The 138,986-nt window shown below is 54.8% G+C and overlaps 5 protein-coding genes and 1 pseudogene across 42 annotated transcripts; 4 read left to right on the top strand and 2 right to left on the bottom strand.

The window, feature by feature from the left end:
* The first annotated feature begins 2,041 nt into the window (after positions 1-2,041).
* SEPTIN5 (septin 5) lies at positions 2,042-10,855 on the top strand. Of its 3 annotated transcripts, none has more exons than XM_082697558.1 (12): positions 2,084-2,202; positions 2,339-2,349; positions 6,879-6,975; positions 7,082-7,168; positions 7,418-7,541; positions 7,629-7,763; positions 7,925-8,042; positions 8,152-8,253; positions 9,024-9,120; positions 9,219-9,354; positions 9,586-9,688; positions 9,799-10,855. In XM_082697558.1, the coding sequence occupies exons 1-12, from the start codon at positions 2,160-2,162 to the stop codon at positions 9,853-9,855; spliced, it is 1,110 nt and encodes a 369-aa protein (XP_082553684.1). In that variant the 5' UTR covers positions 2,084-2,159; the 3' UTR covers positions 9,856-10,855. The 3 variants fall into 3 exon arrangements, with proteins under 3 accessions (XP_082553685.1, XP_082553684.1, XP_082553683.1); XM_082697557.1 differs by having other exon boundaries at positions 2,100-2,202; positions 2,339-6,252; XM_082697559.1 differs by lacking the exon at positions 2,339-2,349 and having other exon boundaries at positions 2,042-2,202.
* Positions 10,856-10,993: 138 nt separating this feature from the next.
* Positions 10,994-12,266, top strand: GP1BB (glycoprotein Ib platelet subunit beta). Its single transcript, XM_082697597.1, has 2 exons — positions 10,994-11,125; positions 11,381-12,266. The coding sequence occupies exons 1-2, from the start codon at positions 11,116-11,118 to the stop codon at positions 11,983-11,985; spliced, it is 615 nt and encodes a 204-aa protein (XP_082553723.1). The 5' UTR covers positions 10,994-11,115; the 3' UTR covers positions 11,986-12,266.
* Positions 12,267-41,411: 29,145 nt separating this feature from the next.
* On the top strand, positions 41,412-52,305 carry TBX1 (T-box transcription factor 1). Of its 10 annotated transcripts, none has more exons than XM_082697504.1 (9): positions 41,412-41,556; positions 44,470-44,586; positions 45,882-46,245; positions 48,226-48,327; positions 49,172-49,343; positions 49,931-50,086; positions 50,710-50,777; positions 50,863-50,963; positions 51,334-52,305. In XM_082697504.1, exons 2-9 carry the CDS (start codon positions 44,553-44,555, stop codon positions 51,819-51,821), a joined length of 1,485 nt encoding a protein of 494 aa, XP_082553630.1. In that variant the 5' UTR covers positions 41,412-41,556; positions 44,470-44,552; the 3' UTR covers positions 51,822-52,305. The 10 variants fall into 10 exon arrangements, with proteins under 10 accessions (XP_082553630.1, XP_082553629.1, XP_082553628.1 ...); XM_082697503.1 differs by having other exon boundaries at positions 44,467-44,586; XM_082697502.1 differs by lacking the exon at positions 41,412-41,556 and adding an exon at positions 41,816-41,941 and having other exon boundaries at positions 44,467-44,586.
* An 8,549-nt stretch (positions 52,306-60,854) lies between these two features.
* On the bottom strand, positions 60,855-130,867 carry GNB1L (G protein subunit beta 1 like). 26 transcript variants are annotated; one of them, XM_082697528.1, is made up of 12 exons: positions 130,327-130,455; positions 127,104-127,196; positions 126,374-126,636; positions 123,798-124,017; positions 105,499-105,548; positions 103,445-103,590; positions 102,949-103,074; positions 92,451-92,549; positions 87,316-87,531; positions 70,716-71,101; positions 64,506-69,071; positions 60,855-64,290 (listed from the first exon to the last, which is right to left on the bottom strand). In XM_082697528.1, exons 4-10 carry the CDS (start codon positions 123,821-123,823, stop codon positions 70,784-70,786), a joined length of 981 nt encoding a protein of 326 aa, XP_082553654.1. In that variant the 5' UTR covers positions 123,824-124,017; positions 126,374-126,636; positions 127,104-127,196; positions 130,327-130,455; the 3' UTR covers positions 60,855-64,290; positions 64,506-69,071; positions 70,716-70,783. The 26 variants fall into 26 exon arrangements, with proteins under 26 accessions (XP_082553654.1, XP_082553661.1, XP_082553662.1 ...); XM_082697535.1 differs by lacking the exons at positions 105,499-105,548; positions 123,798-124,017; positions 126,374-126,636; positions 127,104-127,196 and adding exons at positions 97,381-97,543; positions 130,684-130,780 and having other exon boundaries at positions 60,855-61,623; positions 62,434-64,290; positions 130,327-130,421; XM_082697536.1 differs by lacking the exons at positions 105,499-105,548; positions 123,798-124,017; positions 126,374-126,636; positions 127,104-127,196 and adding exons at positions 97,381-97,543; positions 130,684-130,780 and having other exon boundaries at positions 60,855-62,590; positions 63,614-64,290; positions 130,327-130,421.
* LOC309847390 (glyceraldehyde-3-phosphate dehydrogenase pseudogene) lies at positions 77,579-84,133 on the top strand (annotated as a pseudogene). The gene has a single exon. The product of its transcript is annotated as a glyceraldehyde-3-phosphate dehydrogenase pseudogene (transcript).
* Positions 127,111-128,351, bottom strand: RTL10 (retrotransposon Gag like 10; the record flags this gene model as incomplete). The annotated part of the gene is given in 10 exon segments (XM_082698178.1): positions 127,111-127,433; positions 127,436-127,514; positions 127,516-127,650; positions 127,654-127,677; positions 127,679-127,727; positions 127,729-127,801; positions 127,804-127,840; positions 127,842-127,895; positions 127,898-127,960; positions 127,962-128,351. Coding segments are annotated over 10 exon segments (1,227 nt in total), but the record flags the coding sequence as incomplete, so codon positions are not given.
* Positions 130,868-138,986: the final 8,119 nt, after the last annotated feature.

Here is a 138,986-nt window from a genome sequence, read left to right as displayed (position 1 = left end):
GTCTCCAACCCCGCAGCATTTCTACATGGATGCTTTTGGAGTGCACTTACCTTAAGACATGTTTAGGCAGTACTCCTTGTCCTTGTTGTCTTCCATCTCCAGAACTGTTGCAAAGCCCATGATTCTTCTACATGTGCACCTCCCACCCTCTGCCCGAGCTATGCCCTTGACCTGCAGCCCACTCCCACTCAAGGCCTGACCCAGGGCTGTCTGGAGCCCCGAGGGGGCCCTTCGCAGAGACACATCTGCCTTATCGAGGACAGGTCCCTGCCTCCTCCTTTGTACCCACATGCCCAGGCTTGTATGGGTCAGGTCATGCTAAATGTCCAAGTGTCAGTTTTCACCAACTGAACCATTTTTGCAAAGCTCCACGCCCCCTGAGATGGGGTTCCCACTAAAGCTTGTCAGAGCTGATGAAGCCTCAGAAGTCCTGTCTATCACTTGGAGTGCCCCCTCCCCATCCCATTCCTTTATCCACGATTCCAAATTCCCCCAAAGCTCTGAAACTTAAAGGTGTTCAAAACTCTGTGACAAAGCCAGCCTTGAGCTGATGTGCAGCACTGTATTATGGCCTTTGCTTACTCCAGTTTGTGTGAATGGCCACGGTTTACTACAAACGCCTTAATGTGTTTTTGAGGTGTAGTCACAGGTTCCAATGAGATCTCATGTAATGTACAAGATATATGACAAATTCTGAATTCCAAGCACATCTGGCCCTGAGGCTTTGGATGAGGGCTCGGATTGGTGGAGTGTCTCCACACAGGTCAAGTTCTGGAGCAGGTGGGTGTCCCAGTAGAGGGGAAATGGGCTTTTGCCACAGATTCTGGCTGAACAATGATGGCTTTTTCATTTACTGGGCAAAGAGCTCTGTGCTAGGTGCCGGGGGTTCTGAGATGGAGGAGCCCAAGGACCAGCAGACCAACCAAGGGGCACACAAGGAGCTGGGAAGAGAGGAAGGCTTCCTGCATGTAGAAGGTGCAGCAGCCACCTCCTTCTAAGGGGGGCCTTCGCCAAGGGAGATGGTGACCACAGGCCAAGCTGTGTTTTTCTATGGGACTGAAGGCTCCAGATGTGCCACTTGGCGGCATTTCAGGGAAGCTAAAGGTACTTGGGAGTGTAGAGAAGACAGGAGGCACTCATGCTTGTGAATCCTGCTAAGTCAGCAAACTTCTGGGACCTCAGCTTCCTCATCTGCAAATGGGATGCAGGCCCTGACCCTGCCTTCAATTCCCCTAACTGCCCTCTAGCACAGAAGTCTGGGATCTCCCTGTCCCCCTTTCTCGGGGCGGGGGGGGGGGGGGGGGCAGGTCTGGCTGTGGATCTGCAGAGCAGAGGGTACAGGGCTGGGGAGAGAAGTGGGAAGGCAGGCATGCTGGAGGTCAGGCCATGTCCTGTCCCAGATGTCAGCTCAGTCACTCTTCAGAAATAATCCCAGAAAATAAGCCAGGAAAAGAAAGGAGGGATCACTGTCCAGAGGCTTGGCCTTTGCAGCTTGCCCAGGTATGTCTCCTTCCAGAGCAGGTGTGTCCAGCGCTGAGTGCAGCAGGGCAGCTGGGGCGCTGGCCGGGCATCCGACCTTCCATGCGGTGACCATCGCCTTTTCCTGCTGCGGCCAGGAGCAGGACTCCCCTGGACAGCATCTCCCACGCCCATGGTGAGGTGAGGAGGGGCTGGCAGGAGGCTGCAGCACCCGGGGTGGGGGAGGGGGAGAGCAGGCGTTGTGGAAGGGCCACACGGAGGTTAGGTCAGAGGCCGAGGCGAGGACCAGGGTCCCTGGAGAACGAAGCAGGCGGCCTCCAGGCCTGTGCACGGGAGACGCGAGGTGGGGCGGGAGTCGGGCAGCCGCCACGCGGTGGGCGGGGGCAGCGCGGGCGTCTCCGGGTTCCCGGGGCGCTGGCGGGCGGCTGGAGGCGAGGGCGTAGCCGGGAGACGGCGGGCTCAGGGCCTTTGGGGGGCGCCTGGGTCCCCGCCCCCGCCGGCCGAGCCGGGTCGCGCGTGGGCGCGGCGGGCGCCGATTGGCTGGCGGGCGCGCGGGCGGGGCGGGCGGCGGCGGCGCGGAGGGGCCGGTCACCCCGCAGCCTGGCCTCGGCCTCCGCCGCTCATCGCCGCGCCCCGCCCGCGCGCCCGCCGCCGCCCCGTCCCCCCCGCCGGCGGCCACCATGAGCACAGGCCTGCGGTACAAGAGCAAGCTGGCGACCCCAGGTGAGCCCGGCGCCTGCCCGCGCACCCGCGCGCGCCTTTGTCCCCACCGCCCGCCCGCCTGCCTCTCACGGTGTCTTTCCTCTCTCTTCCGCCCGCCGGCCGGGACGCGGACCCTGACCCGACCCCGACCCTGCAGAGGACAAGCAGGTACGTGCGCGCCGCCGCATCCCCCTTCCCCCCGCCCCCGGCCTACTGTCACCCATTGTGGCACCGACGCTGCCGGCGCCCAGGCACGACCCCGCCCCCGCCGGCCGTCATCCCTCCTTGTCGCGATAACCGATAACCGATGGTCAGCTGGAGCAGTGCCGCCGCGCCCGGGGATAGGAAGGGGAGCATTGGGCGCCAGGCCGCTGGGGGACTGGCCCTTGACCCTTATAGCATGGACGCCCCTCCCAGCCTGGGGGGATGGGCCGGGTGTCCCTCTTCCACTGATCCAGCTCCAGCATATCCTCCCTGACCTGGCCTTGGGCCTCGTGCTGGGGGTCCTGAGTGAGGGCACAGACACAGCAGGCCACAGGCTTGGGGAGGGGTCTTTGTCCATCAGCCAGCACCTAGAACCTGAGCAGCCCCACCCCACTCTTCTGCATCTTTTGCCTTTTCTTCCCCACACACCAATTTGAGTGGGCTGATCTGTGGTCAGGCCTCCTCCCCAGACTGGGAGCCTCCAGGGCCTGGTCTGAGTCATGCCTGTGTCCAGCACGGGTCTTCCAACCAAGTGGGTACAAATAGGCTTGTGGTTTTCCAAAGGGGCTGGCCTGGTCCCTGTCCTATGGGAACACAGGGCCCAACAGGAGGCTGACCTGGGCACTTACTGTGAAATCCAGCAGAGGCTGGGGTTCAACAGAGCTGGGATACCCTGAGAGTGGGGTAGGGGTGGGGTAACCAGGTGGGCAGGGGGCTCTGGGGCAGCCCTGCTGGGACCTGTCTGGCTTGAGCTCAGTCACATTTGGGGGATTTTCTGGACCCAACTCTGCCCCCACGGTAGCCTTGGCTGCCCTCGTCAGGGATAGGGATTTACACAGTGGGTAGATGCTGGGTGGAACCCTGGAGTCTTGGCCCAGGGTACGGTGGCAGCCCTGGGAGAGACCCAGCAGGTGGGGTGAGGGCCAAGAGTCACCGGCTACCAGCCCCAGTCTCCTGGCCGGGACGAACCCAACCCCAGGAGAGGTGAGGCTCTTGGGGAGGGGCCCTTGAACCTCACCCTGTTGGCAAGGGCTGCTTCAGGGAGCCGGAGCCAGGAGCTGCCTTCCTATCAAGGCAGGTCAGACAATGCCTGAGATGCAGGGACACATGCTGCCAGGCTATTGTTTGAGGGAGAAAGAGACAAGGACTGGAAGATGAGCCCCCACACCTTTTCGGGGGCCTGCAGGCACTTGGAGTCACTGGGCCCAGCAGCTGCTGCCCAGTACCACACAGGGACCCCCTCCTGCAGAGGCATGAACCCCTTCAGGCCTGTGTATGCCCATCCTATGTGGTCAGTTAGGAGGCAGCCTCGCCCATCCTCTAGGACCCAAGAGAGAGGGCACCATGCAGGTGGAAGAGGGAGCCCCGGGAACAAAGCCAGGGAGCCAGGTGTTGGGGCGGGCTCTCTGAGGATCTGGAGGGAGCTGGAAGCATGTGGCTGTTACACTGTTAGCATTATTGGTGCTACTGAGCCATAGTCTATCTGCACTGGAAAAGAGGGTCGGGGGAAGTTCTGGTGGCCCTCTGCCCCCATCCTCTGACCCCCACCGGCTCCTCTCAGGCAGCGATGGTGCTCTGTTGGCTCTGGCGGCTGCTTCCAGAGAGGACTCCAGTGATTCTAAGAATGGAAATGCCTCGAGAGTCTCAGGCACCAGGAGGAAGTGGGCGCAGCTGTGTCTATGGCTCAGGAAGCCCTGAGGAGTATTTGTTGTATTTCATGGGCCAGAGAGAGGGGGTGCCAGGGTCCCTTCTTTGGAGCTCCCCCAGGGAGTCCACAGGCCCTACTGGGGTGAGTTTAGGTGTTGGGGCAGGCAGGTTGGGAGCTGAGAGTGAGACTCTTGCCCTCCTGACTTGGGCCTCCCCAGAGGCTCTGCCTTACCAGTGGGGAAATTGAGGCAATCTGAAAGTAACAAGCTCCATTGGCCATGGGGCTGTGGAGTGCTGAGGTTCCTTCTCAGCCTGAGGCCCATACCCAGGGGTGTCTACCTTGGAGATGCCCTGAGCCTGAGATGCCAACCTGTCTGGGTGGGGGCTAAGCTGAGAGGCTGTGTCTACAGTGGGCCTGCTGGTGGAGGCTGGGTGGGTCTTGGGCCAGACCCCTCCTGCAGGTTAGCGTGGCAGAGGCCTGAGGCCAGTTTGGAGGCTCTCTCAGGGCAAGGACTGAGGGCCCCTCCGAGAGAGCTGAAGGAGGTGCCCTGTGGCTTCCCCTCTACTCTCCTCTGCATGAAAGACTCTCCTGTTCCCAGCTGTGGACCCATCCCTCCTCCCCAGGTGCCAGGCCCCACAGCAGCGTCCTGAGCTTAGACAGATGGACAAAGGCCCCTCAACCAGGGTTGCCAAGAAGGGAGGACCAGGGTGGGGAAGAAGAGCTGGGGTGGAGGGCTTCTCCCCACTGACGCACAACCCAAGGAGTATGTCTTTTCGTGTTGCAGCTCCTTTCCAAGCCTCCCTCTGCCCAGCTGGCACTGGCTGGTTCAGATTCTGGTGGGGTTCTGGAGGAAAGGGTGAGAAAGGGTCTGGTAGCTCTGGAGATGCCTGTGGTCTCTGGGGTGGTCACAGAAGGCGAGAGTTACACTGGCAGGAGCTCTCCAGTCCCCCTAGGCCTTGTCCTGTGGGTCAGAGCAGGCAAGGAAGCTCAGAGGGAGCCGCATACTGGGCAGGGGGTAAGTTTACTCCACTTACACCCTCACCTTTGCTCACAGGAGTGGTCTGGGGGCAGTTGTGGCCAGTGCTGGCTGCAACTTCCAAGTTTCCAGAGATAGGGTGGGTAGGCCTCTAGTGCTCTAACTAACCCCCATCCCCCGCTTTAAGCTTCTGCAAAGGGGATGGGGGGGTGGGAGGTGTAGGACGGGTGGGGGAGTTGGGGGATTGTTGTCCAGGCTGGGGAAGTGGGCTCTGCCCCCTCCAAGTTCCCACGCGTCTGGGGAGGCCATGCCAGTCAAGAACATCCCTGCCCCCCACGCCCCCCGCGCGCGCGCGCGCACAGACACACACACACACACACACACACACACACACACACACACACACACGGGAGGAAGGAGGAAGCAGTGCAGGGAGGGGTGTGGCTGTGGGTAGTTGGGGCGCCGTGACACCGCCAGGAGGTTTCCGGGCCAATTCTGCGAGGAGAGAAGGAATGAGGGGGCCGGTTCCCGCGTGGGGTGAGCCTGGGTACCGGGAGCGATTCCCCCACCCCCGGCGCCCTCTGGCGGGCAGAAGCCGCGCTGCACCTGGGGGGTCCCGGATGCGGGGCGGCCACAACCGCGCCCCCCAGGGCCCTTGGGTGGGCCCCGGCTTCCCCTACCCTCCCACTCGGGTGGTCGCCACGCTGGAACAGAGGCCTCAGGTCCGACAGCGGGACTCCGCCCCCGCGCCTATGCGCGCCTGTGCTCGGCCCTGCCCTCCGCAGCAGCTTTCCGGTGGCTCCGCCTGCGGCCCAATTTCCCGGCGACTGTTTCCCAGCGACCGCACGGGTGGGGCGGTCCTGTCCCCCCACCCCCTGCCAGCGCCGGCGAGGCCCCGCCTCTGGTTCGGGTGCGGGAGCGGGGCCTGCCTGTGGCTGCGACGCCTCGGGCGGCTCGGGGTGGTCGGCAGAGGCACAGGCATGGCACGCACGGCCTCCGGGGTCGGCGGCACCCCGGGTGGGCCACGTCTCTTCTCTGGGCCTCACTTCCCGCGTCGGTAAAACGGGGGCGAGAACCGGCCTTCAAGGCAGTACCGCGCGTAAGTCCCTCCTGTAAGCCCGGCCCCCGGGGGCCTGACCGGGTCTGAGGTGCGGACGCCGCGATGGACTCGCTAGCAGCGCCCCAGGACCGCCTGGTGGAGCAGCTGTTGTCGCCGCGGACCCAGGCCCAGAGGCGGCTCAAGGTGTGTGTGGAGAGGGGAACGGAATGTGGGTCAACGTGTGTGCGCCCTCCAGGGCCCGTCCCGAGAGCTCTGGGACGTGACAGGGACCGGCAGGGCCAGGGTCCGCCGGGGTGGGCACTGGGACCCCGCGGGCGGGGGCGTCTCCTTGCCGCTGTCTATAAATAGCCCTTGCTCCGCCTTGGTAGCAGCAACCAGCCGCCCCCGCGGCTGGATCAAGACCAAATGGGGCCTCCCACCCCCGATACACTCAGGACGGTGAGTATTGAGGCCAGGGGGCTTCTCCGGTCTGTGAAGGAACATGGTTGTGTCTGAGGGGTCTTGGTCCTGGCGCCCTCTTCCCACCACCCAAGGGAGGGCACAGCCTGGGCCTGCTGCAGCCAGACGTCCTAAACTCCACACACACAGACACAGTTGTCAGGTCCCTGCAGAGCCCCTCGCTGAGGCTGGTCAAGGATGCCACCACCAGACCTTTGCCCACAGGCCCTCACCCCATTTGTGCCATTGAAACTCCCCACCCAGGGGACTCTGCCCTCTGCTGCCTCCATGTCTGAGCCATATAGGGAATGGGGCATCAGACTGCCCCAGGCACTCTAGCATGCCCTTGACCTGCCCTGCCCGGCCCTCAGGATATCGACAAGCAGTACGTGGGCTTCGCCACACTGCCCAATCAGGTGCACCGGAAGTCTGTGAAGAAGGGCTTTGATTTCACGCTCATGGTGGCCGGTGAGTAGGCTGGACTCCCATGCAGGGGGCTTGGGCCATTAGCCAGCTAGGCTCTGTCATAGGGGCCTCAGACTTAACCCGACTCTTCCACTACACCTGCTGGCAGGTGAGTCGGGCCTGGGGAAGTCCACACTGGTCCACAGCCTCTTCCTGACCGACTTGTACAAGGACCGGAAGCTGCTCAGTGCCGAGGGTGAGTGGGCCCTGCTTCCCCATCCCCTGATGCCTGACCCCTCAGAGGGTTCCCTCCCAGATCCAGACCCTGCTCCTCCCTTCTCACAGCATGGATCTCCTGTTCAGGGTCCAGGAGGAGTGGCCCAGATCACAGTCAGGCCAAGGCGCAAATATGAGAATGAATGAGAACAAGGGTCCTGGCTGCCCAGTGGGGGTGGGGACTGGGAGATGGAAAGACACCCCCCAGACCATGCCCCGACCCCCGCAGAGCGCATCAGCCAGACTGTAGAGATCCTGAAGCACACAGTGGATATCGAGGAGAAGGGCGTGAAGTTGAAGCTCACCATTGTGGACACGCCAGGCTTCGGGGATGCTGTCAACAACTCGGAATGGTGAGCAGAGCCTGGCCGGGGCACAGTCTCTGCCTAGGCTGGCCCAGCCTCCCCTCTGGACTCACAGACCCTCCTGTCCCTCTGCAGCTGGAAGCCCATCACTGACTATGTGGACCAGCAGTTCGAGCAGTATTTCCGCGACGAGAGCGGCCTCAACCGCAAGAACATCCAAGACAACCGCGTGCACTGCTGTCTGTACTTCATCTCCCCTTTCGGCCATGGGTGCGTGAGCAGCCTTGGAATGGGCTCCAACCTCCACAGAGCGCCACGGCTCTACCGGCCACTGCCTGTCCCCTGGCCGTGTGCTCACAGCCTGCCCACCCTGAGCCCATCCCAGCCTCTCCCCGGGTCCCCCCCTCACCAGCCCTGGCTACTCTCTGCAGCCTGCGGCCCGTGGATGTGGGTTTCATGAAGGCCCTGCACGAGAAGGTGAACATTGTGCCCCTCATCGCCAAAGCCGACTGCCTGGTCCCTGGTGAGATCCGGAAGCTGAAGGAGCGGGTGAGCCTTGGACTAGGTCTCTGGGATGGACACCAGCCACCGCGCTGATCGTGGGTACCAACGTAGCTGGCACTGGGTACCGGGTCTGACAGCCCTTGCCCCGCCACAGATCCGGGAGGAGATTGACAAGTTCGGCATCCACGTGTACCAGTTCCCCGAGTGTGACTCTGATGAGGACGAGGACTTTAAGCAGCAAGATCGGGAACTGAAGGTGAGCAGCCTGGGGTGGCAGAGGAGGGAACCGAAGGTCAGTTTACATGGAGGCAAGCATCCAGATCCAACCCAGTGGACAAGAGTCTTTTGTCTGGGCAATAGAGCCCCTTCACCTGAGGCTGGGATGGATACAGTCCCCCATGTCCCCACTGGCTTGTGTGTTTTGGGCCCCATGTGGTTCATGTGTCCTGGGGCACTTGCCAGGACCCAAAGGCACAGAGCTGGCTAGGGCTCCACTCTGACCCTACTCTTCAGTCTTCTTCCAAGGGGTCACCAGCATAAGGGTCTGGCCCAAGGCCCTGTGGTCCCAAGCCTACTCATGCCCTGGCCGCCAGAATTCTGAGCTCCAGAGGTGGCTATAGCTTTGGGTGACCCAGGACCTAGAGTGGCGAGACAAGACATAGGATAGTCGGCCAGGAGCAGAGTGGGCCTCTTGGCCCCAGCCAAAGTCAGCAGCACCAACAGGAGGCCGGGGCTTAGCTCTGGGGAGGGATAGCAAAGGTAGCTAGATGGAGCAGATGGGGTGGAGTCAGAAGGGGACGATGTGCCTGGTGGCACACGCCTGGCAAGGGCCCCTGGGGTAGAAGTGGTGCCAGGCTCTGGCTTCCGAGAAGCCAAAAGAGGTGGGCAACTCCAGGATCTCTTTGGAGAGAGCCTGTTGGTAATGCTGGAGGTGCCAACAAGGTACGGCATGCCCAGGTCCATCTTCAGCCACTAACCCCACACTCACACTAACTGGGCGTGAGCCCGTGTGCCTGCCCTCCCCAGGAGAGTGCGCCCTTCGCGGTTATCGGCAGCAACACAGTGGTGGAGGCCAAGGGGCAGCGGGTCCGGGGGCGACTGTACCCCTGGGGGATCGTGGAGGGTGAGTTCAGGAGTGGGGCACCGCCTAGGGGGTGGGAAGGCTCCCCCCACCACCACCAGGGCCTGCACCCATCCCCGCTACCCACTCCCGCCCCACAGTGGAAAACCAGGCGCATTGCGACTTCGTGAAGCTGCGTAACATGCTTATCCGCACGCACATGCATGACCTCAAGGACGTGACATGCGACGTGCACTATGAGAACTATCGCGCACACTGCATCCAGCAGATGACCAGGTGCGCAGCCCTGACCCCCGACCTCATCATGCGCCCCACGACCCCCAGCCTTTCCCTAACAGAGGGCTGGTCCCTGCTGCCCACCCAGACCTGCTCTTGGCCCCGGCTCCCTGATAGCTCCCTCCGCCCACCATGCATCTTGTCCTCCCAGAGCCAATGGGAGCTCAGAGGGGGAGGGCCTTCCTAGTGCTGGGTGTCAGACAAATTCCCGCCCTCTGGTCTACCCCACAGCAAACTGACCCAGGACAGCCGCATGGAGAGCCCCATCCCCATCCTGCCACTGCCTACACCTGACGCAGAGACAGAAAAGCTCATCAGGATGAAGGATGAGGAGGTGAGGAGGGCCCCAAGGGAGGAGCAGGGGCTGGGGGTGGGGTGGGGCAGGGTCAGGCCCCTCCTCCTCGTTTCTCACTCCATCCTCCCCTTTTCCTGTCTCCCCTCCAGCTCAGGCGCATGCAGGAGATGCTGCAGAAAATGAAGCAGCAAATGCAGGACCAGTGACCCCAGCCCAGCCCCACATCGCCATGGATAGACTGCCAGTTTCCAGGCTGGCCCTTCCCATTCCTGGACCCCAACTGGCCTGGACTCAACCCTGGAATCATCTGGAGCTGCAACAGACCTGGGCACAACCCCAGTCCCAGAGTGACCTAGACCAGGACTGTTCCCAGCTGTTACTGACCTGACCCAGAGACGCGGGGTCACAGCCCCCAGCCAACCCTAATTTATTCTCAGCATCAGTCCCTCCCCTCATTTGTATCTGCTTCCAAGAGGCCTGAAAGCAGCCCCTCACCACAGCTGGCCCCCTGTGGCCTTGGGGGAGAAGCTGCTAGGTTGGGGCATGGCTTTTAAGATCTACCCCTGCCCTAGAAGGCCATGAACTCCAACTCCAGGCCCTACTCAGGTGGGTGGGTAAAACAAGGCAGAAGAGGGGAGCAGATCCCCAGCATCCCGGGGCCTAGTTCCCCACCCCAGTGCCACAGAGTGGATGCGGGAGCCCTCCTGTGCCCACCCCCTTGGGCCACCCAGCTTAAGCTGAGACCTCACTTCGTGCCGAGGCGGACCAGGTCTTTCCTTACCTCCTCACCCCCTCACCGGGTAACTCAGTGGGCGGGCTGGGCAACAGAAGCACTCATGATCCCTCCAGACCAAAGGAGGGCAGCTGGCTGCAGGCAAGGATTTCATGGGCCTGGTGGGGCTGGGACACCCGTGATCGCCCATATTCCTCATCCATGGCTATGGCCTGGCCTGAGGGCTCTAGGAGTAGTGGGTGGTGGTGGGTGACCCAATAACCCCCTATGCCTGCCTAGACTGCCATTCCCTGCCTGTGGCCGGAGGTCCCTTCTCCCCAGCAGCACTGTTGCCCTGAGTTCCCTAGCCCACCCCTCCCAACCACCAATCCCCAGCATGATACCTTCCCCCCAAACCCCATTCTCCAGTTTTGTTCAATTGTGAATGCCACGTCCTGTCCTGGTGACAGGAAAACAATGTTGGTGAAGTCCCAGCGGTGTCAGAGTGATCCATGTGCCCCTGGGAGGTTGTGAGGGGGCGGAAGCCTTGGCGGCCTGCGGGCCCTGGTGATAGTGCTCTATCTGGGGCCACAGCGCCTGTCCCCTCGGCCTCCAGGTTATTTCTGGCCGATGGCTGCGCTGTGGTCGGTTTGGTGGGGGATCTGGGGCCTGGCAGGGGCGGGGCAGCCTTATCGCCTGGCTCTCCAGCCCAGGCTTCGGGGTCCAGAGCAAGCCGGGTCACCATCCTCTCGCCATGGGCTTCGGTGAGTCTGGGGTCAGGCAGGGCCCCGGCTGCGCTCCTTGAGCAGAGTCGGGCTGGGAGGCGCTGCCGTAGGGAGATTTGAGTGGGACTATGAGGGGACCTCTAACCAGCGCACGAGATGATGGGGGTGGAGAGGCTTGCGGGCAAGGCTCTCGGGACCTCGGGGACTGGAGCTTGGCCCGGCACCCCGGGGTGCACAGGGACCCGCCCCAGAGCCCCACGGGCCTCCAGGCTCACTATGGCGCTTCCCTTCTAGGGCCGCGCGGGGCGCTGAGCCTGCTGCTCCTGCTGCTAGCGCCGCCCAGCCGCCTGGCCGCGGGCTGCCCCGCGCCGTGTGACTGCGCGGGGACTCGTGTGGATTGCGGGCGCCGCGGGCTGACGTGGGCCTCGCTGCCCGCCGCCTTCCCGCTGGACACGACCGAACTGGTGCTGACGGGCAACAATCTGACGGCGCTGCCGCCGGGACTGCTGGACGCGCTGCCCGTGCTGCGTCTCGCGCACCTGGGGGCCAACCCCTGGCGCTGCGATTGCCACCTGGTGCCGCTGCGCGCCTGGCTGGCCGGCCGACCCGAGCGCGCGCCCTACCGCGACCTGCGCTGCGCCGCGCCCCCGGCTCTGCGCGGCCGTCTGCTGCCCTACCTGGCGGAGGACGAGCTGCGCGCCGCCTGTGCGCTGGGCGCGCTCTGCCGGGGGGCGCTGGGGGCGCAGCTCCTGCTGCTCGGCCTCGGGCTGCTGCACGCACTGCTGCTGCTGCTGCTGCTGTGCCGTCTGCGCCGGCTGCGCGCCCGCGCCCGCGCCGCGCACCCGTTGTCGCTGACCACCCCGCTGGTGGCGGAGCCCGCGGGAGCCCGCGAGTCCTGAGAGGAGCCCGAGAAGCGCTGAGCGACGCGGGCCCGCCGACCCTACAGAGTCCATCCCGGGGGGCCCTCCCTCTGACCGGGACGAGTCTCGTCCTCCGCCTGGGCACGAATTCCAAGACCACGCCAATCCCTGCAGGCCGCGAGCCGAGCGCGCCCTACCGCCGCGTGCCCGCCGCTAGCCCGGGCCGCTGAGGCAGGTCAAGGGCAGGGGGGAAGCAGCAGTTCAGCCGCTGGCGAGGTCCCCCACGCTAAACTCCAGCGCAGAATAAACCCTTTTCCTTATCTGACTGGTCTCTGTGCCCCGCCACCCGGAAATTCCCCTCCGCAAACCGCAGGAACAGCCTTGGGAGGCTTCTCAAGGGGACGCATCCCTTCTTCGCCTACCCAGAGTAACTGCCAGCCAAACACCGGGTTAGTGAGTGACCTCTCCCAGACCACTCACTCTCGCAGAAGTTCAAGTGGAAAGCATGGAAGAACTCGGACAGTGACCACATTGTAGGGGACACTGCGGGGAGTGAGGACAGTGTGGGAACGGTGAGGACACTTTGGGGAGCAAAGACACTGTGGCGACAAGACAGGGTGAACCGTGAGGACACTGGGGAATGAGGACACTAGGGACAGCAAGGACACTGGGGATGAGGACACTGAGGATAGGACAGTGAAGACAGTGGATAGTGGGGACAAGCAGAGACACTCAGGGTGATGAGGACACAAGACAGTGAGGACACTGTGGGGACAGTGAAGACAGTGGATAGTGGGGACAGCAGGGACACTGGGAACAATGAGGACACTGAGGACAGGACACTTGGGACACTGAAGACACTGGGGACAGTGAGGACACTGAGTGCAGTGAGGACTTTGTGGACAGTGAGGACTCCATGGGAACAGTGAGGACACAGCAACAGTGAGGACATGGGACAGTGAAGACAGTGGGGACATTGAGGGCCCTGCAGTGTAGTTGGGAGAAAGAGAGAATGGATGTTTGCAGTGGCAGCATCTGGGGGGTCAATGAGGAGCCGTGAAAAGGCTCTGAGGACTGTTCGGAATGTGAGTGGCAATGACCATGACCTGTGAACAGCTTTGAGGATGGCCAGGGCTGGGTCTGAGGTGGTGAGGATGGTCTGATGGCCGCCCTGGAGCTCCCTGGGCATCTGAATTATGAAGCTCATCCTGTGAGGCAGCTCCCTGCGGGGGCGAGTGGGTACCAGGGGGTTGCTTGGTATCTGGGATCATGTCCTGCACTTGGCTGCCACTTCCCACAGGCAGGTCTCCCTGATTGCCCAGACCAGCCCTAGTCCCTGAACCCCGAGCTGAGCAGGCAGGGCCTGGCGCTTCCTGGGGGTTTAGCCCAGCAAAGCACAAGCTGCTAACCAGGGGCTTGGGGTGCCCAAAGGAGACCTGGTGCCCTCCTCACTACTGGCGTCCGCTTCCCACCGTGTGGCCCCCACCTGTCAGCCCATGTAAACAATGAAGGCTGCTCCCCATGGACCCCAACAAGAAGCCTCAGGCCTGGGCCCGGGATGCCTGGCACAGGAAGGCTCCGGCCCCCACTGACCAGGTCGGGGAGGCTGCCGCTGACATGGCCTTTGTCCCAGTCTTTGTGGCATAAGATGGATGACCCTCCGGTTGGGCTGATGCTATCTCGGGGCTGCCGGTCAGACATGAGCCAGGAGCCACCCCCTCCTTTGTGGACAGGTGCGAGCCATCCGGCCCATTGTGGGCTGTGGCCGACTGCCCGATGGTCCATCCGGCCTTATCACCACATCAGGGATGGTGGCCCCTTTTGTACAAATGAACTGCCACCCTCCCAGCCCCCAGGGGTGGCCCAGCACACTCAGAGTCCCTGGTAGGGGTCAGAGGTAATAATCGTCGTCACAGCAATGTACACAGCAACCTCCTAACTCACTCCCAACATGGTACAGGGAGACAGTGTTCCCCTTACTTTCCAGAGGAGGAAACCAGATGCCAGGGAGGGATCCCTGGCTGAGCCAGAGCAGAGCTAAGACCAGACCCCTAGGTTCCCCCTCTCTTCCTCCTCCCTGAGGCCTTCAGGGAGCAAATGCAGGGCCCAGGAGAAAATGACCCAGGGGTCCTAGATGACCCTGAGCTAAAAGAAGGAGGCTCCCCTGGGCTGTGAGCCAAGATTCCAGCAGGAACTATGAGGAAGTGTCAATAAGAGCCCAGGTCCAATGCCCACTGCCCACAACCTTGAGGGCTTCTGGGCCAGTGTCCAGCTGAGACAGTAGGCATACAGCCCTGAGAATGTGAGCCGAAGCAGCTGGAGCTTCTCTGTTGGAGGAAGGAGGCTGGCATCACCATGTGGTCAGACCTAAAGAAGAACTTCCTTACCCCCTGGTAGATATGGCAGCTAAATTCCATGGTTTCTCCTTTTTTTTTTTTTTTTTGCCAGTTGGGCATGATTTAGATTGGCTTCTGCCAAGGTACTGAGCACAGAGGGTGCTGGCCTGGCCTCAATGGCTAACCTTTTCCAGGCCGCCTGGCTGCTCTCCCATCCCAACTTCTGACCCCGAGCTGACCCTCCATGCACTGACCCTGGGGCCTCACCTTCCAAGGAGTGTGGAGAAGAGGATGGTCTCAGCTCAGCGCCCCTGAATGGGCGGGTGCTGGAAGGAGGAGTGCAGACCTCTACCACTTGGCCCAACAGGCTATCCTGCCCTTCCCCCCAGCCGTTGTCCTCCATCTAATGGACAACATACCTGCCCCAGGCTCTGTTCCCCATTGACAGTCTGGTCTTCTCTGTGACTTCAGACTCCTTCCAGATGAGAACAAGGCAGTGACAACTCAAGGTGCTACCCATCCCCCCACACCTCTAGTCCCCAAGCTGGCTAATTCAGACGGATCCTTTCTTTGCCCTGCAGCCCAAGGGTCCTCTGACCACAGTACTGCCCACCCCTGAGAAGGGCCAGACGGCATCCCTGGGGCAGACACAGCCGTGACCTCCCTCTGGTAGCCTTCGTATCCTTGCCCGTGAAATGCGTGGGTGATAACTTCCCGCCCCAAACCGCATCCAGTTCCCCCCTCACTCGCCACGACCCCGTAAGGCCACCAGAGGGCGCTCGCGGTCCGCGGAAACAGCCCGAGTGTGGCCAAGGCGGCCGAGGTGGGCACTGGACAGGCAACTGTTTCTCCCGGGTCCGCGGAGAAACAGAGGCCAGGAGAGGGAGGGTTTGCCCAGGCTGGTGGCGTGAACGTCGAGAAGGCTGATAGGTCGCACCCCCACCCCCATGGGAACAGGGAAGGGTGCCCTCCCCCCCCCCCCCCCCCCCCCCCGGCCGCTAACAGACAGGGAGGGGTGAGCGCGCCAGTTCTGCCTTCTTCCCTCCTCCTCCACTCCCCTTTTCTCCGCTCCCCTCTCCTCCCCTCCCTCGGATCGCTGACAGCCCGTCAACAGGGAAGATAAGGGACCTCTTCCGCCAAGCTGAGGGGGTGTCATCCCAGGTGCACCAACCGCCCTCCCGCCGCCTGTTTGCTCCGTAAACACTTATTGAGTCCCTGCTGTGTGCACCGGGGCGGGGCTGGAAGGAGCTGCTGTGGCGAGCGTGGAGGGCGACTGTGAGGAGCTGGCCTTAGCCGTTCTGCTGAGGATACCGGGTGGGGACGGTAGAGGGAGCTCCCCCAGGGGAGTGGAACAGACGCTGCGCCACCTCCCAACCAACCTGAGGGCGGGGGTGTGTGTGTGCGCGCGGGTCTTCCGTGGGCCCCCTCCATCCTAGGGAGTTGAAGGGGAGCCTGGGGAGCGGGCGGCCCCTCATTGGGCGGAGACTTGAGTGGGGCCCGCGTGGACGAGGCCCTGGGAAGGTCTGGAGGGGTCTAAGCTCTGGCCACGTTGTGGGGGCGGGGGGTGCACCCGCCGCCCAGACAGAGCAACAACATTGGGGTGGGTGGCGGGGCCCTGGGGGCCCATAGCTCACCGCACCGTCTGCGCCCACCCCTGGCGTTTCCGATGGAAGACAGGCAGCAGGTGATAAATCACCGGCTCCCACTCCCACCCACCCAGGCTGCCTTGGGGAAGGGGGAGCTGCATGTGACAGAGACAGCCTGAGACAGAGACAGAGAGACAACCACAGCAAGAGAGGCAGCTAGACCTGGCCAGCTGACACGGACCAGGTCCCTTTGCTCAGGGTGTCTGGCCTCCCACCCCCAGGTGCCCCCTCCACCAGTCCCATCTGGAAACCAGCTGAGAGCTACCCCACCCCAGCCGACCCCCAACGGGGAGGAGGAGGAGGGAGGGAGCAAGGCCTTAGCAGCCATAACTCTGTCCACCCTGGTGAACCATAAATCAGCAGGGGGCTCTCGGGAAGCACTCCCCCCTTGGCTGAGGGGGGTCTTTGGGGTCACTGGGCCTGGTGACTGGGCCTGGCCTTAGCTGTTGTGTCCCTCCTTCCTTAAACGGCCCCTGGGGGAATCCCCCAGGCCCATTTCTGTTTTTCCCCAGTGCAGTCACATGCCCAGAACCATCTACACCCAGTGCTGTCTCCAGGGAAAGCACTCTCACCGTGCGCATCAGGAGACCTCTTCGGGGGAATGACATCCTGTCCTGTCAGCAGAGCCCCTCGGCTGGCCCTGCAGGACCTGGGGGTCAGCAGTCCTCCCCAGAGAAGCCCTCCTGGAGATTTGCTCTGTCCCAGAGGAAGCACTGTCTGTCCCTTCTTTTGTCCTGCTTTTCTGTCACCACCACCCCCACAGGGTGCCAAGGGCCAGTTGGACAAAGGGTGCTGAGAGATGGACAAGGTGGGGACTCTATGGGTATGAACACCCCCCAGGGCGGTCAGTGTTCAGTGGGCAAAACCTGAGAGAGCCCATGGGAGTGCTCCCAAGACCTGTGGGGTGTGTTCAGGAACCCCACTCCCCAGGCCCCCAGTTCCAGCTCCTGGGGTCCATCAAGTTGACTACCCCTCAGGGCTCATGTCACAGAAATAAGACCACTTGTATATGGGCAAACAAATGTCCACTATGAAATCTGTCAAAGAACAGCGGGAGCAAGGACAGTGACTTCCTTCAAAGCTCTGGGAATGGGGTGCCCAAGAAGCCCTGGTGGGGTGGGGGGAACCACCCTCTAACTCTCAGTATAAGCCTGAGTGCCCCAGCCTTGGGACATCAAAAGTAGTGACCTGTGTGTGTGTGTGTGTGTGTGTGTGTGTGTTTGGGGAGTGGAGACTCCTGGGGATGTTCAGGCTGAGGTACAGGGCATGCAGAGCCCAGAGGGGTGCTAGGCTCAGGCTGTGGGAGGGAGAGGGCCAATGGGCCCCCAAGTGTGCAGGGGGAGCTGCCTGTCCAGTTCTTCATTGGTTCTCAAGCATTGTTCCCAGCAGTGTGCAGCCCTGCCTGGAGACCACTGGCTGCGTGGGGGAGGGCTTTGGGGTGCAGGTCTCTTGGTCCCCAACCTTCACCCAGGAGAAGCCCCCCCCAACCCTTCTCTCCACCCCTTCTACTACTGGCGTCCTGCGTGGCAGAGAGGGGGGCTTACCTCACCCTTTTTAAGTGTGTCAGACAAACAGAGGGGCTTCAGACCAGATGGACCCTCATGTGGCAAGGAGTGGGGAAGGGGAGGGCTCCAGCCTGCCTGGCCTTCCCCGCCCTCTCAGTACTGCCTCTGTCCCAGGCACAAGGGACCCTGAAATCATCCCCACAAGGTCACTGTGTTCCCAGTGAGGTAAAGGAACTTTCAGAATTATGAGGGGCTGGTGGGGGGAATCCTTTAAACTTTGCCTGATGGGGATGCTGGGGTGTGGGGGTACAGACCCCAGGGGAAGTACAGGGTTCCCGTGGTAGCTGCTTTTCTTTACCTTCTCCGTGTGGATAGGCCTGGTAGGCCCATCCCCAAGAGGGAGGCTGCAACCTGGAGCTGGGGGTCTGGAAGGTGGGAGTGAAGTTCCTGGGACAGCCTTGGCATCACCAGGGGGTTGTACCCTCGGCCCCTGAAGCACTCTCAGGCCTGAGCGGGGCTCTGAGGAGGTGCCCTCGGAAGGGTGCCCTAAAGGCCATGCTCGGCTGTACGTCCACGTTGAAATCTGTGTTGCTGTGACTTGTATTTAGGAGCTCACTTTTCTCTGTGCTTTGTTTATTTAAAGATGCTCTTGAGGGATTCCCGTGAGTCTTTGCAGATACGGAGGGAAGGGCTTCTGTCAGGGCCGGGCTGGGGAGGGGCGGGCACCCCTGACAGCCGCCTGTCCAAACACGCTTGCCCGCGCCCCTGTGTGCCCACTGAAGGTGCTCACCATGTCCAGGTTGCCTCGTCTCCTGTAGGAGTGCAGCCTGGGCACCCCGTCCCGGAACAGGACCATCGACACAGACCCAGAGCCGAGCCAGAGCCCGTGGACATGACCACCATCCTGAAATAGTCATGATAAGGGAGAGTGGGGGAGACCATTGGTTCTCTTTATGGGAAAAATGGGAACAGACTGGTTTTGGTGAACTCTGGGTCTCTCCTGGCAAAAAATGCTTCATCTGTGTACCCTTTGCTCCTGGGGAGTCCCCTTATTTTATATGTCTCTCTGCTGATAATCCTTTATCCTTTATCAGCAGCTCCTGCTCTATAGGTTTCTTCTCGGTGGATCCCTGCTATGGGAATTTCTGGTGTAGGGGTCTACTGTATGGGGGTCTCTGTTCTGGAGATCCCTGGTCTGAGGTCCCTGTTTGGTGGGTCTCTGTCCTTAGAGGTCCCTGATCAGCTCTCCAGATGCCTGCTCTGCCTCTGGGCGTCCCCAGTGTGGAGGTGAGTAATGCTCTCTCTCTGCATTTGGGATACCGTGGTTCTGCCACAGTGGTTTCCAGGACACCGGTCAGCCCCTTCTCCCTGCACTGGGGATCCACAGTTCCAGAAATCTTCCTGGGGGGCCACACTACTGACTCTCTCATGGCAAGGCCAGCAGGATGAGTGGCTAGAGCGTGCCCCCATACCATCCATGGAAGGATGTTGTTAGCTAAGGCTGACCCACAGCCTAGTTCCACAAAGCTCCTGAGTCCCAGACTTCAAAGACGCCATTACGGGTCCACGGAGTCATCCCAGAATCCTCCAAGTGTTCCCTGGAGCATGGCCCCGCAGTTCCGACCTCCAACCCCCACACCTTCAGGACCCCGGGGGACTGCACCGGGATTGGTCCCAGCCAGCAGGTGACTTCAGTCAGCACCGGTAGAGCCTCAAGCCTGGAACTGTCCCACGGGGTCCTTGTGGACAAAGTGGGAAAGGGTGTGCAGTCGGCAGGCCCAGCAAAGGGACTGTAAAGAGTCAAGGCTGAGTCATGGCCTCACTCCTTAGCACTGCTGCCTGGGCTGTGCTCGGGAGCTGGCCCCATGGGGTCAGGGCTGCCTGGTGCCCCTGGGCCACTTCAAAGCAGGTGGGACCCAAATAGGCCTGAGGCGTCACCATCCAGCCCTGGTTCCCATGCATCCTTATCTCCCGACGAATTGCCTGCCCTGTGGTTGCCTTGGGCCCGCTGGTCCCACTCTGCATGTACACCGTCATGCAGTGGCCCTTCCACGGTGGCTGTGTGCAGATGGGAGAGACCCTGCGCACGCGCACACACACACACATACACACACACACACATCTTATAAAGCACACACACATGCACAAACACACATGTGCTCACAAGCATCCAGAGAGCCTTCCCTTTCTTCCCTTCCTTGGGTCTGACTCCTCCATGGAGGTGGGAGAGAGCGCACCTCCGGGGTGGGTGCCACCTGGGTGTCCCCGAGCACGCTGTGTCACCTTCTGATGTAAGTGTCTGTGTAATCACACGGCTGTGCGCGTCCGCGCATTGGTTGGTGGGGATATCGGCCGTGTATGGTCCCTCCTCCCTGTACGAGTGTGTCCACATCCCCCCACACCTGTGTCACCCCCCCCACACCCGTGCCCCCTCATCTCTCGCATGCACGTGTCCAGCCGGCCGGCCGGCCATGCCCCCACACGCCCCCCTGGCAGCCGCCCGTCCCTGCCCGCCGCGCCATGTGTACACAGAGGCTTGTTTTCTCTGCCTTGCGGGCCAGGGGTGTGCTCGTAAATCGTGCAGTCGATGACACATTTATCCCTCGGGCGGCTGGCGGTGTGAATTTATGGCTGCCCCTCCCTCCCAGCTGAGGCAGGACAGGGGCCTGGACACCCCCGTAGGCAAGCACCTACAGGCCACTCGGCCAACCAAGCTGTCATGGGGCCATTGGGACGGGGGTCTGGCCAGGAGGAACTCAGGAGCCCTCTCGAGGTCTTGCCTACTCAGAGACCCTACAGTTTCAGGGCGCTCAAGGCAGACGAGAAGCTAAGAGGTTGGGTCAGTTCAGCGTAGGCATTTCTAACCCGCCAGAGGCAGGGGGGCCAAGTGCTGGGCCTGATGTCTGACCTGTCCATCTGCCCTCCCACTCTGCACCTCAGTCTTCCCGCCTATGAAGTGGGATGGCAGGACTGGAGGGGCTGCTCCCCCCGGGGGTGGAGTCAGCCCACCCACTATTATGGGGTCTCTATGGCATTGAGGTTTGGGGAGGACTGTGTGTAAGGGTGGGGAGCTTGAGGACAGCGGGGGCTGCATGTAAGGAAGAGCACAGTGACCATGGAAAGTCAGGGCAGGGAAGACTTCTCAGAGCGTGCCTTCCTTCCTCAGCCTTGTAAAGATTGGGAAACCGAGGCCCAGAGAGAGGCAGGGCCTCAAAACTCCAGTTCTTACTCTCCAGTGTGCAATGAGAGGGTCCCAGTTTCAGCACCCCCTCCTGGGGCGGTTTCCTTTGTCCCGTGAAAGACTCTGTGTGGGGGAGGGGGACGGCCCACCGGGTCAGACAGGGGAGATGATGGAGCAAGGGAAGGGCCATCGGGGCCACAGCTGGGGATGGGAGCCAGCCAGGAGTGAGAGGCCTGGCTGCCTCCACTGTGTCCGTCTGTCTGTCTGTGTGTGGGGTCGGGTCTCCAGGGTACCCTCTGTCGGCTCTCATGCTCCCCCCCCCACTTCTAGTCCCCAGCCCCCCCCTTGCTGCCCGCCTGTCAGGATGAGCGATGGCCATGCCCCTCCCTGGGCCCTCGGCCCCAGGCCCGGTTCCCGCTCATTAGCCGCTGACAGTGTTTGCTTTCCCGCCCGGGACGCCCACCCCCGTCACAGGCCATTTCTCCCGGCGCCCCCCCACCCCCATGGGCCTGCCCGGGGGTCCAGGGTGCTGGGCAGGACCTGCATTCAGCTCCCAGAGTGGTGGCCAGAAGGAGCCCAGCCCATCCTCGCCTGCACACCCTAGAGGACTTGTTCCGCCGAGTCACAAAGCCAGGCTGCAGCACAAGCGGGACTGGGCCATGCCACCGAGACCAGCTGGCTTTGCAGTGCCACACAGGGAGGGTCTCCGAGGACAGGAGCCAGGTTCACTGTCCCACTTCTCTAGCTCTTGTCTCTCTTCCTTTCCTGGTCTCTGTGGGTCTTGGAACCAGTGTCTCCAGTGGTATAACCCTTGAGCCGCCCGCCCTGTGCAGAAGGCACAACCCTGACCTGGAGTCCCTCTGTCCTCACGAGCAGCCCTGATGCACAGCCCGGCTCAGCGTGTGGGTCGGAGAGTAATTCTGTGATGCCAAGGTGGTGGGAGGAAGACAGGAGGCAGAAACGCCCAGAGCAGAGATGATGGGGCTCCCTGGGCCCATTTCCCCAGCTCTGGAGGGGTCCAAGCAGATGTCAGACTGGGGGTGGGGGTCTTGGCACTGGCTCAGGTGCCAGAGCAACCTCGTGGGCACGTTGGGGGCTGCCGGCACTCCTTCCTCAGGCAGATTAGTGGCCCCCCACACTCCCTCTCTCAACTCTACCCCCTCCGCAGCCCTGGCCTGGTGTGGCCACAGCTGGGCGGCATCAGGGTCCACAGGCCGGTGGCAGCTAAGTCCTTCACTTAAAAATGTGTTTGTGATTTCGGCGGCGGAGCAGATAACGGTGACGAATGGCCCGCCTGCCCCACAGGGCCCCTAGCCCATCTGGTTTGACTTTGGCCTGTCGTAGGGTGCCCTTGGGCCCCTACCGGGGTAGCACCCTCAGAGTAAAGCTGGGGGGCTCGTGTGGACAGCCCTGGACTGCCCCAGCGGATGTCTGACCATGGCCCGCACTGGTCCCTCTGCCCCCCGGTGAGTGTCTCCCCCCCACCATCACAGGCCTCCGGTAGCTGTGTCCACTTGGGGCTCCCCTAGAGCACCTGGGGGTCTACAAGCACTTCTGCTGGCTGGGGTCTCTGTAGAGGTCATGGCCCAGGCAGGCCCGCTTCCCCTCCATAGAAGGGGAGTAGTGGCCACTGTGCCTGGGGCGAGAGTGATGGAGTGGCCGCTGCGGAGGGAAGGCAGGGCAGCGGGGTGGGGCCTGGCCGAGCCTGTCCCTTCGGGCAGCGCATGTGGTCATCGTCAGAAGCAATTTCTGACAAGGCTCCCAACCTTTCCGCAGCCGCTACAGCCCCCAGACCATCGATTATCTGGTCGGAGAGCAGCTTCCGGGTCCAGCCCCAGGCCTGGCTGGGAGGCAGTGGGGTCGAGTCCCAGCGCCCTGGTTCCCAGCCCCTCCCACCTTCTCCACTCAGGGATTCTGGGGTGGGCGGATGGGCTGCTGGGGGGAACACCCTCTGCCGCCAGAGCCCCTGTTCTCTCCTCTAGCTCTCCCAGTGGATGTCCTGGTCCAGGTCCGAGTCTGGGCCAGCTGCGCCCTTGGAAGTGGGAGGACATGTGGCCGTTCAATGGGGTGACCCAAGGGTGTGACCCAAGGGACCCAGACCCATGTGTTACTCAGTGGACCTTCCAGAGCCCTGTCTGCCCAGGTCGCAGACAGACCGCACTCTCCTCAAGAAGATAAGGGACACGGTGGGCTTGGAAGTCCCCTCACTCACCTCAAGGGCCTGGGAGGGCAGAGAGAGATGGGGCCGGCATTCCAGACCCAGAGAGTCTGCGGGCCTGAGGAAGAAGAGGGGAAAGTGGTGGGATCCCCCCGAAAAGGGGCAGTCTGAACTGCTCTGTCCCAGAACGTCATCCTCAGAGCAGCTCAGTCCCTGCCCATGTGGTGGGGACAGCTGGGGGAGAAGAGGGGCGGCGCCATGTCAGGACCCCAGCCCCCCCTTCCCCTGTAGCAGGAAAATCCCTCTCCCTCAGTGTCACATTGTTGAGAATTAACTTTGTTGAAATAAAAATTGGTCTTGGTATTAACTCGGCCTCGAGGATTTTCTCCGGGATCCCAGAGGCCGCAGAGGGGTCAGACGCCCATTCCCAGAACCAGCAGCCAGCTTGGGTTTCAGGGGTGCCAACGACCTACTAATCCTCCTGGCTGTAACTCTCCACCCTTCGGGGACACAACACCGAGTTCCTCAGGGTTTTGGGGGAGCTGCTCTGGCCCCTGCCCTCCTGTGGCCCCAGCCATGAAGCAGGACAGTGTGGACATGGGGGATCTGTCCCTGGTCCCCATCTCCCCCACACACCCCCCACGACTCTGCCTCCAGTCCCTCCAACACCTCACCGTGTCACTTGGCAGTCACAGTTGACAATCTTCAGGACAACTCCACCTCTGTGGGCTCAGCCTCACAGCCTTTTGGGACCTCAGTTTCCCCCACCTGCAAAATCGGACACTTGCCCCAGCCAAGGTGTGGGAGGCCCTGAGAACAGATAGGGCGGCCGGGTGGTCAGATATTCAGCATCAGCCAACTAACAGTGCAGCGGGGACCCCTCTGAGAGGGGATGCCCAGTGTGTCTGGAATTCTCTGAAAGGTATGGCTGGTGCACAGGCAATCAGGGCCTCAGCCACTGATGAAGATCGGCACCCCGGGGTATGCATGGGAGGGGAGGGGTGAGGACAGAGACCCAAGGTCTGTGGGCCCCACCCAGAGCTCTCTGAGAGCCCCTGGAACTTCCAGGGAAGCAAGTCGATGCTCATCCTACTCATGCTACCAAAAAGGACGGCAGCCACCAAAACGGTGTCTTTTGGCACCTACAGAGATCTGTGCTTCTGCTTCGAGAGCTGGTGGGAGGTGGGGGGTCTCGCTGCCCACCCCCACGGTCCCCTGTGGCTGGTGAGGTCCCCCTGGAGTCTTCCCATCATCTGAAGTGTGTGTATTCCTGCAGGGAAACTGAGCCCATGAACATAAGCAGTAGAATGAGGCAGGGGTCCCATGGGGTAGGGGCCATGCTGGGCGTCCCCACAGCCTGCTGGTGAGGCCCTGAATCCCAGTAGCCAGGGAGTAGGAGATTTCCCAGCCGGTGGTCCCTTCACAGCCTCGCCCAACCATGTCCCTAGCAGCGTGGTTTTGGGGGGGTGGGGTGCAGCCTGGGAACAGGCTGGGATGGGGGCCTGGGAAAAAGGCGGTGGCCCCTTGGGGACGCTCAAGTGGGGCCAGCTGTTGCTGCCTGGCTCCAATTCCCGCTCTGCGCTAGGCTGGTCCCCCCGGGCCAAGGCTGGTGGTCTGCCTGGGAGGGGGTGGGCGGGCTATGGAGGCTATGCCTTCCTCTGGACGGTGGTCCCAGGGGTAGCAGAGGTGGGAGGGCCCTACCTTCGTGCTGAGTGGCAGAACTGGCCGTCCAGGAGGACTCTTCTGTCCCCACAAGCAACAGGTCCCAGACCCTCTGAGCACCAGGCTTGCCCAGGTCCCCATCGCACCCTCACCTAATCAAGTACCTGGGCCTATACTGGAAGCCTTTCAGGGCCCGTGCTCTCAGAGCCATCCGTTCTATGGACACCACGGATCTGCCACCAGCCTGTGCTCCCCAGGCTGGTCCTTCTTCTAAAGCTGGCCTGTAAGTCCAGGGAAACTGCCCACCAGCATCATCAGAAAACTACCCACCCTTCAAGACCCCACACAAAGGGTCCGCTTCTGACCCTGGGAAGCCACCTTGAATGCTGGGCCCAGCACCCAGGTGGTGTCATCACCTCTTCAAGACCTCCCCTGGGGGACCCGTAGAACATGCAACTCTCAATCCGAGGGTTGTGAGTTTGAGCCCCACACTTGGTGTAGAAATTACTTTAAAAAAAAAAAAAAAAGACTTCTCTCTAGTAATCCTGCCTCTGCCACAGGGCTGGACACAAGGGTGGGGTGCATAGCCCCGCTGCCATGAGTAAGAGGCCCATTTGTGGCTTTAAGGAAGCCTTGCTACCCCTGGGCCTCAGTTTCCCCATCTGAACTGTCCTTGGCAGAAAGCACCAAGGGGTCCACTGAAGCAAGTTGGAGCTCCAGGGGAAGACAAGTTGCTGGGTCCACAGACCCCTGGGGTGGGTTGGGGGCTCTGAAGAGGTGGGATTTGAGGTGGCCAACTGGGGGTTCCCCTAGAGCAGGAGAGGAGGGCCCCAGCTGGCAGCCACCAAACACTAAGGCTGGCTTCAGCTGAGGCCAAGGGGCGGGCGGAGCAGCTATGGGGTGGGGGCCAGTGGGGGAATCTTCTTACTCCTGAAATCCCTCCCGCCTGCCTGGTGGCCCCCAGGGAAGCCTTGTGAAGCAGGAACCTGATATTTTAAGACTTAAAGCAAATGTTTCTGGAGCCTGAGCTGTGTCAAGGTGCCCGCCCAGGCCTTGTGGGGGCAGGGCCAGCCCCCCTACTCTTACCCATAAAACCACCCACCCCTCCCTGGACCCAGGTTTCTGGGGATGGGGGGGTGGTGATGAGGTGGGAACTCCCATGAGGGGTCAGAGCCAGGGCGACTTCAGTGCAAAGGGTGGGGGGCCCGGTATCAGCTCCCCGCTCTGCTAGTCCCTCTCTCTTGGGTCTCCAGCACCATGTGAAGCCGGTAGGAAGCCCTGAACTCCTCCAGGGCCGGCTTTCCCTGGTCTGGGAGCCCCAGGAAGACCACCAAATGGCCCTTCCCTGCCACCAGCAGGGCTAGGCTAGCTGATCCACTACTTTAGACCCCCTGGGGCAGAGCCACCTGGAGCTCAGTGCTGCCAGAAACCTGAGCACAGAGCAGGATATCTGGGATGGATTGGCAATGCCTGCCTGGGGTGTGGGAGGGAGAGCGGGGATTTGTGCCTTGGAACTGGCTTAAAAAAGCAACAGGACAGAGTTTCTTCATTTCGACATCAGAAGAGACTCCTCACCAGACCTGAACCACAGAGAGGCCAGAAGCATGCCTTGGGCTGAGTAGAGCTGGCCCTGGCAAGGAGGGCCAGGCTCCAGGCCCCACCTGGGGATTCAGCAGAGCCATCTTCCTTCTGGAAGCTTCCCAGGGCCCTGAGGCCTGGAGCACTATGGGTAGAGGGGCTGGGTGGGTGAGTGACAGCAAATGGAGGCTGGGGTCCCCCTGGGGGCTGACAAGGATTAGGGCCTAATCTCTAAGAAATGTTTGGGGGCTGGGCCAGCCCAGACCTGACTGGGAATGTGGGGGAGCAAGGGGACAGTTGTTCTGATGATTTCTTCAGGGTAGGCCATCATACCAAGCCCAGCCAGAGGGGCCCCCAGCCCTCAAAGCACCTGCGGCTGAGTGCCTGATCTGGTCTCAGTTGGGAGGGCTTGGCCACACCCCCATCCCTGAGCCAGCAAGCCAATTGAGAGCCACAAGCCTCCCCGGGGTTCATAGTCACCATTTTACAGATGGGGAAACTGAGTCCCAGGGAGGGGACAGCATGTCCAGGGTCAGAGGGAAAGCCTCCAACAGCCCTGCTGTCCCAGCCCCTGAAGCCCTTTAATCTCTGCCCACAGGAGAGACAGAGTTCTGGCCGGCTGGGTATATAGGATAGACCTGAGTAAATCCCCGGGTCCTGCCTCGAGGGCCTGGGGGCTGCTTGCTCACCCTGAGTCCCAGTTTCCCCACAGGGCCTTGGTGGGCCTCATTAGACTCTACTTCTCACACTTGCCCTTCTGCCCTGGTGAACTCCTATGCACCCTCAGAACCCACGGGCATTTGAACCCTGAGCCCCGAATGGCACACATACTCCCAGCCCCATCTTCCCTCTCCTGGTGGAAAATCTGTGCCTCATGCCCCACTGGGAGCCCACTAGTCCCCCTCTTTGGCTGTCCCAGTCTTTTTCTTTTTTTTTTTTTTTTCTTTTAAAGACTTTCTTTCTTTCTTTCTTTCTTTCTTTATTTATTTATTTGACAGACAGAGATCACAAGGAGACAGAGAGGCAGGCAGAGAGACAGGAAGGGAAGCAGGCTCCCTGCTGAGCAGAGAGCTTGATGTGGGGGCTCCATCCAAGGCCCCTGGGACCATGACCTAAGCCAAAGGCAGAGGCTTTAACCCACTGAGCCACCCAGGTGCCCCTGGCAGTCCCAGTCTTGCCCCTACCCCTCACCTCACTGGATAGGCCACCCTCATTGCTAGGCCTGGATTCATGCTCTGAGGACAGACATCCTAGGTCACCATACTTCCATTTCCCCAACTCCAAACTGGAGATGGTGAGTGTCTAGTGGGTGATGAGCCGTGTGTAACCTGACCGAATGATCAGAGAGAGATCAGGGTGGGCTGCCCAGAGGAAGGGCAGCTGCTGGGAGTGTCTGAGAATGGTGCCCACAGTGGGACGCAGATGCTCTCCATAGTTCCCTTGTCTGGCCAGCTGCTCTCTCCAGGTCCCTGCTGTCTGCGAGAAGACACCTGACTAATGATGGCCCTGCCAGGCTTGGGGACTGGGGAGCTGTGCCCACTGGGGGCTGAAGCTCATAGAGCAGCCCCTTCCAGGAAGCCAGGCTTCCCAGAAGGCTCTGACTCTGGGGGTCCCGGCCAGCACCTGACCACCACTGCCACCATCACCCCTCATTAGAGTTCTGGCCACACCACTCAACAGTGCTGCCTCTCAACCCTTCCTTCCATTCCTTGGGCCTCAGTTTCTCCACATTGATCTGGGAGAAGAGCAGGTGGACAGACTTGAATTGGGAAGAAGATAGGGCATCCCAGGCATTTGGGGCTGCTGGGGTTAGAGGAAGGGGTTAGAGGCCCCCCATGAGCCATGGGGAGCCAGGAGGCAGGAGAAAGGAGGAAGACTCCCATCAGTCCTCTCCAGAGGTACAGAGAGGCCTAGGGCCCGCCTTGCAGGAAGCCAAGGAGCCTGGATTTAAACTGAAGGCAGGTAGGTGTCCTGGGGGTGGGACTTGCCTTCCCTAAGAGGCCCCTCCACACTCCAGGGCCTCGAGCCACTGCCCACTGTCCCCTGTCCCCACTGTCCCCACACACAGAATGCATTACTCAGGTCTCTCCAAGGAAGGCTGAGGGGAACAAGAACCAAAGCTAGGTTGTCAGTGGGAACCTTCTCCCACCCCTGACCCTCTGACTGCAAAAGCCTCATTGGGGCTGCACTGTGGGTCCCCTCCTTAGCTTGCAGCCAGGCCAGAGGCTGAAGGCAGATGGGTTCATGACAGACCTCCTCCTGGAAGCCCATGTGGGTAACCCCACAGCTCAGAGTGGAGCTCAGCCACCTGTCTGCGGATGAGAGCAGGTAAGGACAGCAAAGTGACAGCAAGGCGGGTCAAGGGATGGCCTTGCACTCAGGCCTGATCCCTTCACTCAGCTGCACCTCTGCCAGGGCCCCCTGCTCCTCTCTGCACTCCCCACCCCCACCCATTCCCAGGCCCCTAGCCCTGCCGGGGCATCCAGGTTCCAAACCAGAAAAACTAGATGAAGAACAAACAAGCCCACATTGCAGCCGCCCCCATGTCCAGTACAGCAGGGCCGTGGGGCTGAGACTCGCCTTTCTGGGGGCCTGAGAGTCAGGCCAGGAGGGGTGGGGGACAGGGGCTGCAGATTGCAGTCCACACTCTCCAGCTGGCACCAGAACCCAGCTTCCCTAGCCTGCTCCCTCCAGCATCCCGACCCAACCCCTCCCATATGGGTCACCGCCCCCTATGCACCCTCCGCACTGCAACCCCCAACCTGCGCACTTTCCCTGGCGTAGGCTTTCTCCTCAAAAACCTGCAAAGCGAGAATTGCAAAGCTCACTGTCCTGGGTGCAGTGGGCTGCTTGTGGAGCTCTAGGGTGCATGAGGAGGGCCGGAAGACCGTAGCCAGGGGGCTATGGAGGGGGATTATGGGATGGAGGGTATGGCCAGTTCCCCTAGGTCCTTTTCAGACAAGAGTCTCTGGACCCCAGACTCCCTCCTAGAGCCCCAGGTTCCAGAATTCTGACCTCGCAATGGCGGCGTCATGTGGCCAGCGCAGTGCTGGGCACTGGACATATACTCGTTTATTCCATCAACAAACACCCCAGTGGGGTCCAGGGGCAGCTGGGTTCTTGACCAGCCCTGCCCTTCCATGTCACTTCCGAGGGTCAGGCCAGACCACTGGATCCCTGTGGTGCCTCGGACAGGCCTCCCTACCCCAGCACCCGCCACTCCTGCCCCACTTCCCCTTGCCCCTGACTTTAGTCAAGAGGGGAGACACTGTTGTATTTAAGTAACTGGGATGACCCTGGTAGAAAACTAGCAAGGATCCCTCTCTTGGGCTGTTTGGCCTTTTTAGTATACTTAGAGATTCTTAGCTAGACAGTCTCCTCTCAACAGGAAGGAGTGGAGGAGAAGGCTTTAAGTGAAGAGCAGAGCAAGTTGGCTGGCGAGAGCCATGTCCAAGGGCGTCCAGGACTTGCCCAGCAGAGGGGGATGCAGCACTGGGCTCAGGAGACAGGCCAGGGAGGGACCTGGCCTGGAGCCCAGGATGCTGCCTGAGGGAGCTGGGAAGGCAGATGGGCCCCACCTGCCTTCTTCCGAGCCCTGACCCCAGTGATGTGGGGCTCAGGAGGGCCTCACCTGACTGTCAGGTTCGGGGGAGCAGCTTGATGCCAGGACAGGAGGTGAGGTCTGTGGGTAGTGGGGAGACTCTGGAGAACCTGGAGACTAGCCCCATCAGCCAGGCTGGTGGTCAGCTCCAAACAGCCTAGAGTTGAGGTTTGGGGGTAGTGCCAATGATGAGCCCCCAGGGCAAAAAGAGGCCTAAGCGTGGAAGGGACAGCAGAACTCTGTAGGGGTGAGGGACGGAGGGATGTTGAGCAGTGCCAGCAGCATTCTGAGCATCTGCTCAGGGACCCCCACATGGTCAGTTGGATGATTGGTCACCGTATGGGGCTGCAGAGGTCGAGGGCTCAGGCTGTGGTGGCCAGAGTGGCAGCGTGGGACAGTGCTGAGGGTTCAGGACATGGCCAGGGCTGGGCATCCCTGCCCTTTCTGGGGACGTGGCAGCAGCCTCAGAAGTGGAGCGCAGGCAAGGGCCAGGTCCAGGGTTACCCTAAACGGGGCGGGCGGAGCACCCAGCTGTCCTGTGAGGACACACCGGCCCACCCTTGGGCCTTGCCACTGGACATTCACATGACCCACATCTGGCTGCCTGCCCGGCCAGCACCCCTGCCAATCACACTGACCTTCCTCCCACTGGCACCTGCTGGGGGCTGACAGAGGTCTCTATTCCCGGCCAGGCGCCTGCTCTGGTTATATTTAGGACATGATTGGGGCGCGGGGAGGGGGGCTAAGGGGGTTGCTGCTGGGCTGCTGACCCCCTCCCTGGGCCTGGAGCAGGGGCAGCTGGGCCTGGGCTGTCTGCCCAGGCCCAGCCCGATGGCTTAGTTGAGCTCTGAGGCACAGGTTGCTGCCTATGGGGCCTTTCCCTGGGCTCCCGGCCCTCTGTTCATAGCTGTGCATAGGCTGGGAGGCACAGGTTCTGGTCAGGGCTCACATGGGAAGCTGAGACTTGGCGGGAGTCTGAGCACCTGGCCGCGGCAAAATAAGTTGGCTACTGGAAACTCCAGGAACTCAGCCCAAGGTGGGAGCTCAGGAGCTCCAAGTCAGGGGTTAGGGAGAGCCCTAACCGGCCTTTTAGCTCCTGAGGCTCAGACATCCATGAAGTCATTCCCTCCTGGGACCTCCCAGGGCCCTGCCTTAGGGGACACTGAGCCCCAGTCCCTTCCTGCCCTCCCGGACTGGAGCCCTCTTCCCTGCTGCTGCCTGGGCAGGATGTTCCCAGGGAGGAAATGGCCTCTCAGAGGCCACCCCATCCCTGCTGGAGTCCAGGGCCACTTCCTGCCCTGCCTGGGCCTTGGTCCTGCCCCCAAGTCTGCCAGCCCACGCCAGACCCAGACTTCCTGCCCCCAGCAGTATGGAGGGACCAAGACATCTCTGCCTGGTCCAGCCCCACAGGCACAATCCAAACCCACCAGAGTGGAGGGCCCAAGGGCTTCCCCCTAGGACCCCAGTTCATTGCCCATAGGACTTCCTTCAAACACTCCAGCTCTGGCATCACCTGCTGCTCCCACCATTCATTTCAGTGGGGGACCATGACCTCAGCCGTAACCAGTCCGGCTCTAGAAGCTGATGGCTGAATCAGGGCATTACCCTGGCCATGGCAGACATGGACCCAACTGACACCCACAAGGTTGAAGCAGTGGGCTAGCCTGCCCCCGAAGGGCCCTTGGGAAGAAATCATCACCCTGCTCTCTGGGCAGCCTCATCTCCAGGCAAGGTCCCTCCTTGGGCAGCCCTCCCCCTCTGCCCAGGCCCCTCACCCACCAGGTCTTCATACCCCACTCAACATGACTTCCTGCCCCTGCTGACCCCAGATCAGGGCCAGTCTTGCCGCCCCCTCTGCCCTCCGCCCCGGAAGACACAGAGCTGAGGGGCGTGGAGCTATAGGACTGAGTTGGAGTTGCCGAGGGCAGGGCTGGGGGCTCTGGAGGGAAGTGGGCGGCCCCAGCCCAGCCTGCTCTGAGGTTCAGGAAGTGGGGGTCTCAGAAGCTTCCTCTTGGCCAGACGTGCTCCCGGTGGGGCTGGGCAGTTCGGGGGGGGGGTGGGTCAGAGGCCTGGCCACAGCTGCCCCTTCCTCTCCAGCCGGTCACCAGCTGGGTGGCCTGTGCTGCTGCCGGTCTCAGGCTGGGTAGCTGGGTATCCCTCGGGCCCTGCAGGTGGCCGACGGTCAGGGCCGGAAGTTCTCGAAGCCTTCCAGTGCTCTGGGCTTGTCCGCTGTGGCCTCCGTGGGGCCATCAGCATCATCAGAGCATCCAGCCCTGCCTGGTGGGAGTTGCCATCACTGGGTGATGGAGGACTCAGGGGCACCCAGTGGGGCCCACCTATAGCCCAGGCCTATGCCCCCTCCAGCCAGAGGGTCAGTGCAGGGGATCCAGCCTTGTCTGAGCTCCGAGAATTGGGGTCCCACTGCCCAGCCTTCGTTCATACCCGAGACACGCCCAGTGCGCCTGCTTGACACTGCCTTGAGCTCAGGGACCCAATCTCAGCCAGGTGCCATGCCCTCCACAGCCTGCTTAGGTAGACTGCTGGTGGGGGTCCCAGGCTGCGTAGGCCCTGTGAGCCCAAACAGACACATAAAAGTGCTGATAAAGGCTTCAAAGGATTCCAGCCTGGCTGGGTCTAGAGTACAGGGCGAGGAAGGGATGTTAGAACTTTACGAGACAGGTGGGAGCCTCAGAGGTGCTATGGAGAACCTCTCCCTCGGGTATGTTGGCTCAAACCCTACCCATGACGGGGGCCTAGACTACGATCCCCCCACACACACACGCCATTAGGGAGACTGAGGCTAAGGGAAATGGTATGGCCGGGTCTTGGTCCACCTGGGTCTCTGGATTGGGGAATGTCTCCAGATAGAGTGAGGCCAGCATCACGGCTCATGAGCGTGTTTCTGTGCCTGTGGCTGGCCAAGGCTTCTCTGGGCCCCCGCCTCCAGCCCACACATGATGGGCGGTCGTCCATCAGCGAGGCCAGCCCCTCTGGCCATCCATCACCAGCCGGCGGCCACAGGAGGAACGGCCTGTTTGTTTTGCCAGCTCCGTGTCGCTCCCTGGGGCAGGGGCCGGAGGAAATGGCCATTTTCTGCCTGGGCGGGCGGGTGGACAGCAGAGGTGTACAGGGCACCAGGGGCAGGGCCGGGATGGATTGTGGCAGAACCCCTGGCTGGATGAGACCCCTCACGGATGCCAGAGGCCTTGCTTTGCTCTGTGCCTCAGTCTCCCCTCTGGAACCAGGGCGAGTGACATTGGGGTTTTCTGACTATTTCCACAGCAGCTGTCTCCAGTCAGGTCATTCACCCCTGCCCCTTGCCACTGGGTGGGGTGAGCTCAGGTGTCATCTGCCACCAGGTGGGGGGTCCCTTTTTCAGAAATCCAAGATGCTTGATGCTGGCTGTCGTAAGGCTGCGATGAGCTGCTCTGGGACAAGGTCCAGACCGTAGACCAACTGGTGGGGTGTGAGCAGGGGGGTGCTGTCAGGAGGTGAACACCTCTTTGGACATGTCCAGCCTCAAGATCAGAACCAGGGACACTTGGGGTCACACAAGAAATACAGCACATGTAGAATGGAGGCGGTGACATGTTAGACCAAGGGGCCAGTGTCCAGACCCTAGAGCAGTGTCCTTGGCACCTATACCATGACCACTGCTACCCTGTGAAGTGTGGACACAACAGGTATAATTTGCTGACACAACGCTAGGCACCCACCAGTCGATGACTGCTTCTCACAACAATAACCCCTAAGGCCCCCATGGGCAGATCTGGGAGATGTCCTTCAGCCTCAGACCTCTGCCCTTAGCCCCTGATCCATAATGTGGTTAGTCCTCACTGCCCCAGTGCTGGGCTAGGAAGGAGGGTCCCTGGCTCCCACTGGGCCTGTGGACAAGGAAAGTGAGCTCCAAAGCCACAGGTCGTCAGCCCCTGCTCCCAGAGCAGATGATGTGCAGAGAACACATTTACACTAAGTGTCCCAGGAAGCAAGGCCAGAAGCCCAAAGCTGGAGTCAGGAAAATGTCCTTCAGTCCAGGGGCTCTGTGTCCCCTGTCCCCCTGCGGCCTGTGCCACTCCAACTGTCCTCCTCCTTTCCCAATGACCACCTCCTTTGCTTGCCTCCCAGATACTCTGCAAAATGTCACCGCTCTTCATCTGGGAGCAACAAACTTCCTTCCAGAACTTTCTTTCCTAAGACCTGGGCTGCTTCCTTTGCCCAAGGACAGCCCTGCAGACATTTACAGGGTATCACCCCATTCCACCTTCCCAGGCTGAAAGGTGCTCTCCCCTGACGTAGGAAAGAATCTGTAAAAGTTTCCTCTAAAGTGATGAACCGGGGCGCCTGGGTGGCCCAGTGGGTTAAGCCTCTGCCTTTGGCTCAGGTCATGATCCCAGGGTCCTGGGATAGAGCTCCGCATCAGGCTCTCTGCTCAGCGGGGAGCCTGCTCCCCCTCCCCCACCCTGCCTGCCTCTCTGCCTACTTGTGATCTCTCTCTCTCTGTCAAATAAATAAATAAAATCTTTAAAAATAAATAAATAAAGTGATGAACAGTCGTCTTGTCGGGGACGATGGGAGGTGCTCGGGGGCACAGCGACATCTGAGGCCCTGTCAGGGAACTCTCTGGGTGCTACACTGAAGGGGCCCTGGGGAGAGGAAAGCTCAGGGACCTGTCCACCTTTCCCCCACCAGTGCAGACTGACTCCCCAGGCCTCAGCCCTGGTTCAGCTCATCAGGGGTTGCTTAGCCCCCATTCATGTGCCATCTTCTACTGGCAACACTTGAGGTCACCCACCAAAACAGACTGGGCCTGCCTTGCTGCTTATTGCTGCTATCCACAGGTGGGCCAGCTTATTCTCTTGATTCCTTTCTTGGTCCCCCAGTTCCTGGCCTGGAAGGGAACAGGGACACTTTTGACAAATGCTCTGAAGTAAGAGCTCCCCTACCCGCCTCCCCAAGAATGCAGGGCCCAGCAGGTGCAAAGGGGTACAGTCCTAAGATGGGTTTAATTGTCACTGGGGGCAGAACCGTGGCACAGAACCAAGAAGGAGGGGACACATGGTGAGGCACCCAGACGGGAGCCAGGATCCAGGCAATTCAGTGAGGAGCCTGCCGTAGAATGGGGAGGAAAGCCAGGCCTGGCAAGCTCCAGGGGCTCCCGCTTCACATCGCCCTTGTGGGAGGGCCACCTCCGTTTCTCTGGTGGGCACCTCAAACACTTGCATCTGCCCCGGGGCCTGGCCCTTCCCAGGGAGGCCTGAGACAGCTTGGCGCCGCCCATACCCCGCCCAGCATGGGGCGGCCTGGGTGCATTACGTCCTGGCAAATGCCCTGGAAGGAGGGGCTGGGTTGGCTTGGGACATCAGTGAAAGCTCGCATCTGTCTGTCTGTCCGCCCATCACAGCTGGTGCCAAGCACCCACTTAGCAGAATGGGGCAACCGGCGCCTCCACACTGCCCACATCCCCTCCTGTTCCCCACGCCTAGTGGCCAAGACCAATTCCACCCTCCTCCCAGCCTCAGTTTCCCTGCCTGTGGCGCGTCCCTTGTGGGACCTGACCCTGCCTTCTGTCCTGGTCACTGTGGAGGGCTGGCCAGGGGAAATTGAGGGTCCAGGCCTGGCCAGGGGCCCCTACTTCCTTCCCCTGCCCCCCATGGGTGTTACCTCAGGGCCTTTGATAGTTTAGTGGGCTAGTGGGGATTCAAGTTGGGGGGCTTCCATAGAGGTAAAAGTGACCTAGCCCCTGCCCCGCCCAATCACTGAAGGCTGTTTAGACAGCAGCAAAGGCCAGGCCACCCTCTACACACAGCTCAGACACAGGCCAGACCCTCTGGGCCATGAAGGCAAAAGAGGCTGGGGGGGGGTGGGTAGAAGAACCAGCTCCAAGTCTCGGCCCAGGGACCCATCCCAGGACTGACTCAGGGAGTGGGTCTGGCAGGCAAGGGCTCCCAGTCTGGGGGGCCTCAGGGCTGTCAGGCTGTCCCCTCCCCGCAGCTGTCTCAGGCTCCCACCTCCCCCGCCCACCCCCAGGACTCCTATTTCACTGAGGAGATTAAGACCACCTGGCGAGAGCCCCCTCCGCCCCTCCCCTCACCCCAGCCCTCCCTCCTAGCCCCTTCGGCCCCTTGAGGTGCCTTCCCGCCCTTGGCCTGCCTCCCCACCCCCGCGTTCCCACACAGCCACCATGGCCCTGCTGTCTGAGCCTCCATGCCACCACCCCCTCTGCCGGCCGCTTAGGGTCAACCCCCCAGTGCCTGGATCCTCGGAGCCCCCAACCCTTCCAGTCCTCACTAGCCCTGCTCCAACAGCTCTGCCTGATATCAGCCGAGAACCATCCCCCAGCCGCTGTCGCTGTCCCCACAGCAGATTCCTATTCACCTCCAGCCATGTCCCCACCAAGCCAGGTGTCCTTTCTGTTCGGTGCAGTCTGCAGCCCCCTGCCATGCTTGCTGGTTCTCAGGAGGGAAATGGGGCAGCCCAGTGCTTCGGATCCACTCTGAGCCTGGTGCCTCAACTCTGGTCCAACAGCCAGCGACCTGGGGGGCTCAGCTGTGGGCTCCGTCCGGCCTGCCGGGGGGCGGCTGGCCGTGCTTGATGCTGGCTCAGACAGACGGGGCGGAATCTGAGCTCTGAAAACCGCAACTCTGAGCTCGCCTGTTTGTTTGCTTTTGAGAAATTCCAACCTGGTTCAGTGGAGTCTTGGAGGAGGGAAGGGATTTGTCTGGCTGGGGTGGGGTGGAGCCATGCTCATGAACATGGGGAAACTGAGGCTGAGTCTAGGCCCCTGGGCCAGGTGTAGAAGCTGGGCAGAGTATAACTGGGCTTCTCGGGGACACAGCAAGGACCACACCCCACGGGGCCACTGACTTCCAAGCCAGGTCTGGCAGCCCCAGAGAATCACAGAAGCAAGAGCTGCCCTACCCAGTCCTGGGGGACTAGTTGAGACTGGGGTGGGGGGTGGCCCAAGGAGACCAGGACAGCTTCAATGAGGACGCCAGCAGAGGAGCCGTGTTCTAGAGCTGACATGGGGCCTTAGAGATTTCTCCCCATTTCTCAGACAGGAACACTGAAGTTTGGAGAGGCCAAGGTTGTACCCCAGACATGGAACACCACAGAGCAAGGGTCACACCCGGCCCCAGCTCATGATGACTGAGCCACCCCTGTTTCCCCACTTGCCCTGAAGGGCCGAGAGGACAGAGAGCCCTTCCCTAAAGGAATCAGTTCTCCAAGATGTTACCCCCGGCTTTTTCCCCAGCAATTTCCCTGCAATGCACACAGCCTTCTCTAGAAAAGCAGGAGACTGGGCAGGGCTGGAAGAGGTACTGGGGATTGGCATACCATGGAGGTCTGGCTGCCTCCCCAGATCTCTGGGGGGCCTTAGTCTCCCATCTACCCGTTGGGGTGCCAGTCCTTGGTAAGAGAAGTTCCCATTCTACAGCCTTGCCCGTCAGGCTTCAGTGTCCTCACACTAACCCTGTGTGACAGCAACGCACGTGCCACCTGCTCCAGCTGTACAGTCCACAGGCCTCCTGCCTTCAGCCAGGTTGGCGGGCAGACAGAACCAGGGTGGGACTGCTTAGGTGTGCAAAGGGTCTGGCTGCCAGGCACCTGGGAATGACCCTGGGCCACTGGGGACAATGCAGCAGCCCTGGGGGCTGAGCCAGGGAGCAGAGTACATGAAGAGGAGCCCAGGTGCAGAACCAATTCTCCCCTGCCCTTGGACCAGATTTTAACACAGAGCTTCTCCCAGGAGTCCCGCTTTGTCATCACAGCGAATATGTGGACAGCTTGAATTTAGCTGCTAATTTAACACTTAGCAAAAATTATAAGTTAGATATATGCAACTATTGTACATGTCCAAAGCATCTGTAAGGGGAGACATAATAGATCCAAACGCTACAAGGGAGCAGGCCCTCACAAGCACCTATTAACATGGGTGCTGACATTAACTGGCTTCGAGGCCATTCTTCATTGCCTCCGTCACCATCCCTGGTTTCTTTCTTTTTGGGGCCTCCACGGGCTCATGTTGGACTCCAAGCCCGATTCAGGCCTGGAGCCTGAGTGTGGAGACAATCCTCCCAGGTGACTCCACCCAGAAGGATCCCTACTCTCCGTTGGGAGAGTCTTCTGTCCCTGAGGCCCAGGACATCAACCTAGCCGTCCGACCTCCCTGACCCTGGGCATTATCCGAGTGTTTTCAGGAACCTGCATTTCCTTCTTCCTTCATCGTGTGGTACCTGCAGCTCCCCAGGACCTCATCCAAGTCAAGGAAAACTCAGCTTCCCTTGAGTTAGTGAAATGAGCATTGGGGATGCCAAAGACTCACCAGGGTGGCTGCCTGTAAAGGACTCCCCTGCGCACACGTGCACACCTGTGCATGTGTTCTGTACCAACTGGTGTGGGCATTTTAGCCCCTATCAGTGTCTGTGTGTTTGAAGTGCATGCATGGGTGTGCCCCTGCTCACATGTGCATGCACGTCCATACTCACAGGTATGTGTGCATGTCCAGTGTGTGCACGTGTATGTGTGTCCACGTTCCTGTGTGTACAATGTGCATGTGTGTACCCCTGTGGGTGTGTTCGTGTGTGTGCGCATATGCTCATGAGTGTGGGGGTGTGGTGATGTCAAGGTCATGTCAGTGCCTGAGAAGGGAGTGCTAACCAGAGGCACCTTAGCAGCTCTCAGTTTTCTGGCCATTCACCTTCAGCCAATACACCCCAGGAACTCTGGGGACGTGCCCCTTTCCCTGGAAAGTGTCAGTCCTCTCCTGATCAGAGAGGCCACGCTGGGGGTGCTGGTGGGGCTGGTCTTTTCAGTCCTGTTAGTGGCACACCTGTCTCTGTCACCTGGGTTTCTGAGCCCCACCTCTGCCTGACAGCACCTGGGCTGGAGAGGCTAGCATGACCGGTAGATGGACAGACAGATGGACAGCCGGCTCCCCATGTGGCTGGGTCCGCCCACCAAGTGGGCAGCTAAATCAACAGGCCCAGAAATTGGAGAGGGGTGCAGGGCTTGGCTATGCATCGGCTGTTTGTTTGTTTGTTCTGGAGTTGTGGGAACTTCCAGACTGCAGGAGACCATGGTGCTTGGGCCGGCGGGGGGGCGGGGGGTGGCTGCCATCACCCAGGCCTAGCTGACAGCCCCATCCGGCTGGTCATCCCTCTCCTTATCTCTCCATCCTGTCCCCCTAGAAGACAGCTCCCCCAGTGGAGGGGTGCAGCTGGGCCCGGAGCAGAGGGGAGACTGTGACCCAGCTACACATGGCCCATGTGTCTCCCTGTCCTGTCTTCTCTTCTCCCCACTACTGCTGTCCCCTCTGGCATCTACCCATGGACTCTCAATTTCCCTATTTGCTCATCCCGCAGTCACTAGGCCCCAGGGTCCAGGCCCCAACCCTCCAGAGAGGTAGCAAGCCCTGCTCTCGGACCAGGAGGCAGGTGACACTGGGGTCCAAAAAGAATCCTAGGGATGTCACAGGAGGGGTGAGAGGCCCAGCCCCTTCTCCAGCCGTCCTTCAATTCAGCCCACCCATGCCCTCTCTGAGCCACCAGAGTGCACACACCAAGCTGTTTCTAACTCCTGGACCTTTGGTATCCCCTCAGAGTCCTCAGTCCCCCTGGTGTGAACCCTACTGTGGACCTGGGGGCCCCAGGCAGGCCTTCTGCCTGCCATCTGGCTGGGCAGATACACATCCCAGCGCACCAAGTTTAGGTTAGAGCCCAACACCAGGGGTGCCTTGGTGGCTCAGTGGGTTAAAGCCTCTCAGGTCATGATCCTAGGGTCCTGGGATTAAGCTCACATAGGGCTCTCTGCTCAGCAGGGAGCCTGCTTCTTCCTCTCTCTCTCTCTCTCTGCCTGCCTCTCTGCCTACTTGTGATCTCTGTCAAATAAATAAATAAATAAATAAATAAACTCTTAAAAAAAAATAAAAAAGAACCCAACATCAAGGAGGAAACCTAGAAGTGGGTTCACAGGGGCTTCTGCTTCCGTAGGGGGACGGGCATGAGGAAGGGAGGGCCAGGGAGCCCTTAGAGGTCAACGGAGCCACTGCTCTCTGCGCACATGGAGTCCTCAAGCTGGAGAGAGGGATTCCCCTCCTCCAACCTTGCAAGGCAGTGTCACCAGCGATCAGATGTGTGCTTGCCCCCCATTCTGGCCCCAGCCCCCGACTGCAACATAGCCCCTGAACACGCCACCCCACCCCCCACCCCCACCCCATGCCACCCCAGCACCTGGAGGGTCTGTAAACCCAAGACATGTGATCTGATGGTGCTCAGGCAAGCAGTACCCCATGCAGGGCGCCTGCTGACTGCACAGCCTGGGCTCCTGGCGGGGGAGGGGGAGGTGTTACTGAAGACTAAGCCTGATTCCCCACTGCAGGGAGCTGGAAGTTCTCCCTGCTCGTGGCTGGAGACCGAGGGTAAGGAGGCCACAGCCCAGCTACTGCGCAGTGTGGGCATGGCAGCCCCATCCATCTGCCTTCAGAGCTTGGGGTCCCTGCCTAGCACAGCGCCACCTTGAAAGCTAAGTTGGCAGCGTTGGGGCCAAAGCATTTTCGCTGAATGGAGAAATGATGGGGCATGCCCCAAGTGTCAAGATGAGGACAGGGCTGGGAAGGGAGGACAGAGCCACCCAGTGTGCCCGCCTCCCCCGGGGCTCCAGCGTCTGCCTCCCTGGGGCTCCAGCGAACCTCGCCTCCTTCTCACTCTCGCTGTTTCCCTGTGGAGACTTGGCTCCTCCGAAGTCTCAAGGCTCATCCTGGGGTGGAGGCGCCAACTGAGGCAGAAAGGCAGGGTACAGGATGCTCCTGGGGCAGGACTTTTCTTTGAGACCCCTGAGGCCAACTCTAAGCGGACACTTGAGGCAATTCCCAGCGGATCCATCCCGAAACGTGTTAATGGTATCAGGTAAAGCCGGCTCTTCTCTGTCTGTGCCCTGGGCAGCGCAGCCTGGTTCTGCCCTGATCCAAACTCTGATTCCAGGAGGAGGGGGGTCTCCAGGGCTCCCTGCACCCACATCCTGTGGGTTCCTGCCTGGATCCTTCTGCATATGCATTTGCTCCCTGAGGGCGGGAGACCCACGCTGGGGACCGTGGTGTCGTGCCCCTAGTCTTCAGGAGCAGCTGAGCGCATGCATTGAGGGCTTTGCGTGGGCCAGAGGGGCACAAGGGTGCGCAGGTCCATCCAGGGCTAGGTGCAGAGACCTTGGAGGGAATTAGAAGCAGCCGTCCCAGTGCTTTAGGTGTGCCTTTACCAATGGACACAGGGTGAGAAGTGGGGTCCTGCCAAAAGAGAGTTAAGGTGCCAGTGGTGACAGCTCCCCTGGGGGAGACACGTGCACTCTCCAGAGGCGGAGCCAGGCAGGCAGCCCGCTAGTCAAGACTCTCCAGGGGGCCACCTCCTTCACACTGGGGAGAAAACCTCCGACACAGGGCTTGCTTCAGGCAAAACTCCAAAGTTGCTGGGGGTGGGGGGTGGGTGGCTGAGCCTTCCAGGGTAGCGCTGGGGCGCAGCCCAGCGCCCACGTGGGACCCCGTGCAGGGCCTAGAGGGAAGCAAAGACTGCAGCTGTCCCGGTGCCGAGGAAACGCCGCGGGGTCAGCCTCCTCCCCTCTCCCGTCCTCAGCCGGACTTCTGGTCACCACCCCGTACCTACCAGCGCCCCAGCAACGGCCAGCCTCGGTTTTAGGGCCTGTAAAATGGTCTCATAGTAACCCTGACTTCGCAGCCAGCCGGGCCTCAAAATGCGGCTCTGGTCTTTTCTTTGCTCCCCAGGCAGAGGTGAGGACGGCGCCCCCGAGAAGGCGGACCCCGGGCGGCTTCCGACGGCCGGACCTTCGGCCCTCCCGGTCCCGCGCAGGCCGGCGCCCCGCCAGGCCTCTTACCTCGCGGTCATGGAGGCGCGGCCGGCAGGGGGAGCGAGGCGGAAGGGAACCGTGGCCGGCCAGGTGAGGGAGAAAGGCTTCCCGCGGGCGGCGGCGCGGCGTGCGCGTGCGGGACCGGGTGTGCGGGGCGCGGGCCGGCGGGCCGGCGCGCTCCTCCGGGCTGCCGGGGCTGGAGCCGGGGCCGGGGCCGGAGCCGGGGCGGCGGCGAGCGCGCGGGCGGGTTGCGGGGCGGTGGAGCGCAGCGCGAGAGAGGGCGGTGCGCGCCCCAGGAGGGACGGAGGGTGGTTCCGAGAGGCTCAGCCGGGGTGGGCGGGGGAGGCAGCGACTCCGCCGCGGGCTGGAGGCTCGGGAGGCCTGGCGCTTCGAGCGCTTCGGTCCCCTCCAAGTCGAGGGCTCCAGGAGGGTCCGGGCACTGAGCAGCGGGGTCGGGGGTTCTGCAGTCGCGCGGGTGAGTATCGGTCGCGGGTGGAAAGGGGTCGACCACGCGACGACGGAGCGGCCCGGGTGAGATCCCTCACCTCTTCCCGGCGCCCTTTTCCTTGACCAGGGTTTGCCCACCCCACAGAGTCATCTGCTCCTGCACTCTCACCCTCCCAGCCCGGCCCGGCCGGTTCCAGTTCCGGCAGGAAGGGGTTAATGAGGGGTTGGGGGGATCATGCGCTAGCCTCCACCACCTCAGTCCGGGAGGGCCAAGGGCCTCAGGACGGTGCCCTCGTGGCCCAGCCAGGAAGCCCCAGGGCTTTTCACTTTCACTTCTCCCTTCTCAGTATTGGTGTCACCCCTTCCACTCCACATCTGGCCATTGCCCTTAGGTATGTGCCCAGATACACACGGGAGGCTTCCCAGGTGCACAGGACACAATCACTAGCATCACAGCTTGCATCCCAGATAATGCACAACCACACACAGGAGCCCCTCCCAGACCCCCCTACACACACACACACACACACACACACACACACACACACGGGCCCGCACACTCAGCCAGCGCTGCCCATAGCCTCTTTGGGCTTGGACTGCCAGCATGAGGTACTCCTGGTGACACTGCCCCGTGTGCCTTTCTGGGTGTTAACTGCCAGCAGTGGGCACGTCTCGTGGGACACTGCCACGACCTGGCCACACTGATGTCCCCTCCCAGCTGGGCTTTCCCCTCCCACAGCTTTTCCTGGGGTCCTGAAGGCAGTGGGCTGCCCTTCTCCGGGAAGAGGAAGAGGGACTTTAAGCCCTGCTGGTTCCACATCTCACTCCCCTCCGGCCCTACCCATAGGTCCCATAGGTCAGTGTCACTGTCACAGCCCCCAAATAGCCACTCAGGGCTGAAGGCACGCTCTGGCAACAGCTTCCCTTTCCTTCCACACTCCACAACTACAGCCGCAACCAAGGAGGCAGGTAGGGGAACTCATGGCACAGGAAGTCACACATACCACACCCCAGTCATATACCCACATGCTCCCGCACGCGTGGCACTCACTGCCTCATGCTCTTTTCTGGTCCTCAGGTCCAGAGGCCAGTCCCTTCCTACTGGAGCGTACTCCCCAGTCCTGGGTTCCTGAGCCTTCCCCACGTCTACCCAGCACCCTCTCCAGCCTGGGGTCCGAGGCTTGGGCATTATAAAAGCCCTGGAAGAGGGCCCCTGCCTCCCACCCCCATCCTAGGCAAGGGAGGTGCAAAGGCCTACAACATGGTTGCAGGCTGAGAAGCTTTAGAAACAGAGGCCCCCGGACTGCCAGAGCCTCAGTGAAGGGCCAGAAAGGCTCCTGGGAGGCTGAGAGACTTAATGCTTTGCTGGGGACACTCTGGGCTACGAAGCCGTGGATGCCTTGAACTCGTCAGCAAAGGCCTCAGGGGCAGTAGGTGAGGGAAGACGCAGGCCAATTAGGCCCTTAGTGTCCTGAATGCCTGGGCCTAGAAGCCTTGAGGCCTTAGGGTGGGCCTTGCCTCACTCTGCTGGGCCTGGCTGGACACCAAGCCAGCAGGGCCTTTCCAGGTGGGCAGGGTAGGTGGCAGGGTTCAGCATATAACCCGGACCCAGTGGCCTGAAGTCCTCCGACGTGTCCTCGGCTCCCTGGGCCGGTGCAGGCCCCGCCCCCGGCCCTCCCTGCGCCCGGCCGGTGCGCGGGGAGGTCGGAGGAGCGGGCACTGCCCACCCTCCGGATGTATAAGCGTCCTGGCCAGAGGCGGGTGGTGCGCGCGCGGGTGCGCGTGACACTCGGGCTCCCGGGCTGCGCGGCCTGGGCGGCGTCCCTCTGCTCGGGGTCCCCAACCACAACAGTGAGCCGGCTGAAGGGGGTTGGGGGGGCGTTCGCTGGGCTGGGTCCTGTTCCGCCGCGCTGAGGGACGGACGACGCCACAGCTCTGGGGTTGTCCGCCCGTGGCCAGTGCTGGGAGCCCGAACTGCCCTCTCCCCACCCAGGTGCAGGGGCAACCAGGGAGGAGGAGGCTGGAGGGGCGGAGGGCAGGGGCATGGCTGAAACCAGGCGGCCCCACGGTGATCCATCCGTGTCTGCCTGACACTGGCTGAGGCTGGGCGCTCCCCGTGTAGCTGCTTCCACTCAGGGGCTGTGGAACTCGACAGTGGCTTCGCCGGACAGAGGGAGCACTGGCCTCGGTGGGAACAGTGGGATGTTTGAAGGGCGCTGGTCACGGAGGTCCCTGGGAGCAGAGGCCAGGGGCAGGGAGCTTGAAAAACAGAAGGGCCCCAGGCTCCCAGGGCGCTCCACCCATCTGGGCCCCTCCACTGCCACCATCCCGGAGTGGGGGGCCGTGACGCCATAATCCCCTGGGCCCAGGGCCGGAGGCTGTGAGTGGCACCGCAGGCCCCCGCCCCCGGGTCCCGTGGGCTGGGCCGGCCTCGGTGCGCCTGGGTGCACGCAGTCGGAGGCGGCGCCGGCCAGGCCGCCCGGGCGCCTATGGACGCGCGGAGCCCGCTGTCTCCCCGGGCCAGCGCGTTCAGCATCGCCTCTCTGGTTGCAGCAGAGGCCGCAGAGCGCACCGTTTGCCTGGGCCCCCGGTCCTCCGACCAGGCGAAGCTTCGCCGGCTGTTGGGATCCCCGGCCGGGATGCACTTCAGCACCGTCACCAGAGATATGGAAGGTGAGCCGCCCCGCTGTGTCTGTAGGGACCCGCCCGCCAGACCCCCTGCCACTGCTGCCGTGGGGCCAAAGCAAAGAGTGTTGGCAGGGCCCGAACACAGAGTAGGTGGAGGGAGCCCTGGCAGAGGGGGCTCCAGACTTCCAGCAACTCTGGAGTAGAGAAGAAGGGCAGGCATCCTGCCCAAAGCCTGTGCACCCTCCAGCCTGGGGTCCCAGCTGTAGAGCCCCACAAGCAGGAGACTCAGGCCCAGAATAGAACTTAGTGGAAGACAAGAGACAGGAGAGGAGGACTCGAGAAAGGTGGCAGCTGGGGCCGCAAGCTGGGAGAGGCAGAGGAAAGGTGGCAGGAGAGGAGAGTGTCATAGAGTCTGGGAACGGGGAAAACGAGAGAGAGAAAGTGGTGAGGACAGCGGGAGGAGAAGAAATTGAGAAGAGAGAAAACTCCAAAGGAAGGTCGGAAAAGTGAGAAAGGTGAAAAAGAAACAGAATGAGAACGAAAAAGAAGAAAGTGAAGGGAAATTTAAGGTAGAAAATAAAGTCATAAAAGAGGGGGGAAAGCTTGAGAAAATCTCCAGTTTTTATTTTGTTAAGAAAAAAAAAAAAGAGGAAAAAACCCCTGAATAACAGGAAAAGACCTACAGAAATAAGAGGCAAAAGGCAGACTGGAAAGAAAGACGAAGTGATGAAAAATGAAGTGGAAAGAAAGGAGAAGGGCAGAACTGGAGAAAGAAAGAGGCAAAAAATAAAACAGAAATAAAGAGAAACGAAAGAGATAGTAGAAGAAGGAAAGAGGATTAGGAGGGAAATTTTCATCGAGGAAGACAAAGGTAAAGAAATAACAAATTGGAAAAAGAGCCTGGAGAGAGAAAGGAGAAATGCAACGCGGGAGGGCGGCAGAGCGAGGGGCGGCGGACGGCCCGGCGCTCTGGGGAGCCGGTCCGGGCGGTCGGGGGGCCCGGGCCGAGCGAGCCGCGGCGGGCGGGCTGGGGGCCGGGGAGGGGGGAAGGAGCGGGGGAGGGGCGAGAGACGGGGGAGGGGAGGGAGGCCATTGTCTCGGCGCTGGGGGGGGGCGCGGGGCGGGGCGGGGCGGGGCGCCTCCTCGGGGCCGGCCCGCGGTGTAGGGCGGCGCGGCCCGGGGCGCAGCGCAGCGCAGCGCCCGCCACTCGGCCCGGGGCGCGGGGCAGCGCTCACCTCGGCGGCGGCGGGGTGGCGGCGGCGGCGGCGGCCCGCGGGTCATGATCTCCGCCGTGTCCAGCCCGTGGCTCACTCAGCTCTCGCACTTCTGCGACGTTGCAGCCTTCACGGCCAGCAGCCTGAGCAGCCTGGGGGCCGCGGGGGGCTTCCCGGGCGCCGCGTCGCCGGGCGCCGACCCGTACGGCCCGCGCGAGCCCCCGCCGCCGCGCTACGACCCGTGCGCCGCCGCCGCCCCCGGCGCCCCGGGCCCGCCGCCGCACGCCTACCCGTTCGCGCCGGCCGCCGGGGCCGCCACCAGCGCCGCCGCCGAGCCCGAGGGCCCCGGGGCCAGCTGCGCGGCCGCCGCCAAGGCGCCAGTGAAGAAGAACGCGAAGGTGGCCAGCGTGAGTGTGCAGCTGGAGATGAAGGCGCTGTGGGACGAATTCAATCAGCTGGGCACCGAGATGATCGTCACCAAGGCCGGCAGGTCAGGGTGCCCCCCTCACTGCCCGCGACCCTCCCCACGTGGTCCCGGGCTCGGGCAGCGCGCCTCGGTCCGATCCACGCGAGTGGGGCCGACAAGCGGGGTGGGGGCGCGGCCCCGCCACCTGCGGACCCCTCTAGGCGCGAGCTGGCTCTCGGTTCTCTGCGGTCCCGGCTCCGGCGACAGCCGCCCAGCGTACGGAGCTGGGCCAGGGGACGGCGCGGGCAGCCTCGGAAGGCCGGTGGAGAGAAGCCCGGCGGACCGGCTTGCTCCTCATGCAGCCCCAAGGCGCCCGCCGCCGGAAGCCCAGGGCCGGCTCGGAGCACACGGGGCTAGAGGGTTAGGCAGCTGCCCCTGAGCGGCGTCGCCAGCCAGCCGGCTTCCAGCGGATCCCACCTCAAAGGAAATTCACGTCTTTAGTTCCCCAGTTCAGTCTACACGGGTTAGATAAAGCGGAGCAGCTGGACAATTGTCTGCAAAAGTTTAGGAGAAAGTTAAGACCCTTAAAAACAGTAGGGTCCCTCCCCTGGAAGTTGCTACCCAGTTTCCTCACCCAGTTTTCTCGGGCCTAAATTTCGGGTGATTGTGGGGCCTGGCTCTGCTGCTGGGGCTCACCGCCTTCCAATTGGCCTGTATTTGCTCTAAGCGCCCAGAGAGAAGGGGAACAAGTTTTGCGATGCAACCTATTTGACCAGCAGACAAAGGCGGGTGCCGGGCTGTGTCTAATGTACACACGGAGACACCAGCTCTTCGAACACACAGCCAAGGGGAGCTCAGGGCCTGTTTGCAGAGCCTTCTCATGGTTTCTGTTTCCCTCCCGAGGCTGTCCTCCCTGGGGATCCTGGGGCCTGTGCTCAGCTTCAGCTCTGTGGGTCTTCTGCAGGCCCTCCTTACTGTCCCATGAGGATGGCACCCCAGCCTCTGGCCCGGTCCAGCCCAGCAAGGGCCGTGGTGGTGGCCAGGCTTCATCCCAGAAACCAGCATTCTGTAGCACCCACCAGCCTGCAGAGTAGAGGGTCGTAGGCCTGACTAGGAGGCCCAGCTCCATGGCCTCTGTTTTCTGCCCACTGCCTGCACGAGTTACCTATGAAGGGAAGTCGTAGGAAGGGGAGGCAGGAGCCAAGCCTCATGCTGTCCTCCAGGGCCCAGGGGCTGGCCTACAGTCGTGGCCCATCCAGGAGCTGTGGAATGTCCTTTCAAGAGCCTGGATGGGTCATAGAGTCAGAGTCCAGGGGAGGGGAGAGTTAGGTGACCACAAGGGCACAAGCCCAAATTCTCCCAGAGTAGCTGAGTCGGGGTGGGGGGGTTATAGTGGGGGATTGGGATTTGTGTGTATACCTGAGGAAAGTAGGGAGACTCCACCACTGGGCCAGAGACAGGGCCTAAGAGTTGGGGCTGTGGGCTTTGAGGCCTCAGCCTTGCTGGAGGGACTGGGGAGCAGCCGCAGACCCAGCCGAAAGGGCGACTGGGACTCCTGGGAGCCACACAGAGGGCCCCGGTTTCACTTTGTTCCAGCCGGGAGCTTACATCCGTCGCTTAGATAGAGCTGGGGGAGGCTCTGTGGAGGATTGAGACTCTCTGGGACCGAGTCTGGGGAGTCTTGCTAAGCGGGTACTGCCGACTGTGGCTAGCTCTAGACCGGACAGCTGAGAATTAGAAAATGAGAGGCCGGCTCTGTACAGGCAAATGTGGCAGAAGCAGCCATAGACCATGCTGGGGCACCGCGGAGACTCAGCTCTAGTGCTTCGTGAGCCATTTTTGGGTCTCTAAAAAGGGGGCAGGGGGCTGCCCTGCCACTCCTCTTGCCCTTGGCTGGGCAGGGGGCCTAGCTGGGTTAGAGTAGCTGAGGGAGAGGAGAGGAGGTGGACAGGTCCGGCCGCTGAACTCAGCGGCCAGCAGGAAGCTACCGGTCCAGGGTTGGTCAAGGTGGGGCAGCCCTGCCTTCCCCCACCCGAGGTGACCGGAGGCCTCGCTGCCCCCCAGGCGCATGTTCCCCACGTTTCAAGTGAAGCTCTTTGGCATGGACCCCATGGCCGACTACATGCTCCTCATGGACTTCGTTCCAGTGGACGACAAGCGCTACCGGTGAGCGCCCAGCAGGACCTGGGAGGGTGCCCTGGGAAGCGGCTGCTGCCTGCCTGCTGTTGCCTCTGAGGGCGGCCCATGAGGACATAAGGGACCAAGGAGTCTCGGCACCTGCCCGGCTGTCCCACCGGCTCCCCTTGACCTGCTTCCTCCCCAGCCCTGTCAGACCCACGACCTGAAAGCCCCACCCCCAGTGGCTCTTGGGAACTCCCCTCAGGAGGTCCCCAGGGCTGGGCTCCTCCACGGGGCCTACAGCCTGAGACAGCTTCCCCGCCCCTGGCCACTAGGCCCCTCGCACACAGCCCCTGCCCTTTTTCTCATCTTCTCCCACGAGGTGAGCTTGGGGTACCTTGTCCCCTTCCCCCATCCCCCGGGAACGCTGGGCCCTGGAGCCGAGCAGGAAAGGTGGGGTGGCCGCCAGAGATTATGCAGGGCGGGCCTCAGCTGCCCGGACAATTAACAGCAATTAATAAAAAGACTGTGGTCCACCCTATGCCCGAGGCCGCCGGCGCCGCCAAATCCGGGCCGTGCAGGGGCCACTCGGAGACCTCCAGGAGGCCCAGAGCGGGCAGACCCGCATGCAGCGAAATGTGGAAATGTGGCGCCCAGAGCCCAGCCTCCTCCTTCGGTGCCGGGCTTCCTGCAGCCTTTCGTGTGTTGGGACGGAGGGAGTTTTCAGTTTTCTTCACAAACCCCTCGGAAATGCTCCCAGTACATGTGGCAGCTGAAGGCTCCATTTCACTGACAATGGGGAAACTCATCAGAGGCACTTTTGGGGTTCACTCAGCAAGGCCCTCTTGGTTGAGCCCACGTAGCATGACCCCCTGTTCCGGTGCTGCCCCAGGTATGCCTTCCACAGCTCCTCCTGGCTGGTGGCCGGGAAGGCGGACCCTGCCACACCAGGCCGCGTACACTACCACCCTGACTCGCCTGCCAAAGGTGCCCAGTGGATGAAGCAAATTGTGTCCTTCGACAAGCTCAAGCTGACCAACAACCTGCTGGATGACAACGGCCATGTGAGCGGTCCCCCTGCACCTCCCCAGGCTCTCCCCCAGTGGGGGGCCTCCAGAGTCCCTGTTGGCCAGAGCTTGGGCAGGTTGGGGTGTGAATGAGGGACAGGCTGAGGAGAGTAGGCCCTTCTGGGTTAGGGGCTCACAGGCCTGGTGGCCCTCAGGCCTGGGAGAGGGTGTCACCTTGCTTCCTTCGCTCCACTCCTGATGTTTTGCTGGAAGTTTTTTAACTGGAAAGGATGGGGCTGTGTGTAGGGGTAGTGGTCGGTGGCTTTGCAGAATCCAGGCAGATGATGCTGCTTGCCTGCTGGGCTGAGCTCTGGCCTGCAGCTGCCTACCATCCACCCACCCACCTACCCACCTTAGGCCAGAAGTAGTTCTCTCTGGGACCTAGGCAAAGAAGATCGAAACCCTGATCTTTGGCCATTTGGAGTGTCTTTCCTGGTGGTCCCAGCTGATTGCAGTCTCCGCTTGAGCCCCGTGGCCCGACCTCATCTGGGGAGTTCAGAGTTTTGTCCAGGTTCTCTGGGGAGTTCGTGGCCTATGAACTTTCGCCCATTTCCTAGTTCCAAACCTGCCACCTTATCTTCCAGATTATTCTCAACTCCATGCACAGATACCAGCCCCGCTTTCACGTTGTCTATGTGGACCCACGCAAAGACAGTGAAAAATATGCTGAGGAGAACTTTAAAACCTTTGTGTTTGAGGAGACTCGCTTCACTGCGGTCACTGCGTACCAGAACCATCGGGTGAGGCCCAGGGGATGGGCACATTCAATAGTTTTGGGTCGCAATTTCCAGTTGCCTGGGGGACAGAGGTTTGGACCCAAAGGTTGTAGGTCCTGGTGGAACCCAACACCCATGAATTCCCACCCATAAGGGCCTCAGAAAACGTCCTCCCCTCTGCCGCCCGCTGGCCCAGCCTCCTATCAGCTTGACCTCTCCAGCAGCAACTGTCACTGCGGCCTGAAAGTTTGTTTTCCAAACCATTCCGGAAACTCCCCATCAGGGGCCTGATCCACGGTTTACCCAAATTCCTAGGGCACCCCCCCACACACACACACATTGAAGGGTGGGCGGTGGAGGTGACCACATTCTCATCCCACCCAGGAACACAGGGGTCTACATCCTAATCACTTGGGGCCACAAAGGGGTTCTTTAGCGAGAAAGGAGCTTCCCCATTTGGCAGGACAGAGGGACAACCTCAGTGAGGGATTTAACTGTGGGGAGGTTCTCGTCCCGGGAGGATAAAAGGGCCCTTGTGAGGGGGGCTCCTCCAAGCCACCCTACCGGGGTGCCCCCACCCCTAGCGCAGGGGCTCTAGCCACTTGCTCAATGCCCGCCGGCCCCTTCCCTCATTTCCCGCCCTGCAGATCACGCAGCTCAAGATCGCCAGCAACCCTTTCGCCAAAGGCTTCCGAGATTGCGATCCGGAGGACTGGTGAGTGTCCTCTGAGGAGCCGGTAACTGCTCCGGAGCCTAGCGGGGGCGCCCTCCTGACCCGCTGCCCTTTTCCCTCTCCGCAGGCCCAGGAACCACCGGCCCGGCGCGCTGCCGCTTATGAGCGCCTTCGCGCGCTCGCGGAACCCGGTGGCCTCCCCCACGCAGCCCAACGGCGCAGAGAAAGGTAGGGCCAGGGTCGGGGGATCCGGGCCGTGGCCCTGCGCGCGCTCCGCCCCGGGTAGACGGCCGAGCCTGGTCTCGCCCGCGCCGCAGGGGCGCTCGCGGCCTTCGCGCCGGTTGCACAACGGCGGTGGCGGCGGGCAAGCGCGCACTCGCCCGCCCGGCCCGACGGCTGCGCCCCGCCCGCCCCGCCTGCCGCCCGCGGAGGGGCGCGGGCCCCTGGGAGGGCCCGGGTCTCCCGCAGATTCGGCGAGAAGGGGTGGGGAGCTCCCGAGTGCGGGCTGGCGCCTCCTCCCCGCCAGGAGCGGCGGGGCGCTCGCGGGTCCCCTCTGCGGTCCTGACCCGGCGCGCTCACCCCTCGGCCCTCTCCGCAGACGCGGCCGAGGCACGGCGAGAATTCGAGCGCGACGCGGGCGGACCGGCCGTCCTCGGGGACCCGGCGCACCCGCCGCAGCTGCTAGCACGGGTGCTGAGCCCCGCACTGCCCGGGGCCGGCGGCGCCGGCGGCCTCGTCCCGCTGCCCGGTGCGCCCGGAGGCCGACCCAGCCCTCCGCACCCCGAGCTGCGCCTGGAGGCGCCCGGCGCGTCCGAGCCGCTGCACCACCACCCCTATAAGTACCCGGCGGCTGCCTACGACCATTACCTCGGGGCCAAGAGTCGGCCGACGCCCTACCCGCTGCCAGGCCTGCGGGGCCACGGCTACCACCCGCACGCGCACGCGCACCCGCACCACCACCACCCCGCCGTGAGCCCGGCGGCCGCCGCCGCTGCCGCTGCCGCCGCTGCCGCCGCCGCCGCCGCCAACATGTACTCGTCGGCCGGGGCCGCGCCACCCGGCTCCTACGACTACTGCCCCAGATAATGCGGGCGTCCGCCGGCTGCTTCCTCGCCCGGGGTCCCCGCACAGCCCCGAGGGCCGTCGGGGTCCCCGTCCACCCAGCCCCAAGGGCCGTCCAAGAACATGTTCCTTCAGCCCGGGAGCCAGTGCGGGTCTCCCCTTCCCCAGCCTCGAAGCCATCGGGGTCCTCCACTCTCTAGCCCCAAGGCTGTCGAAGGATCTGGTTCTCCAGTCCTGGGAACCACCGCGGGTCTCTCCCCAGCCCGGAGGGCCACGGGGTCCGCGCCCGCCAGTGCCAAAGCGCCCGGTCAGCGGCGGAAGGAAGTGATATTTATTGTTCTCCGCGAGACCGCGTCGCCCCCTACCCCCAACCCCCGGCCCGGCCGGCAGTTGCAGTGTAGACGACCCGAGAGCCCGTCTGCAGGCGGTGTAGATACGTGTAGATATTTGTAGATACTGTAGATACCGCGCCGGCGCCGACTTGATAAAGGTTTCGCCTCTTTTGGAAGTTGCCTGCGTGTCCATTTATTTGTGTCCAGTTAGACCTCACGGAGGATGTCGGGGAGAGCGTCTCCGGTCGACTCGGGGGCTTCGGGGTCTCCCCAGCTCCAGTCCCACAAGCCGAAGCGAAGCGGGTGTCCCTACAGTGCCTTCCGAGCGCCTCCTCCCGGCCCGCTCCAGAGCCTCTTCCCGGCCACGCCTCTCTCCGTCCTCTCCCCGCCCCCTCTGCCGTGGCCCCATCCGGGTTCGTTCCCAGGGTCTCCTTCAGCCCTGCCCGCCCGCTCCCCGCCCCCACTTCCACCTTGCAGCTTCATCCCATCCTCCCCGAGGCCAAACGGACTGGGGCTCCGCCCCAGCCCCAGGTGCGCAGAGGGCCCTTTTGCTTAACTCTGACAGGCAGGCAGTTGTCCCTCCTCTGGGATTTAGGCGGGCAGCCCTGGCCTGTTTTCAGAACCAATGTCTGTCCTGGGGGCTTTTCCACCGGAGCGGGAAATAACCATCGCGGCAGGACACTGTCCGTTGGGGGCTGGGAAGGGGAGAAGTTCTGACTGATGGCAGAAAGACAAAAACAGGCAGTTCTGCTGTTCTAGCATTTCCCCTGGCTGGCCCTAGCCCAGGCCCGCGTTTTCCCCTGTTTATTGACTTTGCTCCCTGTGAATGTCCCCACGGAGTGACCTGGGCAGGGGGCACAATGACAGTGGTCATGAGTCATCTTGAAACCTGTCTATGAAGCATTTTTCCCAGGCCAGGTGGTGAGGGACCGCTCCCCATTAACTCAACACCAGGGATGGGGCCAGAGGAACCCTTTGATCCCTCCCTTCCTGAGTCCAGGCAGGAAAAGCTGACAACCGGTCAACGTCAAGGCTGCTAATTTGGACACAAGATGGACGGGAAATGCAAGTGGCTGAGGTTCTATCCCCTTTCTGTGTCTGTCCCAGGATGTCTGTGGCAGTTGCTGCCACATGACAGTGGCCACCTCTCCCCAGCCCGGCCAAGCATTTCCCCATGTCTATCCTAGATGGGACACTTTCTTCCCTGGATGTGTTCACCCCGGTGGCATGAGGTGACCCAAGACTTAGGAGTTGGACAGCAGGAAGCATTTCCATGAGGCAGGTCTATGAAGGGAGGGGGGTGACTAGGCTGCTGAGGAGTGAGCCCTGGAGCCAGGGTCCGCCAAAGCTTCAGAGTCCATCTAGTGCCAGGGCGTGAAGACTTGTTTGGGTGGCCAGTGGGCTGGCCAGTGGCCAGTGGTCTGTAGACATGGCTTCAGGGACTCATAGGGGCAGCTCTGGACGTCCATCCCCTATGGGCATAACCCCTCACTGCAGACCTCCCCCTGGGTGAGCCACACACGCACCATTGGACTCCCCACTCGTGCAGCCTGTTTCCCATTTGTACCACAAATGCACCCTGCATTCTTGTCTGGGGAAGCCTGCAGGAATGATGGGCTGTGGCCCACAGAGCTAGTCTCCCCTGCAGGGGCTGGCCTCCGCTCCCAGGCACCCTCTTCCTCTTTATACTTTACATTCTGCCATAGAGAGGGTCAGGGATTGAGAACCACAGTTGGAAAGGTCTCTGTTTTGGTTCTGTTTAAAGCTATAGGGAGCGGAAGCTCCCATCTGAACTGACAATGGGGCCGGGCATTTGCAGCGGGAGGGTGCCGGTGAGCACACGGTCCCGGTCCCCGGTGTGCGGCTTGCCAGCTCCCGCATATGCACCCGCTCCAAGTCATCACCCACTCGAGATGGAAAGCTGCTGCTGCTGTCCAACACGGTGGCTGCTGGCTGTGGCAGGCTGCTTCCATGTTAATGAACAAAAATAGAATAAAATGAAACATTCAGTTCCTCCCTGGGTGCATTCTGAGTGCTAGACAGCACAGAAGCGGCAGGTCTGCTCTCTCGACGCTACAGGTGAGGGCTCCCCTACACTGGGGAACAGCCCCTCATGCAGGCATGGTTTTCTCTCCTCTGCCCCCATAGATGAGTTTGCCTTCCTTAAGAACTGCCCATAGATGAGATTGTGCCACAGGACACCCAGGCTGGCTGCTTTCCTCTCTGGGGTGTTGCAAGGCTCACCACGCTGCCGCCCACCCAGCGGTTCTCACTGCTGACCAGCGTCCAGTTTCCTGCGAGGGACACTTGGTGGCTTTAAGTTGGATGCTGTAAGACTCGGTGCTGCAGGTGGGACTGGTCCCTCCGGGCAGGCATGCAACAGCTCAGTAGGCTGCGTCATCCACCTTCCATCCTGGGGAGGCGGTGAGGAAAGGGTGGCTCGGGCCCCTCATTTCAGAAAGGCACTAGGGCCACTTTTAGTCACTCATTCCTGACATGGGCACCCTGTGAGCTCTCCCAGGGCTGTCGCCACTGCCTGCTGTGTGGGGCTTACATTCCCTGGGGCAACTACCCCAGACTGTCCTTGACTTCCCTGTAAAGCCACTGTCCTGGCAGCTTCTATGTCCTTGCTTTGGGCTCCTCTGTGGATGCACCTGGCCTGCCACTTCCATGAGGCACCGTGCTGCGCTGTGTGGGGGCTCTGGGCCCCTCCGACCTGCTTCCTTGTGGGCTCTCCCCTCAGAGTCTTGCTCTGGATTCCTCAGTTGGCCCAGAGGTCCTATTCTGCTCCCTTCACCTGTCTCCAGGTGTCCAGTTACTAGGACTCAAGAGGACAAGAGCTTGGATTAGAAGGGACCTCGGAGATGGTTCCAGGGACCCTCGACTCCTTAACCCTCGAAGCCCTTCAAAAAACAATGGCTGTCCCACAAGGGAAACAGGTTAACTCTTGACTAAGTAGAGGAGGGGTGGAGCCTCTCTATTCCCCTCTTCATCCCTCTGGGTGCCCTATAAGGGACCTAGGGAAGCCAAGGACCCTGGAGTGTGGTGCAGGATCCCCTCCCCCCCACCAGCAGCCCAGCTTGCTCTTGTGAGAGGAGAAGACCAAACCGGAGCCGCAGGTGCTGCCTTCCTCCAGTCCAGAGCCTCTGTCTTCGATGTAAACACTCCAGCTCCTAGGAAGGCTTGGGACATGCAGCCTCTGACAAACCCACCCCCCACAGGGTCTCTTCCGCAGGCTCACGGCCAGGGCAGGGGTGCTCTGGGATGGGAGGCCCCCCGTCCATACCGCCACTAAGTAAAGCTGGCAGCACCATGCAGCTCTCCTGAGACCAGGAGATAGTGTCCCAGACAAGCATGTCGGGTGAGCTGTAGGGCACAGGCAGTTGTGGGCACAGGTCCCCGATGAGAGGCCTCCTGGAGGGGCTGGTGACATGATGTCCTGCGCAGGGAAGCATCTGGGGGGCAGAGCAGTACACTGAGATTCTGCCGTGGGATGAGGGGAGTCTGTTTGGTGGAACCTCAAGCCAGGAGTTGCAGAGGAAAAGAAAGCCTGGTTGGGGGGTGGGGAGGAGTGCCTCAGCCACCCCTCTCCCTCTGGCGGGGGAAGTCCACAGAGTGTGTGGGACCCGTATGACGAAGGGTGGGTGAGCGCGAGGCACTGCTCTCCAGGTGTGCTGTAGATCAAAGCAGTTGTGCACGCTAGAGAATTCCATGGGGCCACAGTTGCTAGGGGGTGCAGTGCAAAGCCGGCACAGCCCCGGGGAGCCACGTGCAGGCAGATGGAGGGAGGATGGGGGCCCGTGGTGCTCCTTCTAGGACAAAAGGAACCCCTTCAGTGACAGCAGGAGTGTGGCCTCCCCTGGAGCTGGGTGCCAGGGAGACCCTACCTCCCAGCGGCCACAGGCCCTGTGCCTGTTTTCCCTTCATGCTGGGCACTGACCCCTGCCCCATGGGAGCAGTGTTAAGTCTCAGAGGCCCGTGTAAGCAGCGGAGACAAGCCTCTCATCCTCTGTGTGGGTTCCAATGAGGCTGTGCCGTCTCACAGGTCCCCGGGTGAGGGCAGGGCCAGGCTTCTCCATTTGGGCGCATCTGATGCCTCTGTACAAACCTGATCCCCACGTGCCTCCCTCACCCCCAAGCCTGCCTCTGTACCGTGACATGAGCGGGGTGGGGGGAGGCATGACATGGCCGCACATGCAACCTGGCCCTGGGAGGGGAGGCTGGGGTAATTCCTTGGGCTGCCCCACATGTTTTCTGTATTTGAAAAAACACACAAATCTCATCTTCGATTCGATTCCCTACGCTGCTTGTTGTGCTCCTTCAAACCAGATGGGTTCACAAGCTGAGACTTTGCAGTCTCGGCACTTCTGCTTTACCCTCGCCAGGTCTGTGTGTTGGGAACAGAACTGAAGGTATATTGGGAAAAGCAGCCCCCATGGGGGAGAAGCTTGGGTCTTCATACCGGTAATTAAGTTATCTTCTTAATTATAAAGAGGAATGACATTGCCTACATCCTTTATCTCTCAGCTTTCAGCTGCGTCAAGTCAGAGCCTAACCCTCTGCCTCCGCGGCCGCCACCCATGTGTTGCCCCCAGCTCACAGGAGCAGCCCTGACTGCTAAGACCTGTGCTGGGGACACGTGAGGGTCTGGGTCCCCGCTCCTGGTTGTGCCACCAAGGAAAAGGCCTTCTCATCAGTTTGTGACCCCCTTCGACGGAAACACCATCCTGACTTTCTCCTGCTGCTGGGGTGCCCTCCAGTTTCCAGCTCTTGTCCACACAGCTGTCTCATCCCAGTGAGAATTTAAGTTTCCAGAAGAACGAAATCCTATCACATGCGCACCCAGAAAATAATTTATGATGAATGAAAAACTTGTTGAAACCACAAGAGAGGGGCACCTGGGTGGCTCAGTCGGTTGGGTGTCTGCCTTCGGCTTGGGTCGTGATCTCATGCTCCCGGGATTGAGCCCATGTCAGGCTCCCTACTCCTCGGGGAGTCTGCTTCTCCCTCTCCCTCCTCACCCTTGCTCATGCTCTGTCTCTCTCAAATAAACAAATTTTAAAAATCAATCAATCAATCAATCAATCAACCACGAGAGACTTCATACCCATTACGATGGCTGCTATGAACACACACTCACACACACACAGATAACAGAACACATGTGGGTGAAGATGCAGAGAATTTGGGACCCTCATGCGTTGTTGGTGGGAGTGTAAAACGGTGCAGCTGCTGTGGAAAACAGAATGGAGGTCCCTCAAAAAAGTAAGACTAAAACTACGTAGGACCCAGTAGTTCCACTCTGGGTGTAGATTCCTGCAGAACTGAAAGCAGGGACTTTACTTACACACTTTACACCTGTGTCCGTAGCCGTATCAGTCACAAGAGCAGGGTACAAGCAGACCAAGGGTCATCAGCTAACTCATGGATAAAAACAGACTGATGGGGGCGCCTGGGTGGCTCAGTGGGTTAAAGCCTCTGCCTTCGGCTCAGGTCATGATCTCAGGGTCCTGGGATCGAGCCCCACATTGGGCTCTCTGCTCGGCAGGGAGGCTGCTTCTTCCCTCTCTCTCTGCCTGCCTCTCTGACTACTTGTGATCTCTCTCTATCAAATAAATAAATAAAATATTTTAAATTTTTTTTTTATTTTTAAAGATTTTATTTATTTGACAGAGATCACAAGTAGGCAGAGAGGCAGGCAGAGAGAGAGAGGGAAGGAAGCAGGCTTCCCGCCGAGCAGAGAGCCTGATGCGGGGCTCCATCCCAGGACCCTGGGATCATAACCTGAGCCGAAGGCAGAGGCTTTAACCCACTGAGCCACCCAGGCGCCCCCCAAAAATAATTTAAAACAATGGACTGATGAATGGACAAAAATATGGGATGGCCATACAGTGGCACCCTATGGGGTCATAAAAAGGAAGGAGATTCTGACGTGCTTTGCGACGAGGATGGACCTTGGGGACATTATACTTGATGAAACAAGACAGACACAAACTATAGGAGTCCACTGACATGAGATACCCTAGAAGAGTCAGATCTATGGAGACAGAAGGTATCAGAGGGGGATGCAAGGGGCTGGGGGAGGAGGGAATGGAGGGGTCCTGTTTAGTGGGGACAGAGTTGTATTTAGATAACAACGCTCTGGAGGTGGATGCTGGGGATGGTTGTTCAACACCGTGAATGTGTTAAATGCCACTGAACTGGACACTTGAAACGGCTAAAATGGCGAATTTGTATCTTTCACGTATGCTTATACGTATTTAACAATTAAAGAAAGGCTGGGGTACCTGGGTGGCTCAGTCAGTCAAACGTCTGCCTTTGGCTCAGGTCACAATCCCACGGTCCCAGGATCAAGTCCTGGATGGTTCTCCCTGCTCAGTGGGGAGTCTGCTTCTCCCTCTCTGTCCACGTGCCACTCCCCCTGCTTATGCTCTCTGTCAAATAAATAAATAAAATCTTAAAAAACAAAAACAAAAAAACGAAGAAAGCCTGGACTATCCATAATCCACAAGAGCTGTTCTGTTCATCTAGGATTGACTGAGTCCCAACCTGTCTCTAAACCAGGGTTTTTTAACATGGAAATTTCATTCTGCGGGGCCATTGGGCCGTGCCTGCCCAGAGACACTCTGGATGTCTCCTTTGGAGGCACTTTCTGGTGCAAAGGACAGTCCCAGCACAGAATGATTGTGCCCAGACATCACAGAGTCACAAGCCCCAAGTATTTGGAGCCCCACATAGCTGTGCAGCAGCTAGACCAGTGAGCGTTCCTCCTGGTTGGAGCTGCTCTCTTGGTGCTTCTTGCCCCAGGCTGAGTCCACCCCAGGCTCTTTCTACAAGCTTCTCTGGTGTCCAGGGACCCAGACTCAGCCATGAGGCAGGCTGTCCAGCCCACCAGCCTGAGCGGTGTGTCTTAAACCCTGGGGATTGCTGGTGACTGCCCTGGGTGTGGGGTTTAGGACCCCTGGAAGATGCTTCTCCAAGCACTTGAGCCCTGGCCAGTCCAGCTAGTTCCTGTGCCCCTCTTTTGTTGGTATAGCTTTATTTAGGTGTCCCGACTCTCCAGGAGGGCCACTTAGCTCTGGGAGGGCCCCCACCAGCCCTCTCTCTCTTTTGGAGGAGGCAAAGGTGTGGTGTGAGATAGGGAGCATGGAGTGACATGTTCACCCGGTCACCTGTCAAAGTGGCGGCCACACAGTATTGGTTGAGATACAGCTTCTGCTCTAGGAGAATGCATGTTCCCACAGATGTCGGTCACTCTGCTGGCCAGGGTCTTGGCAGGATTTACCAGGGTTGGGGGGCCGAGGGGCTTGAGACAGGCTCCACAAAGGCAAACCACCTTGATGCCTATACCCCACTCAGGAACCAGGTCTCCCAGGCCCAAGGGTCACTCTGGGAGAAAGCAGCCATTTCTCAGCAGGGCAGCCAGCCCCTGGACCCCAAATGCAGAATTGCAGGTGACCAGAGGGGAGGCACCATACTGTGGAAGTCCGTCTCCACATGTTCTGGAAGAAGCGAGGCTGCAGAACAAGAGAACAGACCGCTGGGTGCTGGGGCTGTGGCAGGGGGTGCTGGCCAAGAGGTAGGAGGGTGTTTCCGGGGGTGGAATTTTGTCACGGTTCACACAACCATCTCCGAAGGAGGGTGACTGTTACTGGACTGGATGTAAGTTCTCCTACGACATATAAAGAACCTGCCAGCCCCTTTCTTCTGAGCCCACTCTAGTGTCCTTTCTCCTCTTGCCTCCCCTCCACTCTCTTTGCTCTCTGCCCCTGGAACTGACCCGAGCAGCGTGTGGAGGAATGACCATCGGATTTATTATTCCTGATTAGCAAACAGCAGGTTCTTGTTCTTTACTTCTCCAGCTAGGGAAGGGGGAAGTCGGGTTCGCAGGTTATGGATGGGAAAGGTGTGTGCCACTGTGGGCTTCTCCCCTGTGGCTGCGGACTTGGGCAGAATCCAGTCCCCCCCCACCCCCACTGTCTGCCCATCGGACACCTGACATCTGTCTAGTCTACAAGGAGAAGGAGGAGCATTTCATGAGGAATTGTTGCCCCCCCCCCATCTGCTGGAGTGGTCACTCCCATGTTCTAGATAAGAAAGTTACAAGCTCCGGATGTCCCAGAATTCACCTCAGATCCTGGGAGCCTTCGCTTCCCAGAGGAAGGTGCCAAGTGCCTACCCTTCAACCCTGGTGGCAGCCAGGGAAATCTTAGTTTAATGTTTAAGCTGAGCACTGGCTCCCTGGGGGTTGCTGTGCCTCCCTCATTGTGGCCTCTGTTTGAAATCTCCAAAATAGGGGGCGCCTGGGTGGCTCAGTCCTTAAGTGTCTGCCTTCAGCTCAGGTCATGATTCCAGGCTCCTGGGATCAAGTGCCTCTTTGGGCTTCTTGCTCAGTAGGAAGCCTGCTTCTCCCTCTCCCACTCCCCCTGCTTGTGTTCCCTCTCTCGCTGTGTCTCTGTCAAATAAATACATGAAATCTTTTTTTAAAAAAATGAAATCTCGGACGCCTGAGTGGCCCAGTGCGTTAAAGCCTCTGCCTTCAGTTCAGGTCGTGATCCCAGGGTCCTGGGATGGAGCCCCGCATCGGGCTCTCTGCTCAGCAGGGAGCCTGCTTCCCTTCCTCTCTCTCTCTGCCTGCCTCTCTGCCTCCTTGTGATCTGCCTGTCAAATAAATAAATAAGATCTTAAAAAAAAAAATCTCCAAAATAGAAAACCACACCAATGGTTTGATAAATTCTCAAGATTTATAAATTGTTATGTTGCAGAATAAAGAATTCTCACAATAGCCGCACCTAAACTTGGTTGATACAGCAAAATGTAAGGCTATAATAGAATAAAATCCTCCCGACATTTAAACACTGGTTGCAAATGCAATAAAAACACTTCTAAATATTTAACAAGAATGACAAGCCTAACATAGGGATCTGAAAATATCTTAACATCTTAGGAAAGACACACACATGCATACACACGATATGAGATTCACTAAAGCTGATACTAAAAGTGCTGATTTGTTTCATTTCTCCCTGGGCTGCTGCTTATTTTTGCTTAGGTGTGTTCTCAGCACCCCGACGGCTCAGACTACCTATGAGGCCAGCAGGCAGCTCAGCTCTGGGCTGGGCACTGCAGGAGGGCCCAACGCAGTCACTGAGTAAGGCTGGCCGACCCTGGCCTACTCGGTGACAACTCTTCTCCATCACTCTTGATCAGAACCCCGTCTCTCATATTCCCTGAGATGAAGGATTCTTTGGCTTTCATGTGGATGGGAGGTCCAGATCTGCTGTCCATTTATTTGGAAATAGGGCCTGGTGTGTCAGGATGAATAAGCTTCTTCGTGAGCATCTCATCACACCTTGCAAATTTGGGGAGCCCTGTGCAGGACTGGAGGGAGTCTGTGGCTGGTTGCTCCCTCCTGGCCACGGCACGAGGCCCAGGTCCTGCCCCAGGCTCCTTCCCCCAAGTCCTGGGGCCTCAGTTTTCTGTGCTCTTTCTTGCTACACAGAGAAAAACAAGGATGAGCCTTATTTTGTAAAGGATGAAAATATTTTGACTTTCCTCCCTCACCCAGTGGGGTCCGTGTCCCTTTTCTGATACCACGGCCGGGCAGAGAAGACTCCTGCTGGTTTGTTGGATGAGCTCTTGGAAGGCTGTTGTAAAAAGCCTGATTCTCCTGAGACCGTCATGCTGAGAGGCCACGCAAAGGTGCTCCCGTCGATAGTGCCCGCTGTGCCTAGCCCTCCCCAGGCTCCGCCGGCCCACCAAGCTTCCCAGCTTCCTGACCCCTGGATGCCACATGCATGGAAGGCTACTATACACTGCTAAGTTTGGGCTGGTTTATTATTGCCGCGACAGATCATTGCAATAGGATGAAACCAAATGACTTGATTTCCTAACATTCCACTTTTTTTTAAGATTTTATTTATTTATTTGACAGACAGAGATCACAAGTAGGCAGAGAAGCAGGCAGAGAGAGAAGAGGAAGCAGGCTCCCTGCTGAGCAGAGAGCTGGATACTGGGCTCCAACCCAGGACCGTGGGATCATGACCAGGTACCCCTCCATTTTTTTTTTTTTTAAGAGGCAGGGAGGGGCAGAGGGAGAGGGAGAGAGAACCTTTAGAAGGTTCCATGCCCAGTGCAGAGCCTGATGCAGGGTCTGATCTCACAACCCAGAGATCATGGCTTGATTTGAAATCAAGAGTTGGATGCTTGACCCGCTGAGTGGGTCCCCAGGCCCCCCCACTAGCATTCCACATCCTAAAAAAAAAAAAAACAAAAAAACACACACACACAATAAATTACAGCACCTTGGGGCGCCAGGGTGGCTCAGTGGGTTAAGCCTCTGCCTTCAGCTCAGGTCATGATCTCAGGGTCCTGAGATCGAGGCCCACATCGGGCTCTCTGCTCAGCAGGCAGCCTATTTCCCTCTCTCTCTCTCTGCCTGCCTCTCTGCCTACTTGTGATCTGTCAAATAAATTTTAAAAAATCTTTAAACACAGCATCTTGTCTCAGTCCGTTCAGGCTGCTCTAACAAAATACCACAGACGGGTGGCTTATGAGTAACAGAAATTCATTTCTCACTGTTCTGGAGACTAGATGTCCAAGATTAAGGCAGAGCCAGTGTCTGGTGAGAGCCCGATTCCTGGGTTCTCATGTGGTGGAAGGGCAGGGGGGCTCCTGGGGTCTCTTTTATAAGGCGCTAATCCCATTCACAAAGGCTCCACCCCGTAACCTAAGCACCTTCTAGAGGCCCCATCCTAGTTCCATCACCTGCGGGGTTAGGTCTCAACCTATGAACTTCTGGGAGGACACAGACATGCAGCCCATAGCAATCTTCAGGCACGCTTGGCCTACTTCACTATTACAATACTTTCCTGGTCTACTTCCTGTTACCTTGTACCATTTGAGTGTCAATGAGACTTCTTCGCCCATCAGAATCTTGTGTGTTTGAATAGATGACGGTGACCATAGTCTTGCTGCCTGACGCATCCCAGGCCCGTGTGCAAGGCCCCTTGGCCCTCAGCACTGCTCTTGGCCCCTCTGAATGCCTCCTGGTTTGGAGGCAGTAACAAGATTCCCCACATCTGCCCCTAGGGGCCAGCACCCATGAATACTCCTGGCTCTTTGGGCCCGAGGTCCCAGAGGTTGAGGCCCAAGGGTGTCTATTGGTGGCACATGGGATATACTTTACTGAACCTGTTCCGAGATCTGAGAGCCCACCGTGGGTGCTGGGTGGACGGGTGGAGCAGCTCTGGGCCCACTCCTGGCAGGGATGGAGGCCAAAGCATTTCCTCGGCAGGCCCTGAGCACCTTTTCTCAGCTGAGCCCTACTTCCTCCGGTCTGGGGCTCCATCTCCTGCTTGCTCAGATTTTTTTTCCCGCAGGGATTCCTTAAGCTCAGGTTTAGGACTGCCTCTGCAGAACTGACAGTCCTGTACTTGGGGGGCACGTCTCTGGGAGGGTTGGGCGTATGTCTGCTCCACTCACCAGCCGCTGCCTGGCTCTCAGCCTCTTGCTCCACTCTGTCCGGCCCAGGTGCTTCCTTCTCGCCGGGCTCCCAAGCTGGAGAGCTTGGCCCCAGGGGGAGCTGAGTCGAGGCAGGAGTGAGCTTGGTGATGCTGAGGGATAGGAGTGGGCCAGATGTGGGGATGCGGGGGGTTCCCCCCACAGCACTGCCACCCTCCCCCGCTCTTGAGCCACAGACTGGGGGAGGAGTCGCCCTGAAGCACAGGTGCACAACCAGCTCAGCTGTAAGGTTCCCGTCTGTGCCAGCTCGTCTTTGAAACCAGGCTTTGCCATGAAGTTCTAGCTAGTTGAGTATCAAGCATTTCTAAAGAACCCCCTGAAGGAATGTTTTTTCTTTGTGCAAACAGTCCTTTTGTGCAGAGGGTGTTCTGCGGCTTCTTGGCACAGACACAGGTGGGTAACACCTGATTGAACATCACTCACTCGGGAGCGTAAAGACACGCACGGCACGTCAGCACCAAGCCAGCCGGCCGAGCGGGCATGCCAAGGTCTCCCGGGACACTGCGCCTCAGCAAGCCCTTCATCAGTGAAGCCTCAGTGTCACACCGCCCCGTCCGGCTTCCCAGGGCTCGCCCCCGTCACACACCAAGCCTGGTCTGCGTATTTCCCAAAGGCATGGCGGCCTGACGTCATCCCACCTGTGAAACGGAGAAAGCCTAAGAAAAGGTGGAGAATTCTCAGTGTCCCCACGGCCGCCCCTGTCCATGTCCATGTCCTGGTCTGTCCCCAGCCTCCAGCTTGCCTGAGAGGGACCCGGCCTGCAGGGGATGCTGGGTAAGCGCTGTCCCTCCTGCCTATGGTAACCATGGGCCTGGAAGAGGATGGATGGAAGATTCCCGAGGCGGGCTCTCACCAGAGGTACACGGTGGGCTGTTCACTTGCCTGGGCTGGCTGGTCGGGATGGCATAGCTGCTTGCCTTGCCGGGGAGGTGACCTGGAGAGAGGACCTGCTGCAGCCCAGTCTGTCCTGCTGATGAGAGGCACACTTGGCCCCAGAGGCGGTGACTGGGGGTGCTTTGTCTCGCCAGTAGAACATCAATTCCCACCCTGGGCCATGAAAGGCTCCGCAAAGAGTACCCCAAGGCCACTACTGCTGGCCCTGAAGAGGCTGGGTAGACCCCAGGAGCTGAGAGCTTCAGTCCTAGAGCATGAGGCTCTGGATTCTTCTAACAACCAGGAGGGCTGAAAGAGGTGCCTACTCCTACTGACCCCTAACTATAGCCTGTGAGGCTCCAACCAGGGGCCCTGGCCACACGATGCCCGCACTCCTGACCCATGGAAGCTCTTCCAATGAGGATAGAATGGCAGAACACATTTAGCAGAGCCAGAACCACACATAAGAAATTGCATCGCGGAGCGCTTGGGTGGCTCAGTGGGTTAAAGCCTCTGCCTTCGGCTCAGGTCATGATTTCAGGGTCCTGGGATCGAGCCCCACATCGGGCTCTCTGCTCAGCAGTGATCCTGCTTCCCCCTCTCTCTGCCTGCCTCTCTGCCTACTTGTGATCTCTCTGTCAAATAAATAAAATCTTAAAAAAAAAAAGAAAAGAAAGAAATTGCATTGCTACTCTGAACGAGTTTTCTCTGGTTGTGAGCAGCCTCTTCACTAAGAGAGGGTCTTGTTTTGCCTTTTTTTTTTTTTTAAGATTTTATTTATGTGACACAGAGAGAGAGAGAGAGCGCACAAGCATGGGGAGCAGGAGAGGGAGAACCAGGTTCCCGCTGAGCCAGGGACCTGATGTGGGACTCGATACCAGGACGCTGGCATCATGACCTGAGCTGAAGGCAGACGCTCAACCGACTGAGCCACCCAGGCACTCCTCCACTAAGAGTATTAACAAAGAATTCTTCGAGACTGGTGAGCCTCTCTCCATGGATAGTTTGGACTAGAAAGCATCTTGCTGAGGGGGAGGACACCTGATGAGTGATGCTTGGCCAATGGGTCCCCCATCACTCACCTGGGGAACCTCAGGTCTCTGCTTGGCGCATTTCCTGCCTCCTGGGCACCTGAGCCACAGCCTTCCCCATCGCCCTGGATGTTAACATCGATGTCAGTGCTGCAGATTCACCACGGTTTGGCCACTGTGGATTGTGCTAAATTCAAGTGGCTCCTGAATGAAATGGGGCTTGAGTGTAAGTCCCGAAGAAGGTTGCCCAGTGAACAGCGCAAGTAGCCAGGAAAGGCACTTAGGAACTGGGCAGAAAATCCGAGGGCTGATTTCGCAAAACCATCCAGCTGCCACCAACAGAAGTGGCAGGGAGTGCGGAGGAGCTGCTGGGCCTGGGGTGGGGGGTGGGGGTCTTGCTGAAAGAATCTGACTTGTGTGGCCTGAGATGCTTGAGATGCTCAGATGCTGCCTCCCCACCCTTGGCCCAGCCCCCGAGGTACCATGGGGACAGGCAGACGCCGCCTGTCAGCAACCGCAATTGCTGTTGGCCTGCAGAGGGTTGACCAGGAGGGAGTGGGGATTCCCACACGGCCTGAAGGGAAGGCCAGGAGGCCTGGCCCAAGCTCTGCTCTCATTCTTTTGTCTGTTTAACAGGTTGAGGAACACCAGCAGTAACTGGACTTCCAAGGACAAGTTTTACTGACGGGCAGGAGGCATGTGGAAAGATCTTTAAGGAAAAGCAGGACTTTTTGAATAATGGTGAAGTGAAAAGTGGAGAAAACTCTATCAGGGAGTGTGGGAGGCCCTCTTACCACCTCTGCCTGAGGCCATGCCCAGAGCAGCCTTCACCTCATGGAGCCCCACCTGCACAGACACCTCACACGGCCTGCGGCCTGCGGGAGATCTGGGCTACGCTGAGCTTTCTGGCCTGTAAGGACCATGGCAAGACTATGGCTTTCCCTCACCCCAGTTCTTCCGGATCCATCCAGGCTCCTCTTCCTGGCTGGCAGGACTACACCGTACGTATTTACCATGGTTTGCTTCTCTGTCCATTCACCTGTCAACCCATTTGGGTTGTTTCTGGTTTGGCACACTTAGGAATAAAGCCACTATGAGCATCCACGCAAAGGAAAAAAAAAGCCAATCCCAGAACGTTCAGGGCCCTAAATGTACATCAAAGGGACCGACCCTGAGAGTGCATGCATCCTTCTGGTAAAGGGCAACCTTGGATCCACACAGAGGCTCCTCCTCATAGAGCACCTGCCTGTACTGTGGGACGGCCACAGGCACAGTGCTCTGCCCACTCTGCAGCCCATCCTGGAAGCTCAGGGAGATCGGCTTAAGCCCTTCCAGCAAGGGGCTCACACAGCTCTTGGAAGATGACAGAGTCCCCCTGCACACCTGAGCCTCGCGGCACAGCCAGCCCCCAACACTGGGTCAGGTCTGAGGAATGACTCAGCCTGGGGAACATGACAAGAACCATCTGAAGCTTTGCAAACAGGAAGTACCCTCCCCAGGCTGGGTGTCCAAGCCGGGCCCCTGTTTCTCCTTACGCCCCGAGGAGTTTGAGACTGGTCGGGTCTGTGGTGATTTGCTAATCAGATCCTGCTGATGGAGGCCATGTTGTGCAAAACTGTGGGCCCCACAGCGGGCACAGAAGAGGGCTCCCAACACACAGTAGTGTTTCTAGGAAGTCGGTGCTGCTGCAATTCCAGGGGGCTCGGCTGAGCAGATCCAAATCCTGGCCACCAGTCTTTTCACACGACATCCAGAAGGCCTGCATGGCCTTGGAAACTGCTTGCCTTAGCCACAGAGCCCCATCAGGCACACAGGACTAGTAAGGCTCTGCCAGCCCAATTTGGCCCCCGGTACGCCACGATTTGGCCACAAGATGTCCCTGAGACACTGCTCACCAGCACATGACCTCTGTAAGGAGTCATTCACTTGTGATCCTCCACACAGCTCTGCTTGTGCCTTCAACATGAAGGTGAGGGCCAGGTAGGGACTCTGGGTCCGCGTCTGCCAACACCACCTCCCTACCATCTCCAGGGGCAAGGCACCCAAAGTCTCACCTCAGACATTCTGGAAGCATCTCTGGGTTTAATAAATCTCACGCCGACTTGCAGTGCCCTGTCCCTTTGTCTGGAACACACACCTCTGTGGCTGTTTTTGTAAATGCGGTGATTCTACCAGAGGGTTAGTCACCAAGATTCTTGATGAGCTGATGACACAGGCCTACGTAGGGGTGGGGGCACCACTTTCTCAGCCATTGGGTTTCAAAGCCTCTCGAGGTGGCACCAGACCCGTGCCCAGCGCCTCGGAGTCAGAGCTGACGCAGGGGGCTGGCACCCCCACAGGGGCCTCCCAGCCTCGGCAGTGGGTTGTGGCAGGGCTGCTGGGAGGGCGTGCAAAGTAACTGAGGAGACTCACATCTCCCCTCCCGCCCCACAGGCAGACAGGTGTGCCCCTCCCCCTCCGTGCAGCACAGCACACTCTTCAGAAAGTGCTCTCGAGCACCGCATGCTGTCACCACTCACTCCGTGCTCACAGCTGTGCTCTAACAAGGAGGCCAGGGATGCTCGGAGACTCTTCAGACCATTCTTTGCCATTGGGCACCAGCCCGTGGCTGCCCTGCCACAGATGGGATTTGCAGAGGCTCACCTTTCAAAATAAGCCCCCACAACCAGCACCCCAACTAACTTTGGTGGGGTCAACAGAGAGAAGAGGAAGATGAGAAAAGGGACTGAGCCAACTATAGCCAGGTTCCAGAACACCCTCAGCACGTGGCCTCTTGGGGGAGCCATGCGGGGCTCTGGCTTGGTGAGGCCCCTCTTCACTCTCTCTGACCCTATAGCCTCCCTGTGAGGAGCACCCCAAATGTGGCTGACTTGGCAATTTTCCTCACATCCATGAGGTTCGAGAGCCTGCAGCCTAAACAAAGCCCTTCCTTCTGACATTTGTCGTGCGCAGATCCTTCTGGATGTGTCCTCCCAACATCCAGTGATGTGGCCACAGGATACTCGGGGGCCAGCGTGGCCCCTCCCAGGGGTGTTGGAGGACACTCGCCAGCACCTCCAGCCAATGGGGTCCATGTGGGTAGTAGGCCAGTCCCCAGGATGGGCCTTCTGGGAGCTCCAATGGTATACTGTCCCCTAGGGAGTGGCCATGTCCCTGGGGAGGCTGGGCAGAAGATCAGCAGTATGGTGGGGTCTTTCCTCAAGGGGCCTGGGTGGTGACTGAAGGGGCTGTGACTCTTTTGGTGGCCTGGGTCACATATCTATTGGCTCAATCCAGAATACTTCCGCTCAAGCTAAACCTGATCAGGCTGTCACTTGCACTCCTAGGGCCCCAAGGCCACCAGCCCACGCCCGCATCTCTGCCAGTCTGGCTGCTGGTGTCTGTGGCTGCTCACCACCCAACCACGTCTACTCCCTCTTGGGCAGTTAAGGCCACTGCTAGGCCTTGCCACTCGGAGACCCAGTGACTCCACTGCGTTTCAAGATCCTCGTTCTGTGGCAGTGGCTCCAGCCGACCTGCAGAGAGGAGAAATCACAGAGCTCTCCACGGATACCAGGCTCCCCTTGCAGATGTACTCCTCAAGGTCATGGGGAAAGGCTTTTGTGGAGGGCTGGCAGTGCTCATTTGTTGAGTCCCCTCAAATACCACAATCCCCCCGAACCCGTGGCTCACTCCCTCTGCAGCATGCTGAGGTGGCTCTGGCAGTTAACGGTCCTCAGAGAACCCACCCTGTGGTCCAGGTTTCAACCCAGCAACCACACCCTGGGGCCCTTTCTTAGTCCTCAGGCTGCAGCAAGCCCAGACCCTCTGTGAGTGGTCCTGTTTCCATGGATCTGGCCTCATGCATTTCATATCCCCGCCACCTGGATCCCACACGTGTTCTCCAGATTTCTATCTGCATGAAGTTCTTCTGGAACGTAGCCACCTCATCACGGGCCACACTTCGTACCTCACCCTTTGGGGCCCTCCTGGGGCCCGAGTCTAGTTATAAGCAAAGCCAGTGTGGGGGAAGGTGGTCAGGAGTGTCTCACAGGGGCCCTGCCCCCGGAGGTTCCATTCCGGTCCTTCAGGTAAAGGAAGACTGACCTCTTCAGGCAGAGACCGAAGGGGGGCTCTTCTGGCAAAAAAGGCAGCGGAACAAAGGGGTTGGAGGCGGCCCAGCTTCCTCAGTGACTGCCCACAGCCCCCTACCCAATTTCCAGGGTCCTATTCCTTCCCAACCAACAGCCCAGCTTTAAAAGATGCCTTGACGGGGGCGCCTGGGTGGCTCAGTGGGTTAAGCCGCTGCCTTCAGCTCAGGTCATGATCTCAGGGTCCTGGGATCTCATTGGGCTCTCTGCTCGGCAGGGAGCCTGCTTCCTCCTCTCTCTCTGCCTGCCTCTCTGCCTACTTGTGATCTCTCTCTGTCAAATAAATAAATAAAATCTTAAAAAAAAAAAAAAAAAAAGATGCCCTGACGGCAGGGCCTGGTAAGGAGACTATGGACGCACCAGCTGCTTTGGCTGTTCATCCCGTTGCCCCAGGTGCACAGTGCTAGCTCTGTGTCGTTGGTAGCCGTGTTGGCCGCACTTAATTCTGCCATACTTTCCACCCACGGCACCTTGCCATCTTTGGTCTTTCTCTTTTGGGGGCGGTGCTTCCTCCCATGGATCCCACACTTGGCCTGCCCCTGAGCCACAAGGTCTCCCCGCCTCTGCCCTCACCCACAGCCCACACTCTTCCTGCCTTGCTCCCCCAAGGGGTCTGGTCACTTCTTTCTACTGGTTCTGGCTTCAGCCCTGAGCATCGGGAGCTCCTGGCCTGCCTCAGAGTGAGGAGCCAACGGAGTCCGCAGGACCTGGGGGCCGCATTCACTGTCCCCCAGTGGCCAGGGGTCAATTGCCCTGCCCAGCAGAAGGTCTGAGGAGAGCTCTCAGAGCTGACCCGAAGGGGGAATCCAGGGTGTCACCTTGGAGAATCTGTACCTTGAGCCCAGGGGTTTGCATCTAGAGGTTTATTGTAAAGCAGGCCCAGGCTGGCCTCTCACCTGGGCCATAGCTAGCCAGGCATCTGGCCCAGTTACTCTTGTAAGCTGTAAAGTCACTGTCATACAGGTGCTGCATTTCACAAAAGGAAACACGCACCTTGGGTGGAAAAGAAAGACTCCACAGACCAAGTACCTCTTGTAACTGGAGGAGGGGAACTGCGGCTGGCTGTTGCAGGGGTCCTGAGGTTCCACACGCCTGGGTCAGGCCACAGCATGGGCACCCACCTCCCTGCCCTCTGCGTGGCCCAACAAGGGAGCAGACATGTCACTGTGGGTCGGGTAGAGGGACCAGATGCTGATCCGCTGATCCCCAGATCCTGCGGCCAGCAAGCCATCTGCGGCAAAGGCCACACAGTGGACAGTGGCACTGTGGAAGCGTAGTACAGCCAGTGGCTTCATCGTCCGCCAGTGAAACACTCGGACCCGGTGGTCCCAGCCCGCAGTGGCCAGGATCTTGCGGTCTGGCCGGATCTTGACATCAGCGATCCCAGGATTCGTGAGTTCATGAGTTCTGCACACCTAGAAGATCAAGAGCAGCAGAGAGAACCACAAAATGGCTTTTAAGACTTGTCCCAGGGGCTCCCACCTGTGGGCAGTTCTGGTCTGGCAGGCAGAACAAGGAGGGAAAATGCAGGCTGCCAAGATGGCCGTAAGCTCCTGCAAACTTACCCCCTACATCCCAAGAGCCAGGCACAGACCCACTGAGAGAAGCAGCCTAACTGCTGCCCTTGGCCAAGCCCTTGCATAAGACTTCAGGCCCTTCCCTCAGAGACCCCCCAAGGTCCCGCAGAGCTGCTCCCCTACACAAGGCCTGAGAGGAACTCAAGGGCTGCTCTATTTCTCTGCCTGTCAGGCCTTCAGGAAAGACCTCAGTGGGCTGGGTCCTAGGTTTGCTCATCACAGAAATACACTGCGCTTTGGCGTCTAAGCAAGATGCATCTCCAGCTTGAGAGCAGCATAAACTCATGCCTACCCACAGCATGAGGAGGATGAGAGACACCAAGTCCATCTTTAGCGACAGGGCTGACGGGCCACCAAGCGGAGAGCCAGTGGGCACAGGCAGGACCAACAGTGAAGGTGCAGAATGCAGGAGCTCCTGCAGGGCCTGCCACACTGGCCATAGCCAAAACCTTAGTCCCTAGCTTGGTTCTGAGTGGAGGGCAGGCAAAACAAAACATGGAGGTACACAGGCATGTTCTATCTGCACGGAGACACTGGGAGCCAACCTCTTTCTGGACACTGAGTGCTCCCATAGTCAGTGCTGGGTGATGACCCCTTACCGATACATGCCTCCCTGCAGCAGGTACGGAATCAGAGCTGCCTTTGTGGTCACAGCTATTCATGATTACATGGCACTGTCTCATGCATTGCAATCTGGCATCTCCATTGCGTCCATTGCGATGAACACTAAATGACAAAGGCACTTTGCCGTCATTGTGACAATACACAGTAGCCACTTCCTTCTACTGATTCTGGGTGTACCACAAGCTCTTATTGACCTGAAGTTGCCTTTGCTGTCCCTTACCAGCACACCGTTTTCTCCTAGTTCACTTCCCCATAGGGCCAGGGTGGTTTTGGTTAAGAATCACTCACCTATGCAAAGATAACACAGGGGAAAAGGAAGAAACATAGAAAAGCCATTTGCGATATTCCTTGGAAGCAACAGAAATTGTCACCAAGGATTTCTTTTGCCATGATTTAATAAAATAAAACCTCATGAAGCAGCTATCTCCATAAGACAAGAACATGAAGCAAAACATAAGAGGACGAAAACTGAACTGACAGAGTTCAGGCAAGAACAGGAAGACCTCAAAGAAATGGAGGGGATCGGGAAATGGCAGAAGGAGACTGGAACAAGACAGTAAAAAGAGGAATGATACAAAGTGAGCAAAGTGAAAGGGAAAACAGAGTTACAATGGACTAGAGAGAAAACAGCAGACATGGAAGAAAGGCAGCGGTGCTCTAACATTCAGTAGTTTAGAAAATCAATTGTTAATTTCTAGAAAAACTGAAGCCTTATGATCCAGATCCAAAGACAGGTTACAAGATGGTCAATTTTAAGATACACCTTAGGAAATCACTGGACTTGACAGCTTAAAAAGTCCTTTTGATAGTCAGAAAAAGAGCATGTCAATTGTGAGGTAGGGTTTGGCTGTCCTCAAAATGTTCCACAGCCACATCTGTGGCAGAAGACAGCAGAGGCTGCAAAGGCAGGCATGGTCCAAGAATTGTATATCCAGCCAAACTGCTGCTCAAGTATAAAAACAATGGACAAGCATTTTTGAACATGTAAGAACTTAAAGAATCTGCTCCAGTAAGCTCTTCTTGAAGGACTGGAAGATTAACTCCAGTGTCATGAGAGATAACCAGAGAACTTTAGTAGATGATCTGGTAAAAGCAAGGAATCTATTTACCAGTGGGATTAGGTCTAAAACAATACATGGATTATGGCTACAGAACCAGTTATGTAAATAACCAAAATATGGGAGCATAGTAAGATAGGCTGTTTGTTAAGTTCACTGATTTGCTCATCTTTTGTCATTTGGGGCATAACATACAATAGTCAACTTCATACTTGAGAGATTATCTGACAATCCACTGTGAGTAATGACAAAAACAACATGACTTTCTTCCCCAACCCTGACACTAGATGCCATGTTTTCCTAGTATCTGCCCTTGTATTTTTCCATAAATATACTCAACAGATTTATAATTAGATTCCAAAGTTAAATCCAGATCTGTGCTACGTGTAAGAGAGACACAGAAAGACTGACTTGACTGGCAAAGATGTACCAGAAGAGTGTGGACAACAGAGACAGGAGTCCAGTGTCAGTAACAGGACACACTAAATTCAGAGGAAAAAGCGAGAAGACAGACATTGGTAAGTATGGTAATACTTACCAATGACAAAGGGTACAATTCGCAATGAAGAGCTATGACTCTCCGTTCTAGAGACAAACGGGCATATCATTCACGAACCAAGAGCAACAGGAATGTGGCTATGATGGAGTAACTGGTACCAGACCAGTCCTCATGCTATAGACCAGCATCAAACTGGACAAAAGATACCAAGCAACTTCGTGGACAGCAGGAGGGGAGGGGCAGCTGATGGGGTGAGCCTCACAAACACTCTGGCAGCAACCTGCCCAGGGACATGTCCCAGCCATGAAATCTAGGTGTGCACAGAGGCCACATGAAGCTGAAGAGGCAGAGACCAGAGTGTGGAGGCAGCTGGAGTGGCTAGATTTGTGGGGTGAGCCAGTAGCATGGAGGGAACTGGGGAAGGGATTGAAACCCGCATCTGGGTTCCCCATCAGTCCTTGTGTGAGAGGTGGGCTGTGCCTGCTCAGGACACCACATGAGGTTTCCCAGACAGGGACTACAACAGGGTGAGATGGAACAGATACAGGAGATCAGCTGTGACCCTGGGTCCAGCCAGCCCAAGCAAATATACCACCTGACAACCCAGCACTGGTTGGGACGCCACAGTGGTCTTGCTTCAGGAATAAGGGTCACATGTTCGGGTAGGGCCCACACTGGAACAATGCTAGAGACGGAGCTCTCCGTGGCCTAAAGGAGAGGCAGAGTTCAGAAGGTGAGTCCTACCACATCAGAGGAGCCTGGGAAGGACCCTGGGCTTTCCACGTATCTGCCCTGACAGAACGTAAAGCCAAACTGCCACAAATTCAAGGTGAACAGCCAGTAACTGAACTACCTGCCTGCAAGAACAAAAGTAAATATCCTTCAGAGCAAAAGATTAGAGTTCGGAGTCTCCACCACGTATCACTTACAGTGTTGAGCACACAAACAGAAAAATTATTAGACATGCAAAGAAGCAAGAATATATGTCCCACAGTCAACTGGAAAAAAAAAAAAAGCGGTTAATAGAAATTGGCCCAGAATGGCACAGATGTTGAACATATCAGACAAAAACTTTAAAGCAGCTATTTAAGTATGTTCAAAAAAGAAAGAAAGAAAGAAAATGCATTCAAGTAATTATAAAGAACAATTTCCCTGATGAGTGAACAGACAGGAATTATTAGCAGAAAAATGGAGATTATAGAAAAGAACCAACTCAGAACAGCCAACATATTATGTTAAAGGAGAAGAACAAAGTCAGAGGCCTGACTCTACCTGACTTCAGGACTTACTATAAAGCTGTAGTGGTCAAGACAGTGTGGTACTGATGAAAGAAGGGACAGATCAAAGAAGCAGCACAGAGAGCCCAGAAACAGACCCACATAAACAGAGTCAAGTCATCCTGGACAAAGGAGCAAAAGAAACATAACGAAAGGAAAGATACTCTTTTTAACAAGCAGTGCAGGAAAAACTGGACATCCACGTGCAAAAATAGGAGTCCAGACAAAGACCTCACTCCTCTAATTCACAAAAAGTAACTTGAAATGAATCACAGACCTGAAAATAAAACACACTATTAAAATCATAAAAGATAACAAAGGACAAAAACCTAGACGACCTTGGGCTTGGCAATGACATTTTATTTTAGTTTTAGGGTTTTTTTTTTTTAAAGATTTTATTTATTTTTGTGTGTGTGTGAGAGAGACAGCACGTTACCTTTGAGCAGGAGCAGTGGGATGGGCAGAGGGAGAAGCAGACTCCTCACTGAGCAGGGAGCCTGATGCTGGACTCGATCCCAGGACCCCAGGATCATGACCTAAGCTGAAGTCAGGTGCTTAACCGACTGAGCCACTCAGGGGCCCAGCAATAACATTTTAGACACAATACCAAAAGGCACGATCCATGAAAGAAAGAACTGATATGCGAAGCTTCACTAAAATTGTAATTTTCTGCTCTGTGAAAGATATTGGCAAGATAATGAAAAGACAAGCCACAGAACAGGAGAAAATGTTTGCATAAGACACATTTGATAGGGGCACCTGGGTGGCTCAGTGGGTTAAGCCGCTGCCTTCGGCTCAGGTCATGATCTTAGAGTCCTGGGATCGAGTCCCGCATCGGGCTCTCTGCTGAGTGGAGAGCCTGCTTTCCTCTCTCTCTCTCTCTGCCTGTCTCTCTGTCTACTTGTGCTCTCTCTCTGTCAAATAAATAAAATCTTAAAAAAAAAAAAAGACACATCTGATAAAGGACTATTAACCCAAATGTACAAAGAACCCTTAAGATTCAACAATAAGAAAACAAACGACCTGACTAAAATATGGGCAAATGACCTTAACACATACTTCTCCAAAGAAGATCAATACATGGCAGTAAGCACATGAAATGTGCTTCTGTCATACATTATCAGGGAAATGCACAATAGAACAACAACTAAGATAACACTGTACCTCAACTGTATTTCAGTAGCAGTGACAAGGGAAAAAACCAGATACCACTATACACTTGTTAGAATGGCCCAAGTCCAGAACACTGACAATACCAAATGTTCATGAGGATGTAGAGCTACAGGAACTCTCCTTCACTGCTGGTGGGAATGCAAAATGCTACAGCCACTTTGGAAGGCAGCTTGATGGTATCTTAACAAAACTAAACATACTCTCACCAGGTGATCCGAAACGGCATGCTTTGGTATTTACCCAAAGGAGCTAAAAATTTATTTCCATACAAAAACCTGTGGGGTGCCTGGATGGCTCAGTTAAGCTTCCGACCCTTGCTTTCAGCTCAGCTCATGATCTCAGGCTCATGAGATCGAGCCCGGAGTCAGTCTCTGTGCTGGGTGTGGAGCCTGCTTAAGAGTCTCTCTTCTCCCCCTCCCTCTGGTCCCCACCATGCCAAATACCATACATCAGTGTCTACAGCAGCTTTACTCGTAACTGCTAAAACCTGGAAGCAACCAAGATGTCCTTTTATAGGTGAACAGGTAGATAAACTGTGATGCATCCAGACAATGGAATTTCAGTGCTAAAAAGAAATGAGTCGTCAAACTATAAAAGACACAGAGGACCTTTAAATGTGTATTACTCACTGAAAGAGGCCAATCCAAAAAGGCAACAGACTGTATGATTCCAGCCTTATAATGTTCTGGAAAAGGCAAAACCAAACCACAAAGACAGCAAGAGAAATCAGTGGTTGTCAAGGGTCAGTGTGGGAGGAGGCATGACCAGGCAGAACACAGAGGATTTTTAGGGCAGTGAAAATACAGTGTGTGATACTGTAATGGTGGATACACATCATTATACATTTGTCTAAACCCACAGAATGCACACCACTAAAAGTGAACTTACTGTGAACTGTAGACTCGGGGTGATAATGTGTCAGTGGAGATCTGTCTGTTGTACCAGTTGTCCCACTTTGGTGTGCTGTCCATAATGGGGGAGGCCGTGCACGCACTGGGGTGAGGGGCAAGGGGCATGCGGGATATGTCTGTACCTTCCTCTCAATTTTGCTGTGAACCTAAAACTGTTCTGAAAAAAACAGTCTTTTATTTAAACAAAAGAAGAAGAGGGGCACCTGGGTGGCTTAGTTGCTTTAAGTTCTACCTTCAGCTCAGGTCATGATCCTGGAGTCCTGGGATTGAGCCCCGCATCAGGCTCCCTGCTCAGCAGAGAGCCTGCTTCTCCCTCTGCCCCTCATCCTGCTCGTGTCTGCTCTCCCTCCCTCTCTGTCTCACTCTCTCAAATAAATAAATAAAATCTTTAAAAAAAAAAAAAAAGAACCACAATAGAAAATGGAGAATGAAGCAGCTCAGTAACTGAAATGAAAAACTTGTGGGAGAGGCTTAGTGGCAGATTGTAAATAATTTTGAAAAGTCAGTTAACTAGAGGACGTATCAATAAACATGATTCAATCTGAAGAACAGAGAGAGGAAAATGATTGAAGAAAACTGAACAGAGCCTCAGGGAGTATGGAATGATACCCAACTGTCTAATTTATGGGAGTTCCAGGAGAGTGAGACTACTGAAAACCACAGATGAACAAAACCTTGAAAGCCACCATGAAGTGAGAGGCATGGTGTGTTTAGGAATAATGATGAGATACAATGAATTCTTATTCGAAACTATGGACACCAGATGACAATGGAACAACACCTCTAAAGCGCATGAAGGAAAACAAAACTATTATCCCTAGATTGTTTTTTTTAAAAAAGAGGATGAAATAGGCTCTCTGCTCTTCCCCGTTTGACAGACAGCCGCATCTTCAGGTGCAGTGCCAGCCACGTGCCTGAGACATGATGGTGAAGGTTGGAGTGAATGGATTTGGCCATACTGGGTACCTGGTCACCAGGGCTGCTTTTAACTCTGGTAAAGTGGATATTGTCGCCATCAATAACCCTTTCATTGATCTCAACTACATGGTCTACATGTTCCAGTATGATTCTACCCATGGTAAATTCCACGGCACAGTCAAGGCTGAGAATGGGAAGCTTGTCATCAATGGGAAGTCCATCTCCATCTTCCAGGAACGAGATCCCACCAACATCAAATGGGGCGATGCTGGTGCTGAGTATGTTGTGGAGTCCAATGGGGTCTTCACCACCATGGAGAAGGCTGGGGCTCACTTGAAGGGCGGGGCCAAGAGGGCCATCATCTCTGCTTCTTCTGCTGACGCCCCCATGTTCATGATGGGTGTGAACCATAAGAAGTATGACAACTCCCTCAAGATTGTCAGCAATGCCTCCTGTACCACCAACTGCTTGGCTCCTCTGGCCAAGGTCATCCATGACAACTTCGGCATTGTGGAAGTACTCATGACCACCGTCCATGCCATCACTGCCACCCAGAAGATTATGGATGGCCCCTCTGGGAAGCTGTGGCGTGACGGCTGAGGGGCTGCCCAGAACATCATCCCTGCTTCCACTGGTGCGGCCAAGGCTGTAGGCAAGGTCATCCCTGAGCTGAATAGGAAGCTCACTGGCATGGCCTTCTGTGTCCCCCCTCCCAATGTGTCTGTCGTGGATCTGACCTACCGCCTGGAGAAAACTGCCAAATATGATGACGTCAAGAAGGAGGTGAAGCAGGCATCAGAGGGCCCCCTCAAGGGCATCCTGGGGTACACTGAGGACCAGGTTGTCTCCTGTGACTTCAACAGTGACACCCACTCCTCTACCTTCGATGCTGGAGCTGGCATTGCTCTCAATGACCACTTTGTCAAGCTCATTTCCTGGTATGACAATGAATTTGGTTACAGCAATCGGGTGGTGGACCTTATGGTCCACATGGCCTCCAAGGAGTAAGAGCCCCCTGGACCATCAGCCCCAGCCAGAGCAAGAGGAAGAGAGAGGCCCTCAGCTGCTGGGGAATCCCTGCCCCAACTTATCCCCCCAAACACTGAGAATCTCCTAACCTCCACTATTTCCATCCCAGACCCCCTGAAGAAGGGGAGGAGCTTGGGGAACCCTACCTTGTCATGTACCATCAATAAAGTATACATACTGTACCCCCCCAACAAAAGAGGATGAAATAGACATTGTTCATAAACTGAAGCTAGAGAATCTTCAATCTTTTGTCAGAAGAACTATACTTCAAGAAATGCCAAAGGATATTCTTCCACATAAAGGGAAATAAAACCAGACAACAACAGGGATCTACAGGAAGAGCACCAGAAATGGTAAGAGATGGGTAAATATAAACTCCAGTTGACCCTTGTACAACACGCAGGTTAGGGGTGCTGACTCCCCATGCAGCTGGAAACCCACTTACCACTTCTGACTCCCCCAAAACTACCAACAGCCTTCTGGTGACTGGAAGCCTTACTGATGACATGAAGAGTTAACATGTATTTGGTATGCTATATGTATTATATCCTGCATATTCTTGCAATAAGCCAGAGATAAGAAAACATTAATAAAATCTTAAGGAAGAGAAAACACATTTATAGTACTATTCTTTGTTTATATAAAAAAAAAAAAACCTGGGGGTGTCTGGGTGGCCCAGTCGGTTATGCTCCTGGTTCTCGATTTCAGCTCAGGGCTTGCTCTCAGGTTTAATAACTGATAGTTTAACGTAAAGCCGATAACATTGAAAAGTTTATAAGGCATGCAGAATTAAAAGGTATAACTGTAGCAGGAGAAAGGATGGGAGGGTGGTAAACGGAATCCTTCTAGCATGGGGTATGACACATGTTGGGAGAGTGGCGCAGCAGCACTGACTGAGTAGGGCTGGGTACATCGACAATGGGTACTGTGAACCTGCAAGGAGCCGCTCAGAAGAAAATGATAAGAGTGATAGCAAAGAAACCAAGAGAGGAAATAAAATGGAAAACGAAAAAATGAATATTTGATTAACACACAGGAAGGCAGGAAAGGAGTAAAAGAGGGTCAAAAACAGAAGTGACAACTGGAAAACCAGTATCAAGATGGCAGGCTTAAGGCCAGGCACACCACTAATTCCATTAAGTACAAACAGACTGAGTGCTCCAATCAGAAGGCAGAGATTATCAGGAAGGACTGAAAAGCAAGACAGCCAAAGATCCATTTTAAATATAAAGAGACGGACCTAGGTTGAAAATAAGGGAGACATGCCTCAAAAAGAGGAAACCTGAGGAAGTTGGTGCTGCTGCATTAGCTTCAGACTAAATCGACCCCAAGATAAAGAATGTGTTACACCGGAAACTAAGGTAACATTTGTTGGGTGTCAACTACACTTCCATTAAAAAAAAAATTAAATTACTATTAAAAAAAAAAAAAAGACATGACAAGAGCTACAGAAGGATATTTCATGATGACCATTCAGCCGGATGTGGTCACCACCTTAATGCATGTAATGACAGCGCTTCAAAATTCATGAAGCAAAGCAGACAGAAAGGGGGAAATAGGCACATTCACGACCACACTCAAAGATCCAAAGACCTCGCTCAGTAACTAGTGAAAAACTAGATGAAACAATTGGCAGGGATATGGTAGACGCTAAGGCTACCAACCACCTTGACCAAGGTCGTGCTGACGAATGCTCCGCCCAACAAATGCGTAACACCCGCGCTCACCAAGATGTAATGCAGCCTGTGCTGGGCCAAACACAAGCCTCAATAAATAGCTAAATGCTGACATTGTGCAGGTTCCTTCACTGACAGCAGAATGAAGCTAGACGAAAGATATCTACAAAATCAACAAATATTTGGAAACTAAGTAATTTACTTCTAAGGAACAACTGGATCAAAGAATTAATCGTCAGGGACAATAGAAAGTATTTCGAACTGAACAAAAATGAAGACACAGAAATCAAAATTTGAGGGCCAGACCCCAAAGGCTGGTGAGTTGGCTGGGAGTGGGCTCCCCTACAGTCCAGTGGGGAGCCAGGACAAACCCAGAGAAGTACCTAGAACTGTGGGTACCATCAACGGGCAGATTCACACAGTCGGAGGTCCCCACTAGATGTTCCATAACAGGCAGCTCTCTCGGCCTCTGGAAGGAGTGCCTGAGGAATAAGAATGCCCGGGCAACGTTTACAGTACAAAAGAGCAGCAATGAGACCCAATTCGTGGGCAAAGCCAACTCTGCGAGAGAGATATCTATATCTGAAGACAAGTTGAAGGCAAAAGATTTTTTTAAAAGCTATATTAATTATTTTTAAAGCTATATATTTTTTAAAGCTATATTTTTAAAGCTATATTAAAGCTATAATACAGTAAGTATTATAATCAGAAGAAACCTGGCATGGACCACATTAAGAATTGGAAAAACAGGCTTTTAGGCAAAAATTCTTCTCAGGGATAACAAGAGTCACAAAAGTATAAAGGTTCAATTCCCCAGGAAGGTGACCGTGCTAAACCCGGATGTTCCTAAGCCAGCTTCCAAAATGCAGAAGAACACACAGGATGCCAGAGAAGTTGCCAAGATGTGTCCTGGGGCCGGGGTCTCCCTGCCCCTTCCCAAGGCGCCTAGTCACATGGATGGTGTCGGACTGCACGGCCCCCACGACTGCCTGAGTGCATGCAGGACGGCCATGCACCCAGCAACAAGAAGCACTTCCTTCCCACACACATGTGGAATACTTATGTCAACGGGACTGGCCTCCACATTTCAGAGAGCTGATATCATTCAGACCTTATTCTCCGACCACAACGGCATTGAGTTAGAAATCCAAAAATTAAAAAAAAAAAAATACTGGGGAGAAAGAAAAAATCAAACATTTGGAAACATAAAAACACTCTGATCAGCTCAGCAGTCAGAGAACAAACAAAAATTGGGTCCCCCCCACAGAATGAAGACAGTGACATCTCCCAACGTGGAATGCAGCTAGAGGGCTGCAGAGAGGCTGCAGCTGCCACTGGGGGTTGGCTGGCAGAGAGAACAAGTGGGTTCCATACCCAGTTCAAGTCAGACCAACAGACCAAGCCCCAGAAAACACAGGAGGAAGGAAAGGAAATATCAGAACAGAAATGATGAAAAAGAAAAGGATTTTTTTGGTCTTTTTTATTTTGTTGCTTTTTTTTCTTTTTCTTTCAAACCATAAGAGACTCTTCATGATAGAAAAAAAGATTTTTAAAGATCAACAAAGATAAGACTGATCAGGAATAAAAAATGGGACAGTTTTGTAAATACAGTAGAGTCTACATAGTCATTTCAAAGAACTAAAAGAGGGGTAGTATTAAAAATATCTTAGGCGCCTGGGTGGCTCAGTTGGTTGGATGACTGCCTTCGGCCCAGGTCATGATCCCAGAGTCCGGGGATCGAGTCCCACATCAGGCTCCCAGCTCCATGGGGAGTCTGCTTCTCCCTCTGATCTTCTCCCCCTCATGTTCTCTCTCACTGTCTCTCTCTCAAATAAATAAATAAAATCTTAAAAAAAAAAAAAAAAGAAAGAAAATATCTTAAAGGTTTTTATGCCCAGAGACACATTCTTAGAAAAAGGCAACTTACCACCCCCCGCCAAAAAATCCAGAAACCTGTATCAGTCCAAGAAGAAAATCAAGCCTTCCTTGCAGAGAAAACACCTGTTGCAGGAGAAAACAGCAACCCATGGCCACTCACAAAACAGACCCCCTACCAGCTTATCCAGAGGTCAGGAGAGAAGCGGATGCCTGCCTTGATTCTGGGACTCCCCATACCCCAACACCATAAGCAGAGAGGGGTAACAGGGGAGGGGGTGCAGGTTAGTTTACTGAGAGGCCGACTGATGGTCCCAAACAATTCCAAAGGAGCCCCACCACACAGAAATCTACAGGCTCTCTAATGGGTTATTTTAAGACTATGTGGTTGTTTTGATATCATAAAATAATGCAATTCATTTAAGTTAACTAATTTGAGAAGAAAAGCCCCAAGTCTGACATCTCAAATGCCTATTCACAATCCAGATTCTTTCTCCACTAGGAGCAGAAGGAGGATCTTCCACAATGAGACCCTTGCAAAACCTGACAGCAAACTTGCATGCCATCCAAGCTGTAGCGTGTGGGTGGCTCACTATAGCCCTGGCCTCCCTGTGGCATGGCCTGGGCTCCTGGTCAGTGCTATCAGCACTCAGGCAATCAGCACTCAGGCAGCCCCCCAGAGACCCGCCCAGTCACCTCCACGCCTGCCCCACATCTCATGGTCAGGGACTCCCCCTCCTACTCTTCCAGGGCTCAGGCCAGTACCTGGCCCACCAACTGGGGCACCACGATGTCTAGACCACCAAGTGGCACATGCTGGAGAAGGACTACAGGAGCCAAGGCCACTGTGCATGGGTGAGAAGGCAAATCCTACGTGTGCCTGAACCCCTCTCCACTCACACGGACCAGAACACGGGGCTGGAAATGAGAACTGATGACCATCACCATCCCTTATCCTTTTCTCTTCTGTGGACTTTGCCTTAAGCCAGGAGTAGCCAGGGGACCCCTGGGCTCGGAGCCATGGACTCCCTGGAACCCATGTGGGGCCCTGCTTGGGGGTCACCTCCTTCATATTCCATCAGGGAAAACAGGGAGAAAAGGGCTGCTTTCAAGTCTGCTCTTGCTGATGATCACCAAGAACCAAAGGCCAGGGGAAGAGGAATTTGAATTTCCATAGACGCCCCAGAGCCATGGTTCTCACACACTGGAAGCTGGGTCTAGGGCACAGAACGTCTTCCGCGCCATGTTACTACCTGGGAGGAGGGAAGATGCCCAGCACTGCCCACGGGGGCGGGAGTGACTCTGGTCCCGAAGCGAAGGCAGAAAGTAGGCTCCCCTGGCAGGAAAGAAGAGAAGCAGCAGCAGAAGCTTTGACGGCAACCTCAACCACGAGAGGCCAGTCCCTGTCCTGCGCTTGTATTCCCGAGGAGGAGACTCCCGAGGAGGGTCCAACAGGGTCGGTTCATGGTCACGGCCGCCAGAGCCTTGCTTATTCTGCTGTGTTCCTGAGATGCCTATGGGGGGTTGAGTTGTGTTCACAGTTTGCTTGGTTTCAGGTCCACAGGTCCTGCCACTGACAATTTAGAGGGCGGGGACTGAGAGAAAGGGCAGCAAATGCACAACAGGACAAGGGGACGCCTGGCCAACCAGCCATGGGTGCACCTCGGGGAAGCGTGGTTGGTCCGATTCCCAGTCCAGGCTGGCTGGGGTGGTTGGGGGGAGTGGTTCAATATTACTTAAAGGCCTAAAAATACTGCTGGCCGTAAATCAGCCCCTGCTTCAAGGCCATGGGCCCTGCCCAAGTGTGGGAGGAAGGAGCAGGTCTGCACACCACCTGTGTCTGACGACAGCCAAGGCCCGAACCCCTGGAGGCTGGAGGAAAAGCCACCTCTGGAAGGCAAGCGAGTGGCCCAGCATTGCCATGTGCCCCCGAGGCCACAGTGTCCTGAGGAGGGTGGCCCAAGGCTCCCAGTCACTGCCATGGTCCCTGGCTACACCTATCCCGGATAAGGACCCTCTGAGAGGGATCCCTGGCCACTAGTGGCTCTCACAGCACATGACCTCAGGTGCCAGGAATGTGCATGCGGCGCGGCCGCCATCTGGTTCTCATTACCCATGCTCTGCTGCGGGAAACCTCATCTGCGTCTCCACTCCCAGCGCCCGCCCGGGAGAGATTGATTTGGGCTCATTAGAGACTCCAGCAGCGGGTTGTGAGGTGAGGCCCATCTGTGCCCACGTGGCTCAAGGGCCAGGGAAGGCAGCTGCAGCAGAGAGCCAGCACGGTGCAAGGACCTCGGGGCGAGGATGCCCGTGGATGCCTGTGGGCACCGGCCCCTGACCTTCCTCCTCAGGGGCCTTGTGTCACAACCTGAAAACCTCCAGGAACTCTGGGGCCAACTCGGAACCTGACATGCAGCCGTTCTCAGTGGCTGTGCTCGGCGGGAGGGGCACTGTCCTCCTGCTTTGATGTGTGCTGCTGCGTGGGGCCCGGAGCCCCAAGTAACACCGTCACGTAACCACCACGTCCACCCCGCGGTGCCTGGTTCCCCTTCTGCTTTAACTTTCAAATTCATTAATAATCCTCTGTGCTTTAACTTTTCAGTTCATCAGTACAGTAAAAGTTCATCTCTGGACTGGAACGTGCCCCATAAATTTAAGTCTTAAGTTCCAGCAGCTGTTTCCCCAGCAAGCCGGCAGAGACCAGGCAGACCTGGGTCAGGTCGGCAGGAGGGGACCCTTCCTGGGGTCCTGGGGGTATTGCAGTCTGGAGTGGGGTTCTCAGGGAAGCACCCCGAGTCTTCAGCCTTTTGCAAGGTCAGGCTGATGAAATTCAAGCCCCAGTGGGATGGAGCCCTGGACCCCACAGTGGGAAGGTGGAGGCCTGGGCTTGTCCCCACCAGGCTCAAGGAACAGGAAGGAGGGGTGTAAGAGAGAACTCCAAGGCCTACCTGGCTGGGCTCGACACCCAGTGAGATGCCCTCCTCTGCTGAGGACAGGAAGACCCAGCACCAGCCTGGCTCTGCCCCAGTCTTAAAGATGACACCCATCACGACGACATTCACTCCCATTCCTGCTCAGGTCCATCATTCCAAGGGCTTGGGGCCTTTCTGCTGGGACAGAGGCATGAGAAGCTCTGCCCCACCACAGCCAGGCCTGGCCCCATGTGGAGGCCTGTCTAACCCTCCCTTCCCCCAGGGCCTCCATGGGGCTCTCTAAGACAAAGAAGGACAGAAAGACAGACGGCTAGTTGCCTTTACTGTAATTTGGCCATGTACTGGCACAAGCTGATCTGCTGGGGAAGAGCAGTGCTGAGGAAGCATAAACGTGCACCCGTCCCTTAATATCACACTGACCCCCTTTCTCCTCTCTTGCTGGGCTCTGGCCGGCCGCTCCCACCCTCAGGTTCCTGTTCTGATCCCACCCAGAGAGACACCAGGCAGCCTCACACCAGGACAGTGGGCAGTTCCCTCCCTTTCACTGCTGGCCACTTGCTCTGGATCATTCTTTCTAGGATGCCAGTCCCAATTCCAGCTTCAACATGAAAGCACCCTTCCCAGGTCTCCCTCTGCCTGAGCTGTGTCCGCCTCTGAGCCTCTTTGTCCTTCACCATTCCCTCTAGCACCCCGCTGCCTCGTTCCTTTTCAGCCTCTGTCTTCCCCAGGACTCCTCACCTACCACATAAGACCCCTGCCCCAGCTGTCCTGGCTCCATCCCTCCTTCGGGATGCCCTGGTGGCAATGCCGGAACCCCCCCCCCCCCCGCCCAGGGTAGCACCCAGGATGCGTGACACCTGCTAGGCACTGCAGCACGCTCTTAGTTTCCCTGGGGGCCCGCCCTGCCCCTCTCCAACCCACGTCGTGCCTCAGGGGCTTGGTGGTGCCTGCTCAGATCTTATTCCTCTGGCTGTGAGGGTCCAGGCCAGGCAAGTGTGAGGTACAGCAGACTTGCCAGCCTAGCAGGCAGGCTTTACCACCTGGTGAGGGGAGATGCCTTCTTCTCCCCCATAGCTCCTACACAGAGGGGCAGTCCTGTCCTCCAGCACTCCAGCGATGAGCGCCCAGGTAAGGCCAGGCGCCAAGCCTGCCGTTGCTACTGCTGGCAGTCTCCCCAAGGGCCACACATTTTCCAACTGGGGCCCTGTTCCCCAACCAGACCTGGGTTTAGAGTGCTGCCCTTCCACGCAGCTTCCACGAGCTAGTCAAGTGGCCAAGTCTCCTCCTTCCAAGGCTTCCTGGCTAATAGGGACTCCTCAGCCACCCCAAGATGCCAGAGTGCACCAGGTCACCCTCTGGGGGCCAAGAGGCATCAAACCTCTCATCCCGTGACCTGCAGCCCCCCTGGGACCTGTCCTCGTGTGAGTCCTGCACAGGAGGCTCCCCAACCCCCAACTCTACCCCCAAGGTTCCAAACAGGGCTGAGGGTGCAGGCTGGGCCAGGGCAGCCCGAGCACCAGCCACAGGCCCAGACCTGGCCCCCAAGTGCTCCACAAGCCATGTGGGAAGGGAAAGCCCACTGAGACTTCATGGAAGGCTTTCAGCAACATCCCGCTCTGGCCTGAGGCCTCACACCCCTTCCCTGACGAGGCAGGCAGAGAGGAACAGCTTCCCTGGTGTTGGCCTGCAGACTGCCCTGGGGGCGTGACTCTGTGAGTTTCTCCACACTGGGTTGGTTTGGGTTGATTAATCAGTTCCTTACCTACCGAATTCCTCTGAGTCTTTGCAAATGGACTTGCCTACCCCTGGACTCTACATGCCTTTTCTCTAGATGGACAAGACGTGACTGCTGTTAACCCGAGGTCTGAGAGAAACCCAAACCATGTGAACGGTTCACAAGCGCCCACGCCCCCTTCTTCCTGCGCCGGCCCCGTGGACAGGCTGGCCTGCACCCCGCCTCACAGTGATTAATTAGCCAGGGATCTGCAACAACTCCTCTTCATGCCTAAATATTGTTTCAGCCTATCAGACTGTTAGTGCAAAGCAGGATAAATGACACCTCGGGTCTGGCGTACTGACCTGCAGGGCCTGCTGCTCATCCAGGCTCCAGACAGCCAGCGCCTTCTCCGCGGAGCCCGAGACGCCCCTGGTCTTCTGGGAGTCAAAGTCAAAGCCCATGACGGGCTCCGTGTGGCAGGCGACGCGGCTGCACACCTTCCGCTCAGAGACGTCCCACAGGGCCACCGATCCGTCCTCATAGCCGGCCAGGAGGAGTGGGCGGGGATTGGAGTCAGCCTGTGGGGACAGCACAGCCGTCAGCTCCTGAAGAAGGCTCCAGTACATTCTGGGGGAGAAGGGGCTCTGGAGAGTGGCGGCCTCCCCCGCTGGGCCTTGGAGGTGGCCCAGCCAGGTACCGATTCCTCGTGTTCCTCACACGGCAGTAACAGTTTGGAGGCTCCATGTGTCCCCTTGAGAGCAGACACCAGTGGCACCAGGCTGGCACGGGCCAGCATTGGCGCTCTCTGAGGACCGAGACTGGAGGGCGCCGAGCCCAGGGTCGCCCGGGCATGGCCCCCACCTCACGCTGCCAGGCCACTGCTGCTTGCCAGCGGGGACGGGTGCTGCAGCTTCCTCCTGCCTCCTTTCTGCAGGCTGAGACTTGTGGCCACTCCTTCGTGGGGCCGGTCACCTGTCTAGAACTGCCAGCCAAAGGAAATCGCGAACTCCATCTCAATGAAAAATGAACTTTCTGTGCTTTGTCAACGTCGCCGTGGAAGCCCCCCACCCCCCCAGGCCTGGTGAGTCGCCAGGGCGCTGACTGGTGTGAGCCGAGCTCTGCCGGCCCTGAGCTATTGTGATGAATGAGGACGCGGGTCAGAGGGCTCTGCACCCGGGACAGACGCCTCGTTTATCTCACCTCGGCAACCACTCCAGGGGAGCACTGCGGGACGCCGTGTCACCCCAGCACTGAAAGTGGCAGCCCTGTGCGTGGTGCCCAGTCTCCAGGACAGAGACCCAGGTTGCTTCTGGGGCAAAGCACACGCCTGCCGATGCCTTTTGCTCTCACTGTCTCTGCATTTCCTGCTGAGCTGCCTGGGGTCAGCGTCACTCAAAATGTCAGAAATAACTGAGCACACCCCCTCCCCAGTGAATTTTCCAAGAGCCAGGAGCTCAGCTGAGCCTCCGGGAACTATGCGTCTGGCCTCTGCATGCAGTGGTAAGAATGGGGTCCTGGCAGCAGAGGGGTTGGAGCTGCTCGGCAAGGCTGCTTCCTGGGTTATCTGCAACTCCCAGAACAGTCAGTCCCCTGTTGGCGGCAAGGCCTGGCACAGAGCAGAGTACCTGGGGCTCACGGATCACGGGCTAATGGCGCCAGGAAGCCTCTCCTTCCCCACCTGCTGGAGCTCCCGTTATGAGCTGCGTGGGTGCTTCCACCCACCCCAAGGGGCTCTAGGCCCCGACGCTGTACACATCACAGAGTGCCCAGAAAGAACCTTTGCTCTGCTAAGCAAGGTGACTGGGTTCAGCCAAAAGGCACCAGATCATGTGTCTAACAAGAGCACACTATATCCTCTACACCTGGAAGCAGGGCTCTCTCTGTGTACCAGAAGGGGAAACTGAGGCTTTAAGGTGTGATATACATCACTGGGGCCCTGGTTAGTGAAGGGAGCCAGGGGGAGCCTGATGCCGAGTGGCTCTTTGATCAGAAGGAGATGGCAGCTAGCCTGGAGGATGTCTCCTGCACATCCACAGGAACGGCTCTGACATTTTTTTTCTGATGATAATACGTGTTCATACATACAAAGAAAGGCTCTTAGCTTCACTTAGCCTGTGGCAGCCTGTGCCCCTCCCGAAGGCCTCTTCTAGGCTGACTGCCCCCCAAAGTGGGCCCGACTGAGCAAGCAGTTAGGAGAAGGGCCCCATGACCATGAACCCTGTGTGTGTAGCTGCCTGCTAATGCTGCCACGGAGGGGCCAAGGCTGGAAGCAGCCGAGCGTGATCCCTGCCTCCGTCTGGCCTCCCATGCGAACCCGTCAGGGTCAATACGCTTTCTCTGCAGTTCTGTAATGGGGAAGAGCTCCACTTTGGTATCTTTCAAGTCACCTGACTGGAAACTTTGTGCAGCACAAAATTATTTATAAGGCTTTTCTCCAGACACGTATAGACTGCTTGAAGAAGCGATTAGGCCCTCTGCTCAGGTACCTCGTCCCAGGCCACTGTGCCTCTCCAGAAAGGGCCTTCCCCCATGAGCAACCACATCTGGACCCTGCTAGGAGAGTGAGAGCCAGATGAGAACAGCCCAGTGCTCTGTCTGTTGACCAGGAACTCACACCAACCCCCTAGGCCAGACCTGCCCGGTCCCACACAAGAGGTCAGCTCTGAGGAGCTCACCTGGGGCCCACTTGGGTCTGTTCCCTTCGGGGCAGTGATCTGTCTTGTCGCCTGCTTTCCCATCCACCCTGCCTCTGCCCAGCCTCTCCTCCACCCTGCCGCCCCAGGGCGCTGCTCCTCTCAGTGCCAACACATTGGTTCTGGTCCGTCTCTGCAGCCCAAGTTTGTAGCATGCCCGTGTGGTCTCTGGGTTCTGAGCGTCTCGGCGCTTTCACGGGCTGTATGCCAGTCACCCACCTATCAGAATAGGAGCCAGACCAACCTGCAGGGGCTCGCCTCACTGTTGCTGAGGGTGACCAAGCTCTGAGCTCTAGCCCGAACGGCTGCTGCTCCCATCCATGCTGCAGGGCCCCTGCGGACCCCAGCTACAGGCGCCACAGGTAGAACAGCAGTCTCATGGCCTCAGGCCTTTGGGGACAGGCTGATCTCCATGGGGCGAGGACCTAAAGTTGCCAGAAGGATTTGCTTTGTGTCTTCTCCTGTCACTGGGCACCCTAACTGGGAGAGACCACAGCAGGCAGGCCCCGCCTACAGCATCTGCTGGGATCAGTACTGTAGGGAGCTCCCAGCTCACTGGAGGGGACCCTACGTCCAGGGTCTGAAAGCCTCTTCTCAGGGCTGCTGTGATCAGTATTCCTGAGCTTTAATATGATAATCAACCTAATTCAATGCAAGTCAGCCACTTTGAAGAGCCAAACAAGAATCTGGGGTGCTTGGGTGGCTCAGTCTGTCTGCCTTCCTGCTCAGGTCTTTATCCTAGAGTGCAGAGGTAGATCCCCTTGGTGTGGCGCTGGGCAGGGAATCTACTTTCTCTTTTCCCTCTGCCCCCTCTTGCATGCTCTCTCAAATAAAGTTTTTTTAAAAATCTAAAAAAAAAAAAAAAAAGATACAGAACACTTAGGTGGCTCAGTCTGTTAAGTGTTTGCCTTCAGCTCAGGTCATGATCCCAGGACCCTGGGATGGAGCCCCACATCAGGCTCCCTGCTCAGCAAGGGGTCTGCTCCTCCCTCTGCCTCTGCCCTCCCCCTGTTGGTGTTCTCTCCCTCTCTTTCTAATAAATAAAATCTTTAAAAAAAAAAGATTAAAAAAGAAGAATACATCTGAATGTTTCAGTGAGAAATACCGTGTCAGGTCCCTCTGCCACACTCAGATTAATAAACTACAACCTGGACCTTCAGGTTTGGAGAGAAAAAAAGGACATTTCAAATTAATGTCAAAAAAAAAAAAAAAAAAAGAAAAATTAATGTCAACTCTCTTTTAACAGAACGCTTTGCGTTGGATCTGTATCAACTAACAAAAACTCGATTTGTCCTTCTGTCAACTATATTAATTACCTTAACAAGTTTGTACATCCCATTTCTATACATTTTTCTTCTGGAATTTTTACATGATTACGCAATGGCGGTGTTTCCAGGGAAGCAGAGTGAGCGGGTGCAGCCGCAAGGCCCTGCCCGGAAGTGTGAGCACCACACCGCAGCCCTAGGCGTGCAGACCTCAGGCGGTTCGCCGCCACAAACCTGCAGGTGCCAGGAGCACGGTCATCTTGTAGCCCCACCCCCACCCCTCTGCTCAGCTCCCCGTGGGCTTGTCTCTGAGCGGTGGAATCAGTTTATCGAAACAAATTCCAACTGGAATGTTCGTGAAGAAACTGCACAGGAGGAAACCAATGGCAAGAAGGCACAGGTCCGTGGAGGGATGAAAAGCATGGGGCAAGGGCTCTGATGAGGTACCTGGCCCTGTGGGTCCTCTTGGCCCCATAGACATCCCCAAAGTGCCCAAGCCCATCTTGGGAGAAGTGCAAACAAGAAGCGCGGCACGAGGCAGGAATCACCTCCTCCCACTCTCAGGCAGGCTCAGGTAGCTCCTAGAAGGTGCTGGTGAACTGAACAGAGCTGGGAAAATGGCCTATAAGCCGTGCTCCCCAAGGCAGACACCGGTCAAGGACTTATCTACCGCAGTCTCTGTCACTGCAAAGGTGCTGCCTGGCATTCTTACCAGGTGAACACACCAGATCATCAGCTCTGTTGCCCCAAACAGCAGCAGCCCTGAGAAGCAGAACAGTAGTGCACTTTGAGCCAGTGCTGTTCCCTGTGGAGGCATGGGACTTCTAGTAGAGGCAAGTGGGCGGGCTCAGGAGGATCCCTCCCAAGACCTCACTCTTGGCCTTGGAGCCAAAACCCATGCTGCCAGGACTCTGGAGTATAACCCACTCCCTGGTCCCAGGCTTCAGCTGCCAGCCCCAGGAGATGTCTTCTGACCCTCTCTAAGCAGAAAGAATAGACAAGAAAGAAGGAAATGGCTGTAAGTCAGAAATGCCAAGTGTGGCCACAGGGAAAGTCAGCATGTTAAGCCCACTCCTGCCTTGGAGGCAAAGAAGTCACAGAAGGTAATCCCCAGCCAAGCAGGGGCCGGGCGGGCTTGCAGAGTTAGTCAGCACTTCCCTCCTAGCCCTATGCAGGGATGCACATGGGCGTGCGAAGAGGAGTGGAGTTCGTGGCCCTCTGCAGGAGGGGGCTGCTCCTCTGACCCAACTGTCCCTCCTCACTGCCCAGGCCGGTGCAGGGGGTGGGGTGGAGCCCTGCAGAGGACAGCATAAGCCAGGCCCGCCCCGGGGGCAATTTGTAGGACAAGCGGCAGCGGTAGGGGGGCAGCAGGAGGCCCTGGGGGGGGACACTGAGGCTGCAGAAGGCAGCGTGCATACAGGCTCCCAGGGGGCTCGTGGTTGACGATAAACTGACGATAAACTAAATCCTGAATGGGGCATGATTCACGGCCTGGAAGGCGTGACTGGCAGGGCGTGGTTGGCGTGCGCTGGGCCTTACCTGCCACAGCTCCAGGCACATGGGCATGCCTGGCTTGGCATCTGCCTCCGGCTTCAGGGTGCACACTGACGTCTTGGATGGCATCTCCAGAATCTGAACCTGACGGTAAGAAAACAAGTTGATTTGGGCAGGCGCCAAGTCGAGCCTGTGCTATACAAACAAGAGACTTTTAAGGCGATTAGCCAAGGCTGCTGCGAGTTTCTGTCTGCTCCCCAGAGGAACCTGGGAGCCGAGCCTTCTAATTAGGCCACATAGGCTCGTGGGTTCAGGCACTGCCGGGTGTTGTGAAACTCACACGTCATTCCTGAGTGACCGGCATGTCCCTCTCACCAGCATCACCACCTCTGGCCTTTCCTGATTTTTACCTCTTCACTGAGTAGGGGGCTTGCTGGGCACTGACTCAGTTTACCCATCCTCCTGATCTCTGCCTCATTCTCTTTCCTGATGTGGGCTTTCATGTGAACAACTCTGAACTATCTCAGGTGCATCAGATGGTTTACAGAAGTGCACGTGGGGGCGGGCACCATGGTGGCTCAGTCGGTTATATAAGCATCTGCCTTCAGCTCAGGTCATGATTCCAGGGTCCTAAGATCAAGTCCCACATCGTGATCCCTGCTCAGCAGGGAGCCTGCTTCTCCCTCTCCCTCTGCCTGCCACTCCCCCTGATGTGCTCTTTCTCTCACTGACAAATGAATGAATAATCTTAAAAAGAAAAAAAAAGAAAGAAAGAAAGAAAAGAAAATGCACAAGGGACCACTGGGAATCACCAGCAAGTCTAGGAAATGAACATGGTATGCACCAAAGGGAACTGTGTTTGGGGCCTGGCTGGTCCTGACACCCCACACCTCTATACTGGGTATCACAGTGGTGTTTTGTGTCACCTGAATGCAGGGGCAGGCCCTCCTGCGTCCGGGCTGGAAGATGTGCCTTTCTGGTCCACACAACCAGGTCACATTCAGGCCTGTCCATCTGAGCTGGGCCAAGCTCTGCCCCACACCATCTGCAGTGGATAGCTGCAGCCACAAGGAACAGGCTTGGGCCCTAGAGCACTGCCCTCCCTAGAAACTGTTCCCCCAGCCATCTGCATCCCTACTGCCTCATCTCCAGCAAGCAGGGACAAGGGCGCCCCCTCCTGTGGTGCTTGGAGGTAGAGGGGATTCCATGTGAAGCAGGTCTGCCACTCCATGATGGGGAGGCTTGAAAAGCCCTCGGGCCAGCTTGATGCCAATGAGAGGGGCTGTGCTGACAGCGTGCAGCCACTATGAAGCCACATCGTCCCTCGCCAACAAGAGGACATCTTCTGGTTTGCAGATAAAGGGTCTGGGGTGGGGGTGGGGGGTGTTGAAGGGACAGCTGGCCTGCTGTCTCAGTCACCCAGTAAACTGGAGGCAGGTGGGTGTGAGCTGGGCTGCTCTCACTAACCCACAGGGGAGAACCAGCCCAAGGCCTGAGATTAAGTCCTGAGTCCTCTCACGATCTGCTACCTGCACGCTGGGTCTGTCCGAAGGCACGCTGCAGGCAGGGTAGAAAGCCAGTGGCATGGTGGCCCGGGCCTCCCAGCTGCAGGCCTGCATGGGGGCAGCACACCCACAGGCTGAGGTTGTGGGGACCTTCTGGTCAGGGCTCATACCAGAGGCCCACACAGTGCCTTCAGGGAAAGGCTTGCTGCAGAGTACGAACACGTCCCCACAAAGAGGCACACACCTACGTATGCACACGCATACAGGCTCCCCCAGTGTCTGTGGGGCCTGCAGATCAGTGTCCATACCAGCCCCCGCAGCCCTTACTGGCCACCAAGGAGACAGAAAAGACCCTCAGTGATGTGAGCGGTTGTTACTGTCGTCAAGTAAGAGGCTGCTAGAAGGAGCCCCTGGAACAGCAAAGATGCTCAAGGAGGAGCTCTAGCAAAATAAAAAGACATGCAAGAAAAGTCACATGGCAACCAAGACACAGCGGAACCTAAGGATGTCCCAGAAGTCAGGTGAAAACCCAGGAAAAGGGGAGTGGGCTTTCGGAGCCTCTGTGTCCTTGGCAGTGAATACCAGCAACTCAATTTCAGGCTTACTGTTTTGAGAATCAGCTGTAGACACTGTGGGAAGCCTGTGGGCCCCAGCCAGGGCGTGCTCACCGAGGAGGCCAGATGCTCCATAGAACAGAGAAAGAACTGCTCCTCTGGGTCGGGACACCTGCGCACCCAGCCCTGTGCACATGCAAAGCAGCAAAGCTGCTAGCAGTGTGAGGGCAGAGGGAGAGGGAGAAACAAGCTCCCTGCTGAGCGTGGAGCCTCCTTAAGATTCTCTCTCTCAGAGCCAGTTAAGCATCTGCCTTTAGCTCAGGTCATCATCCTAGGGTCCTGAGATCAAGTCCAACATCGGGCTCCCTGTTCAGACGAGAGCTTGCTTCTCCTTCTCCCTCTGCCTGCTGCTCTCCTTGCTTGTGTGATCTTTCTATCAGTGAATAAATAAAATCCTTTAAAAAAGTTTAAAGAAATATGGGTGCCTGGGTGGCTCAGTTTGTTAAGCGTCTGCCTTTGGCTTGGATCATGATCTCGGGGTCCTGGGATTGAGTCCCACATGGGGCTCCCTGCTCAGTGGACAGCCTGCTTCTCTCTCTCCCTCTGCCTCTGCCCATGACTCATGCTCTCTCTCTCTCAAATAAATAAATAAATAAAATCCTTTAAAAATTTAAATAAAAAAATAAAAAGATTCTCTCTCTTTCTTTCCCTCTGCCCCTCTGCCCCCTAAAAAAAAAAAAATTTTTTTTTTAAAGTATATTTTTTAAAAAAGATATTGACTGGGTAGTTGGGACCTGGGGAGAGAAGCCACCCTGATTGCTTGCATGTGCTCGTGGGGAGACGGACGCCAGAAGAAACAGAAGGCCCTGGACACACAGTGTGCATGGGCCCACACCCTGCATGGCCTGGAACAAGGGCACAGAGGTATGGTGAGGGATGGCCTCTCCCAATCTGTGGGCCAAGGAAGGTCCCTCTGGTGGCAGTGAGGAGGGGTGTGAAGGCAAGGGACTCAGGTAGGGGTGAGTCACCCTGCAAGTCAGCTCAGGGAGTAGAGGGGGAAAACCAGGACAGCCCCGAAGCCTGAGCAAGACACTATGGGAGGAAGAGTGAGTGGCAGTACCCACAGCCACATCCTGGGTGTAGGAGAGCAAGGAGCCCAGGGCTCAAGGACCAGGGCAAGCCCAGGAGCCGCTGTGAGTCCGACAAAGGGCTCTAGGCTCTGGGCTCTGGCAAGGTCCTGGACGCCTGCGCTTGGAGCCTCCTCCAGATACCAGTGTACTTTCCATCTGGCACTCGACTGCAACCTTAGTTTCCAGAAGGTAAAATGTTTGGTTTGGGCAAGCGTGGCCACCCAGACGGCCGAGCAGGGTGGGAGCATGTCCTCCCTGGGCATTGTCTGGGCATAGGCCAGCAATGCCTTTCCAAGCAGATTCCAGCCAGGCAGATTCCAGATGGGAACATGGAAAACAACCATTTTCCCAGGATATCTGAGGTCCTTGGACTTGCTGCTCCTAAAAACCACAGGTGCCACCTGCACTGGCGACTAGGGTGCTAGCAAGCCAGTTAAAAACAACATGAAGCAGCACATGCTGGGTGTCAGGGGCCAGACCCCAGGGGTGGGATGCGCAGCCAGGAAGGCCCAGAGAGGCTGAGAAGCAGAGGGCAGCACAGGGCTGGGCTCAGTGGGGAGGGCTGGGCTCTACGGCATGCAGCGCAGGAGCGAGGCTTGGCGCTGCCTGGCCCCGGCTGTCCGGGAGGAAGCACACCCCTCTCTTTTCACATTCATAAAACTTTTAACAGGTTTTTGGCAAATTGGCAAGAAAAGTGTATGTAGCTCCTAATTGGCGATTTAAACGCAATCATGAACAAATAAATGCCTGTTCCATTCTCATTATTTATTAACTGAATCTGCTTTAAGACAAACGAGTCTTCTTGGGTAGGGGCCAAACCTCACTGCTGTGGGCATGGGGCCCCATGTCCTTGCCCAGCGCCGCCTGCCGCACAGCCCCTTGGGGCCGGCAGGGAACACAGGGAGACATGGCCATGGGCGGCAGACAGGAGGCTCCCTCTCTCTGGATGTGTGTACCCCCGGGCCCTCCCTGCCCCGGGATCAGAGCCTATAGCACCCCACACTCGGCCCAGACCCTGAGCGCCTATGCCCCCAACACTCAACAGGCCTGTCTGATTGCTGCTCCTGGGTTTCTTCTTCAATTTCCCTTCAGCTCCCCAAGTGCTGGCCCCTCCAGCCACACCCTCATCCTCCACCTTACCCTCCACCCTCGCTTTCCACCACCTGTTCCCCTTGGCGGACTCTGCCTCTTCTGCCTCTGGGGGTGTGGACACACTGCCCAGCCTGACCAGATCTCCATCACCAACCACTGCTGGCCACTCTGGCCAGAGCTCCATCTGACAGTCACCTCCGAGGCTCCATCACGCCCACCTGGAGCCCGGTTCTCTGAGTTCCCCTCTCACTTGCACCCTCTGTTCTGCACTTACTACCCCAGTGCCAGCCTCCCCCAACCCTCAGCATTCCAGGTCTGATCAAGGCCTCTCATGCCAGAACTCAGTTCAGCAACCCAAAAGGCTGCCCCTGATGCCCAGACTACCAGAAGGCCACGATTTCTCTCCCACCATCTTTTGCTGGCCTGCCCGAGACTCCCCACCATGCATGCCTGTTCCTAAGTCCTCTGAGGACCTCTCCAGGCAGTCTCTGCCCCTGCACTCCTGATGGTCTCGAGCCCCATGCTGTGCAGTACTGGGTACTGGGGCAGCAGCCAGACCAAGGCCCCTGGAGTTGCAGTCTGGCACTCCATGGGACTCCTGTGGCAGGCACAGAATTCCTCTAATAGGCATTCAGGATGGGGAACCAAGTGCAAGCAGCTTGTGAAGCCAGGTACCAGGCAGGCTGGCACTCACCTCGTCACTACCTCTCCCCGGCATAGCCAGCATCCAGCGCTCCTGAGTCCCAGCGAGGACAGAGCTCCTGCAAAAGCCCATGCTCTCCAGGGCCACGGAGTCCACGACGGTGTTCCTGCCCTCTGCCAGGTCCCACAGGCGCAGCTTCAGGTCCCGGCCCTGACTGCCAAACCAAGAGGAGAAAGGCCATGAGCCTCCAAGGTAAGCAGACCAGGTATCCTACCTAGACCAATGCCAGCATGCTGGGGCCAGCCTGATGCTGACGAAAGGCAGGGGACACCTTCCAGAGAGGGGCCCAGATGGTATGCGTTACCTGGCTGGGGGCACCTCAGCCAAGGAAGGGCTTTGTATCCAAGATGCCTGAGGCCTGACACCTTCATGGGCCATCCCACAGGAGCACCATCAGCCATGTGCCAGTGAGCTTTGCGACACATGCCCCATGACCAGCCTCCCCGGCTCTTCCTGCCATTCCCCGTGCTGCCAAAATGTGAGCTCACCCTCCTCCCTCCCTCTGTGAATTAACTGTGATGGCCCAGCAATCACACCCTCACAAGTTTTCCCAAGTGAATTTAAGACCTGTATTCACACAAAAGCCTGTACACAAACAGCAGCTCTGTTCCTAACTGCCCAAACTCGACGCAACTCTTCAGTACGAGGCTGGGGAACCAACCATGTGCCTCCACACCACAGAATTCCACTCAGTGACAGACAGGGACAAACTGTGACATGTGCTACAACCCACAGGAATATCGGATGCCTTCTGCTATGAGCCAAAAGGCCAGAGCCAAAAAGCCACCTATGGCATGACTCCCCTGCTGGGATGTTTCCAGGACGGCATGACGGCAAGTGGGGGACTGGGGCTCCCGTCTACAGGGGGCAGCACAGAGGCCATGCAGGGTGCTGACAGCCCTATGTGGCCCTGGGCTAGGCGGGAAGGGGGGGGGGGACTGCTGTGATGGTGGCCATCGTCAAGCCCACAGAACAATCCACAAAGAGCAAACGTTAGTGTGTATAAGTTAAGAAAACAATCAGGGTGTTGGGCTCCCAAGATGAACTGCAGACTGTGACAAATGTCTTGCACACTGCACCCAGGAGGAGGGCAGATAGCCGATCTGCAGAGTTCTGGAAAAGTGTGTTCACTCGAGTTAAAAGCAAATACTTTTACAGAGACATCAAACCGGAATGGGGGAATGGGGCCTTCCCAGCCACTGGCAGGGGACTCCCACACCCACCACCTCCTCCATTTACGAGTCGCTATCCTACAGGAAGAATGGGTGTTCCCCTCTCCTTCTGTGCTCTCTGTTTCCATCAGCTTGGATTTGCGTGTTCCTGTATTACTCAGTGGGCTGTCATCTACACTTCCCATTATTTATTTTTGTGCTCAAACCATCCCAGATTGGCCAGCGGGACCCCCTTTGAGCTGGCTCAGAGTCCTTCTGACACATGTCCATCAGCAAGATATTCCAGATCCAGAATCATTTCTCCAAGGAATCCTTGTTCCTTCCAGTGCAGAGAGATATTTGCAAACCAAGGTCTGGGCGCTGGTGTGGTTACTGTTGTGAGGTGCCGCTGCCGCCAGGCTCTCTCAGTCGAGCCAGGAAATACACACACACTCACACACACACCCACCTCTCTCTCATACATGCAAACACTCACACATGCAAACACACTTCACATACCCCCCCTTACCCACACACGCAAACACACATGCAAACATATCTCACACACGCCCCACACCCACACACGCAAACACACACACAAACACACCTCACACACACACGCAAACACATCTCACATACACCCCTCACCCACACCTGCATACACACCTCAGATACAAACATAGCTTACCCACACATGCAAACACACCTCACACACACATGCCTCACCCACACATGCAAAAATACCTCACACACACAGTCACACACAAACATACCTCAAATACACACAAGCACACCTCATGTACACATTCACACTCAAAGACATACTTCACACACACACCTCACTCACACATGGAAACATAGCTCATACATACATAACCCTCTCACACACACAGGCAAACACACTCACACATCAAGTATTTCTGCACCTATCTTTGGGTATATACTCTCAAAACCTCACAAGTTCATGCTGATGCCCCAAGGCTTCTTCCTCCCCTTCCTCCTCCTCAGGTGTGTGACTCCATTCTCTGACTGGGAGAGAGCTGCCTCCCATTTTCCTCAAAATATTCACTGCCACGCTCCACTGACAAACTTGCTTGCATGATGCAGCCAATCTCCCAACCTCCCCAGCTACCTCTGAGACCTTGCCCCCATCACCCTGGTTCTCTGGCCACTGGGCACGCTGCTCCCACACCTCTGCCTCGAAGCCACCCTGCACCATCCACTTCCTCAGCCACCCGTGTCCCTGAACTTGGGAGGGGAAATGAGGAAAGGGAGGATGGAACCACTGGCTATCCATATAGAAACAAAGAACGCATACCTCACCAACAGCCAATTCCAGCTGCGGTGTGGGCCAAAAAGGAACAGGAGGGAAGCTCCTGAGAGATCAGGTCTTCATGACCTGTTGCTGGGACTCCTTCACATGACACAGAAGCACCAGCCATAAGGGAAAGATGGCAGCTCTGACCCCATTTAAATGGCTAACTTCCACTCATTGACACATCATAGAGTGAGAACTGTAAGTCACTTTGTGGGAGCAGCACCTGGTGATATAAATATCAGCCACATCTAGAATATTAAAAAACCTCCTATAACTCAATGAGAACAGGTAGTCAGTCTGCTAGAGAAATGCGGATTGAAGGGAGACTCTATCCCAGTGGCTAACGACTGCAGAAGAGGGCTGGCTCATTAAGTGGTCAGGAAAATGCAAATGAGGCTGTACCCAGAAAGCAGCGCAGAGGTGGGGGCGCTTGCACTGGGGGCAGCCTGGCACCTTCTGAGCCACCCAGTACATGCACACCCTGTGGCCAATGCCCCACCTCTGGGTCCAGGGTCCATTCTGCAGACACGCATGCACCGGGTGCCCGGAGACCCAGACTGGGGTCTTAATCCTTAAGCTTCTCATCCCCAAGTGGATGATCCAGATCTCCACTGACAGTAGAATGAGCATTCACACATATCCAGTGGAACACCGCACAGGAAAATCCCACACAGAGCCCTACAGCTACACGCACCCACCGTGGAGCTCACAAAGTAGAGCTGAGCGGAAGCAGTCCCATACAAAGGAAGCTGTTCTGCATGATGCCATTTTTGTAAGTAAGAAAAAAAAACCAGACCTAACAAGTCTATGGTTTTTGGACATGCTTGTTCCCAATGGTAAGGCAAGAAAGAGGGCAAGGGGGCTGCCTCCTGAGGATGAGAACGGAGCCCGCGTCAGGGCTCTGCCTCTGACTTCAGTGGTTACCCAGGTGTCCACTCCGTGATAGTACAACAGTCTGCAAACTTGTTCTGTGCACTCTTCTGCAAGGGTGCTACGGTAGCCATAGAAGAGGGAGGAAACACACCCACCCAGGTGGCTGTCACTGGGCACAGGTGTGCCCTCAAGCCCCCAGCTTTCTGTCTTCCAGCCTCCCCTTGACATGAAAGCGTACCTTCCTTTCTCAAGAGCCACTTTGGAGAGACTTGGCTTCCAAACACAGCTGGGCGCCCAGCGTCTAGTGCAACGTAAACGCACCTGGGCATTCCAAGAACGTGCACGGTCTGCGCTGCAGACCTCCCGACCCACAGGCCCCTGCCTGGAGCACGACTACTGCTGTGCTGTCCGGCTTGGAAAGGGGAAGGATCGACCGTCCGACATTCACTCACAGGCTGCCCTTGCCGCTTGCCTCCCCACACAATGTCAAGCCAGCTTTCTTTCTTTCTTTTTAATATTTTATTTATTTATTTGACAGAGAGAGAGAGATCACAAGTAGGCAGAGGCAGACAAAGAGAGAGGGGGAAGCAGGCTCCCTGCAGAGCAGAGAGCCCGACTCGGGGCTCGATTCCAGGACCCTGAGATCCTGACCTGAACCGAAGGCAGAGGCTTTAACCCACTGAGCCACCCAGGTGCCCCTCAGGCCAGCTTTCTGAGGGTCGGACCCCAGGGCTGGGGGTTCCCTGAGAACAGCCCAAGGCATCCGGGCCTTGGAGGAGCAGGAGGCGCCAAGGGTCCTAAAGCCTTGGCTGAAAACACAGGAGGAATGTTTACAAACAGCAGCATCCAGCACAAGAGCTTTAGTGTGGTATTTGGATGCAGTGTCTATTCTAAGCATCAGGGAAGGTCTACAACCATACGGAGGGCCTGTCACACCAACCGGGGGAGAAGAGGACCAGCGTGTGGCTCTGCAGGCACACGCGTCCAAGGCCACCAGCCTCCTGGATACCTCTGGTTCTTCGATCACCTGCGAGCCACCTATAGGGGCGTAGAAGCAGCATGTCTGGCACAAAAGTGCTTCGCAAAACGGTGTGTCCCTGACAGGCCTTGTCCTCTGGGGACTGGGAACCATTGCGCCTAGATGCCCAGGACCCGAGTCCCTAGCAGGAAGGCAGACCTGCCCTGGAGGGCATTCAGGAAAGTTTCACTTAAACTTAGACATAAGCTCATTCTCTCTCCCACCAGCCCCTTCTTGCTACCTCCTGGCCCACCTCTCACCTGGAGTCTCCAGCCCGGCACCTCTTCAAGGCCGTGGTGGCAGTGCCAGAACACGGCCCCTCTGGGCTCTGCAGCCCAGTCTCCAGCTTCTCACAGCTGGGCCCACCACAGCTTCCTCTGTCAGGAGTGCCACATGCCCACCCTGCTCTCCTTGTCACCAGTCAGCCCAAATGCCATGGACCTGGGCGCCCCTGTGGCACTCCCAGTGCCCAGAGAGGGTGGCTGCTCTCAGGGCTGCACAACCCCAATCAGTGGGCGGGCTTTAGACACAAGTTCTGCACCACTGCGTGGAAAGGGGACCATTCATCAGAGGTGTGGTGACACCAGATCCCTGGGGTCCACAGGAGGGAAGCTGAAGCTCCTCTAAGAAGAACCCTGGAGCTCAGCCATGAACCCCTAGCTCTTGCCACTGGAGACCCCTGGCAGACCAGGGAGGCCTCTGCTCAGGCCACTGCAGAGTTGTGTTTTTTTTTTTTTTTTTTAAGATTTTATTTATTTATTTGACAGAGAAAGATCACAAGTAGGCAGAGAGGCAGGCAGAGAGAGAGAGGAGGAAGCAGGCTCCCTGCTGAGCAGGGAGCCCGATGCAGGACTCGATCCCAGGACCCTGAGATCATGACCTGAGCCAAAGGCAGCGGCTTAACACACTGAGCCACCCAGGTGCCCCTACAGAGTTGTTTTGTATGTCCATCAGGCTCGTCTCAGTAGGCATCTGCCTGGACAGAGCAGTGGTCACAAAGACCGCAGCGACGGGCACCCAGTGGACCTGGACACTGCCTCCGGATGGGCCAAGGGCAGAGATCACACTGCTCTGCCATGGGGAGGGGCTGCCCTGGCAGCTGGGAGAGACCCCGAGAGCCTCCATGGCAAGTTCATGGCCCCTGCTGAGGGCCACAGCTTGACTCCTTTGGGACTATACTAGCTGCCATTAAGACCCACCTGAGCAGCTGATGCCCTTGGGGCAGTGTCTGCAGCCAGGTCACACACTGGCCCCCGTGGCCATCCAGGGTTGCAACTGCCCTCCGCGTCTGCAGGCTCCAAATGTGCACCAGCCCACTCAGGGACCTGTTGTGACAAGCGCAAAAGCACAGGCTCAGGGAGAGGGATCGGAGGACAGTCCCAGCATGCTCTGTGGGGCTGGCAGAGAAACCACCCAGCTGGTAGACCAGGCATTTCAGTCGGAGCTTTCAGTTTAGAGGACGGCTGGACGTGTGAACTAAGGGTAAAAGTGGCACATGGTCCTTTACTAGGGATGGCAGGCAGAGAGCCCTCAGGAGCTTCAGAGGGCACCCGCAGCAGAGTCCACTCCTCTGGAGAGGCATAGGGAGCCTGTCACTGAGCTCCCCAAATAAGCCCTTGGCTCACTGGTAGCCCACTGCCCCTAAATTCATCATGGGCTAACCCCTGGGGTTGGGTTGGGGCCGCAGCTACTCACCCTGAGAGGAGGAGTGGGCATCCCTGTTCTTGGGCTCCTCCGAAGAAATGCAGCGCATGCACCGCCGACTGGGTACCGCGGAGGACAAACTGGGGGTCCGGCGGTGGGAGTGGGGAGGCTGCCATACTGGCTGGGGGTGCAGGCACCTGGGGACCAAGGAAAGGTATAAGTGACCCACCTGTCATCCTTCAGGAAGGCAGTAGGAGCCTCCCTGGATGCTGCCCAGCCCCTTCAGCCTGTCTTCCCTCCCACCTATTGGCCTCTACACCCAAATGGCATCACTGTGGCCCTAACCTGCACCATCTCTGGGGGGGGGCACAGTGGCGCCCGCACCCTTCTGAGGTCACTCGCACCCTCAGCACCCCGCATAGAGCCTGCCTCTGGCCTCCAAGGCCTGCTGTTCACCCACCCTATACCCTCTGAGTCCCTGAATCCCATTGGCCATGGTAGCGGAAGGAGTGACTCCTCCTCCCTCAGGCTGGCTTCTCCACTCCTGGGCTGTCCACACACCTGGAGGTATCTGTCCTGCCTCTGAGCCTGGCTGAGTACTGCAAATTCAGCCTCCCTCCTCCCTTATGAGGCCCCTCTCCTCTCCTCCCTACAGTGGAGCAATGACATGGCTGGACATGCTGTCCACTCTGGCTCCACAGCAAGCTCAGGGAACAGGGGCCACACTGGCCTGCTCCCCCCAGACCACAGGCCTGACCACTGGCATCAGGCACACAGCAGCTCCTCAGCATGTGCATATTGAAGGGATGAACCGAGGGACAGACAACAGGTATGTGGGAGCCCTGGGGGAGCGAGCAGGACCCAAAGATAGAGAGGAAACTCTCTCACATGTGCCGCAGACCCTGCCTGCTGGGTCCTGAGGGCCTATACGTCCACCCTCAGGGAAAGCAGCACCATTCACTGCTGGAGAAAAGGAGGCAGGGAATGGTCTGGTGAGCTACCCCAGGCCCCTCAGATTCAGGTCTGAAGTTTGCACGCTGCCACCAAGAGGTAGAGCGGCCAGTGCACTGGTGTGTGGGGAAGGAGTAGGGACTGAGTTACCATGTCACTCCCCAGGAGGACTGATATGACAGATAAGTGACCCTTCCTCAAATCACTGGTCCCATGGGGACCACCCTCCTGAAAGGAGAAGCCTCCCAGGGTTACCACTGAGCCCACCCCAGCAATGGTGCAGGGGGCGTTGCCGGACCAGAAGTGACCTGCTCCAATGACCAAGGGGCACATCTGTCAACCTGCAGGTCTCAGGCCAGGCTGAGGGTACAGAGGGAAAGGCCAGGAGCAGACTCCTGGGAGGCTACAGCAACTTCATCAGGGGGCCTCTCCTGCTGGGATCTGAAACGCTTTCCCACCTGTCCTTCTCCAGCCTGGACACAGACCAGGGAGGAGGCTACCTGGCCACTGAGGGAGCCACAGCCACCAGGGGAACTGGGCAGAGCAAAGAACAGGGGCAGAGAAGATAGCATTCCTCCAGGAGGGAGCCTTTGCCAATGCCAGAGGCTGGAGGGGGTTCCAGGCCAAAGACAGAGGCTCACGTGGGATGGGGGCTGAGCCAGAGGACAAGCAAACACGCAGTCGCAGAGGAAGGAGGGGCGTGAGTTTCTCCAGCTGGAGACTGGTCCAGGCACCACTCAGCCACACCCTCACCGGGAAGCCCTGTACCTCCCCCTCAGTGAAACCATCCCAGACACTTTCCTTCTCTCTCTCCCTCTCTCTCTCTCTCTCTCTCCAGAATAGAGCCCGGGGTAGCTTCACTAGAGTGCAAGGTTCAAACACCTGAGAAATGCCACTATCAAGGCAGCTGGGGCCTTGGAGGCCAGGGGGCTCTGAGTCACCAGACAGGAGGGGAGTGGGGGGCAGGTAGTGACCTGAGACTCCAGAGACCACCGGAGCCAGGGAAACGCTGCAGAGACTTGGTGGAAAGCCACTACCAGCATCAGGCCAGCTGAGGCCTGGTCCACATGAGGGCTGGAAGTAGGGTTGGGGCTGATCCTAAAGACCAAGAGCTGACATGGCAGGGCTGGGGACAGGAAGGGGCAGATGCTCACCCTTAATGGGGAGAGACCATAGGCAGCCGCTCCACTGCTTGATCCCGCCTCTGTCAAAGAGAAGGAAGGGGTCCCTGAGAATGGACCTTACAAATGGCCAAGTCCCTGTTTCTTTCTTTCTTTTTTAGGGTTTTTGCTCTGAAAGCCTCTCTCAGCTTTAGCTAAAAACCAACTGACTCTTCCCTAACGCAAGGACGGCCTCCTGTGGGCAGAGACCTGACCCCACATCGCTCCATGACCTATGGCCCCTGCTCCATGCCTGGGACTGGTGAGCTCCCAGGAGACACTACATGCACACACGCAGCATTCATGCACACGTATGTGCACACGGACAAAGGGCACACACCCACATGTGTACACACGCATGCACATGCCTGCACACACTCACACACATGCACAGGCAGCACGGGGGGGGGGGGGGCCTTGGGCGGCGCCAGCCAAAGCGCAGCCCACACTTGCCACCTGCCTGCGGCCTGATGGGAGTTTCCAGAACCTCACCAGCACAAGGCTCTGTCTGAGGTGATGAAATCAAGTTCTCCTCTATTGTTTCCCCAGAACTGCGGGGAACAAACCCGTCACGTTGTTACAACAACCAAACTGTTCAGGCCAAAATGATGCATCGGCAATTAAGGGCTCCATCATTTCAAGCAATTAAAATAAACGCTTTATTTGAAAACTAATTAATTCGAGCTACATATTTTTCCCATGACAATATCCTATGATTACTTGATTTATGACATCTAATTATTCTTTATTAATCTAATTGAGAATAATCGCGTTATCCTATCTCCCCTGGCAGTGAGCCGCCTGGAGCGGAGGCCGCAGCCCCTTGTGCAACACCGGTGCACGGTACCAGCCGCCCGCCACTGCCTCGTTCCCCTGTTCTGTCACTCGTCTTTTCCTCCCAGAGGGCAAAGGAACATGAAACTTAATCCACCGAGTACAACTTTGGATTCTGCCTGTTCTTCAAGATGTCAAAGAGAGACACATTCTTTTCAAAATTAAAAAGAAAGACAACCTGACAAAATTTGCGCAACTCTGACAACCTTTCCAACCAATGCTGCGAACCCCGAAAGCCCCTCAGGCCCTGGGCCCATGGATGGAGGATGACAGTGCCCCCCTGCGTCCCACCTCAGAAGCAGCAGCCTGGCAGGCCTCAGGGTCAGCCCCACAGAGAAGGGCCCAGAAGGGAGCCTTCCTCCTGGCACGAGGAGCAGCAGGGAGACAGGGTCCCATGGGGAAAGGCATAGGTGGCTGGGACCAGGCTACACCCGGCACTCACCCTCCCACCAAGCTATGGTGCCTCAGGCAGACACAGAGGCCATGGGACCCAAGAGTGCCCCTCATGGGGAAGGCAAGCAAACAACTAGAGACTGGCAAACACAGAGGAGGCAGGGAGGACCAAGGGAGAAGATGGTACCCAAAGACCATAGCCTGATCCCTGAATTGGCCCTGAGCACCCACCGTGCCCTCGGTCACAGCACCCTTTCCTTTTACTGCAACAGGACCGCTGGTCCTTGAAGAAGCTTGAAATCAACAAGGAGTACTGAGAAGTGAGCCAAAGCAGGGAAGCCACCACCAGAGTCAACCAAGCACTATCCCTGCTGACTCCAGCCCACCAGATCTTGCCTGACTGCCTATGCCTGGGAGAGCAAGGACAAGCCATGTGGGATGCTGCGAGTACCTCAAACAGCACCCCCCCCACCCCCAGCCCTCCATAAGTGGGCCACAGGAGAGCACAGAACGGCTTCCAGAAGCCCCACAAGGCACCTAAGAATTCCATAACCAGCAGAAACTAGGGAGGCACCACTCTGTGACAGGATAGATGCCCACAAAACAACTAAAATAAAAACCCAAACCCAGGGCGCCTGGTTGGCTCAGTGGGTTAAAGCCTCTGCCTTCGGCTCAGGTCATGATCTCAGGGTCCTGGGATGGAGCCCCGCATTGGGCTCTCTGCTCAGCGGGGAGCCTGCTTCCCTGCCCCCTCTGCCTGCCTCTCTGCCTACTTGTGATCTCTGTCAAATAAAGAAAATCTTCTAAAAAATTAAAAAAAAAAAAAAACCTCTTCAGTACATCACTAAGCTATCTAAAAAAAAAAAAAGTTTAGAACTTTCAAAGGCCCAAAGTAAGCAGAAGTCAAACATAGTAAGGTCTACGGAGTCCCCCCCTAATTGGCACCTGCCCTGAGGGCATTTGCTACATTAGTAATCTAGAATTCTGGTTCTAAGGCAAGACCTCCAAGTCCATGAAGACAAAGCTTAGGACCTTCCCAAAGTAGACAATCTCCTAGGAACATCTCCATAATGATGAGACCCCACAGGACTAAATGCTCAGTGTTAAACTGAACCAGAAGTAGACCTACACCAGAGGTGCCAGAATGATGCTTTAGTCCTAATTTACACCACCTGAGGAGGTCTCCAAAACTTCAGTCTGTCTCTCAGAAGGAGCCCACCTTCAGGATGCCTGGGTGGCTCAGTGGGTTAAAGCCTCTGTCTTCGGCTCAGGTCATGGTCCCAGGCTCCTGGGATTGAGCTCCGCATCAGGCTCTCTGCTCGGTGCGGGGCCTGCTTCTCTCTCTCTCTCTCTGCCTGCCTCTCTGCCTACTTGTGTTCTCTCTCTGTCAAATAAATAAGTAAAATCTTTAAAAAAAAAAAAAAAAAGGAGCCCACCTTCAACACAGGCCTGAATGAATTCAGCAATAAAGTCCTATGAAATGCAAGCAATCAGAACTCATAGAAAAGAAAAAGGAAACACAGCACCATGAGTGAGAGCCATGAGAAACAACAAAAGGTAGAACTAGACCCCTAGAGCACAAAGTATCCAGGCATATAGAATAAAGATGTTTAAGGCTCTGAAGAAATAGAAAGAGGGACTAAAATCACAAGTGGAGAGCAAGAGATCACAAAATTCACCACTCAGATTTGAATAAGGATCCAACTGGGTGAAAGGCTGTTGGGAAACAGGAGATTTGCACTGTGCCAAGGTATTACATTACAGATTATTTACTGATCGCAGAAGGAGAATGTTCCTTAACAATGGAGACATCTGGCTGTCACCACCTTCACCATGAGATTGAAGCTGGCACCGCCAATAGTAAACAAACCAGCATCACTTATCTCCTGAGGTGATGCCAGAAAACACAGCACCATCCTCGTACACCTGTGCCAATGACTTGCAGAAAACAGACACATCCAGATTACAGGATATTGGGCAAAGCAGCTAGCTCATACTTATCAAAAAGGTCAAGATCAAGAGAAAAAACAAGAGCAAAAAGCAGGGTGAAGGTTCTAAGTTGAGAGACTGAAAGAGGCATTATGACCAGATATAATACATGAAACTTGACTGGATCAGAAAGGTAAGGAACAACTGGGGAGTTTCTGAATATAGACTGTTGATAATTTGGAATTACTGTGGAGCACCTGGGCCACTCAGTCAGTTGAGCATCTGACTCTTGATTTCAGCTCAGGTCTAATCTCGGCATCAGGGCAGAGTCAGCTTGGAATTCTCTCCCTCTGCCCCTCCTCCCATTCATGCTTACTCTCTCTCTAAATAAAGAAATATAATATATTTTAAAATATGAAATTATTGTTCATTTTCTTGGGCAGGATAATGGCATTTTGCCTAAAAGAATGCCCTTATTCCCAGGCTCCAGTGTTTTAGGGCTGAAACGTCATGATGTCTGCAAACTGTTTTCAAATGTTTCAGAAAAAGAAATTCCGATCCTTATCTACGTACAGACAGGTAAAGCAAATGTGGCAAAATGCGAACAATTAATGAACATAAGTGAAGGGTATGTAAGTATTCACTATACTATACTTGCAACTTTTCTGTAAAATTATAAATTATAAAATTAAAATTATAAAAGCATTCTTAAAATTATAAAAGCATTCTGAGGAAGGAAAGGAAGACAAACCCACACTGGACTCATATCTACAATAAAGAACACACAGATCAATACATAAGAAAGCAAATGCCAAAAAGGAAAATAAGCGAAAGACTTGAACAGATATATCACAAGAAACATAAATGGCTAATAAACATATGAAAAGATGTTTAACCTAATTAATAATCTTGGAAAGCCTGTCAAAACCACAATGTGATATAATTACACTCCTAGCAAATTAGCAAAAGATTAAACAATCTGTCAAATGTTGACTACATTGTGGGACAACTTGAACCCTTTATCTTGCAAGAGAGAACACAATTGAAAGAATCACTTTGGAAAACAGTCTAGGACTAGTCTGCACACCTTATGAGGCAGCAACCCCATTCTTAGATAAATACCCTAAAGAAATTCTCACATATGTACAAGGAGAGGTTTGTACAAGAATGTTCATAGCAATATTATGCATGCCAATAAAAACTAGAAACAATGCAAATGGCCATCAACTGCACAAAGTAGGTACATACATATAACAGAATATGCCACGCAACTGAAACTGTATAAACTCCAGTCTCACATGGCTGAAACTCAAAATGATAATTCTCATTAAGAGACATTAAGAACATAAAAAAGGAGGCTATAGACAGGGAGAAAATATTCATGACACATATATCTGATAATAAGCCATACCCAGAATACTCAGAATATAAAGCTAATAAGGAAAAAAGGGGGGGGGTGCCTGGGGGGTGCAGTCGGTTATGTACCTGATTGGTATCAGCTCAGGTTGTGATCTTGGTTAGGGTCCTGAGACTGAGCCTAGGGCTCTGCATTCAGCACAGTCTACTTGGGACTTGTCTTCCTCTCCCTCAGCACCCCCCCACCACTGATTCATGCACACTTGCTCTCTCTCTCTCTCTAAAATAAATATATAAATCTTTTTTTTTTTTAAGTTAAAGTGATTCCAAAAGGCTAAAACTAGAGATGGATAAAGGTATTTCAGACAAATAGAAACAGTAAAAAAGCAGGGGTTGAAATATCGATGTCAACTAAGTTGAATTCTAGCCAAAAAGCATCAGAATTGACAAACCCAGATACTTTGCAATACTGAAAGCTGCAATTTACAATGAATATATGATTGTTTCAAATACCTATGTACTAAAAGACAGAAACACCACCTTTATAAAACAGAAACTACAGGAAATGCACAGAGTCACAGAAAAAATTCACCAATAATTGGAGAACAGGATATACTACTACTTTTAGTACAAATCATAGCAAGTGAATAATAAATAATAAGTAAGGAAATAGAAGACTCCATGGGGTAAATATTATGGATCCACATGGAACTTTACACCCAGAAAACAGAGATTAGCCCTTCTTCTCAAGTGCATGTGAACATGTATAAAAATTATATACTGGGTCACAAAGAAAACATCAGTAAGTTCCATAAAGAAGAAATATTATAAGCACACACTATGACCATAGTGCAGTTATATCAGAAATTAACAATTTAAAAACTAAAATGTGCTCCCAACTAAAAATTTAAAGCCATTTATTATACAACAAATTTTAGGTGAAATGGGAAGTACTTAATCTACTAACTTTAAGAAATGACAATGAAAAGCACTATAAACCAGAATTCATGAGGTATATTTAAAGTTTTGATCAGAGGGAAAGTAGAGACCAATATAACTTATGATTATCATACAAAAATAGTAAATAAAATATTAGCAAACAAAATACAACACCAAATTAAAGAAATAATACAGGATGACCAGTGGAAATGTAAGGTTAGTTGTTGTGTTTTTAAAAAATATTTTATTTATTTATTTGAGAGAGAGAGAGAATGTGTGTGTGAGAGAGAGCAAGCAATAGAGAACATGAGCAGAGGGGGCGAGAGGCAGAGGGACATGGAGAAACAAGCTCCCCACTGAGTAGGAAGGCTGACACCAGGGTTGATCTCAGGACCCTGGGATCAAGACCTGAGCCGAAGGCAGAGGCATAACCCACTGAGCCACCCAGGTGCCCCAATACCCATTTTTTATTAAAACATTTAACCAGGGCACCTAGGTTTTTATTAATAAAACACTTAACCTGGCTCCCCGCTCAGTGGAGAATCTGCTTCTCCCTCACCCTCTGCACTTCCCCATCACTCGTGCTGTCTCTCTCTCAAAATAAATAAATAAAATCTTAAAACAAAACAAAACAAACCCCACCTAACTAAAGAGAAACTACGGGTTTCTTAAAAATTATTAAAATACACACACACACACACACAACCTCCTTCTACAGTCAAAACATTACTTTATGAAGAAATATTGGAGGTATTTTCTCTAAGACCAGAATACCCAGTATCTATACTACTATTCAACACTATACTGAAGATTTAAGCCAATGCAATTAAACAAGAAAAATCAATTAAAGGCATATGACTTGGAAAAGAAAACATTAAATGATCTTCCAGATGACATGATGATATACTTGAGAGCCTTAAATAATCAATGATAAAACAAATTCAAATGTTAAAAAAACAAAACAAAACAAAAAAACCCTTAGTATGGTATGGGAAAAAAACTAACAAAGAGAACTTACTAGCTTCCATATGCACAAATAATAACCAGTTAGAGAAAATTTCTTTCACAATACCAATTAGAAGATAAAATACCTAAGACATTTCTAAACTTTCTCGTGTCAAAAGAGATAAAATTCAAATATCTTTACGATATACAGAAATCTTCAAAATTAAGGAAAGAAAGTCTGAAGACCAAATAGAAAATGGGCAAAGACTTGAATTCACATTCACAAAAAATAAAAATGGCCCTTAAACATATACAAAGATGCTTAACATGACTCATGGGGAAATGCAAAGTAAAACTACATTGACAGGCTTCTGGATCTGGCGAGGATGAAATAAATTTACCATAGTCTCTTTCTCTGGCTGACTATGACTAAAAACTCTAGACAAAGTATAAAAAGCAATTACCTAAAACATCTGAAAAGTGAACAATGACAGACAGATTTTGGAGGCAAGTAAAACCTTGGAGGAGAACTATATGGGGTGAGTTTTCCAATTTTATTCGTATGTCTTGGGGCATTGCCTTGGGGGAGGCCCAGCTTGCATAGCTGCAAGGCAGCAGTAGCTAAAACTTAGATAGACTAGTTTCTGGACAACTTTACAAAGAAAAAGTCTAAAAAATGTGAGAGGAAATCCCTGATGGCTTGTTTTTCTCTTCTCTCTCAGCACTGTCTCGACAAGAATGGGCCCTGGACACAGAACTGTGTGGAAGAAGTGACTCTGAGAGAAACCTCTGTCTTTTTGGCCAAAGGAACCATAAGAAGTGAATCCTGCTGGATGGAGTGTGTGTGCAGAGTTGGGCATGGGGGTGGGGAATGCAGAGAGGAAAGAGCAAAAGAAAAGGGTCTCTTAATTCTGTGAATGAACTCACAAAAGTCCCATGCTCGCTACTGAGTTTCATAAGCCTGGGATAGACCCAAAGGAACCTCTCAAAAGCTTTGAAAATTGAAGAGATTAAAACCATAGGCCAAAAAGGGCAAGACAGAACTTGTGTGGCAATTCTAACTGGCTGACTGCCTGCTAATACAAAACTCAACATTCTCCAGAGGACCCCATGTAACACTCAACCAGAATATGTCTAGGATATAATACAAAGTTATTCAACATACCAAGAACCAGAAAATGAGAGCAGTTCTCAAGGGAAAAGTCAACTTACGGATACCAACTTCGAGACTATTCAAATATTGGGAATATCAGAAAAGGATTCTTTTTTTTTTTTAAGATTTTATTTATATATTTGACAGAGAGACATCACAAGTAGGCAGAGAGGCAGGCAGAGAGAGAGAGAGGAGGAAGCAGGCTCCCCGCTGAGCAGAGAGCCCGATGCGGGACTCGATCCCAGGACCCTGAGATCATGACCTGAGCCGAAGGCAGCGGCTTAACCCACTGAGCCACCCAGGCGCCCCCAGAAAAGGATTCTAAAGCAACTTCTATAATTATGCTCCATGAGGCAAAAGTAAACATACTTGAAATGAACAGAAGGGAAGTTCTCAGCAGAAAAACATAAATCAATTTTTTGAAATTTCAAAACAACAATACAATATCCAAAACAAAAAAAATTCAATAATGGAATGGGAAATGACAAAGGAAAGAGCCAAAGAACATGAAGATTGGTCAACAGAAATTATCTAATATAAAACCAGAAAGAAAAAACATTAAAATAAATAATTAGAGCATCGAGGACTTGTGGAAAAACAATAAAATGTCTGAGATTCGTGTCACTAGAGTCTGGAGAAGAAGAGAAAGAAATGGAGCAGGAAAATTACTTGAATAAATAACTATCTGAAATTCCACAAATTTGGGAAGAGACAAAAATTTATAGATTTAAGATCTCAATGAGCCATAAGCAGGATAAAACCACATTCAAACACAGCATAAGCTGCTGAAAAATAATAAAGAAAAAATCTTGACAGTGATGACACATACGTCGGGAAATAAGAATCTGAATTAGTATGGATTTCTCGTCAGAAACCACAGAAGCCAGCAGACAGTGGAATATCTTTAAATTATTGAAAGAAAAAACCTCTATATTCAGTAAATTCTCTTTGGGGAATGAAGGCAAAAACTGATATTCTCAGATGAAGGAAAACTGAGAGAATATTTGGCAGCAGATGTGGCCCAAAGGGAATATTAAAGGAGGTTCTACAGCTCAAAAATAATGTTAATCAGAAGGAATCATGGAACTTCAAGAAGGCAGAGGAAGAGAAATAGTAAATATCCAGGTAAATATAAAAGACAAATTTTCATCTCTTAAGTGAACATGTATATTGTTAAAATGATAATACTGTCTGGTCAGATTCTTTTTTTTTTTTTTAAGATTTATTTATTTATTTGACATAGAGAGTTCACAAGTAAGCAGAGAGGCAGGCAGAGAGAGAGAGGAGGAAGCAGGCTCCCTGCCGAGCAGAGAGCCCGATGTGGGACTCGATCCCAGGTGTCTGGTCAGATTCTTAATAGACAGCTATCACATGAAGGCAGGAGGGCAAGGGGACCTATATGATTGTAAGGCTTCTATATTTTATATGAAATGAAAAATAATATTAACCCCCCAAAACTGTGAAAGGTTGAGAATGTACACTGCTACCTCTAGAGGAACCACTAAAAACATATAATACAAAAAGAGATACAGCTGAAAAGCCAACAGAAAAATTTCAACAGAGTATTTGAAAATATTTAAATAATTCATAAGAAGACAAGAAAGAAGAGACCAAGGAACCAAAAAATTAAAGGAAAAAGAGAAAACAACAAAATAGTGAACCAAAATAGAGTCACATCAATGCCTACAATAAATGTAAATACTCTTAACATGTTAGTTATTAGATCTAACAATTATAACCTTTTAAAAAAAAAAGACCCAAATGTAAATTATCTGGCAGAAACCCACTTTCAATATAAAACACAGATTAAAAGATGAAAAGAATTACCATACATATAATAAAAGAAAGTTAGTTGGAGAGAATATGTTAATGTCACAGAAAGTATACCTCAAAGAAAGGAACAGTACCAGGGATAAGGACAGAAAATAATAAAAAGTGTCAATTCATCAAAAAGATGTAAGAGTCCTAAATATGTATTCAGCTAACAACAGAACTTCAAAATGCATGAAGGAAAAACTGATAGAACTAAAAAGCAGAAATAAACAAATACATAATTATAGCTAAGACTAAAACTCCTCCTTAGAAATTAGCTGAGTAAGTGGCCAAAAAGTCATACAGATTCCTGATTAATACTATCTATCTACCTGACCTAGCTGACATTAAGAGAATACTCTACCCAACAGAAAAAAACACATTCTTCTCAAATGCACATGGAATATTCATCAAGATAGACCATATCCTGGGTCATAAAACCTTAAAAAATGAAGAAACAAAACATACAAAATATCTTCTCTAACATTATGGAATTAATCTGGAAATCAATAATGGAAAGGTAACTGGAAAATCTCCAAATATTTGGGAAATGAACAATATACTTTGAAATACTCAACTGGTTAAAGAGGTACGTAGTCCCAAGAGAAATTAGGAAATATTTTGCACTTAATAAAAATGAAAAACAAAATAATCAAAATGTGTAGGACACAGTTAAAGTGAGGCATGGAGGAAAAAATATAGCATTAAATGCCTACATTCAGGGTACCTGGCTGGCTCAGTCAGTACAGCATAAGACTCTTGGATCTCAGGGTTGTGAGTTCAAGCCCCATGCTGGGTGTAGAGATTACTTAAAAAAAAAAAAAGAAAAATCTCAAATCAATGATGTAGTCTTTACTTTACCTTAAGAAACTAGAAAAAGAAGTGCAAAATAAGCCCCAAAGCAAGCTAAAGGAAGGAAATTATAAGGATAGAGCAGAAACAAATGAAATAGAGAATAGTAAAACAATGGAGAAAATCAACAAAACCAGAGACTGGTTCTTTAGAAAGATTTACAACATTGATAAATCTCTATCTAAACAGATAGAAGCAAACTATCTTCATGAAAGGATTATCACTCGAGACACAACAAACGTTAAAGAAATGCTATAAACAACCCAATGCACATAAGCTTGACAATTTAGCAGAAATTGAACTGAAGGCCACAAATATTAGAATGGAAAAAATAAAAAAGAACAAAACCAACGTGGAACACGGAATTCTCATACACTGTTCCTAAGGATGCAAAATGGTACAAGCATACTGGAAAACACCTGGGTAGTTTCTTATACAGTGAAATATACATGTATCATATTGCCTGGCAATCCTACCCCTTGATAATTATTGGAGAGAAATGAAAATTTATGTGCAAACAAAAGCCTGTACATGAATGTGTACAGCAGTTCTGTTCATGTTGCTCCCAATGACCATTCACAGGTGAATGGAATACTCTCGAGCAATAAGAAACTATTGAAAAACGCAACAACATGGATGGATCTCCAGAGAATTATGGTGCGTGAAAGGTTACGTACAGTTATATGGCATTCCGGCCCAACTAGGCAGAGAGCACAGGTGGGCGGTGACAAAGGGCCAGGGGTTGTGGGGAGAGGCTGAGTATTGAGGGGGAGCAAGAGGAAGGTTCTGAGATAATGGATCAGCTTCTGGGTTGGGATTGTGGTGGTGCTGGTGCAGACAGGTGTTAAGAGTCACTTGAAGTACATTTCATAGTAATGATCATATTAATAACAGATCTTCACGAGTTCATTCTGATATAATAAAATAATTTTAAAAATAAATGGGGGAGAGTAGACAAATATTGCATGCAGAAAAATTCCCAATCATTTGTGGAGATACTCAGCTCTCAAGGAACCCCTCATGAGGGGCGGCCCATACTGAGTCCTTCCTAAGAGGACAGTCTGGAAAGGAAGAGAAAAGGCTAACTTTACAGAAAGGAAACCTGACAACCACTACCTCAGCCAGGTGACCAAGGCCGACATCAACAGTGATGTCATTTTGACAGTATGTACCATTAATATGTGATGAGATGATGTTTTATCTTTGAGGTCCAGCTCCGGGAACCCACAGCCCCAGTCTAATCATGAGAAAGACACCCACAGCCTAGCTGAGGAACAAACGTTCCACAAAAGACCTGACTGGTACCCCATAAAACGGTCAAAGCTAGAAAAATAGGGGAAGTCTAAGAAACTGTCACAGCCCAGAGGACACTAAGGACACCTGACAACGAAATGTAATGGGATGCCCTGGACGGCATCCTGGGACAGAAAGGGGACATTAGGTAAAAACTCAAGAAATCTGAATAAATGTAGACTTAAGTCAGTAATGATGCACCATTGTCAGTTCACGATTGTGACAGCTGTACCATGCAAATCACATAAAATGTTAATAATAAGAGGAGGACTCGAGCATGCTTCTGTGCACAAAGTAATGTACTGGGCCACTGCTCTCTTGGGATCCCAGAAAGAGTTCTTTTGTCAAGCTAGTCTATAGGAGTTACCACTAACACATTATGAAAACCCAGTTTCCTGCTTAGACTTTTCTGGCTTAGAGACAATTTCTAATTCTACTTAGGCGGCTTTAAAAAGATTCAATGCCAATTTTTAAGGACTTAGCCCACTTAAAATAATTCACCATCCTGTTTTTGCCCCCAGAGAAGCAGATTTAAATTCATCAGTAGTGTTCCTAATAGCTCCCTAATAGCTAAGCAAATTAGCTGATGAGTTTTGTCATAATCGTCATCACCACCATGGTCACCTGGAGAAGCATAGCAGCGTGCCAGGGAAAGGAAGAATGCATCTCCATCAGCCAAACCAGCTCATTCTCTCCTTGAACTACACACCATCCTAGTGGAAGGCTCTGAAGTGGCTGGCTCTCCAGGCTGGCAGGAACAGAAACCCACTTTGTGCTTCCCAGGCTACACCTGGGACCACAAAGATGCTCTCTCGACAGGCCTGTCCTGAGCACTGCTTTGTCACCCTCCCGCCTTCCTGATCAGGACAGACTACATACAGCAAGAGTCCCAGAAGTGGCCCTTAGAAGCCACATCACAGACACAGTGACCTGGGCAGTCCAGTCCAGGTCACTGGGAAACTTTCCAGGGCTGCTGCTTCTCACCATGGGAATGGAGGTTTGACCACTGTCCTCCATGGCCTTTGAAATACAAGGAGTCCCAGGGCAGTCAGCAGGTTCACAAATAGGCATTAGAAACCAGCCTACAACTTAGTAGGACAATCCCTTTCCAAGTTGTCACCCTGTTGCTGACGCCCTGGGGGTCAGTGTCCCGTCCACAGCATTGGCTTACCACTGAAGCCAGGGTGGGGGCAGCCCAGTAAGTGATGCCCAGGCCCCAGAGGGGTGGTCCTGCCATAAGTAAGGCCAAGGGCACAGTCCCTTCCAGACTACGGGGCACCTGGGCGGCTCAGTTAAGCGTCTGACTCTCGATTTCAACTCAGGCCATGATCTCAAAGTTGTGAGATCAAGCTCTGCACTGGGCATGGAGCTTGCTTGAGACTCTCTCCCTCTCCTTCTGCCCTGTCCTCAAAAGCAAAGCAAAACAAAACAAAACCAGAGAGCCTGGACCCGCCCACAACAGCTTTAGAAAGTGTGTCCGGGTGAGACAATGGAAGGAACAAGCCTGGGGGACAGTAAGATCCCTGTCCTGTTACCTGCAGCTCCCAGCCACAAAGAACTGGACACACTCCCCGGGCCAAGGAAAGCACGCTGCACCTCCCTGCTCAGGCCCATGGGCTGCCAGGCACAGGCCCAGCCTGTGCCCACAGCACCCCTCCCCAGCCCCGAGCCAGGGAGGCAGGTTTGCCGGGGGTAACTCAAACTTCACAAAGAAACCATTTCTGGAATGGGGCTCCGTTTGGCGATTCAGAGTCAAAGGCGCACTTCATAGCTCCTTTCCAAACCCCATGCATTGTCAGGGCCCTTTCCTCTTTGAAGCCTCGGTGAGTGATTGAAGCGTCTACTTTCCGAGGGGCAGATAGCACTGGGCCGGTAATCTGACTCTAAGCCCCGGGATAAAGGTAGTTTGTTTCCTCTCAGCCCGTCTGTCAACACCTCCTCAGTAATTAGCCCTAATTATTACCAAGGGCCAGCCTCCCATTCGGTTATTAAATCAGAAATAGTATCGTGGCCGGGCATCTGTCAACGCCTGACTGGCGACCTTGGATTCATTGAATCCTCTGTCAGTATCCCTGGCTTCAAAGATGCAGATCCCAGGGAGGGGTTCCGGGGACGCAGTGCGGCCAGCCCTGCCAGGGAGGGAGGGCTTAGGGGAGGGAAGACAGTGTTCTGAGCAGCCCTGCGCCCCACAGGCCCCATCCCTGCACCTGCCTTCCCCCTGGGCAGCAAGTGTGCACCCCAGCCACAACCATCCCCACCTCTCCTGGTGACTGATGGAACTCTGTGTGTACAGTGCGGTGGGTGGCGGGGGAAAGGGTTATAAAGAACGCCCTCCAGCAGCGCTTACCCTAGGGGACCAAAGGTCAGTCCCAGGCCTGCCTGTCTCCAGCACAGCCATGTCCCAGGAGCAGCAGGCGAAGGTGACCTGAGGCTCCACAGGGCCCTGTGCTGGCTGTTTCTTGAGAGTACAGGGAAAACCACCAAGCCCCGCTGCCAGGAGCCCCCTCTGAGCTTTGAATACAGACAGGGCATCTCCCCAGGGGCCAGAAAGACTGCGAAGCAGATGTGGGGGACAGCTGTTGAAACAATAGGCTTCTGTGGTGGAGTCAAGAGTGCTGCACCCCTGAAGGCCCTTGGGAGACAGACTGACAGCCGCCTCCACCCTCAGCTTGAAGCTTCTCGTTCTGTCCAATAGCAGCGAGTCACTTGCCCCATAACTTGGGAGTCCTGCTCCTGCAAAGCTCACAAGTTCCTGGCTCCTCTGAGGGGGAAGGTGCCCCGTCCCGGCCCCAGGAGCTCCTTGCCTGCAGTAAACCCGGCAGTGTCCCACATGTGTCTAGACATCATCCCGCCAGGTCTGCAGGTACCCCTTCTGGAAGGGCTCCATGGCGTTTGGAGGAGAGGGCAATGGAGGCAAAGTTACAGTCACATCCCCTGGGACGTGGCTCCTCCGTGGGCATCAAGGCCCATGTGGTACAATGGGTGCCCAGGCAGAGGAGAGCACGGCGCTCCCAACCGCATGCCTGCTCTCCCCTGCCACAGCACGGCCAAGTCCCTGCTGGGCGTTCTGCTGGGGCTCCCACGCCAGCCGGGTGAGACTACGCCGGGGCAGCCAGAGTGAGCCTCATAGACAAAGGCACAATGATGTCGGACAAAATGGCAGCTGCAGTGTGTGAGGTGTGGCCATGTGCTCCGCAGCTAGCAGGGGCTTCGGGCTGGGCCGCTGAGGCCAGCAGTTGCAGACTTCTGCTCAGGATGGGGGGGGGGGGCAGGCCAATCTTGCTGACTAAAAGGAAACGCCAGGGAAAGGGGCTGCCGGGTAGCTGAGGCAGGCCGGCTGGGCAGGCAGCACCACTCCATGAACAGGCACCTTAAGATGCAGCTGAGGACGCCCATCTCCCCCAGAGGCAGGTCCAGGGAGCCTGGAAAGATGGCAGGAAGGAAGTCCAGGTCAGGAGCACTTTCAGCTGGCCTGCCCCCACAAACTTCCAGGCAGGGGTGGGAAGCCAGCCAGGCCAGCAGCATTTTTTTCCCCAGTCAACACACGGAAAAGCTCACTGTTTTACAGGAAGTATGACCATTCCCACGTACCAGTGCTGGCCTCTGGGGCCTGCTTCCGCCATGAGATCTAGTCCACGGCAGCCAGCTGCCCAGTGCTGATGACAGCCCCTAGACAACTCTCACCCTGGGCATGGAATGGGCCAATCCCCAGGGGATAGTGCCCAGGCAGCTCCTAGGAACCTGATCTCACTGGGAGAGAGGGTCTGTAACCATGGCGGTGGGGATACACTTTCCGACAGGGATCCATGTGTTTGCTCCTGCGACAGAGGCTACCTGCCTGCTGCCTCCTAGCACATGCAAGGCAGAAATTCTCTCCATTACCCAGGCAGCAAAGGGAGCCTTGCTAAAGTTCAGCAACTTGTGGGGGATGAAGGGGGACAGGGGGCATGGGACGTGATGATAGGGGCCAGGAAGCCATGGTGGAACTCAGGAAGCGGGAACCTGGAGTGGGGTGGGAACACAGGGGCAGAGCTGCACTGGCTCTGGGTTACCCTCCTGCCTGTCACCATCCATGGCTCCCATTTGCACCCTGATTTTCAGGGAGAGGAACATAGGGGTCTTGGTGGTGGGAAGGTTGCCATGTCCTAGAGGACAGTGTACTGGATTGGTTACCTGGCCACCACATGTTTCCTGAATTCCCCTACCCTCTAGGCCCTAACAGGCCTCCCATCTCTCTAACTGTGGCCTTCAGAAAATCTTGGTTTTGGTGCAAAAGTGTCAAGGCGAACAACACTCTGCACTCAGGACCCCATGGGGCACGAGATGCAGCACTCCCAGCACCAGGTGTCCCTGTACCAACCACACAGCACCTGCACATATGGCCGAGTGTGGGCTCACTGTCAGCCCAGGCCCTGTGCTACTTAGGCACACAGGTAGAGAAGAACCTGGAATGCTCCTCTCCACTGTCTGGAGGCCCCTCCCAGCAAGTGGATGAGTACCCAGCACCCACAGGCCCCAGTCCTGGCTGTGCCCCTCCTGAGGCCAGGAGAGAAGGAATGGGCTGCCAAGGGCACCCCGCAGACCAGGGACTTCTTCCGGGCTCACCGTCAACACCCTTGTAACAGAGATCACGTTGTCCACTTACAAATGAGGACACCACAGCCCAAAGAGAAAGTGAGCTCAGGACGCCTGCTGTCTGGCACAGCACAGTGGCCAGCTGATCCACCAACAGGGTGCCCCCAGGATAGGGACTGACCAATGCTGGAGCCGAACAGACACACCACGGTCCACTGTACCATCCTCTCCACTTCTGTTTTTGACATATTTTTATAACTAGCCAAAACAACTGAAAAAAAAAAAGTGTCAGTGAGGAGGAGGGAGAGTTGGGAATATTTCTCTATCAAATAATAAACACTCACTATAAAGCCAGATAATTGGTGGAGGACCAGACCAGAAAGCCAGGCATGTATGAGAAAGATGGCACCATGGGCAGGCTGGGCCTGCTTGGCATCCTTAACCTGGGGTGGGAAGGTCTGCGCCCTGTGGGAAAAGGGTCCTCTACTCTTTAGGGTAGGATAGGTCATGCTGTGGAAAACACAAGTCCCCAAACTCAGCGGCTCCATACCTCAGGGATTCCCACTCCTGTTACAAGTCTGGCACAGGTGGGTAGGGGGCCCTGCCTGTCACTCAGCGATGCTCCAAGGGTGCTCACCATAGCACTGTTGGAAATTGCAAAAATCAAAAACAAGAACTCCATCATGGGCATTATTAGGGGCAAATTGTGTCCACCCCCCCCCCCAATTCACATGTTGAAGTTCTAGCCCCTACCCTTTCAGAATGTGACTCTATTTGGAGAGAGGGCCTCTATAAAAAGGGCATTAAGGTTAAATGAGGTCGTGTGGGTGGCCCTTAATCCAACAGAACTAGTCCCTATAAGAGGAATTAGAACCAACAGGCACAGAGACACAACCATGTGAGGACACAGGGAGAAGATGGCCATCACAAGCCAAGCAGACTGCAGGAGAAACAAGCCTGCTAGCACCTTGATCTTGGGCTTCCAGCCTCCAGAACGGGGAGGAATACATTCTGTCGTTTAAGCCCCACAGCCTTTGTAAACTTGCAGGCATCTTTCCACAGGTACTGATGAAGGCCTGCCCCCACTTTGGCGACAGCTGCCCTGTTGAGTGTCAGGTTCACCTTCTCCATGCTGATGGCCTCACCCTACGGGAGGATTAGCCACTCATCCCTCAGAACTTAGGTGTGGTTTGCCAGCTTCCTTTGGCCACCATCATGGAAAAGGAGTGACAAGTATCACTTGTGGTTCACTGTGGTCTTTACCCTGCCTCTGTGGTTGTGGAGAAGTGTGTCCAGTGAACTTCTGTTGGCATGGTTCCTCTGCCATGGGTGGAGGCCATACCGGTTGGTCTGTGACAGATGAGTAGTGAGACATGGGAGGTTGTGACTACAGCACAGTCTGGCTCATCCTGACTGATGGGACTGGACAATAGCTCTATTTACCTCAGTCTGTGCTATAGGACCTTTGGGCTGTTTCCAGTCTTGCTGTTAATGCGGTGAGTGCCTGCTAGGCACCTGACAGAGCTCAGGCCTTACCCATTTGATCTTCCCACTACCTTATGAGGTCAGGTGACACCAAGGACCATGAGCTTGCAAGTGGAGGCAAGGTGTGACCGAACTCAAGTCCATGCTCTGAAGCCCCACACTGAGGAAGAACAGTGGCCATCTGCATGTAAGCAAGTGGTCAAGGTCTGTGTGCTTAGAAATATTATTGGGGGGGAGGTGCCTGGGTGGTTCAGTGGGTTAAAGTCTCTGCCTTCGGCTCGGGTCATGATCCCAGGGTCCTGGGATTGAGCCCCACATCGGGCTCTCTGCCCAACAGAGAGCCTGCTTCCCCCTCTCTCCCTGCCTATCTCTCTGCCTACGTGTGATCTCCGTCTGTCAAATAAATAAATAAAATCTTAAAAAAAAAAAAGAAATGTTATGGGGGTGATTTGTAGTATCGGATATTCCCACCAATAGCAAAAAAAAAAAAAAAAAAAAGCCTCTTTCTCCATACCTTCAGCAATTCTGGATATTTAGAACTTTGAAAGTTCTGGGATCACAGGCAGGAAAAAGAAAATCACCCATATTTCCCTTTAATCCATCTGGAGTGGAGCCTGGCGCAGAGTGAGGTGGGTATCCAGTTTTACTATTTTCCAGATGGCTAACCAGTTGTTCCAACTCCTTTTACTAAATAATCCATTTCACCCCCATTAATTTGAAACCATACCTTAAGCATGAACCAAATTCCTTCATTTATTTGGCTTTATTTCAAAGTTCTCTATTCTCCTCTGTTCATCCATCCACACCAATTCCAAGTACATTCATTGTTGCAGCTTTATGAAGAGTGTGGTACCTCAGAGGACTGTATCCATGATACTTCTGGTGTTCAATTTTTCCTCGGAGACATGTACTTTAAAAACTCTTCTATTGTGCCCACTATGTCCTAGCTTTAGGAAATAAAATCTCCATGTTATTTCCAAGGCCACGTACGGGACAGGCACAATGATCTGGTAGACAGACCCTAGCACATCAGCCAGACCCTGAGCACAGCCAGCAAACCATGCCAGACTGTCCTGGTCCCAGAAGCAGCCTCCTCTAGCCTCACACCTGTGTGTGAAGAGCCGGGAGTGTTGAATGCCCTGAGGATTCTCTTCCAGTCACTCATGGCAGGGCCTCCTCTTCTGGTTCTGTGCTCCTTCTCTCCGCTCAGAACAGGAAAGCATCTGCCCAAAGACAGGGCACAGCATCAGCTGTCAATAAACCGTCACTCTGCAACACCATATGCACTGCCTATCTGCAAGGCCAGGCCAGAGCCCTCCCCTCCTCTCCTAATGCCACCCTCAAGGGCACCCAGGAACTGGCAACCTTGCCTTTGCCCCTAAGGCCCCACCCTCATTTCTTGTCCTTTGTGATGAGAGCCTAACCACAACCGGACCCATTTTCCAAAGTAAAATATAGGTCATCTGGCCCCTTCACAGGTCCTCTTGGGCCTGCCTCTGGAGAAGTGGCCCTCAGGAGAGGGATGCCAGACTATAAACCAAGCTGGCAGGAGCTGTCTGGGGCCCAAAGGAGGTGGCACTGGGGTCAGAAGGGAAGATGGTGATCTGGAACTTAAAGGGATTCACTTCAGATTCACTAAATGTGGATGAGGAAGGTGCCCTGTGCAGAAGCCAGCACTAGAGGGGATGTCAACTAAGGCACTGGGCCATCAGCCCAGAGAGTAACCCCAGGTTCTACGGTCAGGGATGTCTTACCAGCTCAAAAGATATGGCCAACAATATCAGACCCATTGGCAGGCCAGGGTCTGCCCTGCTATGGGAAACAGTCTGAGCTGGGTCTGGAAAAGGAGGAGGGTCCAGACCTGAGCAATAGCAGTGGCAGGGGGTGGGGGGCAGCCATGTGTCTGGGGCTGGGTTACAATGTGCAGAGATTTCCTACACTTGATCAGAATCAAGGCTGCAATGATTTCTTCTGTTCGATTGCTTGTTTGCTTTTAGGATTCTATCAGCTTCCCACTTATTTCTAAGACTTGCACCTGTTTTGCTTGCAGGACACCAGGGCCATAAAACAGCTCACATATAGGGGCGCCTGGGTGGCTCAGTGGGTTGAGCCACTGCCTTCGGCTCAGGTCATGATCTCAGGGTCCTGGGATCGAGTCCCGCATCGGGCTCTCTGCTCGGCAGGGAGCCTGCTTCCCTCTCTCTCTGCCTGCCTCTCCATCTACTTGTGATTTCTCTCTGTCAAATAAATAAATAAAATCTTTAAAAAAAAAAAAAAAGAAAAAGAAAACAGCTCACACATAAAACCATCTGAAGCCAGAGACTTTAATAGTGACAATTACTAAATACAATAATCCCAGCAGTATCTATTTTACTTAAAAATTTTTACCAGATATTTATTTGCTTCCTAATTTTTCTCTAAAATAACTAGTTTTAGCAGCAGTTCACATTTCCACTTACTTTTACTTCCTACTTTCCAGGAAAGCATTGTTTCCATAACTGTAAAACCAGAGGGATATGACGTTCTTGTCTAATTATCCCTCTGGGTAGGTGCACTGTACCTATCCTGTGTTAAACTTGGCTGAAAGGAGCTTCTGAACTCAGTTCTCATTATTAGAAAATCCATCGTTGTACAGAACAGGTCCTCCTTAATCCCAATCCAATCCTCTGGCCCCTGGGTCTAAAGCTCTGGTTTGCAGCCTGCTGCTGGATTTACTTCCGGCTCTAGGAAGTCAGTTCTCAAAACCACACTCCACCTGCTAAGCCTCCCACTCCCACCTATACAGCCTAACTCCTGCCTTCAACCAGTCCCTTCAATTCTCAAAGCCCCCACCAGAAACCACACCTCCAACACTGACCTCGAGTGCTCGAGGCTAGGACCTACCCTGTTCCCAACAGAAGAGGCAATAGGGCTCCTGCTAACAAAATAAGGGCTCTGCCCGCCGGCACCCACCACGCCACAAGTGGAGCCACGGATTCAACATATGTTTAATGAACACCGAACTGTGTATCAGGAACACAAAGCTGATCGAGATGGAGCTCCTGCCCTAGAGGCTCACAGTCTACCCAGAGATCCAAGTCATTTATAGTGTTAAGGTTCAAGTGCAGAGTGAACAATGTGCAAGAGTGGGCAGGGAGACAGGGAACACTGAAGAGCAGAAAGTGGGAGGGCAACATAGGCAAAGGCACTGAGACAAGAAATTCATGCCAACTTCTGAAGAAAACCAGGTATCACTAGAATGTGGATAAACAAAAGGGAAAAATGAGAATTGAATTGAGACTGGCCAGGAGGCCTGTATCTTACCTTCCTAGCTGGCCAGGGCTGGTGGTAAGCCCAAGGGAAGCATCTTTCTCTGCCATCCAACTTATACTAAATGATCAAAGTGGCTGCTTCCTCCATGCAGCCATCCTTAAATTCCAGCCCAGAGGACAGAGGTCACAGGAGCCAAGATGGGGAAGGCGGCCAAAGTACAGACATCACCCAGGGGCAGATTCACAAGGAGCTGACAGGACAGACCTATTCCTGTCCAGCCAACATTGAACAAAGGGGTCCAGGGAGTGGAACGGCTATAAAGACAGACAAAAATCTGATGAGACTGCTTTTGAAATTGTCCAACCAGTGAAAATGCACCTGAGAACCTACTGGGAGGCAGATTCTGGGCCACTGGGCAAGTCATGAGGATGATGTGCACAGCGAAGAGCCCACTATTCTGTTATAACAGGAAGTGGGGTGGTGAGCGGGACGAGAGGGCTGTTTGTGCTCAGAGGAGAGGCCAAGTGGGTGCACCTCCTACCCAGAAATAAAGCAAGTGGGTAGGGCAAATATCTGGGAAAGCCATCCCGTCCTGTTGGGGGGCTGTGGGCTATGTAGCTATGTAGGCCACTTGGTCACAAGGAGCACTGCTCCACCTGCCTGGGCTGTGTGCAGAACCCAGGGCTGTGGAGTGGGAAATGGGAGAAACTGCTAAGTCTCCTGGGGCTTTTGAGGTGTCCGCCACCCACTGTGGGGTACCTAAGGATGCCTCCTGGTCTACCTCTGTCTCAGAAATCTCCTCCTCTGTCTTCTGGGGGTTCTGGACACCCTGGTGGAACTGGATCTGGCTTCTGGACAGGCAGGTTAGCAGATCCTGAAAGTATAGGAGCAGGTGTAGGGGTCATCTCCCTTGGCTGGGATGGGGCTGGCCCCACGGGACCAGGATCAGTGTTGCATGCAGAGCTAGACAAGGTGGGGGACTCCACAGACCCAAGGCTGTTCTCCTTGGCCCACTGCTGTTCAGGGGAAAGTATTTCTGCGTGTAGAGTTGGAACTACAAACAGCAGGGGTGGCCACAGCAATGGGGCAGCGCCCATGTTGAGTACCAGGCCTCTGAGTACTTAGCTAAGTACTGCCTCACCATAGGCAGCTGTGGGGCCATTGTGGGCTGGCTTGAGGCAGCAGATAGCGGGGCAAGGTGATACAGCATGGTATTCAGTGAAACTGTTTGGGTTTTGAAAAACTTCCTTGAGATCCTGGCAGAAGAGCTCATAATCATCAGGAAGGAGCAGGTCCCTGTTGATGTAGGGGGCTGCCCATGCCTGGCGTCAGTCCATCAGGTGCCCTAGGATCTCCCAAGACACAGGAGAGGTTGTCCTGATAGTGCTCAAAGCAAAAGGACAGATCGGTCCAGAAGCCATGGGGAGCCATCAAAGGTGCATGGGTGTGAGATTGGCACACAGCAGAAGTCCACCCTGGGGGCCATGGGCCAGGCATGCGCAGAGCCGGGGACCCTTCCTTCTGTGGGTTTACCACCAGGAACACTAATGGCCATGCTCTTCTGCACAGTGGTTGTACAAGCACACACACAGGGTCCCCACAGCAGAGCTGCTCAATCCAGGGATCCACTGGAGTGGGGAACGTATGTGACCCCTGGAGAGACCTGGTCCATCTGCTGCCAAGGGTGTGCAATGGCATAACTGGTTCCCACCCAGATGGGATTGTGAGGGTCCTGCCAACACGCCAGCCAAGGGGCATGCTGGGAACGAAGGGGAGTTTCCACACCGACTATTAAGAAGAAGAAGGAAGAAAGAAGAGATGGTGCAGTGGGGAGAGTGGCCGTGACACAACGGGACAAGAGATGGGCTGAAAGGAGTGTGGCAAACCCAGGCACCCCAGGTAACTGCTGAGGGTCAGAGGAGCTGACAGCTGTGGCCTCAGGAGTGCTGAGAAGAGCTGATGGGACTGTCAGACGCAGGCCACCATCCAAGACAATCTGTCCAAAAACAAGGTGCGGAAGAGCAGGAACAAGGCCAAACCAGGTTCACTATGCAGCAGGAGGAATCCCAGGCAAATTCCAGGAACCCAACTAGGAGCTCTGAGTGGAAGGAGAGCCCAGAAGCCAGGCCTGTGAGGTCTGAGAAGGTGGGCAAATACCACCTGTGATGTTTCACGGGCAAGGTGTGATGGCAGATGCTGTCAGTCACAGAAGGAAAGGGGGCCAGATCAGAATCCCCAGGGTTTCCTTGGATGGCATGGCTGGCTGTCACGGAGTTTCAGGAAAATGACAGAAGCAACCTTTTACTGAGTGCTCTATCTGTGCCAAACAATGACCACCTGATGAGGCTGGTACTCTTATCATACCAGAGGCAGAGTGGTGAATGAAGTCATTTGTCTGTGGCCACACACCAACCACCAACCACTCTAAAGACCACAGCTTAACCACCACTCGTCACCATGCTGGTTAGGAACTACCCTTCAATCCACCGAGAAGGAGTCCCTTAGTCACCCCAAACACTGTGACTGTTATGTAAATGTCAAAAGATCCTTTAACATCAAAGCACTAGGAGCTTGACAGGTGCTATCTTTATCCTCAACAGAAGCCTGGGGACCCGCTATTCTCTGTGCATCCGCGTTTTCCAGACTCACCTCACCACTCGGACTATAGCCTGTTGGCAAAGACACCCCACCTTGAACACCACCTCCCTGTGTCCCCATTCCTGTCAACAGCCCAGCATCCACACCCCCAAGTTTAATCCCACTTGCTACATCTTCTTTCACCAGCCCAAAGTCACTCCTGTAAAGGGCCTGGAGAGCAGTGGTCATCAACCCTAAGCAGCCCAAAGAGCCCCAACATGGAAAAGGAGGTTGCAACCAACCTCTTCCAATGCCAGGAGCCCTCTCCCAGGGCTCTCACGCTGCCCAGCTTATAGTGGCCACCTCTTCGGTCTCTCTGCAAAGGAAGGTCCACTCATAGCCACCACAGAACACATTCTGCAATCCCTGCACACAGACCCTAATGCTCCATCAACTCACAACAGGGCACCACGGCCTGCACACACCTTTGGACATAGTTGCCCATGTGTTTATCTCTCCTGTCCCCATCAGAGTGAGATCCTCCAGGGATATACAGCTCTGCTGGGCTTTCTGCTGAGCACCTCCCAGGGCAGCCTGCAGCACTCAAAGCTGCTAGGACCACCAGCACCCATCTTTGCCACCCAAGAATTCTGGAACCTCTCAGGTTCCAGTGGAGGTTCTTCCACCTGAAAACCCTTCCCATCCTAACACAGGAAAAGAATATGCTAGAGCCTGCCAGCAGCAGTGGCCTAAGGGGCAGCACACAAATGCAGTCCACTTGTGAGCCCAGTTCAGTCCCTCATGGAGTTCTGAAAACCAGTGACTGCGAGCCATACCCCAGGTCCTGCCACCAATCAGAGGTTATGTGCCAGACTGCATGGAAAAACCACATCCCATGCTCAGGACAGGTCGTGCACACGACCCAGGTCTCTGTCCTGGATTCCTCCCAGTCCCAAACTCCCATCCCCAATCAGAACCCCAGCTGTTTCCTGCCTGCTCACCAGCATGCCTGTGTGCCCCCTGTAGCCTGAGGGAGAAGAGAAGGTTCCCTTGCTCCAACCAGCCAGGCCTGGTTCAGGCTTTGGGCCTAAACCTTCCTTGGCTATCAGTCTGTTGACCTCTATCCCTTCTCTCCCCACCCTAACACTGAAGGATTTGGGCTCTTCTCCTGGACTGCACAGCGCTTTACTCAAGGAACACGTACCGGGACGCACGCGCATTTGCCTCCACGCAAAGCCCAAAAGCACCGCGAACGCTACAGCATTCTCAGCTCCGAGGTGACCAGGGGCCCCGAGGGTAGAATAACTTGCCTAAGGCCTCACAGCGAGTGGAGGGCAGACCACTGCACCACCCCTCCCGCAAACGTCATGCAGGAAACAGCCGGGATATGAGTTCACAAGTCCCACTGCAAAAAGAAGCCGATCTACCTGAGGCTGCGCGAAGCTTCTGTGAAGAGGGTCCACGGATCTGCGGCTGGAGACTGCGGACCGGTCCCCTCCCGGAGCCAGAGTCCAAGTGCCACCTAAAAAGTGCAGAACAATATCGGCCGCCGTGAGGCTAGGCGGGGCGCGGGGGCGACCTCCGAAGACCGCGGGAACCACCCGAACATGACTCCAGGATCTCCCCAGCCTGCGGCGCGGACCGAGAAACTGAGGCTCGCCGTTCGGAAGGGCAACTGGGACACAGTCCGGGGACTCCGAGCGCTTCTCTGCGGACACGGGCTTAGGAAAGGATGGAGGGGCGGGGCCCCAGACGGCCGCTCCGGTTCCCGCCGCCCCACTGACCCGCAGGGCAGAAGGTGGCTACACCGGTTCGGACTGGCGCTGCGCTCAGAGCCGGAACACGTCGCGCAGCCACGCCCCTTGCGTGCGCGCGGCCGCCCCATACTACCCGCGGTCGCTTCCCAGGAGGGCCGCGCCTGCGCCCTGAGCCTAGGGGCGCAGGGCTGCGCATGCGCTCCCAGGCCTTGCCAGCGCGGCAGTGCGGCGCGGGGGGTCATGGGAGTGCGTTCAACCTGGCGGCGCGAAGTCCGTGGAGCGGGACGGGCAGCTTTCGCGCGCGTGGGGCGGCCAGGGCTGGCGGTGTCCGGGAGGGAGACGGGAAATGCTCTGGGGCTGAGGAACGGATAGCTTGGAGGGAGGGGCCGGACACCCACCCAGCTCCCCCAGAGAAGTTGGAGCCGTTTCCACTGCCCTCCATTAGCTGGGCACTGGGGCGCTACTGAAAGTCGGAAGGGATGCTGGGGACAGAGGGCATCAGGGAGGGTTTGGGCATAGAAGGGCAGCAGCGCTTCCATGTAAAGTGTCTCTCACCACCCAGTGCCTGGTTCTACATAACCTCCGGCCCAGGAGTAAAAGGGCAGGGCAGGACTGGCAGCGAGGAATCCTCACCGGGGTGCCTAGGGGCTGGCAAGCGGGGGCCTGTGGGTTTTCTAGTGGGTGGGTCGAGGCTGGACCGAGAGAGGACAATGAGGGCAGGCTGCCAAGGCCAAGTTTGCTGCCCCAGAGTGGCAAGCCCAGTCAGCACCCAGAGACTTTGCAAAAGCGAGTGGAGCATGAGATTGGGTGCTTCTCGCGTGCACCGCTCCATGTCTCCTCTTCCTGTGCTTAAGGTGAAGAGGTGGGAGAGGGGGCTGGTCCCCCAGCCCAAAGACCAAATGCCCTGTGGGCCAAGGACCTGGATGCCGGCCAGATGTTATTAAAGCCATCAGTGAAGTGGAATTCACTGGAAAAGGATGTTTCTCCAGGCGAGCACACACATAAGAGACCAGCTCCCTCTCTGCCCTGGTCTAGTGACTCCTTTCATGAAACCATCTCTGAAATGTTATCTGCATTTACACCCAAACTCTCTCTCTTTGATCTTTGAAATGTGAATCAAAGATCACATTGTACTTTTACTTGGGTCTGTGGGGCTTTCAGCCGCGTTGGCCAAAAATAATAAAAGTGGCACCCAGCCAGGAAACGCCTCCTTGAAGTGTGAATGAAACTTGTATTTTTCGGTTGTATCTTTCCTAATTGACCTGATAATTTAAACTTCCTGCCTCAAAGGAGAGGGGGAGTTCCCGACAATTTGACTTACCTCAGGCACTAGGCAGCTCAGGCCAACTCAAGGCCGGTCAGCAGAGAGCAGGCAGCAGGCTCCTGTAAAAAAACTAATCCAACCCAGCCAAGCTATCAGAAATCACCTTTTCTTTTAGATTTTATTTGTTTATTTGACAGAGAGAGACACAGCGAGAGATGAAACAAGCAGGGGGAGTGGGAGAGGGAGAAGCAGGCTTTCCTGCCAAGTAGGGAGTCCAATTCGGGGCTCCATCCCAGGACCCTGGGATCATGACCTGACCTGAAGGCAGATGCTTAACAACTGAGCCACCAGGTGCCCCAGAAATCACTCTTTTTTATTCAGATTGCTTTCATTCAGGCCAGCTTCTATGTATAAATATTTTTTAATTGCAATAAAATATACATAACAAAATTTACCTTTTTTTTTCAAAATTTACCTTTAAAAATAAAAGATTTATTTGAGAGCAAGAGAGTGAATAAGAGAGAAAAAGCATGAGAGGGGGATGGGTCAGAGGGAGAGACAGACTCCCTGCTGAGCAAGGAGCTGAAGCCAGACTTGATCCTGGGACTTTAGGATCATGATCTGAGCAAAAGGCAGTTGCCCAACCAACTGAGCCACCCAGGTGCCCCAAAATTTACCCTTTTAAAACCATTTCTAGGTGTACAATTCAGTGGCATTAAGCATATTCACACTGTTGGGCAACCTTCACCATCACCCATCTCCAGAACTTTTTCATCACCTCAGACAGAAACCGTGCCCATTCTAATTCCTGGCTGCTACCTCTGTCCCAGCCTCTGGTAACCTCTATTCCATTTTTTTTTTTTGTTAATTTACTCATTCTAGGCACCTCATATCTAAGCGGAACCATACATTATTTGTCCTTTCACTAACAATAATGTTAAAGAGGTTCGCAGTGTAGCACCTATCAGAATTTTTATTCCTTTATAAGGCTGAATAATATTCAATAATATGTATGTACCACATTTTGCTTATCCATTCAGCTGTTGATGGCCACTTGGTTTGCTTCCATCTTTAGGCTATTGTGACTAATACTGCTATTAACATGGGTGTACAATTATTTATGTGAGTCCTGTTTTCAGGTTTTTTAGGTACATACCTAGTAATGGAATGGCCAAATCACATGGTAAAGCCTATGTTTAACCTTTTGAGAAACTGCCAGACTTTTCCATAGCAGTTGCATCGTCTAATATTCCCACCAGCAATGCACAAGGGTTCCAATTCTTCCACATCCCCACACTTACTCTTTTCTGGGTTGGTTGGTTTGTTTGTGGTTTTTTTTTTTTTTTTTTTTTTTTTTCTTTTTTGATAATAGCCATCCTAGTGGGTGTGAAGAGGTATTGCATGGTTTTAATTTTAGCAATGAGAGAAAGTTTCTGTTCAAGTCCTTTGGTCATTTTTTAATTGAGCTTTTCTTGTTGTTTTGTTGTTGCGTTGTAAGTGTTCTTTGTAGATTTTAGATGTTAATCCCTCATCAGATATAAAATTTGTGAATATTTTCTCTCATTCTGTGGTTTATCTTTTCAGTCTCTTGATGGTTTCCTTTGAGGTACAGAGCTTTTAAATTTTTTTTTAAGATTTTATATATTTAACAGAGAGAGAGATCACAAGTAGGCAGAGAAGGAGGCAGAGAGAGGGGGAAGCAGGCTCCCCATTGAGCAGAGAGCAAGACATGGGGCTCGATCCCAGGACCCCGAGATCATGACCTGATCCAAAGGCAGAGGCTTTAACCTACTGAGCCACCCAGGCGCCCCAAGCTTTTAAATTTTGATAAAGTCAAATTATCCTTTGTTTTCTTTTGTTATTTTGATGTCATATCCAAATTGTTGCCGAATCCAATGTTGTGGAAATTTCCCCCTGTTTTTTTCCTAAGAGTTTTATAGTTCTAACCCTTAAGTTCAGGTCTTTGATCCATTTGAGTTGTTTTTTATATAACTTGGTATTTCGGGGTTTTTTGTTTTTGTTTTTGCTTTGCATGTGGTTATCTAGTTTTCCCAGTATCACTTGTTGAAAAGATTGTCCTTTTCCACATCAAATAGTCTTGGAAGCTTTGTCAAAAATCAACTGACAATATAAACTTTGGTTTATTTCTGAGATTTCTATTTTATTCCATTGATGTCTATGGCTGTCACTATGTCATACAGTCTTGATTATTGTAGCTTCATAATAAGTTTTGAAATCAAGGGCTCCTGGGTGGCCCAGTGGGTTAAAGTCTCTGCCTTCTGCTCAGGTCATGATCTCAGGGTCCTGGGATGGAGCATCACATCAGGCTCTCTGCTGAGCAGGAAGCTTGCTTCCTCCCTCTCTCTCTGCCTGCCTCTCTGCCTACTTGTGATTGTTGTCTGTCAAATAAATAAATAAAATATTTTAAAAATAAGTTTTGAAATCAGGAAGTTTGAGTCTAATTTCACTCCTTTTTTCCAAAATTATTTTGGTTATTGGGGGGTCCTTGAGATTCCATATGAATTTTAGGATGGGTTTCTCTACTTCTGCAAAAAAAAAAAAAAAAAAGAAAAGAAATGCTGTTGGGATTTTGATAGGGATTCCCTTTAGTCTGTATATAACTTGGTATGGTATGGATATTTCAATAATATTAGGTCTTCTAGTCCATGAGTATGGGATATCTTTCCATTTAAGTCTTCTATAATTTCTTTCAGTGATGTTTTGTAGTTCTTAGTGTGCAAGTCTTTTGCTCTTTGGTTGAATTTATTCCCATATATCTTATTCTGTTTGATGTTATTATAAGTAGGGTTATTTTCTTAATTTCCTTTTCAGATTGCTCATGGTTGTTGTATAGAAATGCAGCTTTTTTTTTTGCGTGTGTATCCTACAACTTTGTAGAATGTATTTATTAGCTCTAGTAGTGTTTTTGTGGATTAGAGTTTTCTACATAGAATTTCATGTCATTTGTGAACAGAGATAATTTTACTTCTTCCTTTACAATTTGAATTTGCTTATTTCTCTTTCTTGTCTTATCGTTCTGGCTAGGACTTCTAGCACTAAGTTGAATAGAAGTGGCAAGAGCAGACATCCTTGCCTTGTTTCTGATCTTAGAGGCTAAGCTTTCAGTTTTCACCATTGACCTTCATCAGGGGCCTTTCCCAGAGCCCATTGGTGGATGCCTGAGCCCAGAACCAGGAATACCAAGGTCTCTCTGTTCAGCCAGCACCTCTCTAATTCTACCAAAATTTTCCCTAAAAAATATAGAGCTGAATCCTTTGGTGCCTTTCTCAAAGGTCCCACTTTGCAGAAAGAGTCTATTTTCTCTTCTTCTGGTAGGGCTGTGCCCTAAGTGATTAGCATAGATGCCTCAGAGACCCTTCTAATTTAGCCAGGTGGCTGGGCACCTGAGCCTGGCACCCCTGGGGTTCCTTGTGCTTCAGCTTTTTATATATCCCCCTAAAATTCATACGTTGAAATCCTAACCCCTAATGTGATCGTATTAGGAGGTGTGGCTCTTGGAGCTCTCATGAATGAAATCAGTGCCCTTATAAAGGAGACCTCACATAGCTCCCTCATTCCTTCTGCCACATGAAGACCGAGGGAGAAGTTGGCTGTCTATAAACCAGAAAGTAGGTTTTTACCAGACATCAGATCTGCTGGTGCCTTGGTCTTGGACTTCCCAGCATCCAGAACTAAGAGGAGTAAATTTCTGTTGTTTATAAACCACTCAGTCTATGGTATTCTGTTATAGCAATCTTAAGTAAGACAAGCTTTTAGAAACCATTGTTGTCTTTGTCAGTTTCTTTACATTCTTTCTTTCTCTTTTAAAATTGGGACAAGATTTACTTCAATAATATACACAAATCTTAAACGCACAGTTCCATAAATGTTGTGCAGTAAACCACCACCACACACAATTAAGCTATAGAATGTTCTATATCCCAGAAAGGGTTTCCATCCCTCACAGAACTTGTTCTGATTTCTACTGCATAGCTTTATTTTGCCTGTTCTGGAACTTCTTAACCATGGAATGAATCCCAGAGTGTGGACTCTGTGTTTGACACAGTATTTGTTAGATTCATCTGTGTTTATGGTTCCAAGTGTCTCATTTGTTATTGCTGTGTGGCACTTGTTGCATATGACTACACAATTCGTTCATCCAGTCTCCTGTTAAAAATCACATTCATGTGATTTTTAATTCGGAGCCAGCAAGAACAAAGCTATGAGCATTCTTGAAAAAGTTCTTTGTGTTGACTTAGAGTTTAATTTCTTTAGGGGGAATATCTATGAGTGGACTTGCTGGGTCATGGGGTAGGTACATATACTTAACTTTATAAGAGGCTGTCAGACGTTTTCCAAAGTATCTAGAACTTTTACACTTCCTCCAGCATGGCATGAGGATTCCAATAGCTCCACCTCCTCACCAACACGTGGTATTGTCAGTCTTCTTACTTGTAATCATTCTGGCCGGAATGGAGTGGTATTTCTTTGTGGTTTTGATTTCCCTGACAACTAATGATGTCCATGCTTTAATGTGGTTGTTTGTCATATTTTATTAATTTACACGAGTTTTTTCATCCATTCTTCATTTAGAAGTGTTTGTCAGATATATGTATTGTATATATGTTCTCTTAGTCTGTCACTTGCCAATTCATTTTCTTTTGAAGACTAGAAGTTTCCCATCTTGGTGGCTAGTGCTTTTTGTAGCGTAAAAAAAAAAACCTCACTACCCTAACATCATGAAGTTTTTTACTATGTATACTTCTGGAAGTTCTATTGTTTTAGTTCTTACAAGCATGTCTGTGGTATATTTTGAATCAATTTTTGTGCATGATAGGAGTTATGAGTTGAAGTTCATTTTTATCCATATGGACATGCCAATTTCTAGCACCCTTTGTTGAAATAAAAATGGTCCTCTTCTCAGCTGCATTACCTTGGCAATTTTGTTAAAATCCAGTTACCACATTTGTGTGGTTCTAATTCTGGACCCTCTACTCTGTGACTGATCTTTGTCCTTAGGCAAAAAAACATACTTGATTACTTATGTAGCTTTAGAGTAAAACTTGAAATCAGATAGTTACAGGGCGCCTGGGTGACTCAGTGGGTTAAGCCACTGCCTTCGGCTCAGGTCATGATCTCAGGGTCCTGGGATCAAGTCCCGCATCGGGCTCTCTGCTCAGCAGGGAGCCTGCTTCCCTTCCTCTCTCTCTACCTGCCTCTCCATCTGCTTGTGATTTCTCTCTGTCAAATAAATAAATAAAATCTTTAAAAAAAAAAAAAAAAGAAATCAGATAGTTACATCCTCCAATTTTGTGTTCCTTTTCAAAATTGTTTTAGCTACTCTAATTTTTTTATACTGTCATATGTTTTAGAACCAACTTGCCAATTTCTCTGTAATTTTTTTATACTGTCATAGGTTTTAGAACCAACTTGCCAATTTCTCTGAGAAGTCAGCTTGTCAATTTCTAATGAGACTTTGATTAGGATTGTGTTGAATCTATAAGTAAATTTGGAGATAGGGAACTTCTTAACGATATCACGTTTCCAATTCATGAACAGATTATACCTCTTTGTTTATTTAGGTCTTCAGTAGTTTCTTTCAGGAATTGTTACAGTTTCCAGTGCACAGATCCGCATGTGTTTTGTTAAATTTATCCCTAAGCATTTTATGGTTTTCGATGTTATTATAAATAGTACTTTTACATTTTTTCAGTTTGCAGTTTTTCACTGCTGGAACGTAAAACTAGAATTGACATGTTATCTTAAGCTTTTGCTAAATTCACTTACTTGTTCTAGTAATTATTTTATAGTTTCATTAGGATTTTCTAAGGATATAACCTTGTTATCTACAAATAAAAACAAGTGTGCTTCTTTCTTATATATATATGACATTTGTATATTTATATCTAGACATGTGTATGCATACATACATATTTGTACATATAACTACATGATTTTTTTCCTTTGTTGCTGTGGCTGGGACTTTCAGTAAAAAGTTCAGGAAAAGTGGTAGGAGTAGACACCCTTGACCTACTCCTAATCTTAGAAGAAAAATGTTTGATCTTTGACTATGAAGTCAGATGTCAGCCGCAGATGTTTTTCATAGACACCTTTTTATCCGGTTGAAGGTGTTTCTTTCAGTCCTAATTTTCAGCATTTTGTTTTTTCATAAATGGGTGTTGAATTTGGTCAAACGCTATTATGCCACCTATTGTTATGATCACAGTATTTTTCTTTTTCATTCTATTAGTGTGATAAATTACACTGATTGTGTGTTGAATGCAAAATCACTTTGCATTCCAAGTGCCTGTAGACACTTGGCCATAATCAGTTCTTTGTATGTATTGCTAGGTTCAACTTTCTCATATTTTGTGGAGGACCTTCGCATCTATGTTCTTGAGGTATACTGGTTTGTTACTTTCTTTTCCTAGAACGTCATTGTCAGAGTAACACTGACCTCATAAAATGACAGGAAGAGATTCTTCCTCCTCTGTTTTCTGAAATAATTGGTACAATATTGGCATTATTTCTTCCTTAAGTGTTTGATAAAATTCATCAGTAAAACCATCTGGACGGGGAGTTTTCTTAATGGAATAGTTTTTAGTGAGGAATTTAATTCTTTTGATAAACATGGAGCTTTTTATATTTTCTACTTCTTCCTGTGTAAGGAATCCGTCCATTTCTAAATTGTCAAATTTATTGAATTAACTTTGTTCATAATATTGACTTATTATCTTTATTTATTTATTTATTTTTAAAGATTTTATTTATTTATTTGACAGGCAGAGATCACAAGTAGGCAGAGAGGCAGGCAGGGTCGGGGGGAGCAGGCTCCCCGCTGAGCAGAGAGACCAGCCCCACTGGTCCATCAAAGGACCCCGAGATCGTGACCTGAGCCAAAGGCAGAGGCTTAAGCCACTGAGCCACCCAGCCTTATTATCTTTTTTAAAAGATACCCCAATTTATTGTATGTATTGCTAGGTTCAACTTATACCCCAATTTATTGGGGTATAAGGTGGCTCAGTGAGTTAAGCCTCTGCCTTTGGCTCAGATCATGATCCTGGGT

This window comes from Mustela nivalis (genome assembly GCF_964662115.1).
Source record: "Mustela nivalis genome assembly, chromosome: 14".
NCBI classification, from domain to species: domain Eukaryota; kingdom Metazoa; phylum Chordata; class Mammalia; order Carnivora; family Mustelidae; genus Mustela; species Mustela nivalis.
Note: the sequence above shows the minus strand (reverse complement) of the source record. Positions and strands in the feature narration are given on the sequence as shown.

Bases quoted from the DNA above. Each gene is read 5' to 3' on its own strand.
- SEPTIN5 (XM_082697557.1), top strand. From the start codon at position 6,172: ATGGACTCGCTAGCAGCGCCCCAGGACCGCCTGGTGGAGCAGCTGTTG. The intron at 6,976-7,081 runs GTGAGTAGGCTG...ACCTGCTGGCAG, and splicing joins TTTCACGCTCATGGTGGCCG to GTGAGTCGGGCCTGGGGAAG. The intron at 8,254-9,023 runs GTGAGCAGCCTG...TGCCCTCCCCAG, and splicing joins AGCAAGATCGGGAACTGAAG to GAGAGTGCGCCCTTCGCGGT.
- TBX1 (XM_082697497.1), top strand. From the start codon at position 44,403: ATGGACGCGCGGAGCCCGCTGTCTCCCCGGGCCAGCGCGTTCAGCATC. The intron at 48,328-49,171 runs GTGAGCGCCCAG...GTGCTGCCCCAG, and splicing joins GTGGACGACAAGCGCTACCG to GTATGCCTTCCACAGCTCCT. The intron at 49,344-49,930 runs GTGAGCGGTCCC...CTTATCTTCCAG, and splicing joins TGCTGGATGACAACGGCCAT to ATTATTCTCAACTCCATGCA.
- GNB1L (XM_082697539.1), bottom strand. From the start codon at position 130,784: ATGGGGCGGCCGCGCGCACGCAAGGGGCGTGGCTGCGCGACGTGTTCC. The intron at 130,422-130,541 runs GTCCGCGCCGCA...TGCACTTTTTAG, and splicing joins CGGCGAGCCTCAGTTTCTCG to GTGGCACTTGGACTCTGGCT. The intron at 92,550-102,948 runs GTGGGTCTTAAT...TCTTACCGTCAG, and splicing joins CAAGGGCATCAGCTGCTCAG to GTTCAGATTCTGGAGATGCC.